Source organism: Phyllostomus discolor, chromosome 2, assembly GCF_004126475.2.
Source record: "Phyllostomus discolor isolate MPI-MPIP mPhyDis1 chromosome 2, mPhyDis1.pri.v3, whole genome shotgun sequence".
NCBI lineage: Eukaryota > Metazoa > Chordata > Mammalia > Chiroptera > Phyllostomidae > Phyllostomus > Phyllostomus discolor.
The window spans coordinates 184,070,378-184,204,864 of NC_040904.2; the positions used below are offsets into that span (position 1 = coordinate 184,070,378).

A 134,487-nucleotide genomic window follows, 5' to 3' on the forward strand; every position below is an offset into this window, starting at 1 on the left:
TCCTTTATGCTCTGGGCTCCAGGCACATTGGTCTTCTTTCTGTCCCTGTAAGTGTTAAAGACATTGCTGTGTCTCCTCCCAAATCTTCAAGTTTTGCCTCTTTCTCAGTTTTTGTGTCTTAATTCAAATATCACATCCTCCAGTTTTCTTTGTCATTTCCAGCTAAAGCACCAATTTCTATCAAATGGCACTTTCTACCATTTTGCAGTCTTTCTTCTTTGGAAACTTAGCATTACCTGAAATAATATAATTCATTTATTTGTTTGCATGATTGATGTCTAAATGTTCACATGAAAACAGGGATTTTCCTACTGTTCACTGGCAATATCTTCATCTCCTAGAATAATAGCACATAGTAGGTGCTCATAAATACATTAACTGAATCTGTTTGGACAAGCAGGAGGAGGTAATACAGTCTTGGAAATCCTAAAGATTTCCAAGATGGTTGCAAGATGTCAAAACAAAAATGTGGTTTTTCTAAATGTGTCTAGTGACCTCTGCTGGAATACTTACCAAGGAAACCAAATACAAATCATTTTTTCCACATTGTCCTCTCACCCTTTTTTATTGAATGATAGTGTGAGTGTGAAATTAGAGATCAGGAACTTTTGAGATTCCTTTTCCCATGTTGGAGAAATCCCACTTCTGTTTTGTCTGGATGACTGACTGTTCTCTCTCTGCTCTTAGCTCACCAATTTATGCTTTCAGTATAAATCCTAGAGGAGTATTCAGGGGTATTTAGAGTATTGGGAAGCAGAGAACTTTCTGATTCTCATCCAGATCTAATTGCATAACTGAATGTCTTTTTTTTTTTTCACATATATCTGAAAGTGGGGGATTCATCCACATATCATGGATATATGAAGATATATCCCATGGACATATTTATGTGGTTCCATTTACTTCACATTTGTTGACTCAAGAGCAAGTTTGAAAAAGGCATTTACCACTAAATAGCAACTAGTTGGCAAAGTGTCCTCATGTTGGGACAATAGGATCAGATGTCTACTTTGAGGAGTCGGTAGGGGGTGATGTGTGGCTGAGGGGGCTGGTACTAAGGCAGAGCCCCAAGTGAGAGGCAGGAATCAAGATTTTCAAAATGATGAGAGTGAGAATGAATGAAATAATCATGAGGCCATCTGATTGAACTCTCTGTTTTACTTATTCTGTGTATGGTATGAATATATATGTATATATTCATGGCATAAAATTTGTAAAATACTAGTAAAGAAAAAGAGAACACATAAATATTAATCATTATCAGTGCCACCTAAAGAAACCATTGTAAGAATTTTGTTTCTATTTCAGTCTTATATGTACATCACTAGTAGAAGTGTATGTATACTTTTTTTTACAAAACTGAATCAATTATTTTGCTTTACATGTTACTGATTTTTATTTGGCATGTCATGAAATATTTTCATTAATCTAAGGTCATTTCTCTCAAAATGTAATTAATTATTTATTAAGCAGATAATACATGCATGTGGCAAAATAGTCAAAAAATTAAAGAAAAATAAGCCTCCCTTCTACTCCTTTCCTCTGCAACAGTAACTACTAGGGAATGCTTTCAATAGACCACTATATTTTTTCTATAAATAAAAGGGAAAGTTACTAAAGTAGTTAATATTGTGCTAGGCATTATATTAAGCACTTTATATAAATGGTCCTATTCCCAGCTTCGTAAGAAAACCAAAACTTAGTTAAGAAATTGGCTTGAGGTTACATAGCTGATAAGTGGCAAATGGGACATGGCCCCCAAAATGATTATTTTAAAACCAAGCACAAGGTATTTGGCACTACAAATGAATAAAGTTTCACAGTATAATTTGGATGTTATGAACTGGCTATCCCGGGGCTTGTTTTCCCTGGAACAACCAATCTTAGGGTTACTGAGACTACACACTGCAAACATGCCTCTCCCCTCACCCTGCCATCCCAGTCTCACTGCTTGTTGGTATGCCCTTCTGTTTGGTTTTATTGGAGTTTGTATTTGCAGGACTCACAGAGGTTATGTTAACACAAGCAAATCATTTTGTGAAGGAGAAAGTCATTGAGATAATTTGGGCTCCTATCTTTACTATTTTAGTGCTTGATTTTTTTTTTTGATTAACCATATAACTTTTCTCTTACCAATTGAATGAATAATAAACTATATACCTAAATTTATTTTTATAGGGAAAAATAAGAATCAACTATGTCAGGAATCATGAAAGCCATTTAATCTGCTTGATTCACATTGATTTATTAATATTAGGTAATGAAATATGGTTTTATCTATTTTAAAATAGGGCTTAAGTCAATAAGGCCAACTGCACAAAAAATGGCTAAAGACCTAACAAAAGGTTACAAATAATACTACTACTAATAAATATTAAAAATAAAATAGTAATAGTATAAACAAGTAATACATTATTTTAAGATAATTCTGCTTATGATTCTAATGTGAAGGATATTTTTTTGTGAATTTCAGTTCTACTGTTATACAGAATGACAATATAAAAATATTGATTGTAAGCTAAATCTATAAAGTACTGTAGTTCAAAATTAAGTATGCTTGTGAATGCCATTATTCCATTTAGGAACAATTTAGAATGTGTCTGTGTGTGTATGTAAATAAATTAGCATATACATACTTATTTACATGCAAATACATGAAAAAGCAAATATATGGCATTTACTAGCAGGTGATCCTGGTTATATATTCCAGAACCTAGTATATTTTGCATTTTTCCCCATATTTGAAGATTTTTATATACATTAAATTATTATTTATCCATTCAAAAATATTTGTGGTAAATGTACAAATAGGACTAAAATTAATTACAACTCTTTAAAATGATGATCTGTTACTCACTGATCAGTAAAAACTACATTCTTTTTACGTTATACTCAAACACACATTTACATTTATATTTTTTCATAGGGAATTTAGAAAAGAAATTAAGAAAAAAGAATCTAAAATCTATACTTAACCTTCAAAATTAAATTTGCAGATGTAGGATTAAAAAAATGAGGAATAATTTTTGATCAAAATCACAGAATCAATAAATGATCAAAAGCACAGAAATATGCCCCAGTCAATTCTACATGAACCTGAAATGGTTCGAAAACTTTATAAGGGGAATCGCTGATCTCAGATCACTGGAAGTGATGAAAGAGCATTGGTGACTCTGTGAGTCTAGGAATTTGGTCAAAGGGACAAGGGCTAAAGGTCTGGGCATGATCAGCCTAGGAGGATGTCGCTATTGGAGAGGGTTCTTGCCTAAACTCCAGACTGAGGACTTGACTTGTGATAGCTAATTCTGAGTTGTTTGGGTAGATTTAAATTCTGACTGGAGATATTGTCCTCAGTAGATCCACCTGAAAGACTGCACAGAGAACGCGACAATTCCTCCTTCAAACGGGAGCTCTCTGAAAAGCACATGAGATTTTGTTCTGCTGGTTTAGTCCTATGAGAAGCTACCCAAGCCTGAGATCTACCAGCCTTGAACCTCTGCGATTCTAAAGCGCACCAGTCCTACAGTTAATTGGAAGAGTGATTCAAACAGTTTCAGAGGATCGGAAGAACAATGCTCCGAGGCCGATCCCTGTCGGTGACATCCCTCGGCGGGCTTCCCCAGTGGGAAGTTGAAGAACTTCCCGTCGAGGATTTACTGCTCTTTGAAGTTGCTTGGGAAGTGACCAATAAAGGTTTGTACTGGCCCTGAGGGGGGGATATTTGACAGATAGCTGAACAATGTAGATTAGGAGAATGAATTAATGAAATGAATTGCCAGTGAGTTAAGAGGTATTCAAACTCCTTATATAAATTTACATTTAGCCGTGTCTATTTCAACAGTCAATAAAAACTTAGACCTGTGTTTATGTGCTGAAGGGAGAGAAAGGTAAAAGTATTCATCTTTGCCAGTGAAAGTGCATTTAAATTAAAATTTGAAATCTGTGTTATGGCAAAATAGAAATAAAAAATTATTTACTTTTTAGGTTTTATGATTTTTTCCAGCAGAAAACAAAATTTTGTACTTTATTTTAGGAGGAACCGTACCTGGTCAGGACGAAGTAGAAACTTTAACTGCATATATTGATAGCAATTATGTGAAATATTTCATAAGGTTTCTAATAATTCAAGATCAGCTTGGGATTAAAGTTTTAATTTATCAGCTCAGAAAGCATGAGATCGAGCTCCTGTTAAGAATAAATTAATTTTTCAATAATAATAAACATAGAAATTATAGAATAAGAGAGGAAATCAAATTAAGAAAATTAAAACAATTTCCTAATAAGGTGTAATCTCATTTATGCTGGATTAGAGAAGGCAAATGAAGTATTAAACCTAAATGATTTTAATAAGAAAGGTATGTGTAAAACTATGAAAAATGAATTTCTTATGGATTGATATTCTCTAGTTTAAAAGTGTGAAGACTATTGAGGGAATATTAGTAAGAAAAAGTCAGTTTTGAAGGTTGAATTCTTCAGGGTCATGGAAAACCAAGCAAAGTGATTGATGGGTGAAAGGAAGTGGTAACTTGTGGAATTCAAAGGCTCTGGGTTGAAAACATGCGTCTGATACATGACTCCCTTTTGGCTAAATTGGAGCCAGCACAACCTCAGAATTATATTTGACATCTGTTCAGACATTCACTTTATGCCAATTGTTCAAAGTTCTCATGTAATACTTTCATAAAATTCATAAAGTCAAAATTAAAAATCAATTCTGCCTATGTAGAAATGCACCGAGTGAGTGTAAGAAAACAAAGTGAGGAGGACGCAAAGAGGACAAAACCCTTATTAAGGAGAAGTGAAGCATTTTATAAATATGTTTTTAAATGCTCTTTTTTCCAGTCTCAGTGTTTTTAAATACGCTCCATGTTCCTGGGAACAGTGCCATCTCTGTTACACATAAATCTCAGACCGTGCCTTTAAATAAATGTTTGCTCTGCAGAGTAGGCAGGCACCCAAAAATAGTTTGTTGGTGGTAAAAACTGAAGGGATTTGCTAGCACCAGGGAACAGTTCCGAGATGTCTGCGTGAGTTCCAGCACCCGAGCAGAGAGCCCTTTCTTCTTCCCTCTGTTCTCTCCATGTAGCACACCTTAAGGAACAGTCTCCCGGGGCTGGGCGCACTCTGGGGCAAACTGTTGTCTGTGGATCTTGTATGCTGATGACACGCATGCTGATGACAGGGCCTGGTATGGTGCCTGGAACATAGAAATTGCTCAGAGGGATTTTTCCTTTTATTTTTTTTAAGATTTTATTTATTTATTTTTAGAGAGGGAAGGGAGGGAGGGGGGAGAGAGAGCGAGAGAGAGAGAGAGAGAGAGAGAGAGAGAGGGAGGGAGAGAAATATCAATGTGCGGTTGCTGGGGGCCGTGGCCTGCAACCAAGGCATGTGCCCTGACTGGGAATCAAACCTGCAATGCTTTGGTTCGCAGTCTGAGCTCAATTCATCAAGCTATGCCAGTCAAGAGGATTTTTCCTTTTAAATGAAGGAATGAATACATTTATTTTCATTCTCTATAGTTCTTTTGATACTTCTTTTCTCTCATTTCCCATGCAAGAGAAAGGGAATTTTGTTGTCTCAAGAGGTGACCCACCCTGTGATTTTTCCAAGTTGGTATCATCCCCAACTGATCTTTATTTTAATATCTATCACAGTTTGATTTTTAGAGGTGACTACATGAATGGGCAATTACTGTGTTTACCTCTCACAATGTGTTGACACCATAGATTCTTTTTAAATTTTACTTTGAAGTTGTATCTCCCTCTGGTTCATAGCCATGATATGAGGCAGGTTAGAGATCATGAACCCAACTCCTCTGTTTTATCCATGAAATAGACATCTACAGGCATTAATGACCAAGTACATTACAGGGTTGGGACTGGCAGTTAGGTCCCCTGTGAGTCCACTTCTCTTTTTAATTACTATACAAGAGTAAAAATTCAACACCTATTGCCTAAGGAGATTTTCTATAGATGAAAGAACATAGGGCTTATAGTCAAAGATCATAGATTCCTGAGACTTTGTTAAAACTTACTGAAGATCAGTTTCAGTAAGCCATAAACTTACTGAAGATCAGTTTCTTCATAAAAGAATGAATGTAATATGCTTCAGCCATCTTATAGTGGTTTGTGGTGGCAAACAGGAAATGTGTTTATATCCAAGAAAACAAAAGATTTCTTTGAGAGGAAAAAAATTTTTAGTGCCAAAATTTTGCCAACAAACAATGAAAATGTATTAAATATAACAAATGAAGGAGTCATAGTTAAATTATTGGATGCTAATTTTCAGGCCTCAAGATAACCTTTTTTCCTTGTTCATAGTACCCTTGAGTTTATTGCTTTTATTCATTTATTAATCAATAGAGACCCATCAAGTGTCTATTAGATGTCAGGCACTGGGAGATGAGGAGCATAGAGTTTAACAATACAGAATTGATCCCCAGTCTTCCAAAATCTACAGACTTGTGGGAAGACAGGCATTGAACATGCACTTACAGTCAAATGTGGTGAGTGTAAGAAAAAGCAGCAGGCGCCCAAAGACTGCGTAGTGTGTGCATGTGTTTGCAGAGCCAGGGCTACAACCATATTGGGGCTTGAAGCAAACCTCTTACTACAATCCTTTCCCCTGCCTAGACTTGCCCAAATCATTGTGGATGATGGATCAATTATCATATTGAAGATATTTAGGATCATTGAAAAAGAGTTTAATGGATCTTGTCACAAACAATGAATGTTAATATAAAATTTATTCATAAAAGGAGTATGTGGGATCATTCATTATCAGATTGGCTTTGACTTTGAGTGAATCCATAAGTCAGTTTTTAAACACAAAAGCAGAAAGTGGACAAAAAGATAGGGAACAGAGTTGCTACAATCATGGGTGACACAGTAGTTTGGGGTTGAGATGTGGAGGTGCAGGGGGCTGTCAGTAGCATCTCAAACTACACTACAAAACCCTCCATCTATGGAAAAACCATGCTTGGTGCACATACAGCTTTAAGAGAAGCCCTTTTCTCCCCACTTCCTTTTTATGTAGATTGCCATGTCTGAACCCCTCCTGTATGGCACATGGGGTCAACACTATGGTGTAATCAAGGTGGGGTGTGCACGTGTTCTGGCTCTAAGCGCTCACCTCCTGCTACCTGAGACTGCCGCTGCTTTGATTTCAACCACAGACCCAGGAAAGCACTGGGGGCTCAAACATTTGTTGACCATCGTCACCAGACATGTTTTACTTTCTTTTTTTACCAGCCCTGCTGCTTCAAAGAATGATGTTCTAATTGTATAATGATTACTCTGCTTCTGGAACTGCATCTTGAGACAGAAGGGTCACAGGATTAGCCATGCATGTTGAAGTCATATGACTTACAAATTCTGTAACTTTTCAACATTTAAAAATAGTGAAGATATTCCTAATTTATATGCATATGTAAAATGCTTCCCCTTGGCTGCTGTCCACATTCCATACTGCTTTGGAATCCTGGTTTTAGCGACAACAGCAGTGTTTCTGACTTGGGGTTGGAGCTACCTCAGTGATGTATTTGCCATGGGGGCTCATTGTCTATTTCTTTTGAAAGGCTTGATACTTTGCCCTCATACTAAAGATAGCTCCCATGTTGTTTCAGAAAAAAATATAGAGATCAATAAAATCCAAAGTACATGTTTGAAAGTGAAGAGTTAGTCCAAATTCAGTGACCTACACTTTGGTAAAACAACAACTTGTTAAAAATATGTGTTGGTGAACCTCTGGTTTAAAGCTCAAAGTAGAACATAGGAATGACCTTATATCTATGCTGTCACACTCACCTCCCATTAGCATGCCAAGAGAGGAGTTTCTGGTAAACAGAGTAAGAATCAATGGAAACTAGTTGGCATGTAGATATATGGGAAGGACAGAGAGAGGCTAAATTGGAGCTCGGGCATATGAAATGCAGTAAGAGCTCCCCTCCACAGAAGAGACATCTGGAGGGAGAGACTTATTTACAATCAGCCCTCAACCAGTATGGGATGGACTTTTATTTTTAAATTTTACATTTTTATTTCTGATAGACTGAAAGGACATAGCCATAGTATTTATAAATACTGTATGGCTACTTGGGGACTACCTATATCAAGCTTGAAGTCCTCAAATAGGATAAGGAAGTAGCAGATTAATTATGTTTATCTTTACATATCAATCCCCAAAACTAACCATATTTTTTCAAGTAAAAAATATCTCTTCTCCCTTATGTCCTTTAGCAAATAAAAATGTGTTCTCATTTACTCAAGTGTATTTGAATTTGAAACACGTAATGCAACAAACAAGGATGTTCTAAAATCTCTGGACAAGATATATAGTTGCAAATAAAAGAGATTTCAAGAATAGAAATGTGAATAAGGCATTTATTACATGTGTGCCATCAGAACCTGATGACATATCCTCCCTGATAAGATGAAGGTGAAGGAAACAAGTCAGCAGAAGGGGCAAATTATTTGAATAAAGCATATATACTCATATATATGTATGTATATATATATATATATATATATATATACACACACACACATACACACACAAACTATATATATAGCTTATATATATATACACACACACACAAATATGTGTGTGTGTGTATATATGTAGCTTATATATATTTAAATTTCTACTAAAATATGACACACCTTAAAGAAAAGTTATTTTTAGTTGCTTTTGCAAACTATTTCTTTAAATTTGTTTTTTTCTCAAGAAATAGTTTTTTTGCTTTATAAAATTTTCTGGAATTGGGACAAATATTTAGGCGCACTTAATGTTGGCATCAGTTCCTGTAGACTCAAGTTCACTGCTGAATGGACAGGTGAATCCTGTCTGTCCTGCCCAGTCTAGGCACCTGCAGGAGGTGCAGCTCCTCCTCCTGCATCCATGCTGCTGTCCTCACCACCTGCTGTCTGAGCTGTGATAGAGGCCTTGTTATCAGACTGCTCAGTCAAAAAGCCTTTTCTTAAAGACGAAGTTTTTAAGAATAACAAGTTTATGTGGCTCGTATAAAAATTGTTTGCATATAATATTTACATTTTGGGAGTTACCTTAGCTCTTCTGTGTTATAAATTAATGAATCCTGTTAGCATGATATAGTAGCATTAGCATTTTTTATTATTCCTCAAAAGGCAATTTACCAAAAAGTATATTTTGAGTGGCTCAGGCTTAAAGAAAAATTCTCAGGTGGCCATTCTACCTTTTGACCATAGATTGTGACTATCAATCAGATTTATTATTTAAAGTCTAAGCTACTGGAATAAGAAATTTAAGAGTTAAGGTAACTATCAAACCCTATACCCTGATAAATTAAAATACCTTATGGAAAACTATAGTAAAAAATAGCAAGTTTTTTCTCAATTAAAATAATTTGCTCTTGGAAATGGAGTTGAAGATTGATGCTGGGATCTGTTAGCTTTGGGATTTCCCACATAATTTCTTGAGTTGTACCCTTGCCTATAGCTCAGAGCACGAAATATTGCTCAAGAAATTGATTCAGACTGTTTTCATTTTCTCATGTGAGATGATCATTTAGATCCAGTATAAGAAATAGCCTGCATGTACTGAAAGTCTTCTTCTTGATCCTCTCTCTTCCTCCTGCCTGATTATGCACCTCAATATTAAATACCCATTAATTTTCATTTGCACACTATTGCTCCTATTCATGGCTTGGTTCTAACCCTTCTTTCTGCCTAAAAAAATTCTTCCACATGATATCCACCTGCCTTATTTCTTCACCCTTTTTAGCACTTACTCAAAGATTAACTTTTTAATGAGGCTTAGTTTTGAATACTGTTGCTACTACCTGCCCTTTTGCCTGAGCTAATACTATTTTACTCCCATTGGACAGATGAGCTAATTGAGCCTTAGGTTAAGTGAGTTAGATTGTTCAATTTCATCTGGTTATAATTTTTTACATTATAATATCCTCCAGCATAATTTTCTGCATGTGGACATGCTAGATCCAAAGGTATATAGATTTTCCAGTAGTATATATATATTTGGCTTTGTGTTTTAATAGTGGTGGCCACAATACCAGAGGGGAAAATGTGATATGCCATATGGAAATTTGTATTTGCATCATTGTGTTTGACATGAGAGCTGGGCCAAGTGTTCCCCTTCACAGTCCATTAGCCCTTTCTTCCTGGCAGAAGTACCTTAACTTGGTACCTTAGCAGGGAAGTGGCTCTTTAGCTTGGGAGACTTGCTCATGATTTCAGCAGTGGCTGTTACTTGGATACACTTTAGCCCCTTCTTGGACCGCTGTAGGAGAAGGGATGAATAGTGACCACGTGGCTGAAGGCACATGGAGTGACAATGGCTGTTTGCCCCAACTTTGACACTTAAGTGTAGATAGAGCATTAAACCAAGTATGCTTCATTCCAATGGTTCCTTCAGACCCCTTTGAAATGTTGGTACTGCTCTGCTGTTGCGAACCTGCTACACTCTGACTGCACCCAGAAGGGGCTTTAAAATATGCATGAACTGAACAAAGAGTCAACTCAACTGTTTGTTAGTGTCCTTTAAAACAGTTCCCTTAGAAAGTTAAATAAACCCTCATGCTTGATAGATCCTAAATACTTACTCAAAAATGGGAACTCACTTCCACACCTTTATCACTTAAAATGAATTATTAACCTGAATGATAACAAAACATTTCTTTTTAACAGTTGGTGGCATCTATACTGTGATTCAGACAAAGGCCAGAGTAACAGCAGATGAATGGGGAGACAATTATTTCCTGATTGGCCCCTATTTTGAGCAAAATATGAAGACTCAGGTGGAACAGTGTGAACCTGCTAACGAGGCTGTTAGAAGAGCAGTGGACACAATGAACAAGCATGGCTGCCAGGTAAAGGCACCTGACTGACACTTCATTTGACAAGTCTTACCAAACTGGGATGGAAAATCAGGCCATTTACATTAACTCACAAGAGAAAACCATTCATCTACTAAGCGAAAAGGAGCAGGTTTGTGAGCAAGATGATGAACTTGATTTAAAATAAGTATATTTTTGAGGCACCTTGCAAAGATCCTAGGAAAATATCTAGTAGTATAATAGGGTTAGAGCTCAGTAGAAGGTATAAGGTAAATATATTTCTGGGGAAGTCATTTGTATCTAAATTGTGGTTGATATAACTGGTGTTGATAGCATTATTCAGTGGAAGTTTATGGACTAAGAGCAAAAGTTTTGAGCCAAACCTTGGGATGTCAAGGTTAGAGCATCTACACTAATAGAAGTCAGAGATGGCAGAAGTAGAAGCACAGATAGTGATGTAGAACAAAGGATGTCCCAATCCTAATCCTCAAAATTTATGAAAATGTTACCTTATATAGCATAAGGGCTTTGTGATGTGATTATGTTAAGGGTCTTGAGATGAGGAAATTTCCCTGGATTATCTGGGTGGGCCAACGTAATCACAAGTGCCCTTATAAGAGGAGGCAGTAGAATCAGAATTGAAGGGGAGATGTGACAGTGGACACAGAAGTTGGCACGAGGAGCTTTAAAGATGGAAGAAGAGACCGTGAACCAAGGAATGCAAGTGATCTCTAGAAGCTGAAAAAGACTAGAAAATAGATTCTATTTTAGAGACTACAGATGGAATGAAAGTCTGCTAACATGTTAATTTTAACCCGTAAAACCGATTTCACACTACAACCCCCAAACCCGTAACATTAATTTATGTTGTTTTAAGCCACTAGGTTTCTTTTTATTTTTAAGATTTTACTTATTGTTAGAGAAAGGAAGGAGAGAGGAAGAGAAATATGTGTGTGGTTGCCTCTCATGCACCCCCTACTGGGCACCTGGCCTGTGACCAGGCATGTGCCCTGACTGGGAACCCAAGCAACAATCCTTTGGTTCACAGGCCCATGCCAAATCCACTGAGCTACACCAGCCAGGGCTTAAGCCACTAGGTTTCTGTTGATTTTGCCATCACAACAGAAATAGTGATGTTAAGACAAGGGAGAAGTGAGTTTCACATGTGAAGGAGGAACTAAATCAGCCAAGGACTGAACCAGGGTAATTTTGATTTAGCAACATTCAGGTATTCATGGTAACCTTGTTAAATATAGTTTCAAAGGAAGGAGAGGTTAAATCAGACTGCAGTGGATTAAGGAATGAATGAATGGTGAATAAAGTATATAAAAATTGTGGTTATGAGTTTTTCTATGAAAAGGAATGGTAAATTAGTTTCAGAGTGACATGGTTTTGAGAATGAGTGTTTTATTAAATGTGAGACCTGAGAATATTTATATGCCAAAAGGCAGTATCTAGTACACAGGGAGAAGATGAAAGTTCAAAAGAAATGGACAATTGAAGAAAGTGAGGTCACTGAGAGTGGAAATGGGAGGATCATTCCCACTGGTGAGAGGATCATTCCTCCCTCCTTTCACTTACACAGGGAGTACAGGACGAATGCAAATAGAGGTGAATTAATGCAGAATTCAGTATGGTCTCGTTTGGTGTTTTTTGATGATCTTACTGAAGCAGGAGTTAAAGGTCATCTTAGGAAAGTTAGAAGGCAAGTGTTAAAATAAAAGAATTTGAAGGAAGAAGTTCTAAAAAAGCATTCAACCGATAGACAAAGGATTCCTGGACCCTTCTGATGTATTGTCTGACTTTTTGGTGTCACAAATATACACTACTGTGACTTTCCGCAGCAGCAATCAGCAGCCTGAGTGAAAGTGCAGAAGGTTGCACAGGTGGAGAGTCAGCATTGTTTAATTTCAGTATTTGAGCAATGGAGAAAATTAGCAAAAGTCTTGGAGGTAATTGTGCAATTGACTGAATTAATGGTTGAATTGACGGACAGTCAGTTTGAAGAATGTAATAGGATTAGACTTTGAGCTGCTATGCTAGATTACCAAGATAATGTATTTTAGGAAATATATTTAAGATTTCTGGCAGCCACCATATTGGGAAACACTTTGAGTCACATTTTTTTAATAGTAGGAATAAGAGAAATCATACATATTTATCAACAGAAAAAAAAACCTTTTTCCAGCAGGAAATACTTGAAGTCCTGTTGCATAAAGGAAAATAAGTGACAGTAGAAATTATGCAGTTATAAGTTGTTAAAGATACAGAACAGTTCATCTTCTGACTATCATAAAACATATACTGTGATATTAAATCATAAAACTATGAGTTCAAGATCATAGGATCAATGACATGATCTAGATACTTTTTTTAAATGACCACATTTAATAAAAAGCAAAAACTTGGAGATTTTAGGTGAGTGGATGCAAGCCCATTCCATCTTCAGGCTCCAGTGTCAGATATTGGAGGTATCAGATATTTGTGTATCACTGTGGTTTTCTGTGTAACATATGTAGTTTGCTATTGAATTCCAAATACAGCTTACATCTTCTGAGCACAAATACCTTTCCTCCCTTCCATTACCCAGCATGACCACATGGCTCTGTGTTCTTTGTACGGCAGGTACATTTTGGAAGATGGCTGATTGAAGGAAGTCCTTACGTGGTGCTCTTTGACATAGGGTCTTCGGCTTGGAATTTGGACAGGTGGAAGGGTGACCTCTGGGAAGCATGCAGTGTCGGCATCCCTTATCATGACCGAGAAGCCAACGATATGCTGATATTTGGATCTTTAACTGCCTGGTTCTTAAAAGAGGTACAGTTTGCTGTACAGTCAGACAACAGAGGAGCAGCACAATTGAATTCTGGGCCCAGCATTGCCAGGCAATGATCCCATGATCTTTAGATTAAGTGAATTTTGAGATGATGCCATTACTGATTGTCCTAATGCATTTCTGAAACAATGTTCAGCGTTCCTCAAACTAAATACCAACCTTTAGAAAGGGTAATATTAATGCTTATTAATATTTACATCATGTCAGGTTTAAAACCAATGATGTGTATAAAAATCCACTTACATTGCCTGCTACGTAAATGGTAAACAATATATATGCCAGAAAAAATAGTATACATCATGCACTGTGTATATGAATTCTAGAACCAAGGGAATAGAAAATAGCTTGCAATATTTGGCTTCTTTACATATGAGTACTTGTGTAACTTCAGGGACTTTTAGATGTTTTCATCACTAGCTTGGGGCTGGAGTGATCCCAGCAGGTGCCAAGGAATCTGTAGCAGTGAAATATCCCATAGGTGAAATGTTTTTAAAAGAATATTAAAAACTAGTCTTTTTAAAATGAGCCAAGCCTGCACTCTCATGCTCTGAGGACTCTAAGTCCTCAAAGCATGGCCGTAAGAGCCTTAGCCTTCTTTGTAGCACCTCAAAATGATGATGCCTAAACTAAAATTAGATGGTAAAGATAGAGCACCCCTAGCAAAGTGGGGGTGTGGTCTAAGGACAAGTTCCAGAACAACTGTATGCTGGGAGAGTGCTCCCTTTAGCCAGTCTGTCTTACTGATAAAGTCCTATTCCAGTAGCTATGATGGGGTGCCTTGAAGCAAAGGAGAGGATGCAGAAGCCAGCCTATTGCTTTGTGTGGATGACAGAATAGGAGAAGGGTGAGGGTACCAGTGGATCTAGTCTAATGGCCAGCATGAACTCGTGTCCTAGCATCTGTTAGCATCAACAACTCTTTCTCTGCAAACTGCCTCCCTGAGGCTCATGCCAGCCTTCCAGGGTGCATGTGTGCATGTGTGTGAATGCCTGCCGACACCCCTTTGGTGGAAGGGAATAGAGCAGAGAAAAGCAGGAAAATAAGAACTCCAACTTCCCCTAAAGGAAAGCAGTTCCAGAAACCTATTGTTTTTGGTCTAAAGGGTAAACAAAGATACTGAAAAAACCTCATGGGTCTTCTGGGGCCAGTCCTGTTTCTGCAGCACTGTTGACCTGCGCAACTGCTCTTGGCTGTGAAGAACTTTACAAAGAGCAGACGCTTTAAAACACAGAGGATTTGGCCTAAGTCAGTAGTTTTCAAAGGGCATTTCTCAGACCATCAGTAGCAGCATCACTTGTAAACCTGTAAGAAATGCAAATTCTTGCCTCCCTGCCCAGAACCACTGAATTAAATTACCTGGGAATGGGCCCCAGATGTCAATGCTTTAACAAGCCCTCCAGGTGACCTGATGTACACTAAGTGTGAGGACTGCTCACACTTGTGAATATGCCACTGAATCCTATAAAACACACTTGCTAAATCTGAATGTTTCATATTTAGATCCTTTTAAATTGTGCTAAAATTTACAGGCATAACTTTCCTTCTGCTGTGGGCCATGGGCAAGATAGAGCTTCACCAACTTTTCTAAATGCTTCTTTTCCAATGTAGGTGACAGACCATGCGGAAGGTAAACATGTCATTGCCCAATTCCACGAATGGCAGGCTGGAACTGGACTGATTCTTTCTCGAGCCCGGAAACTTCCTATTGCTACAATTTTTACTACTCATGCCACACTGCTTGGGCGGTATCTCTGTGCAGCAAACATTGATTTTTATAACCATCTTGATAAGGTAAATGGTCCTACCACCTTCTCCCTCACCACCGTTTTCCCTGATCATTGAAGCTGAAGGATGAGAAGTATTGATCTTGACATTTCATCTGCCAGCCACATGGCAGAAATGCCCTTTCAACTAATCAGTATTCATGACAAAGCCGCACCTGGGTGACAGGTTGCTCAGAGAGCTTAACTTTGTTCAGAGTGCAGTGGAGTAGAGCAGTGAGAGACTATGTGTGTCTACTTTGGGACAATAGATCCAAGATCCAAAGTGCCATGGTGGGGGGTGGGGGGTGGTGAGAAAGCTCTGTGACACAAGGTGGGGCTCCTGTCTACCCCGGAGCACAGGAATTACTGTGAGGATCCTGAATCCACACACAGTTCTGAGTGGCAAGTAGAGAACTGTGATCCTAGACATACAGCTTGCGCCATGAGCCTTACCTCCTCTATCCCAGTGTATGAATGGTCAGGTTTCTCCTGTGATCCTGCCATGTGTAGGTGGAGTTTTTGTCGGGGTCAAATAAGACAGAAGTTATTCAAAAGAAGGATGTATGTCCTTGACAACCAAACAATTATGTCTGCTTATTGAGAAGACTGTCCGATTTGATGACCCAAAGTCATTCAGCTTTGACTTCTTCCTTCTATTTTTCACCAATTAAATCAGATTAAAGTATGGCTTTTATATCACATGTCAATAATATCAACAAAGCATGCACATACCATAAAGTCAGGTGTTTTACAGATTTGGTATCTACCTTGCCAATCAAATCAATTTACCATTTTAGGTTTCTGTTTTACTATTGGGAACATTAGGAAATTGGAAAGTTGATTTCTAAAGACTTCCCAGTTTAAAAAAGGGCTAGGACTCTATGAAACAGGATGTGTGGTTTGCATGTGTGTAACACACACATTATATTCAGATAACAGTTGTAGAAGTTATCCCACTGCCTCAAAGGCACTTTGACACTGAATGCAGGAACGATTTTTCTGACTCACTAACATTTGCAAGGCAATGAAGAGTCCTGATAAGAGTTGACCTATGAAAAGGTCAGCTATCGTAAAGGAACATTGTAAACATAAGATGTACATTTAAAATACAGTCACCAAGGGATTCAGAAAGTCAGGAGACCAGGGAAATTTCCCAATGCCATATGATATCGCAGTAGACTAATAAGGGCAAACCAGTGATCTGTGATAAGCTCAAAAATCATGTTTCCTGGAGAAGAGCAGACTTTGATTTTTGTGAAACAAAAAATATTAGAGGCAATATCAAATATTTTACTACAGAGTACTTAGAGCATTATATAATAATTAATAAAAGAAATGAATAATATGCATCAGCTATTATTTGCTTTTCATGAATAAATGCATGGTAGTATTCAGTTATTATATATTACAACTTTGTCCTCTTGATAAAGGTCAGCTTTTATATCAGACAGTCATCAAATAGGATTATATATCTCCCCAGCTTAAAGCCCCTCACTGGTTGAAATACATAGTCAGACCCCAGCCCATTGTTCTAAGAAAATATCCTGCCCAGCAGAGTGACTAGTAAATAACAAGCAGTCAAGAACTAGATTTTGAGTTAAATTCATAATCATTTCTTACAGAAAAAATGCCTATAATTATTTTCCATAGTGGACCCTCTCCCCAGGCTCACACTGGGCTTAGAATGTGGGTAATACATAAAAACATCAAATTAAACACATGAAAAGTTTTTAAAAGTTCAACCTAAGAAATGAGTCATCATTTAGTCTTTGATACAACACCCAAGATGCGTCTCTGTAAGTTCTGGCTCAGGCAAATAAACATGGAGTGGGGGTGGGGAAATGAGAATAAAAATAAAAGTATTTAACTTCTATAAAAGCAGAAAGGTAGAACTATTTTACTCAAATAATAATTGCTAACTAAAAACATTTCTGTTGTTAACAAATTCACAAAGACCTTGAAATTGGTTTCAGTTTTTAGTTAAGTTTATTAACTAAAATGGGATTTCAACCATTTTTTAGCCACCATCTGAATTTCTGAAATTCTCCAAGATGTTTCCAAATTTTTTCTTATTAAATAACTAATAGTTTTTTTTTTAAAGTTTTTTAGGTTTTGGGCCTTTTCTTAACAGCAACAGAATTTCCCTGACGGAAATGTGAGGACAGTGCTCTTTGGGATTAGAAGTCTGTGCAGGCAGCCATAGACAGCTGTTTGGTGGATTTTAACTCTTTTCCTCTGACCAGGTTTTGAATGCATCAGCTTCAACTACAGAGTTACCCTCTGCTGTTGCTGGACTGTTTTTTAGTGGCTAATACACACTTTACTTCATTCTTTGTTCTTTTATACATTACCCAGAATTCAACAACAAAGCTGTGTGATACAGAAGGGCAGCTCAGCTGTCGGAAGAACCAGGCCCAGATGTTTTAGATGCTGCAATTGTCAGGCAGAGATTTTAATGTACTATTGTGAATGTGGGGAAAAGTAGACAGCATGTGTAAACAGGCAGGGTTGCTGTGAAGCCACAGGTGTCACTAGGCATAACACAGGCCTAAAAGGTAAGGGACCCCATGAAACCAGGAACGACAGAAGCATGCACAAGTGACTGTCTTCACCAAGACCTGCGTCTTTGCATATTTGGTTTACTCACTTAGAAAACCTTTCTTCCCACCTCTACGTGTCTAAATATTAAATGCTATCCCACATATGAAATCATATTACTCTCAATAGTAGCAATTAATGTTAATAATAGCTAAAGAGCACTTTCTATGTGCCAGGCACTTTTGTAAATATTTGACAAGCGTTACCTCATTTTCTCTTTGCAAAAAGCTCAATGAGATAAGAAAGATTTCACACTTATATCCAGAGTTATTTTTCTTAAACATAGGCTGTGTCTTCACCATATCACTATGCAAGTCCATTCGGTCTTTCCATTGTATACAGGACAAAGGCTAAATTCCTAGCCTTGTTGTCAGGGAATTCTGGGGTCTGGCCCTATTATATCCTACCAGGATACTGACTTGCTATGTCTCTTACATTTCTACACCCAAAGCCATCCTCACATCAGACATTCTGGTATTTTCTGCACATGCCATAAGATTTTACATATAATATTGGGTTGACCAAAAAGTCCATTTTTTTCCCACAAAGTAAAAGATGCATTTTTTTCATTTTCACTAATAATTTTATTGGCTTGGATATTTTGAGTACTTTGGCTGTCTCCCACATCTACAATCTATAATCAATTGGTATAACATTGATTGTTCTCAATTAATGTCTCAATTTGATTGCTAACAACTTCAACCAACCATGGAACATCATCCAACAAGAAATCTCCAGCAGAAACTTTGCAAACCACTTTTGACATGTTTGATTAGTCACAGCACCTTCTCTATACACTGCAGAAATCATTTCTGTGTTACAGTTGCATTTTTACTTTTCTTGAAATAATAAAGCATAATATGCTGAAAATGTTGCTTATTTCCTTTAATCTTCAATATTAAAATGGCTACACAAAAATTCACAAATTTTGATAATTTTTTAAATGCATGCTGATATGACAGCCATCACAATAAAACCTAACAAAATTGTTTTGAATGAAGTTAAAGACAACTAAGAGCTACCAGAGACATCTTACAGAAAAAAAATAAATGAACTTTTTGGCCAACCCAATACTTATTCTTTAGGGCAACTAATTTTCAGCCTAAAATAACCTTTCCTCAAATCAAACTTTCATGTCCAAGTCCAAATACCATTTTAGTCATCTAATTAACCCAGAGATATAAAGATGAACAACTCATGGTTCTCTTGTAATAGTAGGAGATCATTTTCCCTCTCCTGTTCTGATTTTATACTTTATTTGAGCACTTCTTCATTTCTGCCTAATTTTTACCCATTTTCTCACTAATTTATAAGCTCTTTGAAGGTAAGAGAAACATATGAATTACTCAATAAATAATGGCTGAATAAGAGAATTGGTTGAATAAATGAGACCAGCCAAATAAAGCTTTGAAGAAAAACTTGTATGGATCTAGGGATACCTCATAGAGACCTCATTCAAACATTATCAGAGAGAGAGTTCCAAACATTACAGTCAGCCAAGAAAGAATATTCTAAGAATTCCTTGTCTAATCTTTAGAAACATCTAATAAATATATTTTTAGTATTTTTCCCCTGTGTGATGTAGTAGTTTTGGGGACTGACTTGTTGATCCAGTGAGAGTCTAAATGATAAAAAAGCAGACGAGAGCACAAGTTTAGAGTCAGACTGATTTGGATCAGTTTTGGGCTCCGCTATGATGTGTGATAGGAATGTGACCTGGAGAAAGTTCTTAACCTTAAAGTTTCCATTCCTCCTCCATAAAATGAAGACAAAATATGTGTTGGTGGTTTATGAGGGTTAAATATGATATCCTGCTTAGAAGAGTGACTGATACATAGTGTTGAAAAGCCTCTCACATGAAAAGCCTATTGCTGACACAATGCCAGCAACTATCCAGCTCTCTCGCTTAGATGCTGCTGCTTCCATCTGCAGCCATCTGAGACATTACATGCAGCAACTAAGCCACATGGCAAAAGCCCGCACCTGTTGCCAACTATTTAGTTGTGGAGGTTTAGCTTATGGTATGTTTTTGTTTAAGTTAAGACACCCAGAATAATGAATGATTGCACAATCTAACACACTATCTAATTAAAGTGACTGTATACTCTTGAAATGACATATTGGTAGGACTTTTATACCCTTGGAAAAGCATTTTATTTTCTCTGTCAGGTTCCCATTTGGTGAATTAAAAAGATAAGTATCTTTATTTTTGCTATCAAGTTTAATTCGGCTTTATTTCATTGTTTATGGGTACAAATATGATAAGGACCTCAGGGAAAGAAATTAGCTCAATATTTACAAAATGTGGGATAAGCAAGTGTGTGACTAAAATGCCACAAAAAAATCAAGACTTCTATGTGATTATAACAGAGTGGAAATACATTTACTCAGAGGGTTAAATAGCAGTTGTAAAGCAAAAATGAAGTAAACAGCACCTTTAATGCACAAGTAGCTATGCACTTAGTAATGGGTTTAGTGACCATTATCATTTCTTTTTGTGTCCATTAAATTTTACATAGCCTTGTAGGAGGGAACACAATAGGAGAAATATGTGATTTCATTTTGCTTGTGTGGACAAATCCATGTAAGCAACTGTGTTTGTGCTTGTTTTTGTGTTTTGTTTTGTTCTGGACAGTTTAACATAGACAAAGAGGCCGGGGAGAGGCAGATCTACCACCGGTACTGCATGGAGCGGGCCGCGGTCCACTGTGCCCACGTGTTCGCCACGGTCTCGGAAATAACAGCGATAGAGGCGGAACACATGCTGAAGAGAAAGCCTGGTAACTGTTAGCCCTGAGATTGTCACTGATCTTCAGTTAAATGACAGGAGGGCATGAGAATGTTGTTTAAAACAAAGAAAAAAGCATAAAACAGTTGAGGGGGAAAAGGTTTTGCCTGTGAAAACGCAGATAAGAGCACCTACTCCATTGGTTGTTACAAGGATTAAATGAGTTACGTTGCGGAGCGTTTAGAGTAGCGCCTGGTGCACAGTAAGCAATAAAACTATAATAATAATTATTACTGCTTTTAATTATACTGTGTCATTTTATACCAAGGTTATTTCAGTCAGGTACCCCTGATTTCCTGCCTCAACAATTTATTGTGAAAATGTATGAATTTTGAAGTCTATGATAGTCATGAACTAGGAATGGTAATAAAAATCTAACTTTATAAATTTAAATATACTGTTTTTCTACAATGGTACCTTCTCTCAGAAGAGCATTTTCATAAAGTTCCCACTTTTGCTTTCCCAGATGTAATTACTCCAAATGGCTTGAATGTTAAGAAATTTTCAGCAGTACATGAGTTTCAAAATCTACATGCAATGTACAAAGCTAGGATACAAGATTTTGTTCGAGGTCATTTTTATGGGTATGTTGATTGTGGGGGGATGTAAGGGGTGGATGGAGGTGGAAGAGGATATAAGGGTGATAAATGGCCATGAAAAAAATACAATTAATAAAAAAGAATATTCTTTTCTTTAAATATTTTATTTATTTATTTTTAGAGAGGGAAGGGAAGGAGATACGGAGAGAGAGAAACATCAATGTGCGGTTGCTGGGGGTTATGGCCTGCAACCCAGGCATGTACCCTGGCTGGGAATCGAAACTGCAACACTTTCGTTCGCAGCCCGCACTCAATCCACTGAGCTATGCCAGCCAGGGCTAATAAAAAAGAATATTCTTAAAAAAAAAGAAAATTATCATGTTATTTTAGTGATCTCTAGTAAAGAAAAAACGGTATTGTTATAGTACATGTTTACCTTTCCCAGTCCCCTTCACACTATAACAGAATTTATGTGTAGGTTTTGTTGCTTATGCTTTATTTTATTTCAAACTGTTTTATTTTGTTTTAGTCATCTGGACTTTGATCTTGAAAAGACTTTGTTCCTTTTCATTGCTGGGAGGTACGAGTTTTCAAACAAAGGAGCTGACATCTTCCTAGAGTCCTTATCCAGGCTAAATTTCCTGCTGAGGGTAAGAAAGCTCTAAGATGCTACATAAAGCTTTTGTAGGCTTTCTTTTGTGGGCAGTAAAGGACTTTCAGCCTCCTTAACTAGTTTTCATGAGAATGTATGATTTAAAATGACAACTGTATGAAAATGGCTTTGATCTTTTAATTCACATATTGGGTTTGCAACATTGTTCACTTGTGTATTTGTCTATGTCCTTAGTTATGTTTTTAGGAGAACCACAAGCTTATCCCATTGTATATGCTTTATTTTAAGGCAACATTATAATATTCCCTCCAAATGAGTTTGTAACTACTTGAAAAATAAATATAATCAAGAAAATAGAGAACAAAATTTCACCTTTTCAATAACTGGTAAGGACTAACCATGGAATCTGTGACTTGGACATATGGCAACAACAGGCTTCCTGACACTACACTTTGGTGTTGACTTAGCTGTGACATCACAGGCAGCTCTGGCCATCACCATCCTCCCCCAAGGGAAGCAGACCCTCGGAGGAACATGCACCATGGGTTGACAGCTAAGCAGCTGTCCTCTGTAGAAGGGGCAGACACACACAAACTCTGTTCCTCATCCACCTCAACAGCCACACCACCTCCGCTAGACTGAGAGTCAAACTATGAAACCAGATGGACCCACCACATAGAAACAGGAAGAAAGGGAAAGGCGTTCTCCATTCCCAACAATGTAGAATAATTTTTTGCTCAGAAAGGCAGGACCTAAAATAGGTCCCCAACTAATTAAGAAAAAAGATTTTTTTAAACCTGTTCCAATAGAAACAACTATAAAAATGGTACCATGTCAAGCTATTGATTAAAGTTATTGGCTTATATTACAATCCTATTGCATACAATGTAGAATAAATAACAGTCAAATGCTCACAGGGGACCAGTGTAAAATTTCAATCTTATTACAGTACTCAGACAGTCTAAACTTTCCTGAGCTCTGTAATACTCCCCAACTAAATTTTTATTTCCTGGACATAGATTTATGCTTGCCTTAGAGCAGACATTTTGGCAAGTGTGCCAAAAGATTTATAGAAACCACATTTATAAGGAAGACGTACATTGATAAAAACCCAAGTCTGCAAAATAAAACTGAAGACCAGAAAGACTATTCCATAATAAGCTGGAATCATCTTATTTTAACATTGTTTCCCTTACAAGATATAAGTTTATTTTTCCTAGAATCTTATATAATTGAACTCGTAAGGTGTTTACTCTTTCCCCCCTGGGTACCCTTATGTAGAATATTCATTCTGAGATTCATCAATGGTGCTTATATGTGTTCATTCTTTTTATATTGCTGAGAAGTATGATATTTTATAGCTATAACACTTTGTTCATTTATTCACTTGTTTGTGGATATTTGGGTTGTTTCCAGTTTTGAGTTGTTGGAAATTAAACTGTTATTTAGATTTTAATGCAAAAAAAAAGTGTTTCTAGGAAGTATGCAGGCTTTCCTGGGGGACCTTGCCCCACAGCCCGTCAGCTTGGCACAGATTCTGGAGCCCTTAAAAAAATTATGTTATTTAAATCTTATTTCATCACATTTCTTAGTATGTACCTATTCAACAAACTTTATAGATGGACTCACAGCTCCATCAAATATGTATTATGTTTAGGGACATTATTTGTCAATTTATCCGTACATTTATTAAATATTCACTTTGTTCTTAGATATGAAGAAACAGCCAATTAATATTATTCAACACATCAAAGATAGGTATGTCCCTGGAGAAATGAAAAAAATGTCACTCTCTTTCCATATGGTGCCTTTGTTCTTTAAGAGCACATCAGCTACTCCTGGAGTGAGTTTCGCATTCTACGGCTTCCATAGACTTTTCAATCCATTGTCAGGCCCTAGAAGGCAGAGGCCACAGATCAGGTGGTAAATGCCCCACACTCAGGAGATAGGCGTTTCCAGAAGACATGAGCATTCATTCATCTGTTCATGGCTTAAGTGAGTTTGCACTTTCATTCCCATGGCTGTTTGGTATGTATGTCATTTCCTTCCAAGAGATGCTAGGTCAGTGGTATTTGTGGGAAGAAGAAAAATCCCCAAAGATTTTAGAGTCAAAAAACCCCAGTGAGAATCTCACCCCTTTACGACAGTAATCTGTTGTAAGGGCTGAGACTCCTGTGTTGAACTTCCATGGCTCTCTTTTGACCTTGGTGAATCAAGGACAGTGGTATCTATTGTGATGGGTTAGTTCGAGGATTGGGTTAAATTATGCATTTAAAGCACACAGCACGGTACTGGCCACAACAAAATGGCTGAGCATCTGCTTGCTTCTTCACCTTAGGGCTAAAAAAATAAAATGCAATATCAAGAGAATCAAGATATATGACAGAACACATACTGGAATAAAGAACAAACTGATAACCAGAGAGGAAGGGAATAACGGGGGGGAAAGAGGGGAAGGGTCATCAAGGAACAGGTATAAGGACACATGGATAAAACGAAAGGTGGGTAGGATCGAGGGTAGGAGGTGGGGATGGCTGGGGTGGGGGGAGTGGTGAGGGGCAAATGGAGACAACTGTACTTGAACAACAATTAAAAAAAGAGTTTAAAAAGATAAATAAAAATAAAGAGGTTGTTTCTATTTAGAAGTCTATTGCTCTAAACATTGAAGGTCTCCATAAGAACATCTGAGTGTAAGTTATTTATGCAAAACAATACTTTCAAGGTAATGTGTAATTAACTGACCCTAAATAGATAACCTATGCAAATCAGAAAAATAAAAAATAAAATAAAAATAAAGACATGTGACAAAAATGTAAATAATCTTTTGTACAAATCAATGTGTATAAGCTAAGAAAAAAAGATAGAATAGACTAAAACTAAATCATCATTAAGTTTCCAATCTGAAATTTTAAAGATGAATTTTGACCCTTTATTAGCTCATATAACTGTGAATCAAAAGATTGTCCTATCAATGTTAATTGCTTATATTTTAGATGATTGATGCCATAAAATATTTTGTTTGAATTTTCAAATTGTTAATCAATAAACATCTATTGAGAGCCCAATTTAAATTAAGTTTTCTGAAAAAAAAAAACACAGGAAAATGGGTACAATTTCTCTGTGAATCATAAAAACTATTCTTTTTCCTGAAGATATTTTTAAACACTTTTTTCCAAAGTTTAAGGTCCATCTGTCACATGTTTTATTTTATCTGTGGTCATTGACTCTGTTGTGTTTTCTGATCCCTCGTAGATGCATAAAAGTGACGTCACTGTGGTGGTGTTTTTCATCATGCCTGCCAAGACAAATAATTTCAATGTGGAAACCCTGAAAGGCCAGGCAGTGCGAAAACAGCTATGGTAATCTCACCTCTTGTTCTCCAGCAGTAAATGTAAAGGGTTATTTTTATGTGCATGATTTCTGCTGTATATCCCCGAGCTCTTTTTTCCTTAAGATTATTATAGCATAAATGCTCTTTGGTTCTCTTCTCATTGTACCACTATGTTAGGTTATGCAATGCCTATACAAATGTGTTCCTATAAAGACTTTGGGAAGAACTACCATACAAGGATAAAGCCTCCATAGAAACCTTTAAGGATGGGTTGAACTTTTTAGAAAAAATACTGTGGAAATACAAAAACACATAACAAAGTAAAGAGATTAGTGTGATGACTTACATGCTCGTAGCCCATATTCAACAATTATCAGCACATTCCCAATCCTGTTACATCTGTGCCTACATCTGCACCCCCTCCTGGCCCTCCACCTCTTCCTGTTATCAAGAAAAAATATGTTAAGCTCTGTGAGCTGGTCATGGTGTTCTGCTGCCTCAGCTGTGGAGGTTTTAACGCAAGCTAAATTGGCAAATAAGAAAATAATAAAAGAAGCTATACAAAAGAGACCTGTAATTTCAAAAATGCACCAACAAAACAACATTTTCATGACAGATAAAGATTTTAAATTGCAACACTGTTTAAATTACAAATCTTTTTTTTTTTTCCCATACAGGGACATTGCCCATTCTGTGAAGGAAAGGTTTGGAAAGAAACTCTATGATGCCTTATTAAAGTAAGTGCTTCAAACATTTAACAGGCCAAATATTTGGGGTGTCACTATTCAAACTTAACAATTTCAATGCTACAATGTATTTTTTTGTCCCAAATACAAAGAAACTAATAACCTTTGAGGATATGTTGCCTCATGTCAGTAGGTTTTCTTTTATCCTTCATCTAATATGCATATATGCAGATAGGTTCTAATTCAATGAGAATCTTGTTCAAAGTTAATATGCCAGCCTGAAGCTGAGGAAGAGTTCATGAGCTTTTAAATCAAAATATATAGTGACTTGATACATTAAATATATTGACATATATCAAATTAGTGTGTATTTATTAATATATTAATTAAAAATAAAATATAGTAAATAAATAACAAATGGAATATATACCTTTATAGATACAATAAAATCTAAATAATAAAATAAATTAAAATGTATTATAATATAATAATATTAAAATATATGAATTTTGCTATATGAAGAGAAAGCTATTTTGTTTCCTAAGCATTATATCTTTTTATCAGTGAAAGTAACAACTTATAGCTGGACAAGTTATGGCCATTTTAGATTATAATACTCAGAAGTAGCCAAAACATAATGAGAGTGTCCCCCTGGTGGTCAACATGAATGCTTTAAAAGTTAATTTTGATTTTTTTATGCTATCAAATGTGTTTTTTTTAATCAAACATTCACACTCCAGGGATTTGCCTGTGAGATTCATCAGGAAACTATGTTTACTTTTATTTTTAAGTGCTTAGAACGGTGTCTGACACATAGAAAGTGCTGAATTACTGTCAGTTGTTTTTATTTTTGTTATTAACATTGTTTTCCCTACAGAGGAGAAATTCCTGATATGAACAATATTTTGGATCGAGATGATCTAACAATTATGAAAAGAGCCATCTTTTCAACTCAGGTAGTAAAAAAGTGCCTACCACTTCCTGTAATTGTTAAATCAATTTAGATCAATATTTTAATTTATTGGAATGGGCTAATCTGAAAAATTTTGAAGCTCAGGAATTAGGAAGTCATTCTTATGTATTGGTCTAAATGACAACTTTGTATTCAGGGTTTTCAGGGTTCTTTTTAAAAACCTCATGGACCTTGTCTTTGTATACAATTTAAAAACTTCATTTGATACTTACTTTGCAAGGGAGATACCAGTGTCCCAAAGGTGGTTTTCCTGGGGCAAGGCTCACCCATTGCACTCTGGGTGCGCTGACCCCTGTGATTTCCCCAAATGTGGAAACCTCAACTGCATGATTTGTGGTCATGGGGGACTGAGTTTGTCTTTTCACCTGGCACACACACACACAAAAATTCATTTGGAAACATCCAATTGAAAAGCTGTGTATATTGCAATGACAACAGAAACTTAAATTTTTCAAAAAACATAAAATTTTGAGTTACAATAGAGAAAAGGTGAATGTATCTCAGGCAAGTGTAATTATTGCAAAGCATTGTATCATGTTGTATTGTTAAGTGTCGTCTTAGGCATATACCATCATTTTGTCATTAGTGAAGATTCAGGCACCAGAGGACAGCCCCACTGGAAAGATCCAAAACAGTAGTTCATCTCAGGTCAAGAATTCAGGGCACTTTTATTCCAAATGAGTCCCAGAAGCAGGCAAGAGATCTTGGCCTTGCATATGGGTTTGCCACATTGGAGGGAATTATCCTCCTCGAAAACGTACAAACCTTAGTCATCATCATTAGTGTCACCTCAAAAGACTGAAGGCAAAATGGTTGGATGACCTGTCGCCAACGACCTATTGTTGAAATTAGTCACACATTAATTCTTTCCACAACTGACATTTTCCTCCGTCACTTCAGCGACAGTCTTTGCCCCCAGTGACCACTCACAACATGATGGATGACTCCACGGACCCCATCCTCAGCACCATCAGACGGATTGGGCTCTTCAACAACCGTGCCGACAGAGTCAAGGTAGAGCTGGCTGTTTATGCGGGTCCCTTCACAATGATACAGAATAAATTTACTCATAATTCATTAAAGCCTCACTTACTTGTTTTAACATCTATCAGAAATATTTTAAATATTTCTAAAGAAAATTAATTTTGTCTCCTGTCATGGGTAATTTAAGCATAATGACTATTTTTTTATCATTCTTAAGAACTGAAGAATATTTGTGGCTTTGAGTCATAATTCTAACATTTATTTTCACTGTGCAGTGTGTCAGTAAGCATAAGATTATCTAATTTTTAATAATTTAAAATTTTTATAAGAATAATTTTATTAACACATCCCTGAGATTACACAAATCATCTTTTGTTTCTTTCTAATTAAGTTCAGCTTAAAGGGAAAATATGAGAAACTTCCAGTTTTAGAGAATGTGGCTAGTGATATTTTTATGTAATTTTCTATAGTCTAATTCAAGTTGACCCTTGAGTTTCTACAATGACTAGGCCCTGTGTTAGTTGTATCCGTAAGACCTGGTTCCTGTCACTCTCTGATGTTTACTGAGGGCCCATCCTACCAGGCATTTGCTAGGTGTGGCTGGCAATGGTGAACATGTCAACACATAATTGCTTAATCCTACTCAATTTTATTCACCATTATTCAAGATCAGCGTGTCACAAGCTTTCACCAAACTTTTCAAAGGTCCCCTTTTCCCCTCTTTCTTTCATCATTAGCAGACAACCTAATTGAGAATTCAAGGAGTACAAACTCCTTCAGTGTCCCTCCAGACTGGCCTCAAATCTAGATTTCTGACCTATTCTTGCTTCTTTTCCTTGAGGACCTAAGGGTTTTTATAGGATCCCATTCCCTCCCACATTTTTTGGAAACTCACCATTTACCCTCTCTTACTGTGTAGGTAATAAAAGACAACTCCTTTCCTTGCTGTCTACATATATTCTTTGAATTTCTCCACATTAGAAAACAAACAACTTTTCCTTAACCCTGTCTCCCTTTGATGTTCTTGAATGTTTCTATCTTTCTCACTCTGCAAAATTTCTTGGAAAAGTAGTCTATTTTTCAATTCATTTTTTTATCTTGTTTTCAGTCCTAAATATAGGCATGGGTGAATGTAGTGGAAGGAGACAAAATAAGGACTTAACTGCAACAGTACAGGTGAGAGATGATGAAGGCCCCTTACAGAAGGGTGTCAGATGTACTGGAGAGATAAAACAGGGGAAGAGGCAGTTGCATGTAGGAAAAAAATCACACTTAGTGACCAATGGACATTAGGAGTGAGAAAGAGAAAGAAGGTAAGAATAATGCCCTCATGGCTTCAGTATCTAACCAATACTTCCTAAAAACTAAGGAAAGGCTTGAATAGAAGTTGGTTTGAGGGTCATGTCATGAATTGAGTTCAGTTTTTTAAAAGATTTTATATATTTTTTAGAGATGATGAAGGGAGGGAGAAAAAGAGGGAGAAAAACATTGATCAGCTGCATTTTGCACCCCTCAACCAGGGACCTGACCTGAAACTCTGGCCCTGAGCTGGAATCAAACCGGCGCTCTTTCTTGGCTTGCAGGCCAGCATTCAACCCACTGAGCCACACCCGCCCGGGCGTGTTCAGCTTTGATAGAATGAGTTTGAGTTATGCGTGAGATATTGGAGTTGGGATGTTGAATAGTCACTTAGAAAACATAGTCATGAAGGGAGCTATCAGTGCACGAACAGTAGTGGAGACTAGGGAATGACCACCCGCCACGCTGGAAGACCAGGTTGAGTGAATGCAGAGACCTGATGACTCAGAGAAACCTCAGCTCTAAGAGGGGGATTAAAAGATAAGTCAGGGAAAGAAAGAAAGAGCAGAGAATTAGAAGAGAAAAATGTAGAAATCAAGCAGAAGAAATTCTCTTGATAGTTAACAGGAGCTCATAATACAGCATTAATGATACAAGCAATTTATAAAATGTGCACATGCATATATGTGTGTGTATTGCCCTGTGCCATAGAATTGTAGGTGGTTTGTATTTCCTCATTCGTATTTCTGCATTTCAAAAGTTTTCAACACCTGACACACTTCCTATAACAAATAGTCAGGCTACAAAATTTTCCCTGAAAATGAAGGAGTGCCAAGGATGTACCTCCTTTACATTTTTCAGTGGGCCTGGGTCCACAGAGACTCATCACAGAGTGTATTAACAGTAACTTGGCCTCCTTCTCATTTTACTTATTTATATATTTTTGTCTCTTGGAAGGGAAATAGTGGGGACAAGAAAGCTTCTTATTCTCCCATAGACTTCTGTCTTTCTCAGAACTTTTTATGTCATACCACATCTGTGGATCTTCCTTTGATGATTGTGCCTGGCACATGTTATGTACAATAAATACGGATGGAAGTGGGATGTGGGAGGGCAGGAAAAGGAGAGGTGAGGCTGGATTCCTTCACCCTTGGGAAGACCATGACTGGAGGTCCCTTGAAGTTTTGAACACAGTATGCTTTGCTGATCCAGGTTTTCCAAAAAAGATGACAGTAAGGCAATTTTCCAGAAATGGACAAGAACCTCATTTTCTGAACATATTAAACACCTCATGTCCCTGTGTCATTGCTAATGCTCTTCTCTCTTTCTGACGTACCCTTATCTCGGTCATTCTAATGACTCCTCTGGGATCCAAACTAAAAGGCATCTCTTCCTTGCCCTTTTCCTTACTATAGCTCATCTACTCCAGACTAAACAATCGTTTCCTTATCTGCATTCCCCAGACACTTCATATCTACTGCCGTTGTAGGAATGGTCACATTGAATTATATATATAATTTTAAATGTGTCCATTTCTCCAGAGACACTGTGAGTTCTTTGAGGCAGTGATCATGTCTCCTATTTTTTTTCTGTTTTCATCCTCTGGGAAGCAGACACCAGAACAGGAGTAGATATGAAAATGCTTATTGGCGGAAATGCCGTGGAGGATAAAGAGGGGGAGGCCTGAGCAGGCAGGGAGGTGCGGTCAGCCTGTGGAGAGGGCAGGAAGGAGGGGTGCGGTAAAGAGAGCCACAGACTACAGCCCGATTCTAAAACAGGCTCAGTTTTTTTTTCTTTTTTTAGAAAGGAAAGTCAAAGGTAATTTTTAAAAATCCTAGGATTCATAAGGATAAATACATGAAAAATAAGCACAGATAGCAGCACTATTTGGTGACTCAAAAAGGGGGGAAAGCAGTGGACCAAGACCACTCAACATGGCTTGTCAGTTAGTGGAAAAATACACACACACAGGCACACATGTGTGCACAAAAATAAACAAACAAACAAGAAAAAATAGCCTCAACAGCTAACACAAATTCAGTATTATTTTACAATGCTTTTTTTCTTAATGTGAAAGATGCCTCTTTGTGCATTGTGGTTTGCTGTAAACTTAATTTTAATATATGAGTGTTACTACATACAACATTTTGCTGTATTCAACAGCCTTTTCTTTACATTTTACTTTTATGTATATCTTTCACCAACCAAAAGTTTCAGGTTGGCAAGCAGATGGCTGCCTTATTCTATGAGAAGTTGGATGCAACAGCTTTAACAGGGATTCACATGAATTCCCATGAATGTCTACTAAATCCCTATGATGGTGATAGAGATTCCGCAAACAAAACTTACCCATTAAAAGAATTACCCATTGGGTAGACATGAGTTGGCACTAGTACCCATCTCTGCCTGTCCTATAGGCCAAGATCAGTTCCTGTAGTGGTTCTGGAGTGGATGCAGTTGGGGCTGTCAGTCAAGATCCCAAAGTCCAGGATGTCTTAGAGGAAATCTGAGCAGCAAATTCAGCACTGCCACATCTCTAAGGAAGGCAACATACCCATCCTTGAAGACTGTACTTATGCTGTCTGGCTTTAAATCTCTGCCACTTATTTAATTATAAATTTAGTTAGTCTGCCTGCCATGCCTCAATCTTCTCATCTGTAAAATGATAATAAAAGGGGCCCACATTCACAGAACTGTTGTGGGATTTAAAAAGTAATAGATGCTGCATTTGGTACAGTATGGCACGTGGCCAATGCATGATAAAGGTTAGCTTTTAGTTGTCCTTAGCTCAGTAACAGCACAGGATGGATACTTAATAACTTTTGGAAGAGCGGTATGAACAGGGTTGGGTGAGAGTAGAAGAATGAAGATTTGTTTTCCTGAGAGATTTGATAAAATGTTTTATAAAAAGAGATGACATATTAGCTAGATCTAGATCAATGAGCAGTCCATCATGCAAATAACCAGAAGGAAGGCTCACCCGGCAGGAGAAGCAGATGAACAGGCACACATATGCAGGAGCACCTGGCTGTTGTAGAGTGAAGGGAGAAGGAAGTTTGTCTTATGCAAATTATTTATGTAGTTAAACTCATAAACATTTTGAAATATTCATTTATTATTATAAAACAAACACATGTAAAAGAAGTAAAAGAATAATCCCTTCCTAACAATATATACCCAGAGCTATGAGTCCTATTTGATTGCCTGTGTATTTACAGAACTCTATGGAGTAGTTCTTAGCTTCAGAGTGAATTGATGAGTTTTTTATATAAATGGGACTGTTTGATTCAGGCAACATTGCAGATTATTTTGACTTTGAATTTATCTGTCAGCGGTGTGTTAAAGTGAGAAAAGCCTAGACTGCAGATTGCGGTTCTCCACCCTGTGCTGGCACTCTGTGGAAGTAACTCACTTCCTGGGATCTTACTTACTTCCCTCCTCGGATAAACACAGTCAAACACATGTTTGTTCATTTGTTGTCCCTGCTGATCCAGGGCTTGCTAAGGGCCAGGTGCTGTGCTAGGGGCTTTTGTACGCAGGATCTCATCTAATCCTCCCCGTAGCCTTGGGCTGACCTCTAATACCCTGTCTTCCACCTTGGGCTTCTTTAGTTGGCTGTTTTAGGGCCCAGAGCAGCTGTCTTTTTATTTTGGTTGCTTGATTCATTCTGTTTGGCTGGGAATGAAACAAATGAGCCGTGGTGTTTTCGTGTTCCAAAATGGGCTTTGGAGAGTACAAATTTTCCTAAGAGTGGAAATGCCAAATAGGCACAATGCCTTCTAAATCCCCCTTTCTTGATATTTGCCAGAGAGTATAATGGGCTGTTGATGTGATGGTCACCCAGACAGCCACACCTGTGCCTTTTGTCTCTTTTCCTAGAATGGTACTGTGTACATCATAGAAATTCAGATGGTGCTTTCTAGAGGAAAATCTCTTGTCCATTTTTACTTTGCCAATGTGTGATTCTTGTGATTGAGAAAATCATTTTTATGGCACTGGTTGTGGACATTTATTATTTTATTTATTCTTAAGTTTAACATATCTCCTATTCATGAATCTGCTGATAGATATATATATATATAAAACTAATGCCTATAAAGTCTTAATTTCCTTATTTCTAAAATTAGGGCAATGGCGATGTTTTATTCATCTCACAATGTTGTTGAGATTAAATGGGGCAATATATGTGAAAATTATTTATAATATATAAAGTATTATAAACAACTAGTTACTACTGTTGTTATGTATTCACATTAGGCAATCTCTTTGGAAGAATATATACTTATTTAGAAAGTAAAAAATAAAAGGTGCAGGCGCTTGTTAAAACAAAGTTTCTTTTTCTTCCTCTTCCTCTCCCTCTTTCTCTTTTCCTTTCCCCTCCCAAACAATCCAGTCCTTAAGCCAATAGGTGGGGCAACACAAGTAAGTGTCTGCACTGGAAGGAGGAACGAGCTACAAGAGTGCAGAGAAAGATGCCTGAGCCCAGACAGTGGGGAAGGTGCACACAGAGGGAGCAGCCCAGCTGTGGAGTCAGTGTGTAGTGAGGCAGTGCCTGTGAACTGCTGGAGTGGCAGTGGAGGGAGATGAGTTCATTGGAGGGCAATTGTCTTAGTCCACTTGGGCTGCTAGCAGAATATGAAAGAATGGGTGGCTTATAAACAAGAGACATTCATTTCTCACAATTCTGTAAGCTGGGAAGTCCAAAATCAAGTTGCCAGCATGGTTGAAATCTGGTGAGGACCCTCCTCCTGGGTCATAGGTGGCAACTTCTTGCTGTGTCCTCATATGGGGTAAGGGACTAGGGATCTCTCGCTCTATTATAAGGTGCTGATGTATATAATGTGTAATATATATGTTACATAGTAATATATTATATATAAAATAATGAAATAAAATTTTAAAGATAAAATAAAATAATATATTCATTATATCTTATATCAAGCATATTATTATACTATATATTATATTACTAATTATATTATTTATATAACTATATGGTTATATTATACAATATATTATATTATATTACCATATATAGTAACCCCGGCACTATAAAATCACATTTTATTTATTTTAATAACTACTTAGACATGAGGGGAGGCTGACAGCTAACCTGATAATAGTTCAGTGAGAACTTTAATAAGTGGAAGAATCGGAGAACACATTCATGCAGGTGACCAGTGAAGAAGCTATTCTAGTGACAACTTCCCAGGCACAGCCGTGCAGTCTGGTCTCTGCCTTGGCAGAACATTACAGGCAGTGCAGCCCCAGAACAGGCTGACATAAGTGGATGAGAGCCAGCTAGTTTTATACATCGACACTGTTTAAAATTAAATTGCAAATGTAAAAATTCATTATAGTAAAAAGAACAGTAATTGTCAAAACACATCGCATCCTAATCATTTATTTACTACATTTTACCATTACCTTTGCCTTTAGGGTCATTTATGATTATTGAACCCACATGGTGAAAATACTCTCTAATAAATGCTACTGCCCTTCCTATCTCCCGATTGGTGATATCTCACTGGTAGCTTGAAATTGGCATGCTGGAGTATTTATGGAGTGAAAATAGGTGAACAGTACACATCATGTATGATTATATATTGATTGTATAGATTTAAGGAAGTGGTAGAGAAATGTTAATAATGCAGATTAAATTTAAATGGGTGTTGTGTCTGTAGTGATTACATTGTAACACAAAAATGAGAAAATATTTTTCTATTATCAAAAATATCCAACTCCACAAAGAAGTCACTCATGTCATTGATAAACCTGTGAAAGTCTGACATACATGTCTTCATTTTACTCTTCCTTTTGCTTCTTAACAAAGGAACCAACCAACATTTATGTTAGATCTATATTTAGTCATCAGTTGGAACCATAAGTCAGTAATAAGTACAAGATTGTCTCAAAAATCAACAAAAGCATTATGTTATAATTGGCATGGAATTTATAATAATGAGTATTCTATAGTTTAATAGACTTTATTTTTTGGTTTTAGGTCCACAGCAAAATTGAGCACGAAATACAGAGAGTTCTAATAGATCACCTTTCCCCAAACATGCATGACCTCTCCCACTCGCGGCACCCCCCACCATAGTGGTCCGTTTGTCATGAGGAACCTATGTTGACACACCATTATCACCAAAGATCCATGGTTTACATTAGTGTTCACTGCTGGCATTGTACCTTCTATGTGTCTTGATAACTATATAATAACATGTAATCACCTATAGTGTCATACGGAATAGTTCATGGTCCTAAAACTCTTCTGTGTCCTATTTATTTCTCCCGCCTCCAACCCCTAGTAACCACTGATCTTCTTCCTGTCTCCATAGTTTTGCCTTTTCTAGACTCTCATATAGTTGGAAACAAAGTTTATGACCTTTTCAAATTAGTTTCTTTTACTTAGTAATATGCATTTAAATTTCCTCCTTTTCATGGCTCGATAGCTCATATTCCATCATCTGGATGTATGAAAGCTTATTTATCCATTCACCTATTAAGGATACCTTAGTTGCGTCTAAGTTTTAACAATTATAAATAAATTTGATAATAAACATTTGTGCACAGGTTTTGTGTATACATTTTTTAAACTGGGAATTGTCTGTTTTAATTATATCCTTTATACCAGTAAAATTTACAATCAATTTAGGTACAAATATATATTTATACTTTTGATTTTTGGTTCTTGAACCTTTACCAGCATACACTGCATAAAGGCCGTGGTCAACACTGGCTTTTTCTCTGAGTGAACGGAGAGGCCATTGTAGGATTTTGAGCAGGGGAGTGGCTGGCACTTTTAAAGGCTCACTCTGGTCATTGTGTTGAGATCTCAGTGAAATAGAAACAGCTAGAAAAACCAAAAAAACACCATTAGTGCCAATAAAGGCTGGGTCGGAGTGTGTAGCTTAGCATGAGAGCAAAGACGGCACACAAACTCCCTATCCACCCATCTAGGCGTCGGCACCTGAGGGAAAGACAGTCCGCAGAGTAGATGCTTACGTAGAATGCTGAGAGGAGAAAAGACCCCCCTGGTTTTTTCTTTCTTATCTCTTCCCTCCACCCACACCTGAATCTAGAACACAAGGATTCTATAGCATTAAAATAACCAAATTGTAGATTTTTTTGCTTTAATTTCCTCTTTTTCTTATTAGAATTTTCCTTTTTTAGGTGATTTTGCACCCAGAGTTCCTATCTTCCACCAGCCCCTTGTTACCCATGGATTATGAAGAGTTCGTCCGAGGTTGTCATCTTGGAGTATTTCCATCATACTATGAGCCGTGGGGTTATACTCCAGGTATGTGACATGTATAGATGGTAGAATGTTTTGAACTATATTTTATACATATGTATGTGATATTCAAACTTGATATATAATTTACTATTGGGTAGAGAAGCACAAAACTAAAACTTAAGTGACAGAAGGAATGTGGGGAGTCATTTATGTCAGGTAAGGAGGATGACACATAACTTATGGCAGCCTTTCCACCAAAATGTCATTTTACAGGACAAAGTTAAATGTGATCTGAAATGATAGAGGAATTATATATAGTTTCTTAAGGTGTTACAAAACATAAAGAGATGAACCCTGACCAGTGTGGCTCAGTTGGTTGGGCGGCACCCCACAGAGTGAAATGTTGCCAGTTAGATTCCCGGTCAGGGCACATGCCCAGATTGTGGGTTCCAGTCCCCCAGTCAGGGGCATACAAGAGGCAACTAATCAATGTTTCTCTCCCTCTATTTCTCCCTCCCTTCCTCTTTCTGTAAGAAAATAACTAAATAAATAAAATGTTTTTTAAAAAAATGAGACCAAAAAAAGTTGGGGAAATACTCCACAGTGAATGAGTCATCCTGTTTAAGATTAAGCCAAGGAAGTTGGCTACTCCTAACCTAACCTATAATTACAGAAATAATGAAACCTCTGGTGCTGTAAGTTAGCATATTAGATAACTCTAATTTTTTAAGAATAATCCTTTTTATGTAATACTAACTCTAACTCACTCCAGAACAACACATTAAAGTTTATGTTTTTAGAAAGCCCAGTGAATATTTATTTCATTAAATTCACCAAATAAAGATATACTGAGTTTATATGGATACCTGGCATTTTACTACATGTGTGTTAATGAAAATTTTTAAAATAAGAAGTTGTTAAGTTTCACAGAATTGTAGCCAAAATTGTTCATATCTATCTATCTATGAATTTTTCTAGAGAGGAGTTTTGTAGTTTTTATCAGATTCTCAGACGAATCAATAATCCCATTCTACCCTTCTCTCCTCCTCACCCCACTCCCATCCTAAATTAGGAAATCACAGCTTTCTAGAGAAAAACCAAAAGGGAATAGTTAATTACAGAACACGAGAAAAGGTCACAGTCTAAACTGTGTTACTTCATAGGTATGGAGAAATCTCTCTCTTTTTTTTAAACCTAACCCCACTAGCCAACCAAGAATTATTCCACAATCAAGTACAATTTCCTTGTTAAAAATACAGATATCCTTGAAAATAGTAATGTTTTGTGAGATGTATTTGATATTTCCCGAAAAACCAGTTTTGACTAAAAGGTGAGGGAGGACCGAGACCCTGGGGTTCACTGGAGCACGTGAGAAAGTGGAAGGGGTTTGTGCAGGGGAGATTTCTATGGTGGGAGGAGCTAGTCATGGCCAAAACATTTACCTATCCCATTAACTTGCCAAATACTTAGAAACATAAGCTGAGAATGGAGTGAAAAGCAAAACCAGTAGTGATAGAGTTAGTATAGAGCAGCAGTTCCCAGCAAGAGCTCTGCAGCTGGGCCCTTGGCTGCAAATCCCAGCTCTCCCAGGCCCTTGACTTTGTGAAGCTGGCCAAGCCATTTGACCTATCTGTCTTAAATTTCTTCATCTGTGAGGTGGAAGTAATGGAGACTTCACACCACACCATTGCTGAAAAGATTAAATGAGTTAATACGCGTGAAGAGCTGAATACTGAGCCTGGCTCAAAGTAAATGGTGTCATCACTAGGATAGATGGGGGGCTTTTTTCTTTTCTGAATGCATAAGAGAACACTGGAGCTGATCTGAAGCCAAATCTTTGTCTGTTTCCCCTGCAGCCGAGTGTACTGTCATGGGTATCCCCAGTGTGACAACCAACCTCTCTGGCTTTGGCTGTTTTATGCAGGAGCACGTGGCTGATCCTACTGCATATGGTGAGGTTTCTCATCACTAACCCATCCCAGGGAGAAGTGACATTTAACCAAACAGAGCCCAAGGTCTTCACAGAGCCTAACTCTAAAGCTATTCTGTTTAAAGATATCTCTTGTGTAATAAAAAGTAGATTTAATTATGTGGTCTATAGAAAGAATAAAAATACTATTAATATGAAATACATTGCCCAAAAGACAAACTAGAAAAATGAGTGAAATGAACAAAAACTGAAACAGAAAAAAAACTGCAAAAGAAGTGTTAAACTTGGATAAACCTGCCCTTTACCTTTTTTTCCTCTGAACTGGTTTGTCCCTCTACTACCTAGCAGTGAGAGTACAATAACTATTATATTACATAGTTATGTAATATCACAGAGTGATATTACAATAACTGTGGTCTTAGAAGTGATATTACAATAACTATATTGGTCAGCATAATTATTTAAAAGCTCCATGCCAAGTTAGCAAAATTCACTTAAGTTGTGTAAAATGACAGGAGAATGTGCATATCACCACTTCTAGGTCCATTTCTTGGTTGCCTAGCAGCAAGCGAAGCTCGAGTGGGCTGGATTCTCTGCCCACACACTGCCAATCCCCTGGTCCTCATTGTCACTGTTCTGTTTCCTCAAGCTAGAGCTGTGGTTCTCAGCCATGGATGCACACTGGGAACACTGGGGAGTCTAAATGGTCCTAACATCCAGGTCACCCCAGAAGTGAGCAGCCCAGGAAGAATCATTGATCTAGAGTATCCCTATACCACCAGATTTTTTTTTTAAAGCAAGACCCATTTTGTTGGCTGTATGTTGGTGAGAGTTTATATAGTGTTAGGATATCCTAGAAGATACACAGCCTTGGATGGGAAAAGATAGAGTGGAGGCAATAGGGAGTTAGGGAAAAGAACCTAAGAAATAGGAGAGGAAATGCTCTAAGGTGAGCTCTACTTTTTACCTGTGCTTTGGCTTTTGTGCCCTTCAGGTATTTACATTGTTGACAGGCGGTTCCGCTCCCCAGACGATTCTTGCAATCAGCTGACTCAGTTTCTCTATGGATTTTGCAAACAGTCACGCCGCCAAAGAATTATCCAGAGGAACCGAACTGAGAGGCTCTCAGATCTTCTGGACTGGAGATACTTAGGCAGAGTAAGTAAATTTGTGATCAACGCAGAGGACCACTTAAAGAATCCCACTGGATCCCAGATACATTGATGCGAGTCATAATTTGTCAAGTCAAGTTGTAATTGTTAAAATCTCTGTGATTTTTTATGTACTTTTTAAAAACATATTATGAATTTGCAGAGTCTTAAACCCAGTCTTTCACATTCAGGCTGAGCCCATAACAGCAAGCCCATCGGGATCTAGCACCGATCTTATTCTTTGTCATTCTATGGTCATCGATTAACTTGATGCATTACAAGTATGCAGAAATATTTCAGGAAGATGAGGAAAACACCCAGAGGAAAATCCCTACTTTGTTTCGCTCTAAGAGATCGTGTGATCTTATCCCTTAGCTACCTACAGTGGGTAATGGGAATGATACTGCTTTTCAAATGACAAGTGCAAAGGAAAACACCTTCTTCCATGCAGTAGGTTTATAAGTACCCAATGTTCATATATCATAGCACTGGCTGCTTTACCTGATAAAAGATGTACTGACTTTGCCTTCACATAATGTATCTGCTTAGACACTGCTCAACTTCCCCAGACAAATGATAGATGCTGCCATTTGCTGCATATCTACACACCCTAATTCTAATGCTCGTTGCAACCCTGGATGAATAACTTTACTGTCTTCTTCTTATAGTAAAAGGAGAATGATAAGGGTCTTAGGCAGAGATTTCTTTCATCTCATGGCACACATAAAGTAATTACTAAAATTCTGCAGCACATCAAAAAAATGTATCTTTTTGCCAATCTATCAAAAAAAATAAGTATGGCTATTGTGGTATTGGCTATTGGTATTTTTCTCGTTTTACAATTTAAGGGAAAAGAGGTTGGTGCCTGGGACTAAACAGTCAGCTATTGCATGTTCTAAAAATTTTTACGGCACACTGGTGGAAAGTCGCTGCTCCTTGTCTGATTATTCAGTCCTCATCTCTTTTCCCACACCATACAGCATCTCTGTGGGATGAAACTGGTGTTTTCAGTGCCCTCGGCACTAATTCAGAATTCACTCAGGCCAATGCAGCTTTTCTGTCCAATGTTTTGTAGCATTTCTTTACCTGTTTATTGAAAAATAATAATTATGAACTATCATTTTTTCCTGATCCTCAAACATAGGATGTATAGAATCTCACTTTTTAAAAAATAAATTTTACAACTAAGAATATTTTATGTAATAACTGGGTTGTTGAAGTATATAAATCTTTAACTTGTGAATTCATCTTCTGTCACAGTATTATCAGCATGCCAGGCACCTGACATTAAGCAGAGCCTTTCCAGATAAGTTCCATATGGAACCCACATCACCACCAACGGTAAATATTTTATGTATTGTGTATTTGTTTTGAAAGCTAAATTTATTACTTATGATAACTCTTAACAATGCCTTTTAATTTGAAAGTAGCCAAGTACACTGTTACACGTTTTCACAGTGTCACATCAAAGCAAAGACCAGAGGAACTGACAAATCATACCAACTCACAGCCCTTGACACAGAGTTGGCCTCGTGTGTAAGACAGGCAGACAGTCAGCCAACTCATGTCACTGGAGCAGCACCTCCACACTAAAACTCTCTCGAACTCAGTGCTCGAAACCACTCCTTTAGACATCCATTCTTTTAAAAGTTGTTCAAAAACAAAGTAGCCTGCTTTAATGAGAAGTTGACTTTCTACCCAAGGAAGTGTTTAAATATAGGGTGACAACTTAGTGAGAGTTAGACTGAATCCAAGGACCACAGGAGGAGTTGGACACGGTGGGCATTCATGTTCCACTCAGCCGTGCCCATCAGGGAGTCCTCTGAAATCCAACTATACTATATTAATGGGACAACATAGACTGCTTGCCATCAGATTCACTTAGAAGGACATAAGACAGGAAACACAGCTAGAAGCAAGGAAGCATCAGACGTCTCTTTGAGGTGGGATCGTCCTTACAGCAGTCTACATAGTGGTCAAGGAGCTACTCTTCTTTGTCCCCCTAACCATCAGGTGGTAGCTTAGGTGCAAGAACCCATAACACTGAGTATGAGATCCATCTTAGCTTCTAGGACTCACAGGAGCCAGTATCTTGTATTAATTCCCACAGACATCTTCCGTGGTCTCTCAGGAATATGCCGAATTACAAGACTCATCAAATTCAGGGATTTTCCCAAAGTACAGATCCTCCAAGTTCAGATGTTAATTTCCCAGTCAGGGGTCACTTTTACCATAAACAATTTTGCCTGATAATACAATTTATATTCCACCTTTATCAAGTGTCCAGGAGAACAGACCTAGAAAGTGAACACAAGGTAAAATTTGCCCATAGAGAAAATGAAAGGGTTTTGTAAATCCCTCAGATTTCACTGCCATGTTCATGATTTTAACAGAGTTCATTGCTCAGCATTTTTAGAGGTGGATGCTCCAGTCGAAGATCATTAATCTTCGTTAGCCTGCATATTCAACCATTGAGTATGGAGTGTCTCCTCTGAGCCAAGTCCTAAGTGCAGGACTCGACATTTTTTTGTGTGTGTGTGTTACTTTCAGGTAGAGTGTGTGAACCTTGAAATGCCTCTACAAGTATGACATAATATAATGGGTAAAAGTAGTTTAAATACATTGACAAGCACTGTGACAATTTCATACACATTTCTCCCCAAGAAATGGGGAGCTCATTCAAGCATGAGCATCCCTGGAAGGCAGGGATTATGCTTCTTATCTGCCCCCTCAGTGCCATTATTGTGTCTGGCCTGTGTTTGGTGCTTAGTATTGTTTATAAAATGAGTTATCTCAGTGAATCTTAGGCAGAACAGCAATCGGATTAAATCCTAGTAATCTTTGCTCATTAACTGAAATAAAAATAGCTGGTGGGATTTCAGGGCTAGCTCAGTGGCCCAGTCAGTTTCCAGGATGCTTTGTGATGGTGGCTGTCCATGGCATGTCCAGGCCAGCCACGTCCTGCAGTTTCACTGAGCAAATCGAAAGGATGATGGAAACCGACACTGTTAGCAGTGTAACACAACAGTTGACATGGAAGGTTCTAGAGTGATCGTCACCCTGGAACAAATCTCTTCTCTACCACGTACATGTTTTATGACCTTGGGCAAGTCATTTGGCCTCTCTAACCCTTGATTTTCTTCTGTAAATGGGAAAAACAAATTTATTGCAATGTGGTTACAAAGATTAAGTAAGAAAACATATAGGTAGTACCTGGCACATGTCAATGTTAATAAAATAAAGTTATTTATCTAATGAATCTCTCTCGAGCTTGTTGGTACCAGAATCAAAACAAACCAAAATTAGCAGCCCCTCAAGGAACCACAGAAAATATCCAGCTATGTTTTTTTTTTGTAATAAAATGTACATGCAAAATGTTTACATACTGAAAAATCAAGAAGTTGTTATAATGTTTGTGTCTCATTTTGTCTTTGGCAGACAGAGGGATTTAAATATCCCAGGCCTTCCTCAGTACCACCTTCTCCTTCGGGGTCTCAGGCATCCAGTCCTCAGAGCAGTGATGTGGAAGACGAAGGTGAAGATGACAGATATGATGAGGAAGAGGAGGCCGAAAGGGATCGGCTAAATATTAAGTCACCATTTTCTCTGGGTCGTGTTCCTTATGGGAAAAAAAAGCTACATGGTGAATATAAGAACTGAACTCTTCACTTGTTCAGTTCAGTTCAGAAAATTTCATTTTGTTCTTCTAAGAATCACAATGGGATTTATTCTCTGCTTCAGAAGTAGAAATTAAGTCAGTAACAATGTTATAACTGAAAATCCAAGTTATTTTCAATTCCTTTTCCCTCAGTAAATTTAGGCATGAGGAATAGTGTTAATTAAATGAGGAAGACTGGAAGTGTTTTTAAAATGGTTAATTTAAGCAATAACAATTTTTGTTTACTAGTGTTTTTCAAATTATCATCACCATAATCCTTTGTTTAGTATTTATACAGCTTCTATACCTACCAAACAAGTCTCCCATTCCCCCACGAAAAGATCCTGTTCTTAGCCATGAAGTTTCCATGCCTACCTATTTTAAAAAACTCAGTCTTTAATGATTATTTTCACTTTTCACATGAGTCAGAAACATGAATTCATATCTAGCTTTGCTGATAACCAAAATACATAATAAAACAGCTATCCTAAATCCAGATCTTGATGCATATTCCCACATATTTACAAGATCACTTCTTTAATTTGTGCCATGACTTCTGATCATAACATATTTTTATTGTTTAAAAGGAAAACCTATTTGAAAACTTGGTCAGTTAGCCACAGATGATAAATTTTTAAATCCAAATTAATAAATATATCAATATTTAAAGATTTAATTTCTGTTGATGTCCTGTTTAAAATTCTTTTAGACATTTAAGTAAGATAACACATACAGCACCTGGTACCTAAAGCACCTGCTACGTAATAGAGCCTTATAAAGGACAAAATTTTAAAAATGTATTTAAAAAAGCATCAAAAAGAAAATTTAGAATCAACTTTATAATAAGGACAGTCTCTCTAACACATTCATCATATGCTTGGAGACACTGTTGAATGACTGTATTTAAGCATGTTTTAAATGTAATTAAATCTCAATTGGCAAAAACAAAACAAAACAAATTCACACTCAGTCTTGGATTGTCTTTTTCACAACTGAGAATTACTACTGAGTATTATTTCGATCACAGCAAACACCTTCGTTGGCATATTAGCTGGTCTAGGTCAACAGAGGCTCTAGAAATGTTCTGGTCTTCTTCTCAGCACGGTGCTGTTGATGGCAACTAGGGAAGAGCGACAATGGTGGTGTGTCAGATGGTTCGAGACCAGCTCAGAACTGTAACCATGTTTCCTGCTGCCCTGCTGTTAGGGAAAATGCAGGAGAATGGTGGGCACAGACATCAGGCCAAAATGGGAGATGGCTGCAAGCTCACCTCATGCAGAGGTTCGGGAAGAAGGGAAATCAATGACCTAAAGCCCAAGCCTTGAACCATGCCCCATGGATGCCAATGAACCCAGTGTCTGCAGGGCCATTTGGAAAGGTCTGCGCCAAAGATCAGAAACAGTATGAGATGGATTTGTGCTACGGTACAAACACTCTTTTGCTGAAGTACCAGAGAGATCTAATGATAAAAAGGAGTTTCGCTATTACAACAACCAGAAAAAAATGTATCCCTGGGAAAGTGGCACGCTGTATGTTTTCAAATGATACTCTTAATTGATAATTGGTTGGGTCACTTATTGAAAACATGAGCTATATAATAGAATAACTTCTTAATATAAAACTTTAAAAGTCATCAAGTACTTTTTTTTAAAAGTAGAATAGTCCTCTGATTAGAAATGAGTACAAATGCTAGTACACGTGGAAATTGACAGACCTGCAAACACCTGGTTTTGAGTGGCATGTGTAGGAGTCAGAGCTTCTACCCTGCAGTGGGTCCTCTATTCAGACAGCTGCAGCCACGTGATTCCACCCTCTTTTCCTGGTCACTTATTGCCCTTAGCCCAATATTGACAAAGCCTGGTGAGTAGCAGCAATCAGGATTGTTAGATGATTCTGTGTCTAATACACAGTAGGTGCATAAGTAAATGGTCTTATTGGAAGAAACAGTGTGACACTAAGTTTTTCAGGGCACAAAGAGGACTAAGAAAAGGAAGTGTTCAAGTGTACCCTGGGGAGGGTCAAAGAGACTTCATAGGATGAGCCTAACTTTTGCTTCACAGAGTGGTTTTAAGGATCAAGTCAAATTAGAAATGACCTCTTCCTGAAGGAACTTATACTCCAGAAAAAGGAGACCAACAGGTTCCATTCCCAGCTCTCCTTTCTCCTGGAGCCGAAGTAAAACAATGTAACTCAAGGTCGAAAGGACACAGACTCTTATTTCTCAGAACCAGGTAAAGAAATGTGGTTTTTGATGTACAGACCTCTCTGCCTTCTTATCTGTCTCAGGATCACACTGGTGGTATGGGAGGAGAGGAGGTGTCCTCTGGGGAACCCAGGGAAACAAAGCGTAACTGAGAGCCCAGCCTGGGGAATATGTATATACAGTGGCAAAGAGAACTGTGTAAAAGTGGCTGCGGGTCCAATCCGGAGGTGGGAGTGTTCTAGTACATGGATATGCCTGGGAGGCAGATAATTTCCCAGTTTGAAAATCCAAGCCATACCATGTGAAAAATTTTGATCACTGATCATTTGTTCATTTCAGCATTGAAAGAGGTAGAACTAAAGAGAATTGCGAAGAGACTCTAAGAGAGAGAGAAAGTCACGGCAAACTGGGCACAGGAGCCGCTGTGTGATGGCTGTGTTAATCAGCACATTGGTACAGCTGAAAAGCATTCAAGGAATTCCAGTACTTATAATACATGAAGCTGATACTATTTTAATGGCTACTGGCCATTTAGACAGCTTTTTAAAACACTGTTTTAGAGGAAAACACTTGAGATTGTTCTAGTTCACTGTTGGAAGAATTACTTTATAAGATAGATTTTAACAGTGTTCTGGGAATAAACAATGTTTAAATGAATAGTACGTACAAGTCTATGTCAGATGAGTAAATAAATATCAATAAACTGGGTATATGCACTGTCTAGAAAATGCACTTTAAAATCAAATCATAATTAATGACAGATGCCTATTATAATGCCACATAGATTTTTTAATGCTAGCATATTTTGGGGCAGAGATCAATGTCATATTAACTTGAATATAACTTCATTATTCAACTATGAAACAAGATACAGACAAACCATATAAGCAGGGTTTTGATTACTTAACACAGTAAAATTTTAATTCTAAGTTACAGAGACATTCACATCAGGATATTGTTTAGCTTCTGAATAATGGCTATATACTGATGACAGTAAGAGTTAATAATACTTTCTGCTTATGACATTTATCAGTAACAATTTTCAATTAAGACAATGAACATGACGTTTATATTGTAGTTACAAATAAATATATTACATGCTTGTTGTACAATAGGTATATGTGTGTGTATATATTTTTCAGATAGTAATGAACCCAAGATGACTTTAGAAAGAAGCAAATTAGTCATATTTCCATGCACTTATATTACCAGAGTGCCTTTATGTAATGTTTTGATGTCACATAAAGCCTAGAGTTCTAGTCAATTAGAGCAAGCTGTCCTTGAGTCTGTTTAGCCATGGAAAATGGGTTACCTCTACAGAACCAGTTTGTTCTTTCCATACAATGTACAGAAGATTAGAGTGTGTCTCGTTTGCTTCTTTGCCAGTAACTTTTAGTTCCCTGTTTCTAACTGAGTTCAGGGAGATCCCAGAGAGCACAAGGGGGAGCTCCATGCTGTGGGACCCACAACCTGCTCCAGCCTCACCAAAGAGCCCTCTCTCAGCTGCTGCACTGGAGTCTTCCAGTCCCAGGGCTGCTTCCTGACAGGTGTGGGGGTGGAGGCCTGCAATAACAGCTTACTTTTCCTGTATGAACTGCTAGGCAAATCACATTCTACTTTTTCTCATCCTGCCACACTTCCCCCCTCACCATCCTTGGAGGTGGGAAAAAGAGGAGATTCCCTGCTGACAGAATGAGAAAACCAACAACTAATAACCATTAGATGGAGATGGCTATTTGTTGTAACAAAAAGAACTCTACAAAGAGCCTTCAGTCTTATAATTGTAAATGTGAACAAAAATTCACAAGTAAGACAGAAGATGATCTCAACAGGACCTGAGTTAAAAAAAAAAAAAGGTAATGATATCCTCAGCTAAGAGCTCTATCTAACTTTTGTTTCTAGAAGAATAAAACTAGCAAGTTGTGCATATCCCTAAGACTGCAAATGAAGTAAAAAGGGTCCACAGGTTTTATCCACAAGGTTCATGTCTTCAACAAGAGTAGAACTGTAACTGGATGCAATTTGGTATATTTTCACCAGTTTAGCAGACTGTCATCCAGGAATCTGGTTTGATCAAAGTTCTCTTCTCTAGCTGTAAGAAAAAAAAATTACATAAAATCAACCCACTTTCCATGTTTTTAAAAAAGATGAAGAAAACCTCAGGAAATATTTAGTCTCTTAAGGTATGTTAACTCATGCACTCTGATACTGACCCCCCCCAAATAATGGGTTTTGATTGATTTAGTTGTATATGTTTTTCCTCAGCTTGAGACATATCGGGGAACTCACATTTCACATCTGACTCTCCATACTGAAGGAAACTGGAATGTGGTATGTTGGACAGAAACCTGGAAAGGCCACAGGTCTCTCTCTGAGTGTCCCTCAGGCCTAAAAGACCCACCATCAGAACCACTGGCTTGCATCTAGGTTTTTTCTCTACACTTCAAATGCATCTCACTTGGGGAAGATGACACAGGATCACATTTGCACATATTCTTTTATTAGATGACCTAGAGGACTGGGAGGAACTGAGGCAGAAAGAAGGGACACTTGTTAGATGGACAGGATTGTAAAACTTTAGAGCACACGGTATCCCTTCTGGGGCCTGGATAGGTAAGGAGTCAGATGGTAACTCCCAGGAGCGCTGGTGCTCTAAAATTGGGTAGAAGAGCTAAAGCTACAATGGGGGAGGGGAGAGGGAGTAGCCAGAGGCAGAATGCCTCCTCTAATTTTCTCTAAAATCATTTCCAGATGAAACCACATTCTCTCAGTTTAGTTGCAGTATAATTTGAATGCCCAAGTTGCATTTTAATTTGAATTGCCAGTATACTTTGAAATAATGGGGCTAATAGACTGTTCTTTAAAAAGAAGAAAAAAGAAAACCTCAACAAGAAAGGCATCCCTGTATATAGCCTACTGTAATAAAAACCCCACTATTTAGAAAAGAGCCATCCAAGTAATACCTCAGGACTTTAGAATAAAAATATTGAAGATGACTAGTGATTAATATATCACATGGGAATCCAAAACTTTTCCATCAATTTAGACAAAAATTTGTTTCCTCATTTCATTATCAGAGACAAGCCACTCTGGAAGCTTCAATAATTTTTATATTTATATATATATATGCATTTTATTATATGCATATATAAATATATGCATTTATATGCATATTATAAATATATATATGCATTTTCCAAGAAAGACTTGAAATGGGGATCTATAATCATACATTCTTCCCCTACATTTCTAATGCAGATCCCTCTCCTCATTAAAATAAGCTTCTTCCTTTTTTATTCTAGCTCACTTAACTTTCTGGTTTGGCAAATCTTCCCGGCAACCAAACCTAAAAAACTTCACTGTCAGTGTGGCCAAATACTGAATTCAGAGATCACCTTAGATGCAGCATACTCTACAGTTATCTATTTTTTGTCTTTTTACTGCAAGAGTTCTGAAAGCCATGACAGCTAGTACTTGCTTTCTCCTTGCTCTGCAGTTTACCCTCTTATCCCAAATTCCCTGTAAACAAGGTTTCACAAGGGATGGGGCAGCAGCAGATTGAATCCCTGAGCAGGGCCCAAGCAGAAGTGGGAACTGGCTCGCTGTTTGATGACCCCTCCCAGGCAACATGATCTTCTCCCCTTGATGGCGGTATTCTTAAAAACCATTCTGCTATATTTGATGCCTCTAATCCCTCCTTTGTTGAAACTTTTCATCCTGGACTTCTGGATATTCTGTTACTCTGCTTCTCCTGCTACATTCCTGCCTCCTTCTCTTAATGTCCCTCCACTGTTACAATGTTCCCCTTTTCCCCTTGATCTCTGGGCATTGTCCAAGGCAAATCCTTTATTATCTGCCCTTCTCCCACTACATCAAAAGCCTCAGAGGGATTTCCATTTTCATAATTTCAACCTTGATTAACTGGTTCTCATTTTCCAGTTGTTCCTAAGCACTGATCATCTGAGTAAGTTGGGGAACTTATTATGGATATAGATTCCAGGGCCTCGTTCAAGTAGTACAGAATCAAAATCTTTGGGCCTGAAGCCAAGAAATCTGAATTTTCAGGAAGCACTCTGGTTAACTCTGATGCAGCCAGTACGTAGTTGGATAGCAGAAAACCACTGACTGATACACCTTCACTCACTGGAATGTCTCTTTCATCTCAAACTAAACCTTAATTACGCCCACAGAAATTTTCATTCCTTATCAACATCACCATTTTAAACTCTCACACACATGCTAAAAAAAATTGCTTATCTCTGGATTCTCTTTTAAACCCTTAGTGAATAGTCATCCCGTATTATCTATTGTTCCTTGCAGGATCCCTCAGAGTGAAGCCTCTCCATCCATCCCTCTTGACTTGGCCTCATCACTTTACTCCCACGTTACTTCCTTACTGACTCCCCTCCCCAGCCTTTCCTCTTCAACACCATCCGCTTGAGAGGGCGCAGAGCATAACTGAGCTACAGGGCCACACAGACCTTAGCTAAAATCCCAGTATCACTTCTTCCTGTGTGTCTTTAGGAAAGTAGATATACCTCCAGCAGGTTCAGTTTGCTGAGCTGTAAAAAATAGCTCTAATCTGGAAAGATGAATGTCTGATAGATAACCACATAATTTCATTTACACGTGGAGTCTAATGAACAAACAAATAAATGAAAAAACAAAATAGAAACAAACTCATAGACACAGAGAACAGACTGATGACTGTCAAAGGGGAGAGGTTGGGGGACAGGTGAAAGAAGTGAAGGGATTAAGGAATACAGATTGGCAGTTACAAAAGTCATGGGGATGTAAAGCAGAGCATAGGAAATACAGTCAAATCTATTGTAATAACTATGTATGGGGCCAGGTGGGTACTGGCAATATCGGGGACCACTGTGTAAAGTCCATGATTGTTGAACTCCTATACTGTACCCCTGAAACTAATATAGAATAATATTGATTATAACTTGTAGTTGAAAAATTAAAAAAATTCATAAAAAAGATTAAGATCTGATCCATAGTAGATGTTCCCATGTTGTAGCTGTTGTTATTGCTCTTATCATCACCCTGGATGCCATAAACAGACTCGTGTTGCTTCGCCATGTCCTCTCTCTGCTGAAAATCCAGAAGGCATCTTACTGATTCTCAGATAGAGAATAAGTTACCTTCTGTTCTTTACCCCAGATCCAGTAGGTACCTGTTCATGACAGTGGGCAAATGACCTACTCTTTCTGTGCCTCTTACTTCCTTACCTGTAAAGTGTGGATAACAACAGTGCTTACGTCCCTGAGTTACAGTGAGGATTAACTGTGTTCATCCACATCTAGTGCTCAGAACAGTGCCCGACCCACGGCATTTTAGTAAGCCCTCTATAATTATTTGCCAGAGGTAGCAGAAATACTGTCATAGCTCTATCATGACCACTGCTCTTACAATCTGCTACTCCACTGACTGCTCACCCCATCTTTTCCCTGCAAAGGCCACTCTCATTCCTGCTTTTGCTTAATCTGCCTTCCTCCCTGCCCATCACAGAGCCTGGCACCCAGCAGGCATACATGCACATTTGCTGAATTAAGTATTATAATTCCTGCTACTTGTGCAAGTCAGCCCAGGCCATGCTCTAGGTTCAGAAGACCCCTTATCCGACTTTTGCATTTGCTTCTTATCCTCATAGGTATTTTTTCACAACAAAACCATAAGCTTGAGGCCAGAAATGCCCCTTCCCACATGGTCAGTCCGATACTAGGCACCGAACATGTGTGTTTTCTCCACTAGCACAAGTGTCAGAGCCCTGGGCCAGCAGCCTGTGCTGTGTGCACCAGACTATTCACTGTGTTTTTCATATAATTTACCATTTGAATTATGTCACGAATATGGCATTGTTACACTTTTTAAAAGGGGAAAGTCTAGGTCCGTTTATTATGCTTCAATGACCTCTATTTTTAATAGCAATAAAATGTACACACCTTTTTCACTAGACTCTTAGCTACCCTGCACATGGACATTATTCCATTTTACCAACTGATACTAAGGCTCAGGGTCACCCAACTGGTAAAGCAGCAGAACCAGAATTTGAACCAAGTACTGTTATGGACTCCAAAAGCGCTCGCTAATCCATTATCAGATGCCCTAACTTAAATGGCAGTTTTAATACTACATGGACAGAGTGTCTCTATTTGAAGGTTGCACCTAATCCTGGCATAGAAGAAGCTGTCCAGTGTAGTGAAAAGTACACGGACTTAGGATCAGAACTGGCCTATATCTATTAGGGTAAGCAATATGAACCTGCTGTGTTTGTAAGTAAAAAAAAGGGGGGGGTGATTTTCAGCAATTTCATTTAGAATTCTCTTTTACAGTGAGCAACTGGATTTGTGATTATTTAAACCTTTTTTGGCCTGACGTTTTCAACAATAAAATAATGAATTTGGACTCTGAACTTTTTCAGTTCTAAGAGAAATAAAAGTTACAACAGACTGTGGATTGTGGAATTCATATGAAATTCTCCAGTCTCATCAAGGAAATGTTTCTATGTTCTTAGGACTCACTTTAATGAAAAATATACTGGTCTTGAAACAATCAATATTCTATAAATTTCTGGGGTAGGGGCAGCTGTTAATTATTTCTAAAAACCTGAACAAATAAAGGCAACTTCGTTGTACTGAACACAGAATTCCGAAAGTTATCAAAGCTTCTATGTCCTACTGTTAAAACAGGTCACTATACTTGTACCTTTTTGTGGCTTCTGCAAGGAAGCCAACAGCAGAGCTGCTGCCTCTGGAAGAGTTAGAAGTAGGCCATTTGGACTTCGCCTTTCTGGAAAAACAAAAATGTATACAGATCCTATTAGTATTTAAATATTCATATTGAGCCCTGGCTGGTGTAGCTCAGTGGATTGAGTGCAAGCCTGCGAAACAAGGGTCACCAATTCAATGCCCAGTCAGGGCTCATGCCTAGGTTGTGAGCCAGATCCCCAGTAGGGGGCGCGCAAGAGGCAACCACACGCTCATGTTTCCCTCCATTTCTCTTTCCCTTCCGCTCTAAAAATAAATAAAATCTTTTATAAATAAGTAAGTAAATAAATAAATAAATATTCACTTTAGTAAATCACTTCCCACTATGTTATAATACTAGAAAAACCTCCAAGAAATAGATTTTTGATGCCTTAGCAAAGAGTTCCAGAAGACATTTTTATAAATTGAAACATTTCACATTTCCTTTGGACGTTACTTACAATTGGTTGTTATGTATTACAGGCTATGGAAGAGAATTTAAGCTACATACAACACAGAATTTCATGAAAGCAAAGAGGATTAAGATAAAGAGCCCACAAGAAATTTCCCCCTTCAGAGCTTAATATCGCCTGTCTGGGCAGAAAGGTTTGGATGTGATGTGGTCTGGAGCCTGGACAACCTCTGCTTTCATTCCTTCCCAAACAGTTTGAGATAATATACATTCGTGGCCACACATAAGGCAATTATTTGACGGAAGGAGTATCTGCTAAATATATACAAGGCTATTTCAAATCTAAGTTGACAGAAGACAAAACATCCTGGTTCAACACAAACCATGATTTTTAATTCGAGAGCAACTGAAGTGGAAAAGCATTGCTTACCCTCGCAAAGTGAATCAGCTTAATCACATTGCAATCTTGAAGAAGATAAACGCGTATTTGCTAAGCATCTACTATGTGCTGAACACAGAGTTTGGTATTTTTGAAAATAGGTATGCTTTTTATTTTTAGCATTTCAACCTTTAAATTTCATAAAAATTAATTGTACTTTTATAATCCAGTGTCACAGAAAGTTTCAGTCCCCGTTACCATCCTGGATGGCCTCCATTTATCAACTATTTCTGGTTTGGAACATTCTGATAGCTTTTTCTAGTAATATACGAGGCACACGTTTGAAGTTTCTAGGTGAATCACTGTCTTAATAAACAGTGTTCACGAGGAAACTGTGTGAAGGTCCTGTCATAACGGAGTGGCACATTTCGGGGGCTGCGGTAGTCCTGCCTCCCCCTCCTTAACCCCTCGGAGCTGAACCACTGTCCCGGGGACTTCTGCACGCCCGGGAGCCAGAGGGCCATTTTCAGCACCTGCGACCAAATCAAGCTTGTGGGGTCGCAGCCCCAGCCTCGGAGCCGCTGCCACCTTTGGTCGGGGGTGGGGGGCATCGTGAGCCCCAGCTCCGGTGCTCTGCCAACTCGGCTCGGCCTGGGCAAGCTCTCGGGGCGCCCCAAGCGGCGCCCTGTGCGGAGTTAAACGCGTTCCCGCCGCGGTGGGCAGAGCGCGCCGAGTCCTCCTCCACTGCACCGGCCTGGCTCCCTCGCTCCCCCGTCACTTACCCTGCGGCGGCCGGTCCGAGAGGTCCTTCCTCCGACTCTGGTCGGAGGAGATGAAGCGGCGCCCCTCTGCAAAGACGACACATGCGGCTCAGCGCCCGCCAGTCTCCGGACGATCCGAGATAAACCGCAGCCGCCTCGCGCCTTGCGGCCTCCGCGCCGGGAAGCTGGGACACGGCGGCCGGCACTGGGCTGCCAGGTTTCGGGCGCTCGGGGCGCAACCCACGGCTCAGCCAGAAGGGACCGGAGGATGGCTCCATGCGCCCCTCCTTGCCCCTCGCGGCCCTTCCCTACGCCTCGAGTGGACTTGGGAGCAGCGGTGGGGTTAACTAGCCGGTGCGGTGTTCCCCAGGCAACCCCAGGGCCGCCCTTTGTGGCCAGAGCAAGCGCCCCCCCCCCCCCCCGCCCCCACCCCGGAGGCTGGTGGATTTCAGAGACTTCCTCTTCCACCCGCGAGGCCCCCTCCCTCCAGGTCCTACCCCCCCCCCCCCCCTGCCCTTTTTCCGCCACCGCCCCTTTCCATTGATTAACTAAGACTTGGGTGGCCTTTTCCGCGATTATTGAAGGAAACAAATGATATTACTCCCTCCCGCAGCTCTCCATCTATGAGATGGACTCGTGTGCCCCCAAGGACCGTCCTTTATTGCTGTGTAAGAGGAGCAGAGTATTCCACACGTACGTGCACCCTTCAGGTAAAGCATAGCTTGAGGAGTCCAGTTCCTTCTCTCCAAGAGTCTCTGGAACCCCCCGGGAGAAGAGAGAAACAGTTAATAAGACATTGCAACCCAGCCCTCTATTAAAAACAAGAAAGGAAGGGAAGGATAGGAAAGAAACAGAAAATAAAGAAAGGGGGGGGGGGAAAGAAAGAAAAGAGGGGGGGAAAGAAAACATTCAGGAGCATCGATTTGTGTGTGTGTGTGTGTGTGTGTGTGTGTGCGTGTTTGTGTTTGAGTACCTGGGGTGCACTACTGGAATTTCCCATGAAAGAAAACATCAGGAAAAGAGCCAAGGTTGTTGCCGCCAGACTTCTGAGTCCCTGCAAGAAACCATCGATCGAAGACAGTCATTTCTGTGCCTGGAGGACCTGGTGCTTTCTTTCCTGACGCCCGGACACTTCCAACCCGTTACTTAGTGCTATGTTCTCTTCTAACATTCAGTATGGGGTTCCCCATTCCCCAGCCTGCCTTTTAGTTAAATTCAGAAGAGTTCTCTTTTTAAAGAAATCATTTAGAAACTTACATTCATTAATTAATCCAAATGATGAATCGCATAAGTGACTTTTTTTACTAATATCAAATGATTCTAATATTTTAAGGCATATTGTTTAAATATCCTCTAAAATACTTATTAAACATACAATAGGCAAAAGCTGTAAAGCCTTTTGTAAAATAGTTAAAAAGTCTTAAGTAAATTCAGCCTTTACTTGCCTTCATGGTCTGCTGCTTTCCAGAACCTGCAACAAATATAACTTTACCTGTGTTTTCCGAGCTCATTCTGAAAGTGGGGCTTTTAAAATCTTGGTGTCAAGGACCCCTCCTTTACACTTCAATAGAGTTAGGGAGTCCACAGGGGTTTCTTGTCAGTCTTCAAGAGTGAGAGGATCTGATGACTCCTCCAGGAAGATTCAATTGCAGGAAGTAGAGAAATGACTGATGGGTGGACATCATTTGCTTAGATGCTGACCACATCAGGGATATATTCTGAAAATATCAGCATTATTGCCTTTGCTTTTCCCATTAGTTTCTCAAAGCATTATTATCATCATCATCATTATCAAAGAAAATGATTAATAACTCCTGGCATAATCAAAACTAAATAAAGTAAGAAAACCTGTTGTGGATAACTAGCTATCAAGTTATCACTGATGACTCAGGATGAATCATTTGGGCAGAAACGAAAAGGTTAGGGAATCTCAATGGAATTTGATGCTAGTTATTCACTTAGTTATTCATTCAATTATTCAACAAATATTTATTGAATGTGTACTATGCATTAGACATTCCTTTTTTTAGTTCAAGGGGCACAGTCATGCATTAAAAAGACAGTCTCCTCTTTGATCAAGCTTATCTTTTAGTCAGGGGAGAAATACTCTATACCAGTAAATAGGCAAATAAGATAATTAAAGAATATTTTAAATATTTTATAAAGTAAAAGTAAATAACATGATGTGATAAGGTAAGTGGTGGGCTACTACAGAGAAGGTAAAAATCGAGGGGAGTAGGCCTGGAAGGATAAGGTGGAATAAGACATGGGCTAAAATGGAGTGAGAATTAGTATTCCAGTTCCAGGCAGAAGAAAGGAAAGCAAAATCTTGGGATGGCAAAGAGCCAGGCAGGCTTATTTGAGGAATAGGAAGGAAACCAATGGAGTCAGAGTTGTGTGGGTAATAGGGGACTGCACTTTGAAATGAGGTTGGAGAGGAAGAATGGGCCAGTTGTTTGGGAACATGGTTATGAACAAGAGGTGATGACGGCTTGGGCATCGGTGGTACTTGCAGGGAGTGGAGAGCTGTAAATGAGTTTGGGGTGCAGGTTGGAGATAGAAAATACAGAACTTTTGGATAAATGAGATATGAGAGTATGACAAAAATAAATTAAGGATGATTTTTAGGTTTTTGGCTTAAACATGGGGTGAATGATGAAACCTTATATTGAAGTTGGAGAGACTTCGTAAGGAAGCTGTTAATAGGGAAATTAACAGTTGTGTTTTGGGCATATTAAAATTAAAATATATGTTAGTTAAACATACAAGTAGAAGTGGGAAGTAGGCAGTTAGAAATGCAAAGTTCTATAGAGTTCAGCAAAGAGGTCACTAGCCTATAGATACTTTTCTAAAGGCAGAAATTATCAGAGTGAAGAATTCTAAGAATTTTAAGTCAGGAAAAGGATTGGGATAGAATGATAACACTTAGGGAGTGAATGGAGTTAAAGAAGAAAGGTAGGGACAGAGCTATCAAAATAAATACACAGAGAATAAGCAGAGAGAGAGTCAGTAAGGAAGTTGAGGGGAAACAATCAGAAAGAAGGGAGAAATTCTAGGAGATGGTGGAAGCCAGGAGAATATCCATTACATTGAAAGGTCAAACTAGATGAGAATTGAAAAGTGTGCACTGAATTCAGGAATATAATGGTTTTGGAGGACATAAACTAGATTGGTTTGCCATGAGAATGAACAGGATATGAGAAAATAAAAACAAGTGTGGACAACCTCCTTTAAGAATTTCATTAAAAGGGAGAAAAGGAAAAAAATGACTATTTTTTAAAGATAAGATACTTGAGTGTGGTGGACATATGCTATTTTGGGGGGCCTCAGTAACATCTAAACCTATTTATTTATTTATTTTTAGAGAGAGAGGAAAGGAGGGAGAAAGAGCGGGAGAGAAACATTAATGTGACAGAGAAACATCAATCGGCTGCCTCTAGTACAGGCCCTGACCAGGGACCAAACCTGCCACCCAGGTATGTGACCGGACCAGGAATAGATCAGGTGACATTTTGCTTTGTGGAACTATGCCTAACCAACTGAGCCACACTGGTCCGGCTATTTTTCTTTTTAAGTTTTTCTTTCTTTTTTTTTTTTTTTGTTAAATCCTCACTTGAGAATGTATCCATTGATCCTAGACAGAGAGATAGAGCTAGATAGTGACGTGAGTGTGCAGGAGAGAGAGAGACTGGCAGACAGACAGACATTGATGTGGGAGAAACATTGATTGGTTGTCTCTCATATATGCTCCTGATCGGGGCCTGGACCTGAAACCCAGGACTGTTCCCTGACTAGGAATGGAACCACAACCTTTTGGTCTATGGACAATGCTGCAGCCAACTGAGCCACACTGGCCAGGGCTCAGCCCTTTTATTTTTAGGAAATTCCTACAATCTCCTAAATTAGGAATTCCTAAAATTCCCTAATTTATGAATGATGAAATTGTGACTGTTGGTATGAGGCAGACACTTTTTTTCTATTGTAGAAGCTGAAAATACCAGATCCTCACTTTCCCAGTTTCCCTATCAGGTAGGGTGTGGGCACAAGAGAGGGGCTTCACCATTCAAATGCACCCACTTGGATGGACAGTCTGGAAGTAGGATGGAAGCAAGTGGGGGTCTGGAGAAACCCTGGTGCAGCAGTGGCTGTAGTAAGCTTGAGGTTGTGGGGGCAATACTGTCTACAGTGCTAACAGCAGATTCTGAGATAGTGTTACCAACTCCACTGTCCTTAAAATGAAGTCCTCCTGCTCAGATCAGTCCAGTTTGTTGATTTCTCTTGATGACTACTAAGAAACCAACTGCAGGACATATATGTTGATGGAGATGATCAGTAGGGAAGGAGAAATGGATGACTAAGAAGAGAGCTGCAAAAAGAATGCATAGAAGGCAAGGGGGGTATGTCAATATTCAAGTGAAACAGTTATATACATAGGCAGATATTGAATAAGGACCTGAGTACTCACCATATACTGAAGCATGATGGTTTAGATGGTCCCTTTCTTTTAAAAGAGCAGCTGTTCAGGTATTGATGAATCACCTGGGAAACTTGCTAAAATGCAGGTTCTGGTTCAGTACAGCTGGGGTAGGGACCGAAATTCTGCATTTCTAATGAACTTCCAGGGGATGCTGATGCATGCTACTCTGCTGATCATTGGATATTTTGAGTAGTAAAGCTGTAGAAGCTATGAGAAGTGAAGAAAGCTAAATCTCAGATCCGTGTGGCTGCGGGGATGGCTAGCAGTAGAAATATTGGAGTATGGGGAGAGAGCAGATGACTTTGGTCTGTGTTTGAGGTTGGAGGGGCTAATGCTACCTGCAGATCTTGTATAAGAGAGATTGGGATCAGGGAACTTGATATTTAGACTTCGTTGTCATGCACAGACGAGAAAACTGGAGTTTGGTTAGTAAAGTGAGAAAAGAATACTGAAAGTAGTTTGTAGAAAGAAACTTGAGGACTAGTTACTCCTTTTAAAGAATAAGAAAGAGCCAAAGACCTTAATGCAATGTTTTCCACTGTCTTAGGAACGGAGAAAGATAAAAAAAAAACTAAAAATGGAAAGGTTAACACTAAAACCAGATAAAATCGTAATATTCCTTTATACATTAGATTTTATGATGTAATTTCAAGAGATTGTAGTAACTCCCAAAAAGAATAATAAAATAAATAAAAGTATGCATGTATTTATGATTTAAAAGAAATCCTAAATGCAATCCAACTACTAGGTTACCTAACAAATAAGTAAAATGCCTTTTTCCTCTCTCCATACCAAAGACACATAAAAGGTTTAGAAAGAGGTACAGGAAAACACATTACTGCTTATACTGTGTTTTGAATTTCCACTTTTAAGGAAAAATAAGTGAATGTGGCTTGTTTATAACAGTTTAGCTAATGAATTCACAGGCAGATGTTTGACGTCAAACCTGCCATTTTCAATATAATATGCACAAGTGAAGAGAATGGCTTTGACATATTATCAATATTGTAGTCTCATCCAAAGTATCACTCCAGAAAGTATTTGTTCTAAAAGGACATTGGCTTCCAATGTTTTTGTTAAATCACAAAGTTTTAAGATTTTTATAGGTCTAAACCTAGGGGTAGGTCAAGAAAAGTTATTTGATAAAAAAAATTTGATGAATAAAACGACTGAATTTTTTTTTCTGCTGACCAGGCAATGGGCATTGAACAAATTGGATCCTAAGCTTTATTTTTTAAAATTTTTATGTTTTAATTTTTATTTTTTAAATATTATGCTATTACAGTTGTCCCATTCCCCCCTTCACTCTGCTCCACCCTGCACACCCCTTCGCACCCACATTCTCCCCCTTTAGTTCATGTCCATGGGTCATACATATAAGTTCTTTGGTTTCTATATTTCCCATACTATTCTCACCCTCCCCCTGTCTATTTTCTACCTACCATCTATGCTACTTATTCTCTGTACCTTTTCCCCCTCTCTCCCCCTCCCACTCCCCTGTTGATAACCCTCCATGTGATCTGCATTTCTGTGTTTCTGTTCCTGTTCTAGTTGTTTGCTCAGTTTGCTTTTGTTTTAGGTGTGGTTGTTAATGATTGCGAGTTTGCTGTCATTTTATTGTTCATATTTTTTATCTTCTTTTTCTTAGATAAATCCCTTTAACATTTCATATAATAAGGGCTTGGCGATGATGAACTCCTTTAACTTGGCCTTATCTAAGAACTACTTTTTCTGCCCTTCCATTCTAAATGAAAGCTTTGCTGGATAATCTTGGATGCAGGTCTTTGCCTTTCATGACTTGGAATACTTCTTTCCAACCCCTTCTTGCCTGTAAGGTCTCTTCTGAGAAATCAGCTGACAGTCTTATGGGAACTCTTTTGTAGATAGCTCTCTCCTTTTCTCTTGCTGCTTCTAGAATTTTCTCCTCAATTTTAATTTTGGGTAATGTAATTATGGTGTGCCTTGGTGTGTTCCTCCTTGGGTCCAACTTCTTTGGGACTCTCTGAGCTTCCTGGACTTCCTGGAAATCTCTTTCCTTTGCCAGATTGGGGAAGTTCTCCTTTATTGTTTGTTCAAATAACTTTTCCACTTGTTGCTCTTCCTCTTTTCCTTCTAGTACCCTTATGATTCGGATGTTGGAACATTTAAAGATGTCCTGGAGGTTCCTAAGCCTCTCCTCATTTTTTTAAATTCTTATTTCTTCATTCTTTTCAATATTTCTTTCATCCTTCTGGTCCACACCGTTAGATTTAAGTCCCAGTTTCCTTCCCATCACTATTGGTTCCCTGTATATTTTCCTTTATTTCACTTAGGGTAGCCTTCATTTTTTCATCTAATTTGTGACCAAATTCAACCAGTCCTGTGAGGATCCTGATTACCAGTGTTTTGAACTGTGCATCTGATAGGTTGGCTATCTCTTTGTCGCTTAGTTGTATTTTTTCTGGAGCTTTGATCTGTTCTTTCATTTGGGCATTTTTTTTTTTTTTTTTTTTGTCTCAGCATGCCTGTTATGTAGTAAGGGGCAGAGCTTTAGGTGTTCACCAGGGCAGGGCAACCCACCTTGCTGCATGGGGATGCTGTATGTGGGGGAGGGGTCCGAAAGGGAACAGTGCCGCTGGCTCTGCTCTCTGCCGGATTTTAGTCACTTCCCCCACTTCCCACAAGCAAATCGGGCCCTTCTGGCATTGATTCCTGGTGGGTGGGCTTGTGCACGTTCTAGGACCCCATGGGTCTCTCTAACAAACTCTCCTGTGAGGCTGGGAGTCTCTCCCTGTGCTTCGGCCCCCACAGGTGTTTTCAATCAGTGGTTTGAGGCTTTATCTCCTCTTGTTGGAGACCTGGGTTGTGTGGTTGGTCCCACTCCCCCATTTCACCTGGTTTATCTGCAAACACCCAGTCCAGCAGCTTCCACCTTGCTGTGAGTTCTCTCTGCCCAGCTTCCCATCTCCACCCCTCCTGCTGGTCTGGATGAATGTTTCTTCTTTAACTCCTTGGTTGTTGGACTTGCATGCAGTTAGATGTTCTGTCAGTCCTGGTCGTTTCTTGTTTTTAAGTTGCTGTTGTCCTTTTGGTTGCGCGAGAAGGCACAGTGTGTCTACCTATGCCTCCATCTTGGCCGGATCAGATCCTAAGCTTTTTTGAAAGGCATATTCAATGGAGACCATTTTGCCTGCATAGCTGATGCTATCTGAAATTTTCTAGTTGACCAGAGGGTGCTCAGGGCCCATTTTAATAGTAATTGTCACTCTTGAAACTGCATTCTTACAAGGTCAGTGATTTTTGTTCACATAGGAAACAGCTCCTATCTTGGGTAAGGTTACCTTGGCAATATGGCTATTATAATACTAAAATATCCAGATTGCTTCTTTGATGGAAGAATAGAGGATTTTGGAATATTGTGAATGAAGTCATTGGGTTCAGTCTTTGCTAAAGCCAAAGTCTTTGGCTTTATTCTGTGCCAGGGTCAGTTTGTGCCATAGGCACTTGTTTCACAAACAGGTGGAAAAAGTAATTTCTCTGAAAGGGATACCAGTTCTAGGAGGGGCTTTTAAGGATGCTGAGAAGGCCTGGTATCCACAATAAAACTCCCCTTTCATTGGCCAATGTATTTACCACTCTCCTTTTACTTAAGGCCTTGAACCTCAAGAACCTCTTTTTCATAACCAAATAAAGACAAAACAAGTGCAGAGCTCTGCAAGAGGACAAGGAGCAGCTCTTTTGGCCTAGTGGGTCAAGAAAGATGAACAGAGGTGACCTTTTAATTATGTCGTGAGAGGCAGTAAAGGGAAGGTCGTGGAAAAGTGTCTCAGTCTATTAAGGACTCAGGGGTATGCCACTTCTGTGTACAATGTCTTACACTGATACAGGCAGGAAAACGGCGGAGGTCGGATCCTTTCAGCCCCAAGGACAAAGTTAGAAAGGCATGCTGGATATTTAATAACAGGTATAAGACTTCATGTTCATCAGAGAGTAGTCAAGACTTGCAATTTAACTGGATTCAACAAACACTTATTGAGTACCTAAAGTGGTAGATTTGGCGAGTTTTTTTTTTTTTTGGCCTTAGCAAAATTTATGATCAAGACACTTCAAGACACTGCAGGTGTTAAGTGGTTTTAAGTCACAAATACTTAGATAATATATATTACTTCCATCTTGAGAAAAAAGTATTTAAGCATTGCTCTATTAATTTCTAAGTTTACTGTCTACTTTTTTGGTTGACCTTAAGTCCATTTCTAGTTATGATAACATTTGTGCAACTTGGAAATGAAAGATGTGATGACCTATTTGTAAAAAAGAAAATCGCAAATAAGGCTGATTGTAAAAAAAGGTGGGTTATTGTAGAATGCTAAATTTAATTTTTAGTTTCCTAATGATATATTTGACTACTGTTATGGGCTTAATTCTCCAAAATTCTTATGTTGAAGGGCCAACCCCCAGTGTGATGGTATCGGAGGTGGAACCTTTGGGAGGTGATTAGGTTTAGCTGAGGGCATAAAAGTAGGGCCACCCGTGATGGGATTAGTGTCCTTATAAGAGGAAGAGAGAACAGAGGCTTTCTCTCTACCTTGTGAGGACCCAGTGAGAAGGCAAGCAAGAGAAAGGGTCCTTGGCAGGACCCGAATATGCCAGCACCTTGATTTTGGACTTCCTAGCATCCAGAACTGTTGTGTAAACCACACCCATTCCATGGAATTCTGTTGTAGCAGCCAGAGCTAAGACAACCACCAGTTAATAGAAAAGTACCCTTTTATTGAGAGATAAGCCAAGTATATTTACAATATTGAATTGTTAGATCATATAGTCTGAGTGGGACATTTTTTTAAAGCAGCAGTATTCTACGAATTACAACTTATGAAGGGAAAAGAAAAACATTCCAAATAGGTTTCTGTTACAGAAAATACATTTGAACAATGCCAGAAATACTTAAGGCTAAGTAGAATTTGACCTTTTTTCCTCCTTCTTTACAGCAATAATCAAAGTACTTTTTTTTTTCACTGAAACAGGTTAATTTTGGAAAGAAACAGTGTGTTTTAGAAAAACTAAAATATGGAGGATTAGTATGTTTCAGAATAGAGCCTCCTCAATGGTTCTGAATACGAAAACATACAAAGCTGCCTGCAGTCCCAAACTCATATCTGAGATTAACCAGACTCATTTCAAACCCAAAACGGCTCCAGCCTCTCAATCTTATGAGCAAAACCTTCACATGCTTCTGTCTGAGGATGCTTTCTGAAATAAGATTGTTGAAAAGGAGATCTCGTAGAAATTCATGTCCACAAAGGAGTAAATAGTAACACATATTCCTTACATTAACAGATACTGTTCTTGTTAAAAAAGGTAGAATTGTCTAGCCTTTGTAAATAATATGGGTCAGTCAAAAATATGTATAACAAGTTCTATGGGCAACTTGTGTAAGTCAATCCCCCAAATATGTATGTATTTGACACTCTCCAAATGAGGATATTACTTTTTGAAGAACATTAGACACAATACTAGGTCTCTTATTATCCCATGAACTATTGAGGTAGGAGTCTTATTTTGTCAATACCACCTATTTTTCACAGATTATTTCTTAAACCATATGCCAGTACCAAAAAGACGGTAATCCACAAGACTGAACCATTAGATAGTATACTAAGTCTTTCCTTCTTTAAACAAGCAAGGTTGGGAGTTCTCTGTGCATCAAGAAATTTAAAAGTAACATAGACTGGAATACATTTTGTAGTCCTGTTTGTACGTAAAAACTACAAATTTCAACTATGATTTTGTGTTAAAAAGCTTTGCAACTGTTAAAAAAAATAGTGCAATCACTTTAGTGGTAAAACAGTCCTATGGCTGTTGAAATATGTTCCTATATCTACCACAAAAGTTGCCATGGTGGAAAACTACTGAAGAAACAAAGTTTTTTACTGCCTGACAAGCAGCAAGACTAGAAAAGAATGCATCATTTTTTTAGTGTCATATTTTTAAGAAACTATAACCAGTTTAATTAGAGTACAATAACCTCAGCATGTGAACTCAGACATTTTCTCCATGTCTCAAGATGAAGAGTGATCGTATGAAGCATACATATTCATTTTTATGCTATGAAAAAACAAAAAAATGGGACACTCAGCTCACATGAATAGCCCTTAAAAATAGCTGTAAGTTTAACCTTTTAACATGTCACATCTTAAAGTAAACATTACCAATTGTTAGTTATTTTAGCTTGTAAAAAACATAATAAACCACCGCTAATTATTTTTTAAATAGAAGAAAAAAAACACTACATCATGACATGGAAAATCCATTTGGTTTGCATCAATTATATCTTAAATAAAAGACTACTCAATAAGACAAGCTATGTAACAGACTACTTCATGGTCAAGAATGATTTTGTTAAATGCCTACATGTAATGAAAGGTACAGATGCAGTCTTAGACTCATAAGGGTATTTCCAGAACCTGTTGCTGACCAAAGATGTGCTTAGTCAAGCTATAATTTAGAAACTAAAAGCTAGTAAAGAATGATCTTTGCATATTCCAACAGAGAATATCTACTTCAGATTTTCAGCTGGCTTTAAAATATTAAGATTCAGAAGAATCACAAAGTTTTATTTTCACCATATGTTTACCAAAAAAAAGTGATTCATACATCAAAACTGGTTTTTCCTTGGTTTTAATACATTAAAATAACATAATCATGTAACCCAATCATGTAACCCAGTGTAACTCATGCATCACTTTTGGGGACACAGTACCACTGGAAATATTTCTTCAATTGCAGTGGACATTTCTAAAAAGCAAATGCCTATGGGTGGGTGCTCCTGAACCTTTAAAATAAAAAAGAGAGCCAGGCACCACAGCTCTCTAAGGATGGCTGTGTTTTGCACATTGTGGAAAGAGTTTCAATATGCATCGTAACAGATTTCATCTCCTTCAGTTTGCTTGCTGACTCCTTAGGTCAAGAGTTTCAAACGCACTGTAACAGACTTCACCTCCTTCAGTTTTCTTGCTGACTTCTTAGATCACCTGATTAAGAAGCCTGTTTTCATTGCTTCTTTGTTAACTGTTGTTGGTACTTTGTAGATAGACATTTTAAACTTCTGTAAAGAACATTACAAGCTATTTCATGTAATTTAATTTTGTGCTGAATATTCTTCAAAGGATTTTATAAATAATACAATATTTTAAATGAGTCTTCAGTTCACTGTTGTTATACCATATTGTTGCTTTCTCCAACTTTATCTACAAACTGCAAGAAGAAAAACAGATAATTAAAAAGAAAGCCTTCAGCATTATAAAATATTACATCAACATTTTAAATGTTGATTTAACCTAGCTTTATAAGAGTTGTGGAAATTTAAGGTATGACTGACAATGATTAATCCAGTACTACTCACCACCGTCTTCTGACACACACAAGTGCATAAAAAATTTTTTTCTAAAAGTTGTTTTTGCATGACATGTTCTACATATGACTTTAAAGATGCAACATGAGAAATGTAACACAATGAATGAAAAAACTGGATTAAATGAGGTTAACACTGATAGCATAACAAAAATTAATAAAATAAAAAGCTGAAATGTCACAGCCATTCATTCATTAATGAACCCAATAAGATATTTCAACTGACCATGACTGTGGATCTCTTCTGGGCCTATGTAGTCTTTGAACAAACAGATTTAACTCCATTAAGTTCAATAATTAACAACAGCTATTGACTAAAAATACTTTAAACGTGTATCTGGACTATAGACAAAGTGACAATGTTATTAAAAACAGATGTAATGATGCAAGCATAAAACCTTTATAATTACTGAATATAGGTTTTCACATATTAATTAAGTGGTTATTTACTTTGGTTACTTCACCCCAAATATAAAGCAATTGGGCTTTCACCAGCATTCCAAATGGGAGATGCAAGCAAATACTTAAACAATAAAATAATAGTGGAGATACTACAAGTTAAGTAACCAACATGGTTATAATACCATCAAAATCTGGCCATCTTTCTGGCTCTTTCATTTCATTATCCACATTTTTACTTAAGCATTATTATAATGAAGTAATAATAATAGGAAACATAATGGGTATCCATTTATACAAATGTTGAACACTTAAATTAAGGAAATGAATAATGATTATAATTCTGTAACTAGAAGTTTCAGTAAATTCAAACACCATTCTAAGAATAAACAACATTGACTACTATCTGAGTTTGGAGATTAATGCCAATAAAATGAGGATATACCCCTGTAAGTCTACGTTCCAACATCTTTTCTTTAAATTTCATATTATGGCAAACAGGTGACTGGCACACTAAAACTAAAGGTTGCTCTGAAAGCACTCATGGACTCATTAGAATTTTCAGGTGACTTGAGGTGGTGAGAAAGCACATTTTCTCTCTAAAGGTAACTTCTAATATGTAGATTGCCTGGGCTGTAAGATTCTGACTCTATAATTGACTTGAGGATAAAACTAAGATCAGGCTTATAGTGGTACCTTCAGTTCTGTGAGAATTTGATAGATGCTATGGACTGTTATCTCTAGAAGCATCTACCAAAGTCTGTAAACAACTTTAGGCCCACACTGGAGGAACAGATTTGCCAAGACCACTCAAATCACACAGAGAGCTGAGAACAGAATTTCATGATCCAACTTTCAGTATCATATTGCTTCATTTCACTGTCTTATTGCACCTCGTTTGCTGAGACAGTCTAAGAAAGAAAATATTCATAAGAAATAATGACGTCATTTTTACACTATTGCTTCTGAAATTAGAGATCATATAAAAGTTACCTGAAAAGTACGTTGAACTCTCAAAGTGAAAGGTAGCATAGCATATCAATCCGAATTGTATTAAAAAATAGAGAACAGTATTAAAAATGAATACAGTGTAACAAAATTTCAGGTTTTATAGATTTACCAATGGTTATTATCTTTGGTATTCATGGTAACCATGTTCTATGTGATGCAACCATTTATATCGTAATAAAAACATCAAGTAATCATGTCTCAATCACTCCAATTTCTAAAAGTAAAGGGCATCAAAGATTATTTTGATGGTTTAAAAATTATATTTCTATAATTTTACTGGATTACTTACTGATCTAATTCCAGGTAAATTCAAGAGGGATCCCAGGACTGGCACTCTTCTAATGAAGCCGATGACCACAGGAAAGAAGCCCCTAAAGAAGGAAAAAGTAGTTCTCTGTACTTGCACAGTCTCTACTACCCAAATCAATTGCTAACCAAGTAAAAAGGCATCTTTTAAAATTTTCAAAATTTGAGACTTCAAACTTCCTTTAACATTTCTTACCTTTCCCAGGATTTGATTCCTTCTTCAATTATGTTCCTATAAAGTTTTGCACACGTACCTATGATGGCATTACTACTATATCCTACTAATAACTTTATCTATTTTTGATACTAGAAACGAGTTCCCTAAGGCAGATTTGGCACTTAATTCATATTTATGTCTCCTGTAGGCAATATGGTATCTGGCAAACAGGTAAAGTATTGATATATACATTTCTTGGACAAATTATTAAACCGTTAGTCAAAGGTATTTTCTTGCATTGCATAGTATTGTTTATTCACTTGGTAACCTGCATTTGTAAAATGTTAACTTAAAATCTCTCATAGTGTATAAGGTAAAAAACTTTCTAATATGTAGAAGCACTAAAGAAACTGCTATCAAATGGCTATAACTATGCAGTATCAGGTTCTACATAGTAAAATGCTGGATTTATCTATGTAACTATCACTTTTAGTTGATCAAAATAGCAAACAAAGACAGTGTCTTTAAAGGCCAATAAAATGAATTTTATTCAATTGGAAATACTTTACAAGATAATTCATACCCTTACATAGGCAATTATCCACGTTATAAGCATTTTATAGTTGATTAAAATACCAAAAACTGAAATAAAAGATTCAGTATAAACAAAAATCCATTTAAGAAAAGTTAGTCTTCTTAACCATGCTGATGAAGCTATCTAGGTTTTTAAAAATAATTATTTGACATACTGTTTTATTGAAAAAGAAAAAATAAAACAACTGCCTTACCTGAACAACAGAAAGAATCCATAAATTTCGAAGATCATGCCTATCAAAGGCCAACCAATAAGGACTACAAATACGCCACCCAGGAAAAATCCTGTGGCTTTCATTTTATGTTTTTGGAAGAAGAATCTGAATGTTCTTTCTAAACCAATTACAAAAGCCAAGCCAGCCACAAATAAAACCTACAGAAGAAAAAAAAATGCAACATAGAAAAAGTAGGTAAGCACACTGCATAACTTTAAAAAGTAAGGTCAAAGCTAAATATAAAAAAAAGGAGCACATCTGGCTTTTAATGTGGGCAATCAGGCAGAAAAACTACAATGCACACCGAGAAGCAGAACCTAGGAGTGGGCTAAGCATGTGGTAATACTGTGCTATTCTCAATCCTCCTCAATCCTGATTAAATGGAGAAAAAGAGAAAGAAGGAATGATTAGACATTACCAACCAGCATCTGCATCAGCAGTGGTTTTCCCAGGGTTAGCTACGAGGAGACAGCTTTATTAAGCAGATGAATAGCATGGCAAAAGAGGGAAGCTGACCATAAATATGCCACCTGAAGGTACTCCCGGTTCTGCAAACTTCATTCTGGGCTATAGGAGCTCGTTTGGATTGGTGAAAACACTGACATGGCCAAGGTGATAGAAGAAAACACACAAAGCCAGGAAAAGGATTCTGGTTTTACTGATTCCAGAATATATGGTGGCAGCAGTGATAAAAATACGGCCATGTGCTCTCAAATATACATATATTTTGTATATTTTCAAATAGTGGGCAGGAAATGGTGATCTATTAGAAGCTTGTTTTTCTCCAAGTTTTATTCCCAGATCCTTGCCTTTCATTATTAACATTTTTTAGTGAAAGATATTTCACATCGGTTAAGCTTCATATTGATACCAATGCTGTTTATATTATTTATTAAACAGCAATTTTGAACAATTTTGTTATCCTTTTTATTAACCAATTTCCAAGTAAAAGTCCAATGATAATAGCCACTTAAAAGATATTTAATGGGGGCCACTTTATATTTAATGGGGGCCATCAAGTTGTCTAGTTTTATCCCTTATTTAGAGGCAGCCTTGATTTACTCTACTGTAAATCATATGTCAAACACTTAACATAGTCATGGAATTAGAAAATCTCATTAAGTGTTTACCTTTTGTTTAAAGGGAAAACTAAAGGGTTTCGTTCCTAATGCAAACAGAGAATGTAATAGAAATCTCTACATGAGTAGTAATGAATTATTTTCTCTAAATTTAATTGCAGGCAAGATTTCATTTGTAGCTAAAATTTTCCTATGAAGTTAGTTAAAATATATATTGAAAAACTCACATTTCCAATAGCCAGTAGTGCTTTGTCAAAAAAGAGAATCATTCCAAAGAACAGGAAAAACACTCCAAATCCTGTTAATCCCATTCCAATTTCTGCAATATAAGTTACACGGTTAAGGGTGGAAAACATTAAAGTGACATTAAAATCCCTGTAAACTAAGATAATTTTTCATTTTTTGTGTCACTGATACAAGGAAATAGGTCTCCCAAACTGTGTTACCATCAGTATTTAGTCAAGTGAAGAGAGCAAAGGGATTTAGACATTGAGCTTAATAAACTGGGGAGCATGAGCCTGCTTACTTACTTACCTGGCATGAGCCAGGAAACTACAGCTTCACACCCCAGGGGACCACAGCATTTCTCTGCCAAGGGGATTAACACTCCTCCCTGCTCTCCTTTGGTATCAGATAGTTGAAGGGCACAGTGGGTGGTGCTGGACCAAAGAGGCCTGTCAGTCTAACTAGAAGGTACAAACCTATGAAAATCAGGCAAAAACTTGGGAAGTTGATTGGTCATTTTGAAAAAGCACCTGGTCTGTCCCAATCCAGAGTTCCTGGTTATAATTCCAGAGGAACAAAGAAAATCTCTTTTTCTCACCCTATGACCCACACCTGCACAGCGCACTTGCCTGTTCTCTCCACAGCCATGTGGCCCCGCCAGCTGCATGGCCCATGAGTGTGCAGACTCCACACGGAGGCTCCAGGATGGAGCCTGAATGATCTCAGTGCAGCAATGGACAGCAGCTGAAAACACATGCTAAGCTAGCTGGTTGCTGGACTGGACCGCAGTAGGGAGCAGAAACTCTGGGCAATGGCCTTTATTCTGGCCCCACTGAAGACAAGACTGGACATTGTCCATGGTGAGACAGATGGAGATGGACACTGGGAAGTCAAGAGGTGAACCCCCTTAATTTTACATCATCAATGAAGTTTACCATGGAACCCCATCCTCCTGGGCAGGTCTCAGGAAATTCTTTTCCTTGTGACACTGCAAGAACTCCACTTGCACCGATAACAACTGCAAGTTAACTTTGTAATGACAGTCACTAAGATCTATAACAAATTAAATTAATATCAGCAAATTACCTTGGAATTTAAAATATAAACAGAAATTTCTAATTCTTATATGAGAAAGCATTCCTTACAAACATACCCATAACAGAGAAAGATAAATCAGGATTCTAAATTTTAGTTACGTATTTTTTCCCTTCCAAGAATCCCTCTGGCATCAGACATAAATATATGGGTTTACTTTTACTAATTAAATTATTTCCTATCAAATTCTATGACTATTATTTATACGAACAATATCGGCAGTTCCTTCTTTCCCCTCTAAAATAAATTCCCTCTATAACCCATTAGAAAGTGCTACTGCAGGTCAGCAGAATATACTTCAATACAGTGGCAACAGGAAATACTTTGAGAATCAGGTAGCGGTTTCTTCAAAAGTTAAGTTTCAAAAGTTAGGTATCACTTTTAACTTCTTGATGGCTTATCATGGATTTATCTTCTATAAATTTATCTAAACTATAAATCCATTTACATTTTTGAGAGGTGACTAGGGTTAGTCCTGAAGTCACCTCTCCAAAGTTTCAAAGAATACTTTTACCTAATATTATTACTATGAGTTTCTGCTCTTTCACTAAAAACAAAGAATTTTTTCTTTTTTTTTTTTTTAGATTTTATTTATTTATTTTTTAGAGAGGGAAGGGAGGTAGAGAGAGAGAGAGAGAAACATCAATGTGCGGTTGCTGGGGGCCGTGGCCTGAAACCCAGGCATGTGCCCTGACTGGGAATCGAACCTGCGACACTTTGGTTCGCAGCCCGCGCTCAATCCACTAAGCTACGCCAGCCAGAGAATTTTTTCGATGAATTCCTAGATGCCAGTAACTGTTCTAAGTACTGAGTATGTACAGAGTGCTGGGAGAAGTGTAAGCTTTGAAGTCTGTATATAAAATTAATACTTTTATTGCCTTTACATTCTCCAGGACTTATCTTTTCTAGTGTGAAGAATGTAACTTTCTAAGGTTACAGGTGTACTTTTCTGTTAATACTACAAAGCACAATCAAACCACCAAGTCACCTCCTTGATCATTTTAGTTTTGTTTTCAGGAAATTGTTACCAATTCGCATTTTACCCAGAAGTACCATCTGCATAAAATAATGAATCAGGGCAGAAAACATCGTATTTTTGGAAACACAATTTTAAATTCACTGTTAGTGATTTCTGATCTGTTAGTTAACTTTTTTGCCTCAGCCTCAGAAAGCTAAAATCTTGGTCACAGCTACTTAAAAAGTTTTGTTAAGCCACGTAAAATGTTTTGATGAGTTGAAAATTTATATCACATACCTTTTTCTAATTCCTCTACCTCCTCAATTTATAGTTAACTACTGCCTTCCATTTCAGCTACCTTTTTCTCCCAAAGTGGGTCTAAAATTCAGGTACTTGTCTATAAATACACTGGTAAGTGTATTCCACAGATACTATTTTCCATGAAAATTTGAGGGTGATACTTTCATGCTTAAATGCCTTAAAAGAATTTACCAAAATAACTGTTTAGGTGGCAGACATAATTTCGCAGAGGAAAATATGGACATAAGGGCAAGGAAAATCCCATTAAATAACTATTGAGTAATTAGGGTTTAACCACTGGCACCCGAGTTAAATGAGCATGACTGATTTTTATCTTTTCAAAAATTATACTAATGATTACATTAAAAACTTTGAGATGTTCAGAAAAGAAAATATATGGAAATATATCTGTATTGCCATATAATTGAGAATTTACCAGAATTGACCATTTCAAGGTACTTTACATATCTCATGTAACTTAAACCTCCCTAAACTACTGCAAGGTAGGGGGCATCATTACGTTATTTTAGAGATGCTGCAAACTGACGTTTAGAGGAACTGACTTAATTTGCCTAAAGTCACACTTCCATTCCCATAGAGCATTTGAACTCAGGTCTATTTGAATCCAAAGTCTGTATGCTTAACCATTTTGCCATACTGTTTCCCACAGGACTTCTGGGTTAAATTTGTTTGGTTAAATGAAACTCAAAGTTATTAGAATACACTGAACTTCTAGGGGAAGGGTCTTTAGTTGATTCAAGCTTAATATAATTAGTTTATTAATATAACTAAGTAGATGTTAGAAAAACTATTAAACATTGATTATAATGAAAAAGGGCAATGTCTAAATATGGTTTTACACTTAATGACATATTTATACAAATGTGTTGTAATTCCTTTAACAAATTGTGAGGTGAAATGTAGCACCAGCCCCACATTTGGGCAACAAGACTCAGAGATTTATAACTTACTCTTGACCACAAACTCTGCAAATATGCAAGTGGTGGTGATGGTGGTGAGGCGTGGGGGTGAGGGAGGACAGGTGGGGGTCCTATGGAGTCAGGCTGGGAATTCAAATCCAATATAAGACTCCACGGTATGAACAACTAACATGGAAACCAAAACATTCCTACTGCTTTATCCAGTGTAGTCAAGCAGATGTTTGTAACATCTTTCCCAAAACTGGCGCTAGCATGATGTTGCCAAGTATTCCCTAACGTGACGGGGTCAAAAGTCTCAAACTGGCCTCATTGTGCCTTTTTCTCATCTCCAGAATTCCCTTCTTCCCTTTGTTGGTGCATTCAGAAGCCTGTCCTCTCATCACCAGAAACGGACCCAGTAAAATAAATTTTTCTTCCTCTTGTGCAGTATCAAACCTTTGTCTCTCTTGCCATTGTGTGTAACAAACGATCTGATAAAAGGAATCTAATTAAATGAGTTTGTCTAAATCAAAAAGCTTACTGTAGAAATTTTGTAAGAAAAGACATGCTCAATCCACTGGCACTTACTTTAGCATTTTGGTATCTGATCTTAAATATTTTAAAGCAGCACTGTCTTTCTTTGTATACCTTTTTAAAAAATAGAAGATGTCAGAATAAAGAACTCAAGTGAGTATCAACTGAATTGAACTCAACTGTGTATTATGGCAGAATTTCAGGCTACGTGATATAATGAAGTAAAGATTTAGAGGCAGCAAGGGAACGGCCCATGCCGTCGCACTCAATAAATCTTGTGTTTTTGGGCGGGGGGGAGGGCTATTATAGACTTTCTTGAAACAGTCATGAATTGTTTTTTATTGTGCTGTGATCAGCATTTGGTCACCCTCTCCCAGAATCAGATTCCCTGAATAATCTTGGCAAGTCACTAGAATGATGGCCAATACCTGGAGTTAAATACACAAACACCATGTGAAGTCCAAAGAGCTTTTGGTTCATTAATCATTTTGTGTTCCAATCCACTGCCCTAATTAAAACACTTGGCAGAAGGGCAGCAAGGAGCATCATACATTTTCCCCATCAACTTAATGAAGAGGGGAGAAGGCTTCCCATTCTGCCCATACTCCAATCCAACTCTCTTGTTCTGGTTTTTGGAAGGATGGAAATGAGGAATTTGCCCCTGTAAGTCTTCAACATCAAAGAATGTACATGCATAGGATAAATAATTCATATTTATATCTAGGTAACAATCAGAAACTCAGATACATAGGAATAATAATTTACAGTTAGATAGGAAAACTATGCAGAGTTTAATACTTCAAGTAATTAGAGTTAAAAATAAATTCTAGCAATTTATGTATATAATCCTGTTAATTTCCTTGGGCAACCTAATTTTAATTTAATAGAGTACTGTTTCTCATAAAAAAATAGGCTCTGAGTATCTACAAAATTTCTCAAAAAATGCTTAATTCTCTAAAATACTACCTAGCGTTGGAACTACTTTTGCTGAGCAAGAACTTCATCATGCTTAGATAGATCCCAAAGTTTGTATCATCTTTTATATGCTGGTAGGTAGGGTACAGTAAAAAGAACAAAGGTTTTTAAGCCAGCAGAGCTGAGATCAAGTATTGTTTCTGTAACTTTACTTATGACCATACACTGAATTTGTTTTGAGCCTCCTTTATTTATAAAAGAGATATACTCCTCTCTACCTTACAGGGCTCTTAGAAGAATTGAGTGTAATGATTTATGTGAAAGCACATGGTAAACTGAAAGAAGATGCCATTATACAATTGCTAGTTTTTATTATAACAGTTAAAAAAAAGGACTACACTTAGATTTACTCTGTTCAGAACAGATGAGGCCAAATGACCAAAAAGGGCCAGGGCAGGTGGCCCCAAAGTGCAGACTCAGTCCAGTCTCAGGAAGGAGGAGCCTGAACGGGGTGGCTGTGTGTGTGCACCTCCTTAGAAGCTCTGTGAAGTTCAAGTCAGCCACGACTCAAATCCAAACCTTAAAACACCACTTTAAAATACAGCGCTATTTTCATTTCAATAGATTGTTTAATTCTCAAAATCTTGAAAACCCAAGTTAAGTGGACCAGAACAAGAAGTAAAAGGCGTGGCTGAAAATGCAAAATGAGATAAAAATATCTGGACCGTCAAAAGGTAAGTAGTACAGGGTTGGGCAGATACGTGAGGATAATTTAAGACTGGTAGAAAGGAATCCAAAAGTGGGAATGTTACAATGAAAGAAAAGTAAACATAGCAACGCCAACTTTAGAGAAAAGATAGGCCTAACAGAATTCTGAAGCAGGCAGAAAGAGATGCCAAAATAGTAAAACAGGTCACAAAGCACAATATAAAATACCAACAAAAGAAACCCTTTAACCAACACAAAGTGACTTTTTACTATTGTAGAAGCATTAGCTGGTAAAAAAGTGAAGTCATTTCAAGGGATTTTTGGAAGGTTGCATATTTTCAAAAAGAGCCTGCAATCGGTGACATTTAAAATACCGCTTCCCAGACAACCAGCCAGTAACTTGTAGGGGACCCCAAGTCAGTCTTGTCCACGAACATCCTCAAGAGTGGGCCGCTGTCGCCGCACATCAAACTTTCTCTGGTGGAAGTCCGCAGGAACAAAGCGCCCCTCTCACTGGAGGTGAGAAAGCGGTGCGACCGGGCACGAGACACACCCTCGGCGAGAGCACCCGGTCCCCAGCTCGGGCGTCTCCCTAGAAGGCACTGACTGTACTCCCAGCCCTCGCCCCCTCAAGGCAGCCCTCCAAGTTCCCAGAGCCCTAGCAGTTTCGCAGGCCGCCGCCGCCCCCAACGCGGAGCTTCATTCATTGACCCGCAAGTGGGGGTGGGGGGCGGCAGAGCGAGACCCAGCCCGAGCTAGGGGTGTGCGAGGCTCAAGGCGGGGACCGGGGGCAGGTTCTTACTCTGGGTGTCCGTTAAGGAGATCATGGCTGCAGTGGGGAGGACGGCGACGACGGCACCTCGAGGAACCCAGGATGCGAAGCAAAATCAGGAGTAATGAAGCCGGGAAACAGCCCAGGGAAAAGCCGCCACGTCTTCCGGAAACACGCAGACACCCTAGCCCCAGCTTCAAGACGGCTTTCTATTGGCTAAACCCGCTCCCAATATCCACCGATTATCCGTAGTCTTGTTCGGTGACTCGATGGTGGCCACACCCCCTGACCAATTAGAGGAGGATGTTACTTGCAATTGGTTGAACGGACCGACCCGGAAGGGTGGATGCTCCGGGCTGGAGAGAAAGGGAAGCTTGGTGGCGGGAACTTTTTATTGGCAAGCGGCAGAAAGCGGTGAGTGGCTGTTCTGAGTTCAGGGTGCTTTGGGGTCGGAGACTGGGGAGGCCGGAGTAGGGGTTTTTAACCTCTTGGGGAGAGTCTGTGCTGTTTCTCCGGTTACGCTCTGTAAGGGCTAAACTTTCCTTTTCCTGCGTGAAGGCGAGGCCGGTCCCTAGCGGGTCACTTCCTTTCACTTTGGCAGGGGACAAACCACGGTGTTCATCGTCGCCAGGCTCTATGCAACTCAGGAGACACGCTCATTTCATTTCCAGCCTTTTTCATGCAGGAAGCTTGGTCGCCAAAGCATTTTTATTGGCAGCCATCCTTTAGTGGGAAACACCAGGGGGGACACGTAAGCGAGGGTATTAAATTGCCGTTGCCTCTAAATGCAGGTGGCAGGGAGAGGGGGACTGTATGTCTGATTAAACCTGCGGCACCTCGGTGGCATTTCCGTCAGCGTCGATGATTGGGTGTAAAATATTCCCTGTGGGTGCTGTCAAAAATTCAGAAACAACAGAAGTAAAACCAGTGAATAACGGAAGTAGTGAAAGTTTATTTTTTCAAACACCAAAAAGAGATTGAGCTAACTGGGAGCACTCAAATCAAAACACACCTCAGTCTCAGTTCTGAGACTCCAAGGTGTGTTAAAAAGCAGCTTATACAGTGAGAAGGTGGTGGCTGCTTATCTTCACAGTGATTTGTTATAACATTAACGTTGTGTTAAATGATAGGGAATTGGTCAGTGATTATTTCATGTCAACCTTGGGAAACTTGTACATTTTGCTTATAATTTCCAGAGGCGTAAATGAGAAACGACTCAGGTTAAGTTAGTTTTACAAAGTAAGCTAAGCTAAGCTTTGTTTGTATGACTGAACTGATGTCTGCTCAGATAGTTTTCAAGGCTAGACTTCTTTCATTTGTGATTTTAAGGGTGCCTAGCTGTGCTTTTTGACTGACAGACTTGCTGTAGCTCATTCATTTCTGAACATATTTTATGTTGATGAATCTTTTAATACTAAATCACATCATTTGGGGAAGGAATTTCTTAGAAGTTTTTTGACAGATAATCAAAGAAATTTATTTTTTTAAGTTTTTTATTGTTGTTCAAGTAGTTATCTCCATTTTCCCCACAACTACCCACACCCCACCCTCAATCCTACCCTCCTTTGCTTTGTCCACAAGTCCTTGATACAAGTTCCTTGACAACCCTTACCCTCTTTCCCCATAACCCCCTCCCCCTCCCCTCTGGTTACTGTCAGTTTGTTCTTTATTTTAATGTCTCTGGTTCTATTTCTATTTTGCTCACTTGTTTGTTTTGTTGATTAGGTTCCACTTATAGGTGAGCTCACATGGTATTCGTCTTTCACCACCTGGCTTATTTCACTTAGCATAGTGCTCTCCAGTTCCATCCATGGTGTTGGGGAGGATAGGAGCTCCTTCTTTCTTTCTGCTGCGTAGTATTCCATCATTTAAAATAGTGGAAGGAAATGGTGATAGAATATATTCTTTCATAAGGGTAGAGGTAGCCTCAGCTACCAATCTCAGCTTTCAATCTCAGCTAACCTAGCCTGCGCCACATGCAAGGCACTTTGCTCTGTGAGTACGAAGGAAGGAGACTCAGCCCCTGTCAGAAAACCTTGCAGTCTAGAGAAGAAGTATATTTCCACAAAGTGGTAAAGAGATGTTTACACAAATAAAGAATTAAAAGTCTTTGCTCTACTTCCCTACTTCAACATATTATATGCCATGGCTATTCCAAACTACTTAGCAAGGCAAAGAAGACCCTGCCTATCTTTCCAGCCTAGTGTTGGTTTCAGAATTCTAAGTTAGGAAGGGCGTAAGGTCAGCAGTCTGGTTCAGGGTAGCTTCATGCTGAAGTTCTTTGGAGAACATTCTAAGTTAGTTTTAGAACATGTTATAGTCCATATCACAGTTAGAGGCGGTGTTCTTGGGGATTATGGGCAACCTAAAGTTCCTACCCTTAAGCCTCATCTTTCACTTGCTCATATATGTACTCTTATGTGTTAGTCATTTATAGGTATTTAGAGTTTAATATAAACCATGTGTTTTTCCTACTTCTGAGGCTTTCAGGTTCTCTCCTTCCGACATTTACCCTCCCACCCCTATAGAATACAAAATCATTTTTTAAAATGGAGTCTAAATTGTAATTCTTTAAAGCAAGTATTCAGTATAATGTGAAATGATTAATTTGGGTATTTATGTTGATGGATTTTGCTTAATCTGGGACATTTGAATCTATCCAACTTGCTATTTATAAAATAGGTTCTATCACAATTTTACACTTAGGGAAAGAAGCTGGGAGGAACAAGGTGTGTAATTTTGCTAAAATTACACAATAATTTAGTACTATCACTGTCTAACCTGAAATCTTTCTCTTTTTTGTTATATCACTATGTGGTGATTCTTATTGTGTAATTTACATTGTACTTATTACATGTTTATGTGACTTTGGACACTTATCTGAAAAGCAGAGAATTTTCCATGAAAATTAGTGTGGTAAGAACCATTTAGTCCTAACTTAAAAGGTTTTTATTTGAAATGCTATTTTCTAACATTTTTTTGGTGCTTAGTTGTTGCAGAGTATCATTGATTGAGTGTAATCAATAGTAATATTAAAAAGTTATTATGATTTTTCTTTCATTTTTAGAAATAAATTTGGATCTCCAATTCAGTTTTAGAATGGCATCTCTTTCAGGTTAGTGGAAATGATTACATTTTGTTTTTCATTCTGTTCTATTTCTAACTGTATATTCTTTGAAAAAAAATATTTGCTTTTCTCTCTACTTTTCCCTCAACTTTGCAGTGAACCTTACACTGCTCTAAATAAAAGTCTTACTAAAAGTAAATAAAATAAAGTATATTTGTTTTAAAAATTCTGATTATAGAAATGCTGTTTTTTTCAGATTTTTAAAAATTATGCTGAATATGCATGCCAAAGTTTACCATTTTCACTATTCTTAAGTGTACAGTTCAATGGCATTAAGTGCCTTCACACTGTTGTGCGTCATCACCAATCTCCACCTCCAGACGTTTTCATCTTCGCAGGATGAAACTCTGTATGCAATTAAACAGTAACTTCAGATCGCCCCCTTCCTCACAACTCCTGGTAACACTATTCTCCTTTCTGTTTCTAGGAATTTGACTATTCTAGATACTTCACTTAAGTGGATTCATATAATATTTGTCCTTTTGTGTCTAGATTATTTCACTTAGCATAATGTCTTTGAGGTTCATCCATTTGTAACGTATCTTTTTAAGGCTGGATAATATTCCATTGCATGTATATAACACTTTTTGTTTATCCATTTGTCTGTTACTGGACATTTGGGTTGTTGTACCTTTTAGCTAATTGTGAATAATGCTGCTATAAACATTGGTGTACAAATATTATTTGGGTATATACCTAGAAATGGAATTACTGGATCACACATTGAATTTTTTGACTAACTGCTGTGTATGTTTTCCATAGTGTCTGTTCCATTTTATATTCCCACCAGCAATGCATAAGGGTTCCGAGGAGAATGGTATCTTTTTTGAATGAATTCTAGAAATCTAAAAATTGTAAAGTAGGAAATATAAATTATTCTTAATCTTACTGCTCAAATGAATACCATAACTTTTCATTTTTTATTAAAATTAAAAAAGTATTTTGTACATACTGTTTTGAAACATTAAAAAATAATGTAAATATAGAATATAAACATACTGTTAAATAAATTCTGTGTTCTAAATATTGTAATATCTGTGCTGTGTTTTGTTGTTTTGAACTGACATTAAATAATGTTACTTAATCTTTTTTGTGTTGAACTTTTATACTGCTTCCATTTTTAAAACATAAAAAAATACTGCCTTGAACGTCTATGAATTGACAGCTTTGTCTGTTTCTCTGATTATTTCCTTAAGATACATTCCTATGAGTGGAGTTATTGGAAATGCTTTTAAAATATAAAAGAAAAACATTCATTGTACCTTTTCCAGGTACAGTTGGTATATTGATATGTCTATCCATTGTTTGTTCCCATAAACTTGACCAGATTGGACTGTGCTTCTTAGGGAGATCTTGCTATCTGTTAAGAGGTGGAAGGCAGGGGTGAGGAACTTCTACTGTGGTTATTTTTCAGTCTTTTGTATGGATTAGTGAATATGGCCTTTGCTACATACTAGCTCTAGCAATAGAGTGTCAAGATTAGGGTTTTTTTCAAATTTTAAAGAAATGGCACCCTTGTCCTGTGCCAACTTCACAATTTATTTAAATATAAACATGAAAAAATAGTGACATAGATTTTGGCTTTGACTCATGACTCAATTCTCACTCTGAGAGTTTATAATAAATGTTAAGAATTTGAATTGTATTAAATGTTAACGCAAGTAGTCTTTACTTAGAGATTTAAATGAGGGCTTAAGAGATGTTACTGAATCTCAACTCAGTTTAGTATGATCATTTTTGGATTGCATGTTATTTTACTTAATAAGACTTCAGTTTTATGAGTGGGATATGACTTAAAATAACTGAACAATGAACTAGATAAATTTTATTTAATTAAGGTACTTAATTCAAATATTATTTCATAATATGGTACCCCTTTCAAATCAGTCTACCTCTTCTATGGTTCTACCCACTTGTTTAACTACAATTGAAATGCCTCTTTGAAACTGCCTTAAGATAGCTTGTTACTTTGGATCTGATGACTCTGGATCTAATTGAAATCACTTTCAATGTTAACTTCAGCTTGTGATATTGCAAGAAAGTGTGCTGTTTCTGAAGGTTGGCACCTCTCATGCATCACTGGAACACTAGAGTAAGCTTAGGAACACTGGAGTGTAATCTCCACTCAATTCAGTGTGCTTTTGACATATAGCTGCCATGATAAGCCCTGTTCACTTGTAGCCCCTCTTCATTATGGCTTGTTGAAACCATACGCTTGACTTTTCAATCTCCTTTCATATAGTAACGTCTTGTGGTGCATATGCCAGCATTAGAAGTGATGTAAATTTGAACAAAAAACATTAAAATACCCAACTTATTACAACTAGCTGTACTTTTAAATATTTTTAGGCAATCAGGATTTTGTCTAAGATACAATGTGACTTTGTACCATAGGTTGACATGAATTAACACCTCTGTCAGGTAGGGTTGCATCAGAGAAGATGAGCACTATGAATGATATAAGCGGTTTACTATAGGTATTAAACCTTATGTGATTATGGGAAGTGGTTAAGCTCTTTATGTGTGTATGTTTCCTGTGTGTCTGGCACTGGACCTGAAGTTGGCAGAACCAGCAGTCAGGAAAAGAAGATGTAGGGAGTGCAAAAACAAACTGCTACCTGTGAAGATGAACTTCTGTTTCTTACTGGAATCTGAATTAGTCTGTCATTGCCTCAAATCTTCCAATTTGGATGATGCAGAAGACATGTCAAAGAACTGGTTTCCTTCACATGGAGCTGCATGCAACTGGCCGAGGGTTCAAAGAAGCTGAAAAGAGAACCACAAAAGCTGGGGGAGCTGCTGTTTCCCCACAGGTGTCTAGCAGCAGCTGAAGCTGTGGGCCCAGTTGGAGCTGTGGGCCCAGCTGCTGCTACATGTTTGTGAGGTCACCAGCCCAGACCTTAACACTGAACTTCTTCAATATGGGTAATATGGTCACTGCTTCACTTCCACCTTCCAAATCTCTGGCAAACTTCTCCTTGCCCTAACCTAGAACTATGCAGGAAAGTAATTCTGGGAAATTTAGTTCTCGCATAACTAAGTTATCACAATACAAAGCCACCAGACTTCACCCTTTGCCTACACGGTACCCATAGACTCTTTTTTTAATTTAATTATGTTTAACATCCAAATAAAGGAAATAGTAAAGTCATGCTTCTGCTTAGCATGTCACAGCTATCCCATATACAACCAAATACACATTACTCCAAAAAAGGCACAAATTCTACTCATCTTTCACTGATGAGTATTCCTTTTCTTGCTGAATCACATCCTCCATGATAATCCTTTAACTTTAATCCTGAGATAAGAAGTTAGCTACTATTAACCCTTTATTTTAGATGTTAGAAGAATAGCAGAGACAAAAAAAAATTCCACCAACAAAAATGAGAAACCCAAACATGTATATACAAATGTCAAAATAAGGAAGAAATTCTTACAGATTTTACAGTTCTTTTTTCTTACTATCAATGTCAGGCAATTTCTGAGATGTTATTTTCCTTTCTCCAATATACAATTGCCCTGATAAGTTTCTTTGGAGGAGACTAGTGGAAAGATTTACTACACAAATTCTTTAGATGTGTAGTAGAGTCTTTACTCAAAGGGCCCCACCTCCATTTTATTCAAGGGCCTTGGGGTCTGTATATTGGCTCACGTGTGGGAGTTGGTTGAAGGATGGCAACTCTGTTGTGGTGATTCAAATGAGACTTAGGTTTATGAGAGCAGGGCTTTATGTTCTACCTGTACAATCAAATCATCTCTCCGTCTCAGCAACACAGTGATCAACTAGCCATTGCCAAAGATCTCTGTGAGTCAGGCTATTCTGATTACTGCTTCTGCTCTGTTGCCCAGTATGGCAATCACATCTACCTTTTCTTTGGTCATGAATTGCCACCATTTAGTTGCAATATCTTAGAATCCATCATTCTCATTGATTCAGGTAGTCTAGTTTAAAGGCAGCACTTCCCACTGTCATTCCTGACTACAGAGAACGGCCACTCCAGAGCTCTTCAGGGGTACTGGGGTTCTCCTCATGAGTGCACTTTTCACAGCCTTGGTGAAAGGAGTGTCCTCCAGGTCCTGCTAGGGTACAGCAGGAGAGTGGATAATCAGTTTACATGATAATCCACTCTAGGCCTCTGATCTGCCCAAGCCTCTAGACCCCCTCCTGTATAGTGCACTCAGGAAGTTCTAGCCCTTTGACTCCGTTGAAATCTACGCTTGTATCATTCCATCCAGCGTCCTGATACCTTGGGGCCTAGCTTCTGGCAATCAGCTAGGTAAATTATTAGAGCTGCTCCTGAGGACTCTTTTAGCTCACTAAATCCAGAATTTCTTATTGAGTCCATACCCATAAATTTAGTTTCATTCAATATTATATTCCATCCACCCTGGTTTAGTACCCTTAGGATCTCTTCCCATGTATATTCCCTAGGTTTCTGGCATATATATATATGCCAGTGCACCTTGTTTGGTGTGTTTTGTGTCTTCTCATGGATCACACTTTTGTACCTCACCCTCTAGAACTTTCTGGGTCTTGAAGCTCTGAGAGGTGATGGGGGAAGATCCTTAGGAGGAGTTGTGATCCCTTGCAAAACACCTACCCGAGGAAGTACCATTATAGGTATCTCTGGCAGGAGGAGGCTGTTTCAGAAAGGGAAGGAGGGGCAAAAGAGACCTGGTAGAATTTAGTGGCTCAAGGTTCTTGCTTCACTGGAACCTGCCCCAATGATCCCATCCTAATTACAGAGTGTCACTTTTTTCTAATCAATGCCTTTATACGAGTCCCTGCAAAGTTGGGGATTCAATTTGCATTGTATTTCAGCCAGATGGCTGAATGAAATTCAATTTGCATTGAATTTCAGCCAGATGACTTTCAACCAGGATGTAGGCTTAGGGTTGATATTTAGTAATCTTCGTCTTGTAGCTACAAAAGGTAAAATTTCTTTTAGGGCAGTCATAGCAACTCTGAGGTCCCTTTTCTCAGATCCTGCATTTCTGTCCCCAAATTCTTATTTCTAGATACTTAATTACTGGTGCCAATAGATTATAATTTAAATAATTTTGTCTACTGCATGCTCTGGAATACCATTGTCCCTTTATCACTGCAAACAAAGGTCATTAATGTCTTTAATCAGATAAGAGACCCAATTCCACGTGGCTTAGAAGCCATTGAGAGCGCCCACCCCTAAGTTTCTGTTCATCTGGAACAGTGTTGGGTGTTGGTTAGGTTTCAATCTGATATAAGAAGTTTATCATAGTTATTAGTCCCTATAGCACTGCAGGAGCTGGCTAAGCAGTCCACAGCTGGTCCTGATGTCAGTTGTGCCAGCGTTAGGGATGGGAAGATGGATGTGAAGTGTGGGTGGGTAAGGACCCGCTGAAACCCACAAGGACCACGTGCAACTCGCCTGTTTCTCACTGGGACTCCTGTGGTCTGTCATTGCCTATGAGGCCCAGGCTTCCAGGTTGCTGGTGCCCTGTGGAAGAGCTGGTATGCTTGTCACAGGAAGTTGCACCTAAAATTGGTCAATGAGTCAGAGAAGCTGTGGACCAAGACCTGCCCCAAGGAGATTCATCAGGGGCTGGAAGAACTGGCTTCTGCCCTGTACCAACAAGGTGAGCCAGGAGATGCATGATGAGTGTGCTGCAGCAGCATTTGACCTCATGCCAACCGTCTCAGTGTAAATGTGCCTGCTGTTACCGCCACCTTCCAAATCTTGTGCAGAGCTGACTTGTGGCCAGTCGTAACCCACAACTGTACAGGGAAGGGAATTCTGGCAGTTGGTACAATACAAAGTCACCAAAACATCCTCTTTTAAGTCATAACCATAAGATTTTATCTCATGAAAAGGCTTTAAAAGTGGACACTGCATAATGCAGGCAGATGCTTTGTGAAGTACCAAGGACATCTTTAAAATTTTTACAGCTTCCATTTATGTGGTGTCAAAAGGAGTCTCACTTTGACTTTTTCTGATTAGATTCATGTATTAAGGCTTCTTTATCAATTTGTTATGATGTTGTAGTGCCAGTTCCAATAGCACATTTGATTCTCTTTTTCCTCATTGCGTCATCATGTTCATAATCATTGAATCCTTATCATGCCACCATGTGAGCCAAAACAAGAATTTTGTGAAATAATCGCTATAAGTTAGAGGATTACTTTTCATTAGCTTCCTTTTGCTTCAAAGTTGGGTCGCTTGACTTGATTTAGGAGATTGTTGGACCATGGCCCTACACCATAGTTAAAATAGATATCATTTACTAAATATGCATAACTATGTACCAGTTACTGTGTCAAGAACCTTCAATATGTTATCTCACCTAATTCTTCACAATAGTGCTATGAAAACTAGGTATTATCCCCATTTTACAGATAGGGAAATAGAGGCTCAGTTAAGTACCTTGCATGAGGTCACTTAGCAGGTAAGAGAAGGACCCGAGATTTAAGTCATGCTTGTGTGAGTTCAAAATAAATGTTCTTAAGCAGACTGCAAAACTTTTATAAATTTATCTGTGATTTAGATGGTGAAGGATATCCAAAAATCAGTAGGGAAATCTAAAATTGTAATTGACTATCTAGTCATTATATCCTTTTTCCTCCCTCCTAGATCTAACTGAGGAGTTGGATTCCGTGAACAACGAGCTACATGCAGTAGACATTCAAATTCAGGAACTTCTGGAAAGGCAACAAGAGCTCACTCAGAAAAAAAACATTCTAACAAACAGAATAAAACATTGTTTGGAGGATTCTGATGCAGGGGGAAGCAATGAATGTGATTCTTCACCTGCCTCTTGGAATAAAGAAGGTTTGCTCTTTTTTTTTTTTCCCTTTGCTAGCCTTTTTCTTTTTGTTTTTTTAAACTGGAGTCAGATCATTGTGCCTGGGCCAGTACTTTCCAGTGAGCTTAGAGGTGAAACTGGCTATTCCTTGAGTGGCATGGGAAACTTATAGGCAGACCTTTTATTGCCCATGTTCTGTGGTCTTTTTTTTTTAAGATTTATTTATTTATTTTTAGAGAGGGAAGGGAGGGAGAAAGAGAGAGAGAGAGAGAGAGAAACATTAGTGTGCAGTGCTGGGGGCCATGGCCTGCAACCCGGGTGTGTGCCCTGGCTGGGAATCTAACCTGCGATGCTTTGGTTTGCAGCCCACGCTCAATCCAGTGAGCTATGCAGCCAGGGCATGGTCTTCTTAAATTACGCTTTTATCATTCAAATTTTATTTTATTTTTTCAAATATGGGTAATAACAGTAATGTTAACAATGTGAATCTATGCTTGGGAAAATAAGATATTTAACTAAATTTTCTAAATTTTCACTAGACAAAAATAAACAATTAGAAACTCAAACTTTTTGCTGAATTCTAGTTCATTTTCATGCTCTCGTGAACAAACCTTTTTTGATTTAAGATCCTTCCAAGCATCACATGCCAATTCATGATACACATGCTGAGCGTCGTGTGTATCATTAATTGTAATGGAAGACAGAGAAAGACAAATACCATATGATTTCTCTTGTATGTGGAATGTAAAAACAAAACACACAAAACAGAAACAGACTCATAAACGCAGAGAACAAACTGATGGTTGCCAGATGGGAGAGGGGTTGGGGAATGGGTGAAAAAGGTGAAGGGATTAGGAAGTACAAATGGGCAGTTGCAAAATAGTCATAGGGATGTAAAGTACAGGGCTAGGGAATGTAGTCAGTGATGTTGTAATAACTATTTATGGGGCCAGGTGGGTACTAGACTTACAGGGGATCACTTTGTAAGTTACACAAATGTGTCACCATTATGCTGTACACTTGAAACTGATATAATATTGAATGTCAACTGTAATTGAAAAATAAACATTGGTAAACAACCAAACAAATAAACAAAACAAAGGAATACTATAACTCTAGAAGGAATTACAGTGCTTTTGTGGAGCTTGCTTTCTAGGGGTTCACTTCTAAACAAGGTATTTAGACCAAAAGTTCCAGGTAATTGTTAACTTTGTTCATAATATTTGAGTTTTTGTGATACTTTGAATTCTTGGTTGACATTCAGATGGTTTTTCTAATATCTCATCAAACACCGTCTTCTTTGTAGATTAATTTTCAACTGGCAGATGCTTTGATTTTTTTCTGATACATTAGTTCTTAAGGTATATCATTAAATTTGGTTTTGCTTTAGCTAAGTGATTTAACCTAATCTCAAAATGTTATTATGAAAGTTAAATTGTCAGAGTATTAAAAGTCTTATATATTTTTATCTGATTACTATAAAAGCAGCCATGCACTGTATCTCCTTTATAATCCTAAACGATCTAATACCTTTAGCTTATTTTTCTTTTTCTAGATTTTCCATGGTCTGCTAAAGTTAAAGATGTTCTGCAAAATGTCTTCAAACTGGAGAAGTTCAGACTGCTTCAGCTTGAAACTATTAATGTAACAATGTCTGGGAAGGACATATTTCTTGTTATGCCTACAGGAGGTGGGAAGAGCTTATGCTACCAGTTACCAGCGTTGTGTTCAGATGGTATGTGTAAATAAAAATTGATTTTAAATTGAGGAAATGTTATTTCTCTTAAAATATTTTTAAGTCTGTTAAAAAATAAATGTGTCTGCCCTCTTCCAAATGTTGTTTTAAGAAACAAAGAGTAGAAACATGAGGTCATGTTTTTAACAATGTAGAATAGCTCTTAATAGCCGTCAACAATTTGTTATAAGAGAAGGGGGATATATTACCAGAACTTTATTTAGTTAATGAACTGTTCACTGATTTCTACTGAGAATACATTAACCTGGTGCAGTGATAGACAAATACCCATGTAACATTTTCACTTATACAGATCGCTGTGGTTTTTCGGGGGGTAATGTTTTGGAATAACTTTTCCCTAATGTAACTGGATAGTATTTGACTTGACTTATATTATTTTACTGAGATTACCAATACTGGTTGTTAAAAATGATAGTTAATTAAAAATGCAAAATGATACTAGCTATATTTTTGTAGGACTGAATAAGGGGAGAGATTTCTGCTTAATCATATATTTGCTTATTTGGCTTAGGGTCATTGATTCATATCTTTCTCCTTTATTAATGAGGGTAAGAAATAGTGTATAGCTAAAGTTGCATTGAAAATTAGTCTGAATTGATAGGTGGTGCCCACAAGTTCTAGTAAAGGTCGAAACTTGTTCTGGTGGTGGTGTAAAATTTAAATTACATTTTTCTCTCTTTCAGGCTTTACACTTGTGATTTGTCCATTGATCTCTCTTATGGAAGACCAATTAATGGTTTTACAACAATTAGAAATTTCTGCTACCATGTTAAATGCTTCTAGTTCTAAGGTATGCTTCTGTGGCTTTGTTGTTTTTAACTGTTTACTGCAGTAGGAGCTTTAGCTACAATTAAGTTGCTTATAAAATTTAAACTGATTACTATTTATATTAGGAGCCACAACCACTGCTCATGGGCCATTTCTAGCTCACTGCCTATTTGGTAGGGTTTATGAGTTAAGATTGATTTTTATATTTTTAAATGGTTAAAAAATAAAATAATATACGATTTTGTGAAGTGTGAAAATTGTGTGAAATTCACATTTCAGTGTGCATGAATAAAGTTTTGTTGGAACACAACCATGCTCATTGACTTGCAGAGTTGAGTAGTTGTGATAGAGACCCTATGGGTCACAAAACCTAACATACTTACTATTTGGCACTTCACAGGAAATGCTTGCTGACGTGTTTTGTATTATCCACTATAAAATAGTAAGCAAGAGTTTTTAATTGTGCAATATAATTAAATTTAAAAAAAGAACTACTAACAAAATACCCTACCCCTGTGGAATTTCTTCTGTTTGAGAATGGACGCTCTTAATTCACCTGCAGAATAAAGCATTTCCTACCTATTCTTTTTTAAAAAGCATTTTATTGAAATTTTCAAAAGCATATAAAAGTAGAGAATAGTATAAAAACTGCCATGTACCCATTAACAACCTTTAATGTTTATCATCATGTGGCCAACCTTTCTTCATCTATCCACCCTCTGTTTTCCCTACCTCCTCCCTCTTGGTTTGTTTATTTGAAACAAATCCCAGACGTCATATTTCAGTTATAACTTCTCCAGTATTTTAAATCAGTTCCTTAAAATCATCAAATAAAAGATATCAGATATCTCAGATATCTCTGTGTAATCAACTCTTATTTTTAAATTATTAATATTTTTATTGTTGATGCTATTACAGATGTTCCTTATTTTCCTTTCCTTTGCCCCCCTCCACCCAGCAACCCCTCCTGTGCCCCCCTGCCCCACTTTCACTGCACTGTTGTCTGTGCCCCTGGGCTAATCACATGCATATATGTTATTTGGCTAACCTTTTCCAGTCCCCCCTCACCTTCTTCCCCTCTGAAATCTGTCAAATCTTAATTTTTTTTAAATCATGGTCCAGAGAAGATTCATGCATTATGTTGTATTTGGTTGATATATCCGCAGGTTCCCCTTATTTCTTTTTATTTCCTGTGCAGATTATTTGTTGAAGGAACCAGATTCTTCGTTCTGGATTTCCTTGATTGCATCCTTGTGATGTTGTTTAACTCATTCCTTTTAGTTAGATTTAAATGCTTGAGTGCATTTAGATTTAGATTTTCTTTTTTAATTGCATAAGTATACTTCCCATGGCATTACTCAGCAGTTACATGATACCTGGTTATTTTTTTGTGCTATTGAGCTTGACCAGTGGGTTCAGGTAATGTCTGCCTGATCTGTAATGATCAATTTCTCTATCAGTTTTTATCTGATATCTACTGGTTTAGCAGCCACTGATGATTATTTCTTACCTTGGAGCTGCTATTTAATTAGGGGGTTACAAAAATGATGCTTTCTGATTCTGTCACTCTAAACTTTTCTGTAAAGTACTTTTTCCTTATTAACTTTTTGCAGCTTGAAAATTCTTTTCTTTACCAGTTTTCAAAAAGAGTTGATTTCCAGCATCTCCAAAGGTAGTTAATAAAGTCTTACCCCAATATAGACATACATATATATACACATATATACATATATGTGTGTGTTTTTAACATATTTGATATATTTAAACCCATAGTTATTATTTTTTTATGCTGACATAGTCTCATTTTTGGGCAATGAGAGTCTATTTCAATTGGTTCCTGAATCTTCTTCCTTCACCCCATAGCTTTTCACTCCTTGCTTTCTTTTTTATAATAAGTGCTTCAGGCTCATTTTGTATATTTCCTTCCAGTCTTAGAATCAGCCATATCCCAAAAAACCCTGGCTCCTTTAGTTTTTCCCATATGTTTTTGTTTTATTTAAATTTTTGTTTCACTGTAGCACTCTCTTATTCAATAGAATGGATCTATGGAGACCATTGCCTTCTAATACAATTCTTCCTTTAAACTGAAAAAAGTTTAAAAATATATATATATAAAATATAGAAAGTAGTTAGAAAGTTGCAGATAATTACAGGTTCATGCAATATCACTACTGCTTGAAAATTTAGGGATAGAAAGGATGAATTGAATTTTCTGGTTCTTATCATTAGTAGTTCATAGAATGTGAATATAATATTTTTTATTTTTAAACCTTGCTTCTTCACTTACTCTTCCAAAAAGTTCTAGGTGGTATTTTTTGTTTGTTTGTGTTTGCATCTGCTCATTTCTGAAGAGATAGCTTTATGTTTGCTCCTCTAAGATTTCTGAGACACATAGGACCACTTGAAATGTTTAATGTATTTTGGCTGTTTCTTAACAAAATTAGGAGTATTTCAAGGAGTTAACAAACTACTTTGGTGGGTAATGCAAGCAGCTTTGACTTTCTCTTTCTATCACATTCACCATTGTTTCTTTACACTGCTTTTGGTCCTAATTAGGTGAGAAAGAGAAAATGGCATCTAATGTGCAAAATATATATAACCATTACCCAATAACTGTTACTTCCTAAAATTTATTTTTGTTATATATTATATATAAATATGTACTTTGTATTATAAAATCTTAATTCAGTGAATAAGATACTTTATAAAACCTAAAGAGATTATAAGTAGATTGATAGCATCATTAAAGTAGCTAATCAAGAATAAATTGGGTTCAGAGATATGTAGTAACTACAAATAATAATGTTAAAATTAATATAACACATCTTTATAACCATAGTTATTGCACTTAGCCTACATTTTGTCAATTATGAACAGTTTAGAATTATGTCTTCATAGAATAAATGCTTATTAGAGTATCATATTCATTTGTTGCTCTCTTTTTGTCAAGTGAGATTATTCTTTTACCAATACTTTGGGTATAAGTAAATAACTAAAATTCTATTTACCCAGCTGCCATGAAGGTAGTGCTGGGACATGGTTTCAATTTTAATGAACTAAGTATCTGTTGTTAAACAGTCCAGGGCTATTGCTTTTGAGTAATGAATATTTTCGTTTGACACTTAGTATTTCAGTCTGCTAGCTTAGTTCTACTATCATTATGTTTGTTTTTCCTTTCAACAGGAGCATGTGAAATGGGTTCATGCTGAAATGGTAAATAAAAACTCCAAGCTGAAGCTAATTTATGTGACTCCAGAGAAAATTGCAAAAAGTAAAATGTTTATGTCAAGACTAGAGAAAGCCTATGAGGCAAAGAGACTTACCCGAATAGCTGTGGATGAAGTTCACTGCTGCAGCCACTGGGGTCATGATTTCAGACCTGGTACGCAGGTTGTGTCTGGAAAACCTGACGCTGGGTCTATTTTATTACTCAACTTTACATGATGGAAAATTCCTGTAAAAATTTACAGGATTTTAATTCCTGTAAAATCCTGATGGATTTATCCTCTTGGGTAGTTATTATTCCTTTTCTCTTGCGTTAATATAAGGAGAGTCAAGAGGCAGCATCTTTAATGTCTTTACTCCCTCTGAGGCAGTGTTTAGCCTAACTGCCTTTATCCTTTGAAACATACGTCTGTTAGCAAATATACCATTCCGCCTTTAGCCATAAAGATTTACTGACCTCTAGGTTCTTCTTCACATCTGCTGAGGAATTTTCATCTTCTTCAAAGTGGTCTTCTTTGGCTGTCATTCTGAGTGTCCTTAGCATCCACTTCAGGACCTACACCCAGCTAACTCCTCAGTGGTCAAGCTCTGTGGGATATTTTAGTAACTCTTTTCTTTGCTCCTCCAACCTAATCCTACAGTCATAGCCTGAAGCAGATTACTCAGACTTGTTCTATGCAAAAAACTGTTTAAAAATCCTGCTCTATCATTTCACCCTCTTTTCCTTCTGAACCTGGTTTCACACTCATATAGACCCCTGAGTTCCTGAGGTTATTGAATCCCACTTCGTCCTCCACCACCCTACTCAGAGGTCACCAGTGACTCCACTTCCCACTGGCTCCACCCAGTGGTCTCATCTTCCTTCTTCTTCCCACTTACCTTCAGTTGTGTTTTATACTGTCCACCTCTCACTTTGCCACTTTCTTCTCCTTTGGTTACTATGATATAACTCTTCTTATTTTGTACTTTTTCATTCTCTCCTTCATTCTTCTTCATTTGCCACCTCCATAAGTAATAGTGTTCCCTTTGGTTCTGATCTGTCTTCACCTTTTCTTACACTTCCCCAGGGATAATAGGCTTCCCCAGGGACTGAGGGCAATTCTCTACTTTTGGAAATATTTGGGGCACGGTGTTTCTTAAAATTTTGATTTAAATACCATAGGCAGTATATATACTGTCCTTTCTACTAAGGGCTCTGCTATCTTACTAGACTACTGAGTTGTAACATACTGTTTTGATTACTATAGCTTTGTAGTATAGTTTGAAACCCAGAAGTGTGATACTTCCAGCTTTATTCTTTTTCCTCAAGATTGCTTTGGCTATTTGGGGTCTTTTGCAGTTCCAAATAAATTTTAGGATTATTAGTTTAAGTTTGTGAAAAATGCCATTGGTATTTTGATAAGGGGTTGCAATGACTCTGTAGATTGCTTAGGGTAGTATCAACATTTTAACAATGCTACCCTAAGTAATAGTGTTAAATTCTTCATGAGTACAGTGTATATTTCTATTTATTTGTGTCTTGTTCAGTTTCTTTCATCAATGTTTTATAGTTTCAGTTGTATAGATTTTTCACTACCTTGAATAAACATTTTCTAAGTATCTTATTATTTTATGCAATTGTAAATGGGACTGTTTTCTTAATTTCTCTTTCTGATAGTTTGTTGATTAATGCTTAGAAACACAACTGACTTTTTGTATATTGATTTTGTATCCTGCAACTTTACTGAATTTATTTGTTTGTTTTTTTGTGGAATCATCAGGATGTTCTGTCTATAACAACACGTTATCTGTAAATAGTAACACAGTTCTACTCCTTCTGTTCTAGTTTGTATGTCTTTTATTTCTTTTTCTTGCCTAATTGCTCTGGCTAGGATTTCCAATACTATATTGAATAACAGTGGAGAGAGTGGGCATCCTTGTCTTGTTCATGATCTTAGAGAAAAATACCTTGGGGCCATAAAGGTCAAATAGCTCCCTGCCCAATGGTGTTGACAATAGATCCAAACAGCACATTACCCTATGATTTAGCCCTATGGAACTGCCTGCTCTTATCTCAGTCTCTCCCAGGCAATTTCATGCCAGTGTGTCTGTAGTGTATATGCTGTTTCCTCTGCCTGCCGTTTTCCTCTTCCCTTTGTAAGGAGCTTGAGTCTTCAAGACCCAACTCAAATGTTAGCTCTTTGAAACCTTTACAACTTGCCAAGTGGTTACTTTTTCCTCTGTAGTTTCATAGCCCTCTACCTTAGCAATTTCTTTTTCACTTTTCTCCAAATAATTTAAGTACTTAAGGACAACGTATCTAGTGATATTTGGTATGGATGTGTATGATGAGTGTGAGCCCAGGGTAGTTTCTCTGAAATATGTTATATAAAAAGCAGTGCCCTAACCAAGCTTTTTCTGGTCTGAACTTAAGACTCATGTATACTCCGGGTGATGGCAGTGTTTAGGCTGACAGTCTCTTTTCTCTCGTCAGTTGTAGTAGATTCAGACGCTGTGGTTACTCCCACTGCCTCTTAAGTCTCCTGTTCAGCAGGTGTAGACCAGTGCAGAGCTTACTGTAAATGTTAGGTATTTACTCTCTTCAACTGGGAGTTCCATCTGTGGCCAAGGGCAGTGTTTTCAAAAAACCAGTGAAAAGTGTAATAAAGCCTGCCTATTTGAAAAGGTTGGGCTGCAACTGCAGACTTACTGAGATAGGTAGCTATGGAAATCAAATTACAGCAATCATTGATTATCTCCATCATGTTAAAAGGCTTAATTTACGCTGTTCCTTAAAGGAGAGAAAGAGGGCCACTTTGTATTTTCTTTTTTCCAGATTATAAGGCACTTGGTATCTTGAAGCGGCAGTTCCCGAACACAGCGCTAATTGGGCTGACTGCGACAGCAACAAGTCATGTTTTGAAGGACGCTCAGAAAATATTGTGTGTTGAAAAGTGTTTTACTTTTACAGCTTCTTTTAATCGGCCAAATCTTTATTATGAGGTATGTAACTTCTATATAGCTTGTAGCTTTTGTGAAGGGTTGTAGCAGAGAGGTTACCTTTTCATTGTGTTTATTTACATGAGTAACAGTTAACTCTGTTTAAAAGCTTTAAAACCAGGAGGTACTTATAAGCAGGTTCATTCATAAATGCTTGCTTCTGTTTTCTCTTGTGTTGCATGTTTTTTGTTATTTTCAGAAGAATACACTGCCTTGTTAAATTTATGCACATTCTTTCTTGTGCAAGGATGGAGAAAAAGCAGAGATCGACATAGGGATTCTAATAACATCCCTATTTAAATTAATTATGAAATAATACAAAATTAATATGCCATTAGAGATTTGCTAATACCCCCATTTAGATATTTGATAAGTAACTCTGAAAATTTAATAACAGTTAAATAACTTAACAATTTCTGTTCTTCCTTTTTAAAAATCCTTTTAAGAACAGACAATATTTTTCTGAGTTTTCATTGAATAGTTATTTATGCCTTGGCTTATGTTTTTATAAAAGTAGCACCAGAAAATAAAGTCTTCATCTTTATGAGTTAGTTACTGCCTCAGTGCCTTCTCATCTCTGGTAAATTAAAAAATAAGGATGAAAAGAGGCTGGGAGGTGGTGGGGTGAGTCAGATGAGGGAGTAAAAGAATAATAGAAGAAAATAATGCTTGTGAAAGAATGGCACCTTGAAAAGCTGTAAGTGACTACTTGAATGGTACTCATTAATTTATATTTTAATAAGTTAGTTTTTCTTAGGTGCGGCAAAAGCCCTCAAACACTGAAGATTTTATTGAAGATATTGTAAAAATCATTAATGGAAGATACAAAGGGCAATCAGGTAATAAAATAACTAACCATCTTTGAAGACTGAGGGAGAACTTTCAAAAAGTAACTAATATTACACTAACATACTACTGATAAATGATTAGCACAAAAAATGTTAATGCATGGCAGAAGATACTTGAATGTGTTATGGTAAGATGAATTTGTTTGGCAATCTTAGACACTGGGTGTGGCATTTGCTAGCACAGATTATGAGTCATAAAACTGATTATTTTTGCTTATTTATACTTAATTACTATAAAGAATAGATTGAATGGCATAATGTTAATTTTTAATAGCACATATTCAATAAGTATCCACTATGTATGAGAGACAGAAGGTTAAGCACTGATGTTCTAAAGGGATGTAAATGACAGTCCATTATAGTAAAGGGCACACAACAGGAATAAACAGAACACATTGAATGAGTTAAGTATGGGTGGAGTTGAGAATATATATACACGTGTTTCAAGATTAATGAACAAGCAAGTGTTACTGAAGCAAAAGAACTTGTCTAAAAGCAGTATTTCAAAATTGTTCTATAGTTTTTTTGGAGGTATGAATGGGTAGCCCAGGTAAAAGGAATTTCAGAGTGAAATAATTTTGGAAAAGACTGCAACTAGCTATTTATCCCTCCTGGAGAGTCACAGGTATATCTGTTCTGACCAGCCCTGCAAATAAAGAGAGAAGCTTGTTTATCTTGGTTCAATGCTCCCCAAACTCATGCACATGAGACTTTTTGCACTGCACACTTGCTAACATCTTGTGGAGCTATGGGCATCAGTTTGAGAAAGACCACGCAGTGGGAGAGATAAAGCCGGAGAAAAAAGAGGCAGTGGCTTCCAGCAGCTGTGGCTCAAGGCTCACTTCTGCTTTAGATCAACCTGGCAAGCAGATTGTGAATTATACCAAAAAGTCAATTGTGTTCAGGGCCTTGAAATTTTCATAAATTGTTCTTCCCCATGCATTGTATTAATTGCTATCTTCAGTGTTAAAAATTCTCTTCCCAGGAGTATTTTATATACACATATGTGTATATAAAACAATTGGACTTATTTTACTACAGGAATCATATATTGCTTTTCTCAGAAGGATTCCGAGCAAGTTACAGCTAGTTTACAGAAACTGGGAGTTCGTGCAGGTGCATACCATGCCAACATGGAACCAGAAGATAAGACCAAGGTTCATAGAAGATGGTCAGCGAATGAAATTCAGGTTAAGTATCTATCTTTAATAGAAGTGTAATTCACCTTTAAGAATATTTTAACTTAATTAACATGTAAAACGTTGAAACATTTTAGGTAGTGGTAGCAACGGTTGCATTTGGTATGGGAATTGATAAGCCAGATGTGAGATTTGTTATTCATCATTCAATGAGTAAATCTATGGAAAATTACTACCAAGAGAGTGGACGTGCAGGTATGTATAACACAAATTCAGAAGCCACTTTTAAAAAAGCTTTTTCAGAAAGCATACTACAAATGATATTCAATAATTCTATGTCTCATCTTTATTGGCTACTATTAAGACTTAATTTAAACAAGTCTTTCACAGTTTTATACTTAAATTGCCTATAGAGATATTTCATTGACTTTCTATTAGAATGTTTTGAATTTTTTTAAGGTTTTATTTTTAGAGAGAGGGGAAGGGAAGGAGAGAGAGGGAAGGAAATATCAATGTGTGGTTGCCTTTTGTGTACCCCTTACTTGGGACCTGGCCTGCAACCCCGGCATGTGCCCTGACTGGGAATGAAACTGGTGACCCTTTGGTTATAGGCCAGCACTCAGCCCTCTGAGCCACACCAACCAGGTCTGAATTGTTTTTTATGTTTGCTAAAAAGATTTGATGTCCATCTTTGCCTCCTGAATTTTTAATTAGTGGTTTCAACTCTGTAATTTAAATAACTGGACTACTTATGGACATTTTTTTTATTTAATAAAGCTGATTGTTGATAAGTTTTCTAGTCTTTTTTTTTTTTTTAATTTGAGGGCAGTTGCTACAAATTAACTTTCACATTTCCATCTGAAAATTCTGTTAGATGAGCTAGCTGATTTTACATATATTACTTTTGCTTGTTTTGAATTTTTAAAAACAATTCTGCAATCTTAAGATCTTTCATACTACAGGTCGAGATGACATGAAAGCAGACTGTATTTTATATTATGGCTTTGGAGACATATTCAGAGTCAGTTCAATGGTGGTGATGGAAAATGTGGGACAACAGAAACTTTATGAGATGGTGTCATACTGTCAGAACATAAGCAAGTAAGCCACATGCCTCTTCTTAACTGTTGTCAATTAAAGACGAACAGTTTGGAAGTGTATGGTGTTACTCTGGGTACCTAGGAAAGTCTGTAAATACATCAGTAGAACATCAAGTGTAAATATGTAAGAGTAGGTGTCTGGAGGGTGAGAACCAGCACATGAACCTGCAGGATCTGCCTTAATGCAAGAAAAGATATTCTGTCTCAGAGATAATTCTCCAAAACTCTATTTTACTGAAGGCTTTGATACAAATAGTTCAAGCCTTTTTTCTCTGGTGCTTGTGTATAGCTACACAAGCTTTAATAATTGTGTACAGGTGTATGAGGGGTGCTTTGGGAGTTGGGCTCAGTAACACACACCAACCATCCTGCCAGCTGATGGGTTGATGAGCAGGGTCAAGTTTCTCCTTAAGAAATAAATTTAAATCTCTTTAGGGTGGATTTAGTCAGACCATATACCATAGCTCCTTGATGACTTTTCTGCCTTAGTCATCTTTGTATTTTTATTGCCCGTTGCATAAAAAGGACTAAAAAATTTTGAAATAAGTGGTAAGTAGACAGTGACAGAAAATGGTATTTCATTCCTATAGATGCTACAATAATCTAGTTAAAGAAATGAGAAATGAAAATTTTCTTAGATACCCAGTGGACCCCCATGAAGCATATTTTGGGGGTTAGACTCAAATGGATACTGTAAAATACAAGAAACTGCTACCAGGAAGATTCTTTTTTAAATAGTTAAATATTGAATCTCAAAATAAATCTCAGACAACTTCTTTTTTTTTTTTTTTAATTTTTTTTAGAGAGGGAAGGGAGAGAGGGAGGAAGGGAGAGGGGGAGAGAGAGAGAGAGACAGAGAGACAGAGAGACAGAGACACATCAATGTGCGGTTGCTGGGGGTTATGGCCTGCAACCCAGGAATGTACCCTGGCTGGGAATCGAACCTGGGACACTTTGGTTCCCAGCCCGCGCTCAATCCACTGAGCTACGCCAGTCAGGGCAGACAACTTCTTAAAAGCTGTGTTTATCAAGTACGTACAGAAAAAATTATGTGGTGGGCAGACAGTGGTCCCCCAAAGATGTCCACATCCAAATCCCTGGAACTGTGAGTACATTACCTTATATGGCAAAAGGGGAATTAAGGCTACAAATGAAGTTAAGGTTGCTAATCAGCTGACCTTAAAATAGGGAGATTAGCTTGGATTATTTGGGTGGGTCCAGTATAGTCACTAGGGTCCTTAAATGTGGAAGGACGCAGAAGAGAGTAGTGGTCAGGGTGATATGATGTGAAGACTTTCAACCATCTGTGCTTGATTTTAAAGATGGAGGAAAGGGGACCATGAACTGAGGAATGCGGGCAGTCTCTAGAAACTGGAAAAGGCAAGGAAACAGCTTTGTCCTTTAGAGCCTCCAGAAGAAATACAGTCCTGCTGACACCTTGATTTTAACCCAGTGAGACCCACGCCGGACTTCTAGCCTGTAGAAATGTAATATAGTAAATTAGTGTTGTTGTAAACCACTAAGTTCATGGTAATATGCTAGCAACAGGAAACTAATACATTATGTAAACTTGTATTTTGAAATAGGTATTCTTTTTTTAAATTCTTTTTTTTTTAAGATTTTATTTATTTTTAGAGGGGGAAGGGAGGGAGAAAGAGAGAGAGAGAGAGAGAGAGAGAGAGAGAAACATCAATGTGTGGTTGCTGGGGGTTATGGCCTACAACCCAGGCATGTACCCTCACTGGGAATCGAACCTGCGACACTTTGGTTCGCAGCCCATGCTTAATCCACTGAGCTATAGGATAGGATTTCAGCCAGGGAAATGGGGATTCTTAAAATTTGATCAGATCACTTAACTTGTATCCATGTTGGCAGGTGTCGCCGGGTACTGATAGCTCAACATTTTGATGAAGTATGGAACTCAGAAGCATGTAACAAAATGTGCGACAATTGCTGTAAAGACATTTGTGAGTTCATTGTTTTTTAAACCTGTATAGGCTAACATATGGGTAGGGCTATGTGAGGGCAGGATTTGACCCCAAAGTAGACTTAAAAGATTAAACAAGGTGTGAATACAATTTTCCAGATTAAAAAGTAACAACATGGTTTTGAGACAAAGGCAAATAAAAGGAAGAGCCGTGTGTGTATAATTTATGTTGCTATTACTGAGGACGTGAAATTTTTAAGAAACAAGGGAAAAAGTTTAAGTTGTCTGAATACAAATGCTATTTATGTAAGAAAAGATTTACCTTGTAATAATCTCTAATAACCGACTAGGTTCTTGTAGTAACCGACTAGGAAAATAGATTTTGTGCAAAATAGAGATTATAGTGAATCCTTTTTGATGCAGATATGGCTAACTACTCATAAGACACTAATTTGCCAGTGATTTAGAATTGTATTTTAACTTGATTTCATCCTGTATATGTGAGTTACAATTAAAGAGCTGGACTAACCAGTTCCTCTCTGAATTCTGATGCCTTGGTGCCTGAAGGTCACTACAATTTTAACTTTGCAGCTACAGAAAATTACTTGTTGATGAGTTTATTAGACTGTTTTGCTGACCAAATTAACAAGAGTCTGATATATAAAATAGAGTGCTAGTATCAATTAATACCTGGGGATATCCATCCAGGACATTCTTGTCCTAAATCAAGAGTAGCTGTGAAGCCATACTAGGTTTCAGAATACTGCTTAGTGAGCACACATCAGGTAAACATGCAGAATAGATGCACTCTCCTCTTGACTCATCTCGGAGCATCTGCCGTCGTCATGTCTGGCAGACACTCTTTGGTTCCTAGAGCATATCCAAAGGCCTTGTGATAACCAGGTTAATTTCTGTGCATCACTGTAAATGGCAGTGTCTGAAAAAGCCTACAACTTAGTTTAGTGGTAGAGATTTGGGGAATAGCCTAGTTTTTATTCAGATCACATTAATAAATTAATGTTTAGGGCGGCTCACATTGATGACTTGTTTTTAAACCAGTTTAACCACTTAGGATAGACTATCTTTGCCCTAATTTCTAAATCCCAATTGCCTGTAACCATGCCTCTTTTCTTACAGCATTTGAAAGAAAGAATGTAACAGCCTATTGCAGAGATCTAATCAAAATCCTGCAGCAGGCAGAGGAAATGAATGAAAAGCTTACACCACTGAAACTGATTGATTCTTGGATGGGAAAGGGAGCAGCAAAATTGAGGGTAGCAGCTGTTGCTCCTCCCGCACTTCCTCGTGAAGACCTGGAGAAAATTATTGCGCACTTTCTTCTACAGCAGTATCTTAAGTATATACAAACCTATGTCGTCTTGTCCTTTCATTTTGTCTTTATGATTTTTTAAAATAGTTCACTATATTTTTCTTTTGTATTTGTGGAATAAGTATCTATAATTCCAAAAAGGTTACTTTGAATAAAAGCTGTAATTTGGATATACACCAATAACGACAATAATTATAGAATACTTTATATACTTTTTACACTTTTTATATATATTACCTCATTTAATCTTAGCAACATTGTGAAATGAGAATAGACATTCTCATTATCTTAATTTTAGAAATAAGCAAACTAAGATTTTACAGGCATTAGTTATAGCTCAGTAGATCCATAAATAGGAGATCAGTTAACACTTAAGAGAAATAAAATGGTAAAATGTCTGGAAACCAGTACCATAAGAATGACAGTTTATTCAATCACAAGAATCAAAAATTGGTATTTTCTTCCAGAAAACATGATGTATCTTTATGACAGTTTCTCATTTTTATAACTACAACAAAACAAATGGTTTTGTGGTTGTTTCATTTGAACTTTAAACACTATACAAAATTTACCTAATATATTCCAACCATAACTGACTGTATGTCAAAAAAAGCAGTTTCTATAAATTGAGTGTTTATAGTATAACTTACATTATTTCATACCAATGTATTACTTAAAATTATTGCACTTACAGTTTATTTTTATATATTTCAGTATGTTTTCTGTAACTCCACAAAACCTTTCTGATTGGTGGCCTTTATCTTCTGCAGAGAAGACTACAGTTTTACAGCTTACGCTACCATTTCATATTTGAAAATTGGACCTAAAGCTAATCTTCTGAACAATGAGGCACATGTTATTACTATGCAAATAAAGAAGTCTACACAGCCCTGTTTCAAGGTAACTGACTTAACTTTCAAGCATTTTAAAAATACATTGAAGTCTGTGGGTGCTTCCCTTTAACTAGTACTTTCCTAAGTCCAGTTGAACATAAGAGGAGGTTAAGTCAGTGTTCTACTTAGAATCTGGGTGTTGAAGACATTAAGTGGAAGGATTTAGACTAGGCTTTGAATAGAGACTGGGAGAGTTTTCTAACCTTCTGGAGTGTGAAGCCTGCATCTTAACACCCAGTTCTGTGATGCGCCCTGCCCTCATGACTTTGGTTGGGATCAGTGTTGGTTGAGAATCCTGCCTCTGCAGCAGAGGTGGATGAGCAGTTATGAACTAAATACTGTCCAGCTTACAAAAGCATGCTGTGTACGGTCGTGTCTCAGGACACTTACAGTGTTCTTTAGGGTTTCCCTGACGGCATAGGCCCTTCCCTTCAAGTTGGGACTCATATTGGAGTAGAAATTTGAAGATAAAAAACCAGACCACTGGGTACTTAAAGAGCTAACTGACACAGAAGGAGTATTGGGATTATTAATCTCGTGAGAAAGCAGAATAGGTGAATATTTATCAGTGTTTGCTTTGTTATTGTTTTGTAGGCTGAATCACCTCAAACTTGTCATTCTGAAGGCTCTGATAAAAAGAGGGAAGGAAAAAGTTTGGATCACTTCGGGAAGAAGTCTGCCAACGAGTCTAAGAATACAGGGGCTAAGAAAAGAAAAATCAATGATGCGTGAGATGAGTGTTTCGAAATTTTCCAAGAACAGAACAGTTTTATGCATGTATGCACCATTATTTTTGTAGTTAATCAAAAGTTTAAGACACTTTCATTAATATTTTATACACATGGAGCTATACTTTAAACACTTCTCTCTAAAGTATTTAAAGACATGAGAATTTGAGACCTTTTGAAAATTTAGCAGCATGAATCATGTACAGTATGAAATGAGGGAAAAATAAATTTTAATGTAAAACTCCAAATGTAAAATACTTAGGAGAGTAGATTTACATAACTATCTTAAACTCTTTATGCCTTGTACTTTTTTTCTTTTGACATAACTGTCTTTTGACAGCAATGTTATTATACTGACATTTTTACATATGCTCATCACAAAAAGTGAGTGATTTCAGGTTATAAGAGATGTAGAATCCAAATATAGAATGGAATAAAGTATCAATACAAGGATTAGCAAGTAAGACGGCTCTCTACTTAAGTAAAATAAAACTCAAAGCTTGAAACCACAGCCCTATTTTGACATTTCACAGTCAAGGAATGGCTCTGGTTTGCTAGCCAGGCCAAGCCTAGGGTAGGAACAGCCTAGCTAAATTTGCTCCAAAATAAATCATGAGGCATCTCAGGTTAACACACAGAAATGAATAACTTGAAAATTCTTACATAAATAGTCAGTTTTGCATTAGAAAAAAAATGTTACCTGTATTGACTTCATCTTTAGAATTTTATTTTTAAATACTTTCCCACTAAAATCATGGTCACTTCTGTATTTTTAACCTCAGTGTGGTCATCATTAAATCAGTGCAGTCACTTACTTTATTGACTTGACATTTTGTCTTATTTGAATCTTTATGCGATTCTCGAAATGTCCTTTTTAGTCAAAATAATCTTCTATATCAATATTGGGATCCAGTAGGTCTTCTCCATAAGATGAAAGATTCATCTGGTTTAATATTAAGTTTTCAAATGTTTCTTCTAAATCGGTTTCACCAATTAACACAGCTCCCATCATTCGTCCATTCTGCATGACGACTTTGATGTATTCTTGCCCTTTGGTGCATCTCAGCATTAATTCATGGTCTGAACCCAAGCTCTGTGCGTTGTATTTTCCCAGCAGTACAACCTATTAATATATATAAAAGGGATAAAAAAGTTATTTTAGCGAATGCCAAAAAGGAAACATAATAGGCAATTATTCTGTATTATGTTGGAATGGTCAGCAGAAAAATCTACTCACAAAATTTTATATCTAAAAGTGTCATTGGGGTGGGTTCCAAAGAAAAATTTCAGTAGTATTCATTTATTCTACAGATGGTACATGATTTAAAGATTTAATAAGGAACTGAGTTAGATCTTTCAAGTGTAAATTATTTATTCTCCCTGGACCTTGTGTATGTGTTTGTATGTGTGTGTTTCTCCTTATCAGTAAAAAAGGGACAAAAATCTTGCCTCCGACTAATGTACAGTAGATTAACATAAATGGGAAACACTTGTTTCATTCATGAGTATGATAGCTACCTATTAGTTCCCCTCACAAAGAAATAATGAATCTCATATAAAAATTAGAAATGCACCAACAGGGAACAGTCCTCCTAAAGTATAAAATAGTTATAGTGTGGGAAGGTAGGTAATGGTTGTCAGATAGTTAGGAATTAGAAAGCATTAATACCAAGTATTGATTTGCATAAAATCAGAAAACATTTCATTTTTTGTAAAATGATTAAAACTATATGAACTTTTATTCAAGTAAGACTAGATGAGCATAATTAGTTATAAGACTAACAAGCGGAAAAAGGCACTAATTGCTTATCTATCTTACCTTATAGTTAAAAAACTTTGTTACATGAGCAAAAAGTTCGAAGCTGAAATCCATGTCAATAGAGTCTCCTGAAGTAGCTGCCGCCATGCACTTCGCTGCATACCATCCCATCTGTCTAGCCTGGGTCCACAGCCTCATCTGAAATAAAAAAATGTTATGCAGGATAATTTTACATTGTATTACTCAAAAAATGTTATCACCGGAACCTTGTAACATTCCTTAAAGGGGTCTAGTGTTTGACAGTCCTTGAGATTGGTTAGATGGCTGGTTGGATCAGTTTTCCACAGAAGCAATCACCAATCTGCACTAACCAAAATGATTTTGGTATTTGCTAATTCTGTCTAAATCACTGCCTCTAAATTAAAAGATGACACCAACTTTTATGTTTTAATAAAATTGCTATTAAAACTTACTAAAATATTTCAGGCTACATCAGGTGAGAATTACATTTTACTTAACCAGTCTCAACTTCAGAGTAAATTTCTCATCAGCATTAACAGAGATGCCAAATTATCACTAAAAATCTTTTTTTCCTAGTCCTCATCTGTAGGTGCTGGATAGTTAAGGCCTACCTACCATGCAATCTATCCTCAAGGGTCAGACAGATATATCACTTGGTGCCCGGCTCCAAGATATCATATCAGATTTCAGTAACTGATCCTGGGAACTCATTTAAAATTCTTCTCTACAACAGTTTTAATTTCTGTATTCTGTTACTGTATTGCTACAAAGTCTTGGGATTCCCTGGTATAACAGAACACTGGCCTTGGAAGTCAGTAGATTTGCATATCAACTCTCCTACGTACTTCACTTTTCTGAGCCTCAGTTCCTTCACTTGAAACAAACATACACCACCTCCTCCATGACTACTGGAAAAATTAAATAGGAGAGCCTATAATAAGCAATTAGTTTCCTTTTACCCCTACGTGTTTGTGTAACTAATGCTATCTTTTTGTGTCCAAAAATACTATACAATGTTGGATTTAAGCTTCAAGCATTTCTGATAGAAGTGAGATATTTATATTTATACTTAGCTCCTCCCTGTAAACAAGTGCGGTTTAATGAAGTAAGAGGCAGTCTGTGGTAAGGAGCAAAGTAAATGAAGCAGGATAAAACTAGAGAATGGCTGAGGGAAGCGGCCTACAATATTATACTGCTGGACTATCACTTAAGTGATGTATTTCAGCTTCCAAGTCCCTAGAGTTTGCATCTGGAACTATGTAAAACAAATTAGTAGTACTTAATGCTTCTGCAAACTCAGAGATGGCATCTATTGAACTGACTCAAAACAGGAAAAACCTGTTTATTTTGGGGTATTTCTTTCCTGCATTAGAGTATGATGTAGACTGAAGATATAATTTACCCTACAGGGTTTTAAATATTTTTAAAATCCCACAAACTCCAATTTCTAATTGAGAGTTTGTGATGGATATGTCACATAAATGACTTAGGATGACTGTAAAGAAAGCTGGAAACAAGCTGTTTGAAGCATTTTAGAAACAGGCTGAAAGCACTGTTTAGTTATCATTATTTCTTTGTACATTAAAAAACACCCAAAAAACAATGAGGCTGCCACCTGAAAAGCTAGCTCTTCCACTATTTCATATTCCATACTTAATATGAGTGGATAATATCACTACTTGTGGAGCTGGTCTTTCACCAAGACAGATGCTGCCTGGTTCTTTTACCTCTAATATCTACCTATGTCTCTACTGAGACAACCTCACCTATAGCCATTGTCTGAGTACCTTCCTCTAGTACTTCTGTTCCACCTGTAGGAGGCAGGCAACACTGTGGGCTGGAGGAAGTTTAGATCCAGCTGGAAGCAGCTGCTAGGCTAAAGGCTGAGGAAGGCTGTTCACTATCAGAACTTTTTTTCAACAGTAATTTCCACAGAGACAGAACAGGGTCATCAGGAACAGAATGCTTTACCTATATGGCTTACAATCTCTCAAACTGTTGTTTCCTAAATCTAAAGCTGTGCTATACAATATGGTAGCCACTAGCCATATGTAGCTATTTAAATTAATTAAAAGTAAATAAAACTCAGTTCCTCGGTCACATTAGCTGCATTTCAAGTGCTCAACAGACACATGAGGCCAATGGCTACCTGACTGGACAATGCAGAAATACAGGACATTTCCATCATCACAGAAGGTTCCATAGAACAATGCTCATAAGCATCTCAGAATGAAGAAGAAAGTAATAGCCGATAACTTTTTAAGTTAGAAGATAACCAGTCTAATTCTGTCACTGTAATTGTAACTTACCAAAAGGGAAATAATAATTTTTTTAATGCCATAAAAAACTCTATGATCACTTCCTATTTAAAGTAGAAAGGTTGGAAAACCAGAGAGTTGGATTTGCTGGCAGCAACTCCTTTGTTTTCAAACAGAACGTGATGCAAGCGTGCCCGTGCGTGCGGCTCACCTGCTGCCAGAACGGGCTGGGCTGCCAGGATGCGGAGCAGATGTCGCCTGCGGCGTAGACGTCAGGGAGGGACGTGCACATGTGATCATCCACTTTCAGGCCCCCGTCTTCTCCTAGGGCAAACTAGACAATGTTCCTCATAAGCACACGTGGTTAAGAAAATGAAACATGACTTTTTCATTCTAAAGTAAAAGAACAATTAAAAATTTACATCATGATTTGCTGATCTTTAATGAGAAACTGAAAAATAGCTGCAAAGTTGAGGCAGCTAAGCTGAATTTCCAGGGAATCAAGTTCCTAATAAGACACAACTCATAGAATTCTTAGAATTGAAACATCAAAAGTATCCAATAACCATGCAACTAACCTATTTATAAGAACATTTCTTAGTTTTTGTAAGCTTTAAATGCTTAAAAGCAAAAATTACAAGATGGTTTTTCTAAAATACCACTTAAGAACTGATAGGAGGTGTCAGTCTCATCAATATTTAAATAAGTTATACATTATGTCCTATTAATAATGACACTTATATTGGGATGTTAACTGCTAAAAACTTAAAGCAGTAAAAACATTGTAAATCAAGGCATGAATATAAACTAAATTGTTTTAAGTCATATTATTACAGTTTTATACTAACACAATGAACAATTATCCATGCTTGAGAATTAGAGATCTTAATAAATAATACTTTCAAAATATGAATAGTGGGACAAAATATTTCACCTTACCTTGTTGCCACAGAGAAAAGGTTCTACATTTGGTGTAACTCCTGTAGCACTGACAATGAAATCACAGCCATATATCTTTTCGTTGGTCAGTTCCACATATACAGGCCATATCTCTTAAAAAAAAAAAAGACTTTTTAAATCCTCAAATATAACCACCATCAACAGTCCACAACATAATGACTAGAACAGAAAAATGAAGGCAGGAGAGGACTTTAAAACAAGATCCCTTAATAATTTGTCTAAGGCATATTTGCTAAAACAGTATTTAATGTAATTAACACCATCTCCTTGTTTTGGGTATGATTACAAAACTATGGCATTCTAAACATTCCTTCAAATTTAAAAACAAATTCTAACCAAGTAAATGTAAACTCGTAATAGTTTTATAAATTATTGTTTTTGTTGTTCGGTTACAGTTGTGCCATCCTTTTCCCCACTGCTCTCCCCTGCACCATCCCCACAACTCCCACAGTCAATCCTCCCCTACTGTCCGGGCCCATGAGCCCTGGATTCCTGTGCCTTGGCTTGCCCCTTCCCCTTCCTTCCCCTGTTATCCTCCTCCCCCTCTCCTCTGGCCACTGTAGGTTTGTTGTTTAAATCTCTGGTTCTATTTTGCTTATTTGTGTTTTGTTGACTAGGTTCCACTTATATGTGAGATCATATGGTATTTGTCTTTCACTGACTGGCTTATTTAACTTAAGAGCACTTTAAATAAGTGGTTAAATATCTTTTAATTTTATTACTTACCTTTATCAGTTGTAACTGACTGATTATGATGGTCTCTTGGGAAATTCAAGGAGTTCTTCTTAGAAAATCTAAATTCTTTCAGAAGGTAGATTTTCTTAACTTCACACATAGTTTCAATGTGAATCTTATGAGAAAACTAAAACAAAGAAATACTGGTCACCATAATACTTCCAGAAAGAATGACATGGGTCACTGATAATGAAGAAAATATTTATAATATACTTACAGACACATATAGAAAAAATAATTCTTACAATATAAATGAAAACACACTGGATGACCAAAAGTAAGCCTGTGAGTTTATATGTATAAAAGGAATGAACAAAAATCTATTTGGTACTGAAGAGATCTAGTAGTTAAATTGGCAGATAACATCAAGGGTGTACTTTTCAGTATAAGTCTCATTGATAATTACATGTACACTTTTTAAAAATTGCAACCATTATAGACTATAAAAACCTCTTGAGGGCAGGTCTATGCCAACTCATTGTTATATCCCAGAACCTTAAAATACTACATCATTAACCTCAGGACCAGAAGGTACAGGAAGAAATGATTTTGCATAATTTCCATCACAAAAAGTACACACACCATGAAGCCCACCCTTCTTCAACCTACACATGGCTGAAGAGAAATCATGCACAGTAATAAAAACGCATGTATGCTTCTTACAATCGTTAAATATCACAGCCTTTTAACAGCTATCTTAAAAATAAAATATCTAGGGTGTAGAATGAGTAAAAGTCAGTCATCTGCTTATCCAATTAAAATAGTAAATGTATATTTTATTTAAAATCCATCTATTAACCTTTAAAATACTGTAATGCATCTCAAGTGACCTTTGAGAAAAAGATTAAGATAAAATAGCACAGGTGTATTCAATGTGTCTGTGTATAGAAATTTCTGTCCTGGGGAGTTAAAAAGGCGGCTGAGAGTCAGATGAACTTAATATTCATCTGTCTTTGGTGGACATGTGGGCCATGTCCTTTCTTAGCACTATGGGTTTTAAATAAAGTGACCTAGCAATTCTTTGACTACATATTTGTTACTGGTCTTTAACAAATGGTTCCTGAGTTACAGCTGCACTTAGACATGTTTAATCAGTATATACAAACATACCTCTTTTGTTCCTTTAAGATTCAAGCCTTCATGCCAATCAGGTCCTAAGGCACTGCCTATATGACCAACATTAGCTTTGGTTTCTGCTTCCTTTTTCCTTCCTGAAGAGATAAACTCAATTCAAAATTCAAATGATATAAAAGTTGCCAGGCAGAGAATTATGCTTGTGTTCTGTAGCTCTTAGCAATATAGTGATTCTTATACACATAAGGACATACAGAATGATTGAACAAAGCCATCTGTATTAATCATTTATCCATTATTTTACTATTTTGTGGTGCACAGCTGTAAAATAATCTTTCAATTGGGTATTTAGTATAAACACAGCATTTTGGGGATTTTATATACTGGTTAATATGAAGGGTTAGACTATTAGCCATCAAATTTGGAAAATTTTGTCAATTTTTAGGATGCCCAAAACTTATAAAATTCTTGAATTTTATAAGCCACAAGTTAAAAAAAACACCTCTTTAAACTAAAAAACTGTAAAGCTTGTATTTGTTTTTAAACACATTAAGTTTTTTATAAAATTACTTTAGGTGGTGTTGTCTAATTGCAGCGTTTGTTTACAAAAATGTAGATGGACTGATTTATTTAATTCACTTTAAATTTCTAGTTTTAATTATACATATTTTTCATAAAATATATATATTCTAGAAAGTCTAAAAAGTCACATAAAGATATACAGATAAATATTACCTACATTCCTAGTTCTCAAATATATTTTGCTAAATTTTCTTACGGTCTTTTTATATGGTTAATTTTTTTTTTTATCCATGAACTAAAGAGCTGGATGCTATATTTACCTTCAGTTGTATACCTGGTTCTTTTATGTGCAATTTTAGCCTCTGGTTTTTCAGCAATGAGCTTTGAGGTCAAGAATTCAGCTGCTCCTGCATCGAAGAAAGTATTTCCAATTGCTTTATCTTTAATGGCCCAAATTACTTCACAGCCTTCAATTTCATACCTAAAAGGAATATTAAAATTATATAGAGCAATTTCAAAAATCTGAATAGAAATCTTTGTACTGGAAAATAAGAATTCTCTCCTAAATAAATATTTTAAGGCAGACTTGAAGAATGATTATAAGGAGGAATGTAACACTCTCTCAGGATACAAGTTAAAGCACAATAAATAATAAAAGCAATTTAACCAGTTTACTGAAAGAACATATAAATGACAAATATGTATACCGGACATCAAGTAAAATTTTCAGTTTCCACAACATAGTTACTATTTAATGTCCCACAGGGTTCCCAAGAGTGAGAAATGGTTTATCTGGTTATGGCATAATCAATAATGGATGGATGGATGGTACAAAGCTACCATACTGAGAACTGACTTCTTTTTTTTTTTTTAATTATTTATTTATTTTTAGAGAGGGAAGGGAGGGAGAGAGAGAGAGAGAGAGAGAGAGAGAGAGAGAGAGAGAGAGAGAGAGAGAGAGAGAGAGAAACATCAATGTGCGGTTGCTGGCGGTTCTGGCCTGCAACCCAGGAATGTACCCTGGCTGGGAATCGAACCTGGGACGCTTTGGTTCCCAGCCCGCGCTCAATCCACTGAGCTATGCCAGCCAGGGCAACAACTGACTTCTTTGGTAACAGATATATTATGTACTTAAGCACATTACAGAAGGAATAGGATTAAATGTTGTGAGACTGAACACTTTTTAATGTAAAAAAGTGTTTCACTGTCAATAATAAGAATTGCACTAACTATACTTTCGGTGATAGCTGATGGGGAAAATCTATCATGTGCACACAAGGATTTGAAGCCCCTCTTTCAGTAAATCTCTGCCTCCTCCATTTTGGCCCAGTTTGGTTTTGATACCCTAGTTTTTTTCTCTGCATTTCTGTGTACAATGCCATAAACTTCATTATAATAATGACTGCCATTCCTAGTACTCAGCCAACTAGTACAGGCTTCCAATGGGATTCATCATCCTCTAAAAAAGGGGGGCAAACATCTAGTCTGAGAGTTGGAATGGATGAAATGGAGCAAAGACAGGGTTGTAGCAGATTCCTTATTTTAACACAGATTTGTCCTCTGTAATTGGACCCAACTTTCTGCCCTGAAAAATATCCAGATTATTCCATGTCAGACATTTACTGGAAGATAAAATCACAAAGAAAGTAAATCAGTGCTCTAGAGAGTGTAGCAAGATATTCTTCAATGATTTTTTACTTGCAATATCATCTTAAGACAGTAATATTTTATATTCAATAATGTGTTCACACTTCCCAAACTTCCTAAAACTAGGATCTGGGAGTACCACAAATCCTGAAACAGGAGTCATAAATCCTTTGGAGTTCATGGATCAGACATGTAACATAACTGAGTGAAACAGGATGGGTTTAAGCAATAAAAAGTGATGGAGATTATAACTAGAATCTGTAAAGGTGTACACACTCAAAATTGTTTTTTAGTATAGCACATGCTTATAAAACATGTGGGTCAAATCTAGCCACTCACCAGTTGATGACCCTCTGAGACCTAAGCACTCCTTAAACTCATGTTTTACAATGACATTTTTGCCACTATCATGTCTATGAAAGCTAAAAAAATTAAGTGGATTTTCATTCTTGAAAATGTATGAAAAACATATTTATCTTTGATTTTCAGGATAAGATCTTTTCTAGTCTACCAATAATCACATGGATCACAGAGCAGTTCTTAAACATACATACTTACGCTAATTCAAGCGCGATACCACCATTCCCTATGATCATTATTCTTTTAGCTTTAGTAAGCTGTTTCTGAAATTCCTGTATTAAAAACAAAATGACACAGTGTTTTGTACAGTGGGCAATACCAGAAGAGGCTTCATTGATAATAAATCTCACTTCCCTACTCTGCTAGGATGCACCCTCCAATTAATATCACAAACGCTCTCCCGCTATGTTTCACCCTAAACTGCCTCTACAGCAATGCCTCTTCTGGTTTTCCTTGTTTTACATCATTACATTTAGAGTACTACTTCAGAACCTCAGCAAGAGGCACTCTCTTTCGTCTACTATATTCCCAACCATTTGGCCAAATCAGTGTACTAACATAACACTGATCTATATCCTAGATACAGGGTTCTTCCTTTTCTTCTTGTCCCTCAGTCGATACTCCCTGCAGTCACTCAGCACTTAAAATGTGCAGGAATGAGAGGCATACCAGCATGGCGTTTAGGAGCACAAACTCAAGAGTCCCTGGTTTTAGCAGTCACTAACTGAAGGATCATGAGTATGTTGCTTACCCTCTTGTGCCTCAGATTCAACTACAAATGGAAATAAGAATGACTATTATCTCAGGTTTCTGTAAGCATTAAATAAGAAGACATAGATAGAGCTGTTAGGAATAGCACACACATAATAATGTCTAACATTTATTTGAAAAAGTGTTATTACCAGTATACGGCAGCTAATTGGTACCATCACCCTCCCTAAAAAAGATCACAGTGAGTGTGAAGAAAAGCCAGTGGTCACTCCTAGGAGACTTTCAAACGTAGAGAACAGTACCATTGCTTCAGGATGACATCTCAGTAGCTAAATTCCTCCTCTTACTACGTTGTTACCATTTCTATTAAATTGACCTCAAAACTTATTGTTATAATCAATAAATACTGAAATTGACTTCCTAAAAATTCTACAAGAAAAAAACCCTTAAGTTAATTTTAGTTTGTACTTCATTGAAGGCAGTAGATAACAGAGCACTGGACATGGAGATGAATGCCATGAGTTTAAACCGCACATCTGATAATCTTAATAATCACCTTCCTATAGGTAAATCAATCTATTTTAATTTCCTATTTGTAGAGTGGGAATGATGACTGTCACATAGGATTATTACAAGGATTCAATGAGTTTGTGCATGTAGAGGGCCTTGCTGGAACATAGTTATGATGCAATCTTCGATAATACCTAAAGTGTTGACAAGAAAATAATCAAGTTCTAGTTTTCTCTAAATTCCAAATTATTTAATTAAGAATAAGCTGAAAGTAAACTATCAATTTTCAAGAATATAAAACATTGTTACATAAGTGTAAAATTACCACCTCCTGGGACAGAACAACAAGGAGCTTGAGGTAAGGCAGAGTATTGTGACTTGAAACCAGGAAGAGCTCTTTGGCAATAAGGGTAATCAAACCCTGAAACACATTATCAAACGAAGTGTATAAGGTTCCACGGATAGAGTTTTCCCTTGTTGCGATAGTTGTCACTATTCTTGGAGAGAACAATAAAACAAGCGACTTGTTCTGTTTTAGGACTATAATGATTTTGTACCACAAAGATCTTCTGAATATTATTTTCTTTGCTGAGCAGTAAATTCAGTAAGTTTTAGATGTGATTTGCCTTTTGGGAGAAGATCGTTACATTATTTAGGTTACAAATCACATGCTCCCAATCACAGTAGAGTGTGTGCTCAGTGTGTGCTCAGTGGTAAGCTGTGCCTTTCAGCATGGTCATGAAATTTGGGGCATCGAATAACAGAAGGAACACAGAATATCAGCATGAATAGAAAACAAGATAAATTAACAAATAAAAACAAACTGAAACTGGAAGTAATAGAACATTATAACTACTTTCTGGCTTGCGGGTCATGAAACAAGAAACCTCCCTTCTGCGCCTGCAGTTTAGAAATTAACATTGTAAGTGGAACACTTCTCATTCAAATGTAGAAAAAGGCATCTGAGAAAAAAAATCTTTGTGCTTTTTCCCCATGGCCCAACCTAAAGTATTACCTGAGCACTATCTGTATCACGAATTCCTAATACATAAGGGTTTCCTTCACATATCAACTTCGGTTTAGCTCCAGCACACAGACAGAGTTTCTTATATACATGCTCACTGCCATCTTCGGTTAAAATGCACTGTAAAAACAAAACAATGAAGGGGAGAAGGGAAGCATTTATACGTGGGTATAATTTAATTTTAAATTAAACATTTGAAAACACAAGTGCAAAAAATATATTAAGGTTGCCTCTTGGTGGCACTCAATACTTTGTTATAGCAAATGCAAAGCTAAGTAAGCACTAGAATACAGTCTTCAATCCAGCAATTCTTAATAATTTTAGGGCCATGAATTATTTTGAGATTCTGATGAAAACGAATCTTTCTCTAATGGAAGAAAAGGCATATTCACACAAAACTTTGCATAAAACTTAGGGATACTCATGATGTTTGGAAAGAAATGTTGAACGATTAAAAGTTAAACATTTTAGAAATCTTAAATTTCTTATCTCAGTGGAAGTTACTGTAAGAAGATCTAGTGATTCTAACTGTGTAGTACCTTAACTTCTGCTACGTGTACAGGGGTATGTACAGGGGAATAACTATTGTGTGGTAGAAGAGGTTACAATACGTCGTCTTAATCTAAAAAAATTAGAAGTGCTAAAAAAAGTATTGATATTCTTAAGTCCAAACAGCAATCACTTTACCAGCAAACTCCATGCTCTTTGGGGATATTTTAACCTAAGTGACAAACATGTCAAACTTAAATCCTAGTATGTACTGGCTTTAAAGATATTTATATTAATTTTTAAAAACATCAATGAGTCTAAAACATATTAGGAGCCATTGTTTCTGTTCCTTAACATTGAATGAAAATCTACAGAGAAGTAGTGGCATTTAGGAAGCAGATATACATGAGAGATGCTGGACTTTGTTGGAATGGTCAGGAGTGAACACCTGTGCAATGTGTTTGGAATTACAAAACTTGGGAAACCATAACATAGCACTTGCTACCTATTGAGACATTTGTCACCCATGTGGACCCTTCAGCTGCGTAACAAATACATAAAACCAATAATCAAACATGGTAATGGGTGGCACTCTGATTCATTCGAAAGTCTAAGTTCCCTCCTAGTTCATTAGTACACTTTTAAGCCTACTTCAATTTGCAAACTAATTGACATGGATGAGATATATATAAAACATATAATGAATATGTACTACCAGTATAAGTATTAAGAACTTACTCTGGTGTTTTTGATTCAGATTTTCTCAAAACTCAGTACTTTTTCTAAATTGTTTTCCTGGCAAATTATTTGTTTCAAATGTGTACAGGTGCTTTATTCCTAAGGACAAATTCATAAATTAGAGCTGTTATAGAGAAAATACGAACTCCTTGTCTAAAGGAGATGTCTTCACATCTTGTCTAAAGCTCATTTGAGGATACTGTTACTCATCTGATAACATCCTTCTCTGAGACTGTCTTAGTTTGGGCCTTATTATCATTTGGACTATTGCAACCAATACCTAATTTGGTTGTTGGCCACTCACTGCACCCCAGCTCACCCTTGACAATGCTGTCAGATGTACTTTCCTAAAAGAACATTTATTTTATCATCCCTGCCTCCACTTAAAACCTATCTACTATTTCTCTACTGATTATAAGTGAACTCAGCTTCTTAGCATGACATAAAAAGCCCTTTATTTATCCCATTGACAACCTCACTGTTCCACATGCCCCTTTTCCTTTCTTTGGGTCTTTGAACATAGAGTCTCCTCTTCCTGGAATGCCCTTCTCCATCTGGAGAACTCTTAATTTGCCTGCATTTTATTTTTGAAAGACATTTATTATTTTTAGAGAATAGGAAGGGAGAAACAGAGGGAGAGAGACATCAATGTGTGAGAGAGACATTGATCGATTGCCTCTCACATGTGCCGAAACTGAGGACCAGGTCCGCAAGACAGGCATGATGAGTCCTGGCTGGGAATCAACTAGTGACTTTTTGCTTTGGAGGATGATGCTCAACCAACTGAGCCATACCAGTCGGGGCTCACCTGTATTTTAAAACACAGCTCAAATATTACTCAATCTGTGAAGTCTTCCTAAATATCTATTTTCAGAGCTTTGATAGTATTTCAGTGATGGTGCTTTTCACATGTCCATGCAATTATACCTATGCACGTCTATGTTCCCTACGCCACAGAGATCCTGGGAGCAGACTCCTTCTATTATTGCTTACTACGATGTTATTGTGCCCCAGCACTGAATGCAGTGCCCAGAAAACAGAGGACGCTCTAGAAAATGTTCATGATAGTCTGAAATGTAAAACCTAAAATGCCAAAACTAAACTAAACAATCAAAATAAACTCACAAAAAAGTGTGCATTATTCTAATAATGGAAATCAGTGTCACTAAAATTTACTTGCTAGAGACTTTTGATGGTGGTACAGGTGGGGTCAAAGGAAGTCAGGCGAAACTCATCGTGATTTAACAAAGGAAAATGTCATTAAGGAAACAACTCTCTCACATGTTCTTCACTTTTCAGTTGCTTTACTTCAGATTCTATAACCTTAATGTTTGGGAAGCGGTTTTCTAGCATGGTACTTGGTTGTTCTTCAACATCAAATTCCTCCAATACTTTAGAAACCTGTGTTAGATCAAGGAGATAAAAATGTGTATTTAAAAGCAGTTTTCTTCCAAGAGTTTTAAATAATAAAACAATCCATTTCTTTTTACACACTACTCATTTCACATTCATAAGACAAAATGATCTAGTCTTTGGACTCTTCTATTTTCCAAAATCACTTTCCCTCCTATCCTGCTAAGACTCTACTGTGGATCATTCCATCTTTTGCCCAAACCCTTCATTTCCTTCCTCTGTTATCCTTAACCATTAATTACCCTAAAAACTTCCAACCATAGATCAAACTGCCTTCTTTTTCTAGCCCTACACCCAGTCTACTACAGAAGCCACACAGCTTGCAGATTGGTATGTGACCTCAGTTGCTCCTTATACTTTGTGTGGAAACCCTACTATGTGGCCATAACAGTTCTCGAACTTCTTAGTCTCGTAACCCCTTTACACTCTTACAAATGACTGAGCACCCCAATGGGCTTTTGTTTGTTTGACTTATACCTAGCAGTAGTTGCTGCATTAGAAATTAAAGCTGAGAAAAAGTTTAAATATTACTCAGTTCACTCAAAAATAACAATAAATCCAATACATGTTAAACAGATTATAATATACTCAATGAAAAAGAACTACTTTTTCCAAAACAAAACAAATTAAGTGAGAAGAATGGTAGTGTTTTACATTTTTGTAAATTTCTTTAATATCTCACTTAACAGAACTGATAGCTGCATATCTACTTCTGCATTCAAACTGTTAAAACATGCTGTTTGGCCTCACAAATATACAGCCCTTTCAGATAATAAAACTCAACAGGTAGTAGTTTCTGAAGTTGACATGCAATGTAGAACTTTAAACCATATGAAAGAATTTTTCATTGTCTGTTATTGTGAAATCCATTGGTCTATTCTGCACGTTGAATGGATCTTGCAACATCATACACTATCATGTGTATAATATTGTTTTGCTATGTTATGGAGATAGTCCAATTATTTACTCATTTCATAGTAATATAATACAAAATATCAGTCATTACCATCACCAACAATCTCATCAGAAATGTCTTTAGGTACTGTAAGGTCACAGTGAAGAACGAGTTTTTCAAATTTCCAATTTTTGCTTGAAAGCTCTAGTTTTGTCCTAATGCCAACAAATATTTCCTTGAAGTGACAGGTGCACTCTGTTCATTTTCCAAATATGAAAATGACCACATTTTCCAAATATGACCACAATTTGTCAATCGTTCTTTCAAGCTGATGTTCCATCATAACAAGCAGCTAGTTCATCCTGTAACTCAGCAACTGCACAACTGATTTTCCTTAAGTAACACTGTACTCCTGCATGCAGAATGCTTTACGCATCCATCCCAGTTCATCATACAGAATGGTAACAAGATGTGAACTAAAGAGTCAAGGTTCAATAAAATTAACTTTCTACTGGCTTTTTTAAAATGGACTATGTGGCAGTGAAGAATACGATGACTACTAGTACAGCTTAGCCACCATTGTTTTCCTAACATCAATGCAAATGACAATATAGTGAGAAGAGCAAATAACATCTTAGTAATTTATTAAATCCCTCAGTGATGTTTACAAACTTTTACCATTTTAGTGTTCCCCCAATTTATTCCATCCTTTTATTTACATATGTATGAATGTACTCGTATATATACATGTATTAGAATATGAACTCAAAACATTTAAAAAAAAATTTTTTTAATTTATTTTTAGAGAGAGGGAAGGGAAGGAGGAAGAGAAACATCCTGTGTGGCTGGCTCTCACATGGCCCCCACTAGGGACCTGGCCTGCAACCCAGGAATGTGCCCTGACTGGGAATTGAACCAGCGACCCTTTGGTTTGCAGTCTACACTCAATCCACTGAGCTACACCAGCCAGGGCATGAACTCAAAACTTTTTAACAGGTGAATGAGGTACAGGATCAAAAATTTTTGGAGACCACTGTTCTATTACATTATGACCAAAATGATCTTAGACTCCTATTATAATGTATAATATAAATTCATGGAACTACAAAGTATTCTCAGATGCTTATTACGTATCTGAAACATTAATTATCTACAACTCTAAGCTTGTCTCAGAAGTACTTCTGACTTGTAAATACACATGCACACATATATATATTTATAATAAAAGTATACATGCATATATATTTGCATTCATATTTAGGTTTCATAGCATCTTTCCCAAAAGAATCTTATTTTAACATATTTTCTTTTTTAAAAAAAGATTTTATTTATTTATTTATTTTTTTACAGAGAGGGGAAGGGAAGGAGAAAGAGGGAGAGAAACATCAATGTGTGGTCACCCCCTACTGGGAACCTGGCCCACAATCCAGGCATGTGGCCTGACTGGGAATTGAACCATGACCCTTTGGTTCACAGGTCCCCATCCAATCCACTGAGCCATGCCAGCAAGGGCTAAAATAGTTTCTGAAAAGTAATTCAGAGTGGGAGAAAAAAAAGAAAAGACTAGGAACTCAGTATCATTCTGGGTGCTTTCAGTATTCAATCTGAATGATTCTAAACTTTGAGATATAATTTTAAAATAAGTATCAATAGAACATTTGTCATTTAAAACAATTAAAATAGTACAGCTACACTACCTGCTTTGCAAGCTATTGCAATTTTTAAAAATACTAAGACAGTTATGCCAAAGTCCTTACCTGCTTGAAATTTGTAACTGCTTTAATAACAGGAGAAGCTGTTACCAGGAGAATCTCTTCTGATGGAAACTGAATCGCCAACTTATTTTAAAAAGTAGGAAAAAATATGATAAATAACTTTAAGTAATAGTATATATGGCATGGAGGATGAGAGAGGGATAATGCAACTTTAATAGAGTTACTGACTTAGGAAAGTAAAAACTGACCGTTCCTCATCTACAGGTTTCTACAATCCTGAGTCTTGTTCATATTTATGGGGTAGTGATGACTAGTGTTCAACTCTGGTATTGTTTAAAATGAGTAATACATTCACATTAAACACTAACAAAGGTCTGAACAAGAAAAGTGACATAAAGAGATATTCTGTATTTACTTAAACTACTTTATATGCCAATTTAAAGTTATCATGCAGAGGGAAAGGAGAAACAATCCTCCTGATTAACAGGAATACCAATTTCTATTTATTGTAAAATATTTTCATTTGCTGAAATTACAGCAAACCCTCATAATAAACACTTAGAATCTTAGCACTTTCCCGAAATGCTTTGGTACTCCTGTCCTGCCCCTTCCATGCCTGACCAGTAGATGGTCTCTGGGAAGACCATGCCACTTCAATATTAGCCTTAACAAAATTTGGTGGTTTAACTTGCTATTGTTTCATTATTTTCCTCTCCCTACAAACCTCTTTCTCACTTTACACTTCTTGAAAACATTTACCTAACTCACACTCCAGTTCCTCAACCCCACCAGTCTCTATTTCTGTGCCTATTATGCTATTAAAACTGAACATGTTCAGTTCAACTATACATCCTTAAAACCCAGATTCTTTTTTAGCATCACCTTAAAATTTCCACAGTATTTGACATAATTATCCTTCTCCCCATCTTTCTTTCCTTTGTATATTTTGTAAACCCCTTCCTCGATTTCTGTTTCCTTTGCTAGACCAGGCCCTCAAAACTTTATTCTGCTAAAGAATTGCCTTTAAATTGCCCTTCCAGTCTTGTGTTAACTAGCTGCCTCTGTCCCACATTTTATAACTAATCATCTTTGAAACTTTTTCATTTGATCATATTACCCCATTGCTCAAAATTATCTGATGATGTGTAAGTCCCTGGTAAATTCTTAGCATGATTTACAAGATCCTTTATAATCTGGTCTCTGCCAACCTTCCCAGTGCCATCTCTGGTCACCTCCCCCAAGCACCATTTGCTTTAAGCTTTGCTGCTCCCAGATGATGCCAAGCTTCTCCATTGAGATGGTGCCTTGTGTCCCTTTGGAATGTCTGTCTTTTCTTGCCTAAGCGGTGAACTTTGTTCTACACTGAGATAAAAGTATATTGAAAGAGTATCTCTTCCCTAATTCACTCCCTACCAACTAAACAGGCACCCCTAAGCCAGCAAACAGGATGCTGAAATGACTTATTTACACGTCTCTTCCACTAGGCTGTGAATCCCAAAAAAGAAGGTACCGTGTTGCTTTATTTAACTAATCAGCCCTTAACACTGCCTGAATCATAGTTGTTTACCTGGTAAATAAACGGAAAATATGTATTAGGATTAAAAGAGTAAAGGTTTAAAACTCTTGAATTTCTTGCGCCATTTCTTATGACTTCAGCGATTGTTTACTATAATTTAGTCCTTTTTTTGAATATAAATACATGTATATACGCTCTGATTATCCACTATAAGGAAAAAAAAATCACTCCCTAGCTGCATTCCATACTTTGCTGGTTGTTTTACGAAGCATTACTAGAGATGAAATATTGTCTATCTTGGTAGTTCAAAGTACAGGAAACTTATGTAAGGGTTGCGATGCACCAAGGCCTTGGCACCTATATAGAAGCTGAATTCAATCATCTGATTACAAAGGAGGACCAGTTTTCTGACCAAGTACTTAGTAGTTACAAGCCTTCCGGTCTGCTCTGACATTACTAAAACCAGGCCAGTTCCCCTCGCCTCCACCTTGCTACGCGTCTCAGGTGGAGGCTGCGGAGTCCTAAAGACAGCACCAAGGGACGCCACGCAACCTCTAACGTCGGGGGACGAGAAAGCTGGGGGGGGGGGCGGGGGGAGGAAAGCGTCTCAACGGGTACCTAGAAGGACAGGCGGAGGGAGTCTCAAGCACCACCGCCTCCCGGGTCGAGGAAGGGGCGGAGCCTCACGCACGCCCATCTTACCTGCTCCGCACAAGTGACACCCGCGATGCCGCCGCCGACCACCACGAACTTCCCCGCCGTCGCGGGAGGGCGCGCTGCCTCCATGGTCTCAGATTTCCAAGAGTTCACTGACTACTCTGGGGGAACTACGGAGGTCGCATTCGCCACCGTAAAGAAGTCGCTGGGGACGGTCGCTTCCGGCCCCTGATCCCGGGAATCCGGCCTACGGGTGCCGGGCAGCTCAGCTTTAGTCACTTCGCCTGTTCGCCGTGAGCTGCGTTTCTTTGATGCCAGGGCTTGGTGTGATACTTGTTACACCTGAATGTAGTTTTTCCTCGTAGATTTGATAAAAAAAAGAAGACAAGAAGACAAACAGAAATTACAGAAGATGGGTCCCCGAAAAAGGCTTGGCAAATTGTCTAAAGACAGACCAGTGTTCTCACGGGGCAGAACGTTCTTAAAAATAAATGAATTGCTCTGATATTCTTACTCTAAGTTCCCGTGGAAAATTAGACATCTTAAGATGACGCACTTGGGAAACTCACTTATCCTTTTCCACCAGCAAACTCTGAAGGTTTATATCAACCTGACATCTCTTGCTGTCAGAACATCTAGCTAGCCACATCTTGCCTTCAGCTGAATGAGGTTCCAGTTCCTGTGTCCCTGACTCTAGGGATACAGGCAAAGCTCTCCCAGATCTCTTGAAGTCTCCCTCACTTATGCTAAAGTGACAGGGACTTACGCTAGGAATGTGAGTGTATTGGAGCTGGTGGGGGTGGGGGGGAGTGATTGTTTCCTACAATCATTCTACAACTTTCTTCAGAAGAATTGTTATTGTAGTCTTCTGCAATTATTCAATTAATTATTTGCTTTCCCTTGTAAAGCCTCAAGGAATATGATGGGCTAATGCTGGCAAGACCAGTTTTATAATCTGTTAGCACTCACCTACTTTCTCATCTTTTAGCATGGTCTAGTAAAGGCATGGTCTTGGGGTAAAGGCATTGGGATACTTCACCTATTATATTGTTCTTAGCTTTTGGAGCTAAGCAAACCAGAAAATCACATTTAACTCCATTGTATACCAGGTATACTATTTTTATTCTATAAACACCAGATTCATGGCATTTAGAAAACTGGAGGCATTTCTTAAAGTATATCCTCCCTCTAATTCAATTTACTAAGTCCTGCTGTTACAGGGTGCAGCCAAGAGGGGGGACCCCAAATGCGCATTTGAAATGGGGTCCAGAACTTAAGGTGTCCAGGAGATTTTGGGATGTCTCCATCTCCCCCGCCCAGGGTGTGGGTTTGGGGCAAGGGACAAATGGAGCAGGGCCATTGAGAGCTGTTTAGCATAGCAACAGCCTTGCAGCTAAGCTCTGGCGTGGTCGTTTGGCATATCTATAACCTTTGACTGGTTGCATAGATATGTTAAGTAGCTGTGATCAGCTCTAAGCCAGGGGAATGGAAGTAACTTCCCCACCCAGATGTAACTGGGGAGGCGGGTCCCCTGAGTTACAGCGCCTGTGTGGGAGCACAGAGAGGATTGGCTCCAGGACATGGGGCCACACCTGCCCAGACTCATGATGGCAGCCCAGTAAAGCTGGAAGGACACGAGTTCTGGCATGTGAAGCCGAGTGTGGGAGGAGTCGGAAATGGGGCTGCAGAAGAAGATTGGCGTGGGGATTTAAAACCCAGATTTGGCGGCCATTGAGAAGAGAACCATGTGCAGCCCTGGGAGAAGGAGAACCACGCAGACTTGATGGAGTGGAGACTCCTTCAGCCCTGAGGAGGAGAACCATGCTGCTTTGAGGAGGGGAACCACGCGTCTTTCACAGAGTGGAGACTCCCGCATCCCAGAGAGAGGGAACCACACAGCAGCCCTGGAGAAGAGAACCACGCGGCCTGGCAGAGTGGGGACCCCCACAGCTTTAGAAGGGGGAACCACCACCTGATTTTAGCAGAGATCCCGGCGACTCAGCCGAGGGTGCCGGGAATCCAGGGAGGTCTCCCAGTCGAGAGGGAGTACTAACTGAGAAGAACTAGAGGACTGCCTGAGCCATGGACTTCTATTTCCTTTCCTGAGATACGGTACTCTGGACTGGGCAAAGGGGGAAGGAAGGAAGGACTGTGTGTTTGTGGGTGGTTTTAGGGACTTTAGGATTTTTTGAAAGACATTAGGTCACTACTTTAAGTTTGTATAGCATTAAATAAACATTTCCTTTCCTTTTCATGAATCTCTGGCATTGAGAGACGTCTTTCCTCTGGTGGCGGACATAACGGACCCGGGGCCTTCTTTCAATAATAGTATATCGTCCCAGGGCCCCCTTGCTGTGTTCTGTAACAGTTTTTGGCAACCACGAAGGGATGATAATTGTCCGTGGCAGACCGACCCCCTCAGGTGCGAGAGAGTGAGATTTTGGAGTTTTCCCTGTCTCAAGAATTTCTCTGCACTCCTCCTGAGGGCATTGGCCGCCTATCATGCCTGGAAAGGTGGAAAGGAAACGAAACGGGGAGGGAGCTGAAACGTGAAAATGGTTTGGTTGAAAACTGGTTTCTGAATACCATTTTTGGAATAATGGAGCTGTGGATAATGGTTTGGTTAGTATGCTGCTCCCAGGTTGCCCCTGTCTGCTCATTTACAGTTTCAGTGAGCCCAGGTGGCAGTAAGGGAACCTGTACTCAGGTTTGGGGAGGAAGCAAACCCCTAGGCTCTGTAAGCCGAGCCTGCATGTATGGTGGGGATTGGACAGCAAACCATGTAGGTGTGGCACCATTTTGGGTAAAATGGAGGATGAGCCACGTGAGTGCCCCACCATGGAGGGTGGGTTGTGCATGGGCACCGCCATCTTGGATGACCCGGCGTGCATGGGTGCCGCCATCTTGGAACTGGGCAAGGTGGTGGGCTAAGGGCTCTCTTCCGATTATGGGCTGTGTGCTCCTGTTGTGTGGGTATTGCATCAGTCAGGTTCTCTGTGTAACTGGTTCTGATAGGAATGGCTCTGGTTCTGAAGGTCATGAACTGAGGTCCAAAGGTGACCACCTGATTTATAGGGTGTTTGCAAGGTCCAAGCTTCAGAAAGCTGCAGGATATCCCTGTGAATCTAGGCACTTTTAGTGGAAGGTACCTGTAGTGTTAGGGACTTTTGGCTGCCACATACTGAGTTTGAGTACTGAGTTTAAATATAGTCCTTCCCAGTGTGGAAAAGGAGCCAGGATTAAAAGAGATTGATGGTTAAATCTGGATGTGAAAATTATGTGTAAAGGTTGTGAAAGTTTTAAACCTGGAGCAGAGGAAACCTGAACTACTTGTTTTATGGTTTCATGGGAAAAGAGCAAATTTCTCACATTGGTTTTGTTTCTGGATCAGAAACCTTCTGTACTTTAAGACCTAGGGAAAGGTCATCTGTAACCAGTTGGGGAGAATGCCTTTGCCAGTCAGGACCCAGGAAGAGTCAATTGGGGCTGAGTGCTTCAGCCAGGGGCAAAGGGGGCATGTCTCTGCCATGAGACTGGATTGGAAGAGAGCAAGTCTCTGCCATTGGTGTTTCTGATCAGAAACCTGTACTTTGAGACCTAGGGAAAGGTCACCTGTAACCAGTTGGGGAGCATGCCTTTGCCACATGGGACCCAGGAAGGGTCATTTGGGGCTGACGAGTGCTTCAGCCAGAGGCAAAGGGGTCATGTCTCTGCGAGGCACCAATGGACGCATTGGTGCAAGAGAATGCTTCTACCTGGGTATTATTCTGGAACTCTGTGTTTTGGATTTTGCTCTGTATCTGCTCTGAAAAGGAAATTGAGGATTCCAGGGAAGGTTGAAACTTCACATGCTGTAGGAAAGTTTTGAGAAGCCTGGTGGATATCAGAAGGAAAAGGATTTTCCTTCACGCTTTGTATTTTTCTCCCTACCTGATCCCTCCAGAATTTGGCATCCTGAAGGAATGAGTGATAATATAAGGTTTCTTTGCATAAAACCAATAAGACCAGTCGTGAATAGTGGTTTTTTCAACCAAGACTTTGACTGGAATGTCATGCCTGAAGGAGGCATGTATGGGTTCTGGTCATCGCCAGAAAGCCCTGAGGAACTGGGATTGACTTGTGAAGCTAGCGTAAGCCCACGAAAAAGCCTGGTACTTTGGTTGGTTGTGTGGTTCATGGCAGTCTTTCCAGGGAAGGAATGAAGGTTGCTTTCCTGAAAGATGGCCAAAAGGAACCTGTAAGCACAATGGAAGCCTCAAGGATTTGAGTGAAACAACTGGTACAGGCGAAGCCAGATGGCAAGTGTGTGGCTCTGCTTCTGTGCTCCAAGGGGGGCGGACTGAGAAGTCAATCTAAAGGCTCCCTGTGTGAGTTCCAGCAAGGTAGACTCAAGGATCATAAGTGATCCAGGCTGCTCTTGGTGTGTTTATGCAAACGAACAGTCAAAATTAAAAGTGGGACTCAAAGTAGTCCCCGTAATAACAGTGAGGGTGATCTTAAGGAGAAAAATTGTGGTTCAAAGAAAATCACAATGCTTAGTATTGGATATCAGAATGGTGCAGCTAACTGTCTTGAAAGTTTGTGTTCATTTGAAAGTTGAAACTGAGTTTGTAATATCACGAAAGATGTACAATTTACAGGTACGGAGGACCTGTGAAATTGCCATTGCTAAATGTTATTGCAGGAAGGACCTTGCAGTTGAATGTCTTCCCAAAAGACAGTCTCACAGGCACAGAGACTGGTTTGGGGATTGTTGTGTGAATTAACCTGTATGTTCTTTTGTTTTCATAGGGCATATGCCTATGACTTCATTACCTGAGTAGTTGGTTGAATGAGTGAGTGAATATAAACCTTGCTTAAGGAGCCCATTTTCATCATCACCCCCGAGACTCAACGGTTTGGCTGAACTAAGTAGTTGGGTTGATGAATGATTTGGGCGGTCTGTGGGCTTCACTTTAGAACTAATTTTGCCTTTTCTGTCTTGATGGCTTGGACAGAAAGGGCCCAGATATCTGAAAGGAGGGAAATCCTAACATATTCCCCTCAGCCCGAGTGAAGTATAGTGGGCCACAAGAGTTTCGGATAGGTGTAGCAAGCCTTGTATACCTTCCTCCTGATAAGCCATTCTTTACTTAAGTTCCTGCCTTTGTCATTTACTAATTATGATTTGATTGTGCCTTCCAACTGTTTCCAAATCTGTCACCTCCAGAATATGATCAGGATGCCAATGGTCCAGTAGTGCCAGCCTTTGGACACCAAGCCTGCGACTTCCTGGTGACAGCCAACTGACCAGGACTCTGTAAGGTACTTCCCCTTGCAGGAAGGACTCCCTCCGTGCTGAACCCCCCTTTCAGGGTACCCCTGACCCATGGGCGGGTAAAACAACATCCATTTTCCAGCAGGAAGCAGTTACAAGAAGATGAGATCTTCGTCCATTGTCCTTTAAAAGATTTAAAGTGGGTGTATATCCGAAAGGAGGGATTCTTACAGGGTGCAGCCAAGAGGGGGGACCCCAAATGGGCATTTGAAATGGGGTCCAGCACTTAAGGTGTCCAGGAGATTTTGGGATGTCTCCATCCCCCCTGCCCAGGGTGTGGGTTTGGGGCAAGGGACAAATGGAGCAGGGCCATTGAGAGCTGTTTAGCATAGCAACAGCCTTGCAGCTAAGCTCTGGTGTGGTCGTTTGGCATATCTATAACCTTTGACTGGTTGCATAGATATGTTAAGTAGCTGTGATCAGCTCTAAGCCAGGGGAATGGAAGTAACTTCCCCACCCAGATGTAACTGGGGAGGCGGGTCCCCTGAGTTACAGTGCCTGTGTGAGAGCACACAGAGGATTGGCTCCAGGACATGGGGCCACCTGCCCAGACTCATGATGGCAGCCCAGTAAAGCTGGAAGGACGCGAGTTCTGGCATGTGAAGCCGAGTGTGGGAGGAGTCGGAAATGGGGCTGCAGAAGAAGATTGGCGTGGGGATTTAAAACCCAGATTTGGCGGCCATTGAGAAGAGAACCATGTGCAGCCCTGGGAGAAGGAGAACCACGCAGACTTGATGGAGTGGAGACTCCTTCAGCCCTGAGGAGGAGAACCATGCTGCTTTGAGGAGGGGAGCCACGCGTCTTTCGCAGAGTGGAGACTCCCGCATCCCAGAGAGAGGGAACCACACAGCAGCCCTGGAGAAGAGAACCACGCGGCCTGGCAGAGTGGGGGCCCCCACAGCTTTAGAAGGGGGAACCACCACCTGGTTTTAGGAGAGATCCCGGCGACTCAGCCGAGGGTGCCGGGAATCCAGGGAGGTCTCCCAGTCGAGAGGGAGTACTAACTGAGAAGAACTAGAGGACTGCCTGAGCCATGGACTTCTATTTCCTTTCCTGAGATACGGTACTCTGGACTGGGCAAAGGGGGAAGGAAGGAAGGACTGTGTGTTTGTGGGTGGTTTTAGGGACTTTAGGATTTTTTGAAAGACATTAGGTCACTACTTTAAGTTTGTATAGCATTAAATAAACATTTCCTTTCCTTTTCATGAATCTCTGGCATTGAGAGATGTCTTTCCTCTGGTGGCGGACATAACGGACCCGGGGCCTTCTTTCAATAATAGTATATCGTCCCAGGCCCCCCTTGTTGTGTTCTGTAACACTGCCAACTCAGAAGTGTTCCTTAGTTTCTTTATTTTAGTTTTTTATTGTGCTTGCCCTATTTTAAGCCTTCTTCTCCCACTTGGACTATTAAAAGAGGCTCCTCATAGGTTCTTCTTTCTCTGCTCTCTGCTTCTAGTATACCCCTCTTCTGCCCTAAGAGTTATCTTACTAAAGGGGAAATGTGGTTACTTTCCCTCCCCACCACTCTTCCTTCTGGCACAATTTCAGTTTCCTAAACACATCAAAACTTTTCTTGTCTCTTCCTTTCCAGGCTGTCTTGTCCCACCTATAGATATCTGTGAATCTAGGAACGACAAGCTCAAATGCTAACTTCCCCACCATTCTCAGCCAGAGATAATCATGTTTATAGTACTCTGTTGCATTTAGCAGTGTTTATTGTGTTAGAGTTGGGTGAGTCCCTATTGGGCTTCCTCTCTGAGGAAAGGGATTGTATTTTTTTATATCCTTGCCTGTGTCCCCAGTCCCAGCACTTAGCACAGTGATTTGTGTGGTGTGTACTCAATGAATGTTTCTTGAGGCTTCAGAATAAGGTGACCTGACCTTGTAAAGACAGCTCTCATTGTATGGTTGTACCTACCAATTTGAGGCATGAATCAGTCTTGTGAAATGTTGCTGTTCTTTCTTAAATATTTTGCTACAGTATTTTTAGATCAGGTTGTTCTGGGTAGATAGAGGTTGTGGTTATCCCACAGTATCAGGATACACCCCAAATTTGGTTTGGTTGTCAAGATTGTTCACACACACCCTGTGAGGTGATGAAAAGATTTCTTGCTTACAGAATGAGGGTTTCTGGTGTTCTGTGGAAAACAGGGCATTCTCTCAAGTTGATCCAAAAGTGGTTTGTGAGAGCAAGGAAAGACCAATTCTGCTTTCATCATGATCAGGGGATCAGGCTGGGGTGAGTGTTCCGGCACATGTAGGCCAGGCTATGCTATGGTTTGAATTTCTTGCTGGTGCCAAAGGTGGGCATACCCAAATTTTCTCGACTTGACCCTACATGGGACAGAGGGGAAAGGGCATCTCTTGAAAGCTGTAGTAAACATCGAAAACGGAATCAGCCCCTTTATTACAATAGGTTGCCCTCCTCTTGTGGCGTCCAACTCTCTTCAATAGGTTTATAAAGTGCCCACGCTTTTCCAAACCATACAATGGAGCTTCATAGTTCAATTTCAGTTTTGATCCATATCAACAGAAAACACTCATATTATAAGCATACAAAGAAATTCCAAAATCAAATATAAAGTATTTTTATTATTTATTGTCTTCTATTATAGAAAATTGGAAATTCTCTTTAGCCTTTTAAAACACTTTGGGTCATAACTAAAATTTGTAAAAGACGTCCTTGACAGTATGAAATGTTATTATAATACAATTTATATATACTTTCCTGTATACTGAATATTTTGGAATATTTTGGAATATTCAGTATTCAGTATAGTAGCTTTCATGCTGTTTTTGAATAAAACATTTATACTTATATTCCATGGCATTTGTTTGTTAATTGCTGTACTTTCCACATATAAAATTATTATCACAACACTTGAAGGAATTACTATTTAATTATATCGATTCTTAATTATTTACCATTTTAGTGTGTAAGGCAACATTTTAATATTCACTACATTGAAAATTAGAGAAATTTAGCCATGGCTAGTGTGGCTCAGTGGATTGAGTGCCAGCCTGCGAATCAAAGGGTCACTGGTTCTATTCCCAGTCAGTGCACATGCCTGGGTTGCAGGCCGGGTGCCCAGTTGGGAGAGCGTGAGAGGCAACCACACATTGATGTTTCTCTCCCTCTCTTTTTCCCTCTCTATAAATTAATAAATACAATCTTAAAAACATTAGAGAAACTCAGATTGTTTTCTCATAAATAAATAAAATATTTTCTGTAGTTAGTTACTATACTAAGGGAATAGAAAAGAGCAACACTTCATATTTATACTTTTTGTTTATTGAATCACATATTTCCTATGAAATGAATAAAGATATAAATAAGATAAAGCATATATCCTTTCAAATAAGAGAAATGTTAAATTATGATATGAAATGGAAGTGAGTAATTTATTTCAGTTGATATAAAATATTGAAATTAGAAATAAGTTGTGCCTCTTAAAGAACTTTATATGTTTTAAAAAGAAAAAACTATGTTGTTTGAAATAATACTGTAAATACTGCATTATATACTAAAATTTTTGAAGTTCATATGAACCCAAGGGAGATTTACATGGCAGTTTAACTAAATTTCTCCTTTTCGGTCTTGAGAATATTTTAAGATTTACATGACACATCAGAATTTTATCTGTCGAAAGGATCTCAGTTAATTTATTTGTGGTAACAACCATAACACCCAATGAGCATGCTTGCCCAAATCAAGCTAAAAGTGAAAAGAAAGTCTCATTTTATCATTAACCTTGGGAGATACAAGTTTAACCAATTTATTGTTTGGTTCAGAACAGGTCATTTATTGTATGGATCACATTTTGAAGAAGAGCTATTTAAAAAAACCATCTTGTATAATATTGTTGGTGTTGGTTATGACTGTGAAATTGCATTCACAGGAGGAAATCTTTCCTCAGGAAGATGAAACATTTGTTTAAAGAGACGTATCAGCTGGCTGTTCTAAGATTCATTTTTTTTGACATCTTTTTTTTGACATCAAAGTTTTATGAGTTATAAAACATCCAGAGCATCTGGTGTTTGTACAGAATTGATCACCCATGTATTTTCTCTTTTATTTGGTCCCAGCAGTCTACCCTGGGCACCTATGCTATCTTTGCTGTATTTATCAATGCTTTTTATTGAAAGGAATGTTAATGTCAGGTATCAGATTGCCATGGTTTATGGAATCATAATGTAACTTCCTTTCTCACTTTAAAAGTTAATTTAGAAATGTGTGAAAACATTTTACAACCCTAATAATATTCTAAGACATAAATAACTCTTTTAACAATATTCCTACTTTCCTTTTTACAACTCTAGGTCCTTTTTTTCTTGTTTCTATGATGACCAGTTCTCCTTTGCTTGTCCCTAAATGCACTTGCTACTGAAAGCTCTATTCTCTATGTCAGCGATTTTCAACCGGTGCGCCACAAGAACTTTTAAAACATGCAGCATTCAACTATTTACTCAGGGGCACCGACTTCTTTTTCCTTTGATTGTCAAATAAAAAAATCACAACAGCCAACACAAAAATAGCTGACCTGTGTGAATGAATCAAAATTATATTTTTTTGTCAGGCAAAAAATAAAGTATTTTTTTTTGGTGTGCTGCAGAATTTTAGTAATTAGTTTATGTGTGCTATGAAATGAAAGGTTGAAAATCACTGATCTATGAAGTTCTCTTCACTTTCCCTACTGCCTTTATCAGCACATCAGCATCTAATTGCCCTTGGAGTATTCATTCTTCTCTCCTTCCTTACTGAAAAAAGTCTCAATTTCATTTGAATTCACAATGTAGTACCTACAAATATCTGCTTTTCTTTCAGACACTTCCACAGTTGAGGTAACCATGTGACACATTTCTGGGTAATGAGTAAGTGGAAGAAAGACAGGGGTTTGGGGAAAGCATTCATTCTCCTGAAACAGATACTCCTTTCTCTTCTTCCTTCTCCCTGTCTGGAGTGTGGATGTGAGGTTTGGGGCGGAGCAGCCATCTTAAAAATGTAAGATCACAGGTGGAAGATAAAGATATTTTTGCTAATGATGTAGTAGGGAGAAGATTAAAAAGTCCTTTTCTAAAGGTTCAAATGAGACACTTTTTAGATTTGGCTCCAAAACATAGTTTGCCGAACCTAGTTCTATACTATCCACCCAATGATTCGTCTTTCATCTAATAGTGAGCGGCTACCAATACAACATGCTTGTCAGCATGGCGAGATGATATTTAGGCCAGACCTTAAAGTTAACGGTATCCCCAAAAGTTGCCATATATTCTATTGTGAGAAGAAAGGAAACTCTATGATCCAGACTAGAATCTTGACAATGGAATTATTGTCAAATAACACTCTCTCCAGAGTTGCCAGTTTGAGATGAGGATTTGAAGGAAAGCAAAAAATAAAGAGTTTAAAGGGAGCTTCTTAGTTTTCTTTGGGGACCAGGGCTTAGCAATGCTTTCAGAACATATGTCTTTCTAGGGGTTATCTACAAATTATCTACACCTTGACTGTCTATTTATAAGTTTGAAGCTGTTTGAAAACAAAAGTTAGCTTTATTTATTCTACCAGCCATTCAGAAAATAGTTTAGGATAGCTTTGAGCATCTTTGGACATTTTTTTTCCATGTTACTTTTTAGAGTTGATAAGAAGCTCACTCTTTGAAGGTTAGTACTCTGTCTTTTCAAAAACAAACAAAAACAGAAAAACCCACACTATAAAGGTCACCAAAGTCAGCTTTCCTGATTTGGATGCTTGCCTAGAGCTTTTATTTGGCAACTTATAGAACCAGTATCTCCAGCATGATATGGACCACGCTGGATTTCCATCCACAGAGAAGAGACTGGATGCTTCTTTAGTGAACAATTTAGGGTCTCAAGTGGTCTCACCAGCCACGCGTGAAGGAGCATATGTGCAGGTCTTTGGGTGCAACACTCCATGTGGTAAGATGTACCGAAAGATAAGGAGTCACATTAAACATTGGAAACAGAGCCAAGGGAATGGTGACAGTTCAAAGGGCTCTATGTGTCAGTGCTGTTGAGGAGGGATGATGACCTTGGGCAGGTAATTTATTCAAAGAAGAGGCATTGTTTCTGAATCGAAAATGGTAGCTGATAAAAGCAAACAAACAAAAAGAGCGTGTTGTTTATGACCAAGGGCCAATTACCAGTGTTTTAAAACTACTTTCCCTATGGTTGTTAGTAAGTCTATTTGTTGTATAGTAACAGTCAATTTTGTGTATGTTGGGCAGGCCCATCAAAGTCAGGGAAATTATTTTGTGAAGAACTTAACAGAACAGCGAAGGTACTAGAGAAAATAATTGGGTGTCATAGGTATTGAGAGCCCTTGTCCAGGGAGTTGCCACAGAGTTTTCTAAATATTCCCCTTATGGAAAGCTGCTAGAGAATTTCCATCAGTGCATTCTTCAGTCTATTTCCCAAATATATTCTGAATGTTTGCAGATTTCTCCACTGCTGGTGCCAATACCACTGTCCAAGCCATCGAAGATCTCGAGCCTGGACTCCTGCAGTGGCGTACTGGTTCCCCTCTTGCTTCTTATGCCCAACCTTTTCTTTACACAGCAGCCAAATCAATTTTTTAGAAACACAAACTTAAGTCATTTCCCTGCTCACATCTTTTAATGCTTTTCCATTTCTGAGCAAACACAATCTTGACTCCTTCCTGTGCATATAGCACAGTATGCGATCTGGCCTCTGCTCAGCACCTCAGCTTCCTTGTGTCCACGTCTCTCCTCACGCTGAGTTCACCTTGGTCCAGCCACACCAGTCTTACCAGGTTGAATACACCATGCTTGATTTCCTCCACTGTTGGGAACCTCCCTGGCTGGTATCAGAAGCTGAAACCCCCGCCTAGGCTAAGGCTAAGGGAACACCCTTGGAACCGTAAGCCAGCAAGGAGACAAAAGCTTATCTTCCTGGCAGGAATGCTGCTTCTGCTGCTTTATTCATAACTGAACCCCCAAAAGCTTGGTCGGTTAGCCAAAGACGGGTAAGATTCCCCACGGGGGGAATGACCTAAGCCAGGCACAATCACTTTGGGAGGCCACCCAAAAGAAGGACTTTGGGGGCTGTAGCAAAAGAGGGTGATGGACCCTTGCTCCTCGGCTTTGACATAGCCTGAGTTCTCATCGTCTGGGAGAAAATCTCCTTATTGCCTTAGTTCCCGTGCTAAACCTGAAACAATGACGGGGTGGTGCAGCTCTGTGCTGAAAAGAGCGGATTCCCCAGGTGATCAGGCCTAAGAAAGAACATGTAAATTACTGTGAAACCTTCTTTGTTTCGAATGCTCTCAGTTGAATGAGAGGGGTCCAAGGAGGAAGTTTGTTCCTCAAAGTCTTACAGCTCTTTGACCCTGACTCAATAGACCTGCAGAGTTCCTTGTTTTCTATAGTTCCTTACTTCCCCCTGATAAGTACTGTACTTTACCTGAATTATTATGCAAAATGAGCCCAATAAAAGCAGGTATGGACTGTAAATCAGGGCGCTCCCCACTGGGGGGGTGGCCATTTCGTCCCTACTTCCCCACAGAAACTAGTTTGTCTCTGTGCATGTTTGTTTGTTTCTCGCGTGTTTTTCGGTGAGCCATCCGCAGCGTTCCGTGGTCACTGCTGGCCGGTGACCCACGGGCAACACTCCACCCTAGGGAAGGTGGCTTCCTCTTGGGGCTTCTTAAGAGAGATGAAAAGTTGGAATTTCTGATTCCACTCTGGTGAGGTGACAAGAGGGATCAGAGCACCTCTTCTCCACTATCTTTGCCACCACCTGCCCACT

General features: G+C 38.0%; 5 protein-coding genes and 1 non-coding gene across 8 annotated transcripts; 3 read left to right on the forward strand and 3 right to left on the reverse strand.

Moving 5' to 3' along the window:
* Nucleotides 1-3,214: 3,214 nt before the first annotated feature.
* On the forward strand, nt 3,215-43,747 carry GYS2 (glycogen synthase 2). The gene is made up of 16 exons (XM_028532226.2): nt 3,215-3,693; nt 10,683-10,864; nt 13,457-13,648; nt 15,276-15,458; nt 20,664-20,808; nt 21,283-21,400; nt 21,885-22,005; nt 25,221-25,327; nt 25,977-26,036; nt 26,863-26,941; nt 27,859-27,972; nt 36,418-36,544; nt 38,338-38,433; nt 39,406-39,569; nt 40,823-40,903; nt 43,001-43,747. Exons 1-16 carry the CDS (start codon nt 3,573-3,575, stop codon nt 43,220-43,222), a joined length of 2,112 nt encoding a protein of 703 aa, XP_028388027.1. The 5' UTR covers nt 3,215-3,572; the 3' UTR covers nt 43,223-43,747.
* On the forward strand, nt 27,163-27,326 carry LOC114514301. Its single transcript, XR_003686020.1, has one exon. It is a non-coding gene; the product is annotated as a U1 spliceosomal RNA (small nuclear RNA).
* Nucleotides 43,748-46,194: 2,447 nt separating the features above from the next.
* SPX (spexin hormone) lies at nt 46,195-55,460 on the reverse strand. Of its 2 annotated transcripts, XM_036019266.1 has the most exons (5): nt 54,704-55,460; nt 54,428-54,485; nt 53,752-53,817; nt 52,138-52,221; nt 46,195-47,515 (listed from the first exon to the last, which is right to left on the reverse strand). In XM_036019266.1, exons 1-5 carry the CDS (start codon nt 54,740-54,742, stop codon nt 47,457-47,459), a joined length of 306 nt encoding a protein of 101 aa, XP_035875159.1. In that variant the 5' UTR covers nt 54,743-55,460; the 3' UTR covers nt 46,195-47,456. The 2 variants fall into 2 exon arrangements, with proteins under 2 accessions (XP_035875159.1, XP_035875158.1); XM_036019265.1 differs by lacking the exons at nt 54,428-54,485; nt 54,704-55,460 and having other exon boundaries at nt 53,752-54,413.
* A 7,475-nt stretch (nt 55,461-62,935) lies between these two features.
* GOLT1B (golgi transport 1B) lies at nt 62,936-75,987 on the reverse strand. Its single transcript, XM_028532434.1, has 5 exons — nt 75,815-75,987; nt 69,585-69,676; nt 68,258-68,436; nt 67,296-67,377; nt 62,936-65,440 (listed from the first exon to the last, which is right to left on the reverse strand). Exons 1-5 carry the CDS (start codon nt 75,837-75,839, stop codon nt 65,402-65,404), a joined length of 417 nt encoding a protein of 138 aa, XP_028388235.1. The 5' UTR covers nt 75,840-75,987; the 3' UTR covers nt 62,936-65,401.
* A 51-nt stretch (nt 75,988-76,038) lies between these two features.
* On the forward strand, nt 76,039-102,933 carry RECQL (RecQ like helicase). Its single transcript, XM_028531755.2, has 15 exons — nt 76,039-76,198; nt 78,852-78,899; nt 85,520-85,717; nt 87,247-87,426; nt 88,131-88,237; nt 91,399-91,597; nt 94,256-94,422; nt 95,177-95,258; nt 96,309-96,457; nt 96,544-96,661; nt 97,369-97,507; nt 99,382-99,473; nt 100,571-100,790; nt 101,534-101,663; nt 102,251-102,933. Exons 1-15 carry the CDS (start codon nt 76,054-76,056, stop codon nt 102,386-102,388), a joined length of 2,112 nt encoding a protein of 703 aa, XP_028387556.2. The 5' UTR covers nt 76,039-76,053; the 3' UTR covers nt 102,389-102,933.
* PYROXD1 (pyridine nucleotide-disulphide oxidoreductase domain 1) lies at nt 101,172-121,626 on the reverse strand. 2 transcript variants are annotated; one of them, XM_028531756.1, is made up of 12 exons: nt 121,434-121,626; nt 119,258-119,338; nt 116,474-116,593; nt 113,957-114,085; nt 111,919-111,992; nt 110,034-110,194; nt 109,228-109,328; nt 108,109-108,244; nt 107,362-107,474; nt 106,634-106,756; nt 104,204-104,341; nt 101,172-103,507 (listed from the first exon to the last, which is right to left on the reverse strand). In XM_028531756.1, the coding sequence occupies exons 1-12, from the start codon at nt 121,515-121,517 to the stop codon at nt 103,259-103,261; spliced, it is 1,509 nt and encodes a 502-aa protein (XP_028387557.1). In that variant the 5' UTR covers nt 121,518-121,626; the 3' UTR covers nt 101,172-103,258. The 2 variants fall into 2 exon arrangements, with proteins under 2 accessions (XP_028387557.1, XP_035875160.1); XM_036019267.1 differs by lacking the exons at nt 119,258-119,338; nt 121,434-121,626 and adding an exon at nt 115,193-115,291 and having other exon boundaries at nt 103,259-103,507; nt 116,474-116,557.
* Between the last annotated feature and the right edge of the window lie 12,861 nt (nt 121,627-134,487).

What these genes read in the sequence shown, in the direction of transcription:
- GYS2 (XM_028532226.2), top strand. Translation starts at nt 3,573, where the DNA reads ATGCTCCGAGGCCGATCCCTGTCGGTGACATCCCTCGGCGGGCTTCCC. An exon ending in TTTATAACCATCTTGATAAG is followed by an intron (nt 15,459 to 20,663) that starts GTAAATGGTCCT and finishes TGTTCTGGACAG; the next exon opens with TTTAACATAGACAAAGAGGC. An exon ending in ACCGTGCCGACAGAGTCAAG is followed by an intron (nt 27,973 to 36,417) that starts GTAGAGCTGGCT and finishes TTCCTTTTTTAG; the next exon opens with GTGATTTTGCACCCAGAGTT.
- SPX (XM_036019265.1), bottom strand. Translation starts at nt 54,008, where the DNA reads ATGGAGCCATCCTCCGGTCCCTTCTGGCTGAGCCGTGGGTTGCGCCCC. An exon ending in CTCGGACCGGCCGCCGCAGG is followed by an intron (nt 52,222 to 53,751) that starts GTAAGTGACGGG and finishes TTGTTTTTCCAG; the next exon opens with AAAGGCGAAGTCCAAATGGC.
- GOLT1B (XM_028532434.1), bottom strand. Translation starts at nt 75,839, where the DNA reads ATGATCTCCTTAACGGACACCCAGA. An exon ending in CACTACTGGCTATTGGAAAT is followed by an intron (nt 68,437 to 69,584) that starts GTGAGTTTTTCA and finishes TTTCTTCTGTAG; the next exon opens with GTTTTATTTGTGGCTGGCTT. An exon ending in GGATTCTTTCTGTTGTTCAG is followed by an intron (nt 67,378 to 68,257) that starts GTAAGGCAGTTG and finishes TTCCTTCTTTAG; the next exon opens with GGGCTTCTTTCCTGTGGTCA.
- RECQL (XM_028531755.2), top strand. Translation starts at nt 76,054, where the DNA reads ATGGTGGCCACACCCCCTGACCAATTAGAGGAGGATGTTACTTGCAAT. An exon ending in AAGATACAAAGGGCAATCAG is followed by an intron (nt 95,259 to 96,308) that starts GTAATAAAATAA and finishes ATTTTACTACAG; the next exon opens with GAATCATATATTGCTTTTCT. An exon ending in CAATTGCTGTAAAGACATTT is followed by an intron (nt 99,474 to 100,570) that starts GTGAGTTCATTG and finishes CTTTTCTTACAG; the next exon opens with CATTTGAAAGAAAGAATGTA.
- PYROXD1 (XM_028531756.1), bottom strand. Translation starts at nt 121,517, where the DNA reads ATGGAGGCAGCGCGCCCTCCCGCGACGGCGGGGAAGTTCGTGGTGGTC. An exon ending in AACCAGGTATACAACTGAAG is followed by an intron (nt 109,329 to 110,033) that starts GTAAATATAGCA and finishes TTATCTCTTCAG; the next exon opens with GAAGGAAAAAGGAAGCAGAA. An exon ending in GTCAGTTACAACTGATAAAG is followed by an intron (nt 107,475 to 108,108) that starts GTAAGTAATAAA and finishes TTTTTTTTTAAG; the next exon opens with AGATATGGCCTGTATATGTG.